The sequence below is a fragment of the Odocoileus virginianus genome, chromosome 4 (genome assembly GCF_023699985.2).
Source record: "Odocoileus virginianus isolate 20LAN1187 ecotype Illinois chromosome 4, Ovbor_1.2, whole genome shotgun sequence".
NCBI lineage: Eukaryota > Metazoa > Chordata > Mammalia > Artiodactyla > Cervidae > Odocoileus > Odocoileus virginianus.
The window spans coordinates 79,352,953-79,455,813 of NC_069677.1; the positions used below are offsets into that span (position 1 = coordinate 79,352,953).

Below are 102,861 nucleotides of genomic sequence, written 5' to 3' on the forward strand. Positions count from 1 at the left end.
AGTGTCCACTGTTTGTTCCTGCTTTGCCACTTAACGTGTATTTCATGTACATGTTTCATGTGTATTACAAGTAATGAATGCTCCTGACACCAATCATTTTAAATTCCTTCATAGAGTTACAAGCGGTGACACAGTAATTTATTCGAACAATCACTCCATCGTTTGTCACTCCCATAGATTTCATTACCTTTTTCAGTGTTGTGTGTACACAGCATTTCTTCTTTGAAGAAAATTCCTTAGAACAGCTCCCCAGACATGGAAGCTATGTTGTGTTTATCCAGGGAAGTTGCTAAGGAGAACTTGAGGAAGTTTCTCATAGTGTGAGAATCAGAAGTGGGGTCTGGATGTACGGTGATTACAGCAAACTGAAAGCGAACCCTAACCTAACTAAGAAAGTTCACTGAAAAGTGCAAAACTGCTGAAGGAAATTATAGAAGACACAAAGAAATGAAAAGTCATCCAGTGTCCATAGATCTGAAAATTTAATGTTGTCAAGCTACCCATGGGTTTCCCTGATGGCCCAGACAGTGAATAATCTTCCTGCAATTGAGGAGACCCAGGTTTGATCCCTGAATTGGGAAGATCCCTTGGAGAAGGAAATGGCAACCCACTCTAGAATTCTTGCCTGGAGAATTCCACGGACAGTGGAGTCTGGCAGGCTACAGTCCCCAGGGTCTCAAAGAGTCAGACACAACTTAGCAATTAACACACACACACACACAAGTCACCTGTACTACCAAAAGCAGTCTACAGATTCAGTGCTATTCCTATCAAAATATTTCTTTTTGCAGAAATAGAAAAATCGATTCTTGAGATCAAATGGAATTTGAGGGGATTCTGAACAACTAAAGTAACCTTGAAAAAGAAGAACCAAGTTGGAGGGCTTACACTTTCTGATTTCAAAACTTATTATAAAGCAACAGTGGTACTGGCATAAAGACAGACTAGAAAGTCTTTTCAACAAATGGAGTTGGGAAGAACTGAATATCCACATGCAAAAGAATTAAATCAGACCCTTACCTAAAACCATGTACAAGAAAATTAACTTGAAGTGGATTCAAGAGCTAAAACTGTAAAACTCTTAGAAGAAAACATAGGAAGAAAGTTTTCTGACACTGGATTTGATAATAATTTATTGGGTATGACACCAAAAGCACAGGCAACAAAAGGAAAAGTAGATGAGCCAAATAAAAACTACATCAAACAAGACTTCTGCACATTAAAGGGCACAGTCCTCACAGTTAAAACTATGGATTGGGGGAAATATTTATCAACCATATATCTGATCATGAGTTAATGTCCAGAATATTTATAGAACTCCTACAACTCAACAACAACAAAACCAACCAGATTTACTAATAGGCAAGCGACCTGAATAGACATTTCTCCAGAGATAATACACAGATAACGAATAAGCATATGAAAAGCATATCAACAATACTGATACATTAGAGAAATGGAAATCCAACTACAATGAGCCATCACCTCACATCCTTCAGGACGACTACTATAAAATAAAAATAATATGTTGGTGAGCATGCAGAGAAATCGGAACACTTGGAAAATGGAGTTATTAGGCATGTAAAATGGTGCGGCCACTGTGGAAAACAGTATAGTAGTTCCTCAAAAGAATTAAAATAGAATTACCATATGATCCAGCAATCCCACTTCTGGTATATACCCAAGAGAATTGAAAAGACATTTGCTCACCTATGTTCATAGCAGCATTATTCACACTAGCCTAGAGGTGGAAACAGCCTCTAGTGTTCATCAAGGGATGAATAGGTAAAGACAATGTGGCCTATACATATAATGGAATAGTATTTGGTCTTTTTTAAAAATTTATTTATTTTAATTGGAGGCTAATTACTTTACAGTATTGTAGTGGTTTTTGCCATACATTGACATGAATCAGCCATGGGTGTACATGTGTTCCCCATCCTGAACCCCCCACCCATCTCCCTCCCCATCCCATCCCTCAGGTTCATCCCAGTGCACCAGCCCTGAGCACCATCTCATACATTGAACCTGGACTGGCGATATGCTTCACATATAATAGTATTTGGTCTTAAAAAGGACTGAAATCCTGTCTCATACTACAACACAGATAAATCTCAGGTTCATTATACTAAGGGAAATAAGCTGGTCATAATAAGATAAACACTGTATAATTCCAATTATCTGAGATATCCGAAGTACTCAAAGTCTTAAAACAGAAAATAGAATGGTGGTTACCAGGTGCTAGTGGGGAGAGGATGGGAAGTTGATTAATAGGAACAAAGTTGTAGTTTTGCAAGATAAAAACGTTCTGGAGTTCCGTTGTGCAAAAATGTGAGTAGTCTTAACATCACTGAACTGTACACTTAAAAGTGTACATTTTTAAAAATTTGGTAAAAAGTGACAAATTTTATGTTAAGAGCACTTTTGACTACATTTTTTTTAAATGAAAGCAAACTCAGAGATAAAAGCTCCATCTCCAAAATGAGGTGAGCTCAAGACAAAGATGAGATGAAACCCACACTCCCTTTAATGAGCTGATTCATAGTGTTTAGTGTAACTGTTAGGAATAGTTGGGGAATGACTTCTGAGTAGCACTATAGAGCAGCTCAGAGAAGCATCCAGACGGAAATGTGCCATGCTCAAGCCGGTTCTCCTTCTGGAGTCCTGGAGTGAAGTGAGTGAAAGTCGCTCAGTTGTGTCATACTGTTTGCCTCTGTAGCCCACCAGGCTCCTCTGTCCATGGAATTCTCCAGGCCAGAATACTAGAGTGGGTATCCTATTCCTTCTCCAGTGGATCTTCCAGACCCAGGAATTGATCTGGGGTCTTCAGCATTGCAGGTGGATTCTTTTCCAACTGAACTACCGGGGAAGCTGGTCCCGGAGAAGGAGTTGTAATAGAGACCCCTGTCTTATGGGCAGGTCACAGCCAAGCTTCCTTGGACCCCCACCACCACCCAGGGTACTTTGGAATCTTCTGGGCTTTCTTAGGGGAGCAGAACTGCAGGAGCCAACAGATCCAGAGGGTGGCGCTTCCTGCCTCTCAGGAGCTCTTTTTTCCACAAAAGTGACCAACTGCCCTTGGAACTTTAACTTGCCCTTGGGATTCTGAGTCCACCGTGACTTTCAAAAGCCCCTACAACCTGATGGATGTCTGCAGTGCAAGCCGTCTGTGGGGGAGACACAGCCCTTTCTCTTTGGAGGTGGCGCGTCTTCTGGGTAGCTCACTTCCAACATCTGTTGGCCTCCCACTCGAGCATGCCTGTTCTCCTGGAAACTCAAGGACCTGCAGCCCTGCCACCCTGACCATGGGGCCTGGGACATTGCTCTGTTTTCCATGATTAACTCCCTGAGTCAAGGAGGAAGCAAGAGGCAGGAGGCTGGACTGTGCAAACAGCAGTGGGCAGAAACTTCTGGAGGAAGCGAAGAGCCTTAGAACAGTGACCCGGGTAACCTGGACTTGGAACCTGGATTCTGGTGGAACGTCTTAAAGACTCAGAATATGGCTATCTTGGCAGTCTGTTGATCTTGAGAGACAATTGGGAACTGGAGCCGCCAACCATAAAGGGAGGGCGTCCTCCCTTCAGAGCAAAACCCTCTGGTTCTTTCCCTAGTCAGCCTGGGCTGCTGACCCAGAGCTCGGGGCGCAGCCAGCGCACCTGCCGCGCTCACCTGCCCCGCCCGCACCCGCCTGGCACATCGGCACACGCATTGCCCGCCCTCCTCGCCCCGGCCGGCCCCCCAGGGCGTGTCGCCCAGTGGTCAGTCCAGCCCTCGCCAGGCTCTCTCTGTCGCCCGGAGCTGCGGCCAAGGGTCAGGAGGGCCCGGAGCCGCACCTGGAAGATGCGCCCCGTGGCTGCCGGTGAGTGCAATGCCCCACCGGAGGGAGACGGGAAGGGGGGCCCGGCACTGGAGAGTCGCCCGCTCGCCCTTCCTGGGACCGCCGCGCGGAGCCAGAGGTGGGGGCGGCACCGGGAGGGTCTTCTCTTCGGGGATCAGGAATGCGCGAAGCGAATCCAGCCGCGGTGCGAGTGGGCTGGGGTTTCGTCCGCCCTCCCGCCTGTCCCCACCGCCCTAGTGGCGCGCAGGGCGGAGAAAAGGGGGGAACCAGTGACTGTGAGCAGGCAGTGGCTGAGCGCAGCTAGAGCAGAACCCAGTGAGCCCTTACGCGGGAGGTGCTCAAGGCCCCCCGCGCTCCAGGGCCGGGAGGGGGCTGCCCGAACCGGTCAGAGGGCCTTGTGAACTGCACTTGGGGTCCCTCGGGCCGAAGCCAGGGATCCTAGCCACAGGTCCACCCAGCGAACCCAGGGAATTATGAAGAGTGCAGAAGCTAAGTGTTTTAAGTCACCGGGTGGCTGGGAAGTGGGGGCTCATTAACAAGGAATGCCCCATTGTCCCTTTTATGACAGTTCCAGTAGCGTCTTTTTATAAGACGCCCTACTCCCCACTCCTCTCCTCCAAACTACTTGAGCCTGCAGAATGTTTGGGGGGAAAAAGTAAGAAAGATACTATTTCATCTCCCAGCACTCGTTTTCCCAGCAGTGGCCTCTATGTGCCTCGCCCTCCCGCCTGCCTGCGAATTCAGGCACCCTGGGGTCCATGTGAACCTCTGGCCCCTGCCACACATTCCCTTTCTAGTCAATTTTGCTGTTTCTTCCGTAATCTGAGGAGATCTGGATTCCTCCCAGAGCATGGCAGCATAGTGGGAAGAAATGAAAAGATCAAAAATGGAGCGTTCTCCTGGCCTCTCTAGAGGTCAGCCCTCCATCCCTGGGTGGCAGGCGACCTCCTTCCTCCCTGAGAGGCATTCTGGTTGTGTGACCAGACAGCAGAAAGTCCCGCTCACTGCCTTTCTGCTCCATGCCCAACATGTAGGAAAGCCCAGTTTTAAGACTTTTGTTGTATTTGTGTAAAATATCCATGCTTTCTACAAAACCATTTTTCTATGAACAGTACTGCTTTGGGTAACTCGCAGGGCTTGTAGGATAAATGTGAGGAGATGCACCTCTTTGCTTGGGGGAAAATATATCTCTTGGGGCACTGACTTTTATTACAGCCATTTTGGAAATTTTTTTTTTTTTCATTATTTCTACATTATATACTTGGGCTTTCCAGGTGGCGCTAGTGGTAAAGAATCTGCCTGTCAATGCTAGAGACAAAAGAGGCGCGGTTTCAATCCCTAGGTCAGGAAGATCCCCGGGAGGAGGAAATGACACCCCACTCTAGCATTCTTACCAGAAGAATCCCGTGGACAGAGGAGCCTAGTGGGCTACAGTCCATGGGGTCACAAAAAGTGAGACACAACTGAGCATCTGAGCACAACATATTATTTAGTATATACTTATCATATGATTTTGCTGTTGACTTGGTGGAAAATAATTGAATATTATTAGATTGCTTTCCCCCCCACCTACTACTTTTTCACACACAGTCCTTGTGATTCATTTGTGAGCTATGTGGTCCTTTCACATCAAGCTTTGAAGTCACACCGAGTTGTCATTTATCTGGGTGTGGCTGCCAGAGAAAATACTCGCAAAAGGTCAGGGCTATGCCACTTTTGATTTTGTGAGCTAAGGATCTGACAATGCGTGGAAGTAGCATTTCCCTAGACACTTCAGCCAAGCCCCAGGTCTGCCCCGAGTAGGGCTCTAGGAAGGACACTCAGACCGAAGGAGAAGGGCAGCTACCTGGAACAGTCATCCTAATTCCTTAAAAGTACGGGTGTTGGCATGTGAACTTTGAAAGGTGGGTTACCTTGCAAACCTGCTGAGATGCTCCGACATGACACTTCCCAGCCGCACTGCCACAAAGCCTCGTCAACAGGACTGTGACAGTTGTGGCCACTGGGACCAGCAGGGCCTGGAGCCACAAAGCCGCTGAAACCCAAGTCTGGTCCACCCACCCCTCAGCGCCCCCAGCTTCTCAAGGACAAGAAGTGCAGGTGTGGCTGCTCCGGGGGACCAGGGGATGTGGGTCCCTGTGGGGAGGCTGCCAGTAACAAACAGCATCCTTGTCCACTTGATGTGGAAGGAATCCCTCTTGAGTGTACTCTTGTGGGTTCAGGACTGGATTTGGGGGAGATCCTGAGACCCTCCTCACCAGTATCCTGCCTTAGTGTGCACTGGCTTTGTCCTCCAGCCTAAGTGGTCAGCGCCAGCCTGAAACACCCGAGGATCTGAGTGGGGGGCGAAGGGAGGGCATACACACGTGTGCCCTAACAGAGGGTCTCTGAGGAGGAAGTTCCACCTTCCTGCCTGTGCCCAGAATGGCCTTTGCTCTAATGCTCATGGGTGACAACTGGTAGAAGCGCTCAGGACACGTCTGTGGGCTGATGACAACTTTATTGCCTTATGAGGAAAGGCCAGATCCTGGTCCCAGAATCACAGAAGTTCCTGGACTCTGTGTACTTCCTCTATCTCCTCCTCCACGTCTGAAGGTGCTGGACCTCGCCTGCTGGGGTAGACCTCCCCGCCCTGCCCCCTGCACCGAGGCTGATCTTAGCCAAGTCCTTGAGCCTCCACCTTTCCCAAGATGAATCCTCAGCCATGCCCCCCACCGCGGCCCCAGGTGCTGGCTCCACCACCCACCCGTGCCTCATCTTCTTACCGTAAACTGGTCAGTACATGCTGCTGGGTCTGCCCGCCCTCCCCAGGAGGGTTCTGGCTGCAGATCATGGCTCCTCCCAGTCACTGTGGGAAACTTGGCCTGGGGGTCAGCAGCTGCACCCCTCCCCCAGAGCACAGACTCTTTATAGCCTTCCTAGGAGCCCCTGGAAAACGTTCAAGTTCCAAGTTCATGATTCCTTGTGTGAGGATGTCTGGGCTTTTATTCTCTCTTCATTATCTTCCCTGTCACTGCCACCGGTTTGTCCTTGTTCATGTGGGGACAAAACCATGCCTCCCTTCCAAGCAAAAGGGCATCAGAGAGGTGGCACCCCACTCCCTTTCAGTCTCCTCCAAACCAAACAGCAACTCTTTGCTCAAAGATCTCACGTGTGACATTGAGAAGATCTGAATAACCTCCACTTTGCCAGTTTTCTTCAAATACAACACTTGTCTGTGAATTGACACGTGGGACACAGTGAACTATTGTTTTTGAACCTGAGACTCTGTTGATGCCGAATCCATGCTTCCAGCAGTCGCATCCCACGGTTCACTCAGGGCGCACCCAGCAGCCTGTCTGGGACACCCTGTGACCCTCACCCCATCCCCAGTGCGCTGTGCAGACCTGAAGGGGAGATGCAGTGGGCAACGCCGATGGGCTGACCCGCGGGTGCCCACGCAGGCCACACCCAGGAGGCCACAGATCCGCGCTGGGGCCGTTGAAGGAACAGATGGCCAGGGTCTAGAGGTGGGCGCCGTGGGGGCAGAGGGACAAACTCATCCCCAGGGTGCAGATGCAGCAGGCAGCTCGGCAGCGGGTCGGCGAGGCTGGAGCTCAGAACAGACAAAGGGGTTTCCGGGACAGCATGCCAGCTCCCCCTGGGCTCTCGCTGTGTTTTCTGTGGCTGGTTTTTCCAGCTTGGAGGTGTCCCTGTGCTAGGGACTGCAATAACCACACTGTTTCAGTCATTTCCCAGCCGAAAGCCTTCTCTGCATTACATTCTAACCTTCTCAGAAACTGCATGGTTGGAAAAAAGAGGGAATTGATATTGAAATATGCACTTGAAAAAATGACTAAATGATCCCGGTGAGGCAGAGGGGTCTTGTTTCACCAGGTGACTACCTAAGCTAACCAGACACCCCCCCCCCCCAAGCACCTGCAGCACTGACCGGATATAACCCACCCCATGTTAGTCCAGGTCGGTGGGGGAGGCGGGGGGAGGGAATCTCTAGGTATTAGGAATGAAGAGGGAGCTGAGATCCGGGGCTCAACACGGCCAGACTGACAGAGGTTTGCATTTCATCATGGCCAGAGAAAGAGGATACCCAGGGCTGGGCTCTGGAGAGTGGGAAAGGGGGCTGGGGAATACCCACTGGTCTCTGCTCAGGGCTCTGGGTGGGGCGACACCAGCGCTCTGACACGGACTAGGTGTCCAGCCACTCAGTTCACCTCTGACACCCACCACCCACAGAACCAAGGGGCTAAGGGCTGTGCCCCCTGCGAGCTGCCCTGTCTTCAGATGCCAGCCATAGGCTTCAGGGGCCACCCACACTTCTGAGCAGCCGGCTACAAAACGGAGGCTTCCCACAACTCCTAGGGCAGGGGCATTTCTGGAACGATTCACAGAAACACTGCAAGCACTACTGTATTTGTGATTGCAGTTTTATCCTTTAGGATACAAATCAGGAGGACCAGCCAAATGCAGGGCTTCCCAGGTAGTGCAGTGGTAAAGAATCTGCCTGTCAATGCAGGAGACACAGGTTTGAGCCCTGGGTCGGGAAGATCCCCTGGAGGAGGAAGTGGCAACCCACTCCGGTATTCATGCCTGGAGAATCCCATGGACAGAAGAGCCTGGCAAGTTACAGCCCTTGGGGTCACAAAGAGTGGGACACAACTGAGCAGCAGGCATGGCCATCAGCAAAGACCTGGAGGGCCCAGAGCAAAAGTCCCGTCCCCACACCCCTGGGAATCGGGATACGTCCCCTCCTGGCACATCTGTGTGTTCCCCGCCAGGAAACCCCCCCAAGTTTCTGAGTTCCAAGTTTCACTGGGATCTTATTACATCATTGGTACATGACTGAGCTGGCCTCCTTTCTCTCCCCTCTCCTGGGGTTTGAGAGTGGGTCTGAGGTATGGGCTGGGTCTTTCTGGCATGGCCAGCCACCCTCCCTGGAAACTATCCCAAGACCCACCTCATTAGCATAAATTTTGGTGTGGATGAAAGGGGCCCCGTATGAACCACAGCAGACACTCCAATCAGGAAGTTATCAGAGTTTGAGGAATTCTGTGCCAGGAACTGGGATAAAGATGAGATGTATCCTTTATTATGTGCATGGGTGCAGGCTAAATCGCTTCAGTTGCGTCCAACTCTTGGTGACCCTATGGACTGTATCCCACCAGGCTTCTCTGTCCATGGGATTCTCCAGACAAGAATACTGGAGTGACTGCTATTTCCTCCTCCAGGGGATCTTCCCAGCCCAGGGATCAAACCCATGTCTCTTATATCTCCTGCATTAGTAGGTGGATTCTTTACCACTAGCACCACCTGGGAAGCCCATTCTTTATTACACTCCAGTGATAAGTCAGCACCCACCATGGGGAGCACCTAGGTTCGCTACCAGGGAGAAAGAAGAGCCAGGATGGGGGACCTGGGAAGACAGAGGCCATAGAGATGAAGAGAGGTCTGTGGCGGGCCCCCAGTAGCCTGGCCAGTGGATTCCACCAAAGCCTGGCAGGGGACGTGTGGAATTGGAAAGAGGCCCAGACGTCGGAGCCTGTCCTGGGCAAGATGTGGGGCAGGAGCAGACTGGGGAGCTGGGGAAGATCAAGGGTTTCGTCTGGGGCCTGCGAGGCCCTGCGAGTTATCCTGGGTGCTGACAGGTCAGCAAGGGGGCAGCCTTGTCCAGAGCTTGGAGGATGGTCCGGGTGAGCTCATCTGAGATCCTGCGGAGAGACACAGGGGGGAAAAGCCAGCAGAGGAGGCCAGGTCTGCCCAGGACAGGGGAACCTCCCGCCTCCAGGAGGGTGTATGCTGTCCAGGGAGGGTGTGGACGGGGCAGAGCCATCCCAGGGGCCTGGGGCTGGCAGCCTAGAGGCTCTGGAGGCCTCGACCAGAACAGCTGCCTGGAGCGCAGGGAGATGGTGTGGCCTGGAGCCACTCCAGGGTACAGTTATTTCTGGATGCTTTGCCTGAGAGGGAACAGAAAGAAGACAGTGAGGACGTGTGGGGCCCGGTGGGCAGGCTCTTCCCTTGCCTTCCCCTCCCCCCTCTTGTTTTACCCTCATCCTCCATTCCTTTCTCCCTCTCTTTCCTCCCTCTCTCCCTTCCTTCATCCTTCCATCCATCCATTCGTCCTCTTGTTATTTCTCAGGACTGGACCTAAACACTTATGGGGGACATCCCTGAGTCCCCTTGTGCAGGGTCTTGGGCCATCCCTGGATCTTGGCAGTTTGGGGAATGCTGCACAGTCTTGATCTGTGGACTCTTTACGGAGTAAAATCTAAAAAATTTGTCTGTGGAGGGACAGAGCTATCCCCCAGGCCTCTAGGAACCTAAGAGTGCATCATTGCCTTGTCCCCAGAAGTTAAAAGGAGGATCCTGGAGTCTGTCGACCAGACAGAGTCTCTCCAGGGACGTCTGTGGAGGCAGTCCGAGCGCGGTTTGGTAAAGAATTTCCAGACACAGAGCATCTCAGAAGGGAGTGAATTTATTATTAAGAGCAAAGAGCAGAGATAATGTGGGCTTTGGGAGGTGCTCAGCGGGCCGACAACTCCTGAAAGACCAGGGAGAGTCAACAGTTTTCATGGGTCAATAGCCAATTATTGTAGCCTCAAGACAAAATTACTGCTGGAAGGTTAGCATTAGGTGATTGGTTGGGGTACTGTACGGTATTTGGGCTTCCCTGGTAGTTCAGCTGGTAAAGAATCCACCTGTAAGACAGGAGACCCCAGTTCGATTCCTGGATTGGGAAGATCCTCCTGGAGAAGGGATAGGCTACCCACTCCGGTACTCTTGGGCTTTCCTGGTGTCTCAGATGGTAAAGAATCTGCCTGCAGTGCAGGAGACCTGAGTTCCATCTCTGGGTTGGAAAGATCCCCTGGAGGAGGGCATGGCAACCCACTCCAGTATTCTTGCCTGGAGAATCGCATGGATGGAGGAGTCTGGCAGGATACAGTCAGTGGGGTCGCAAAGAGTCAGACACGACTGAGCAGCACAGTGTGTTTACTGGAGTGGGCATTCTCTCTAACTGGGAGGCAGGAAGTAATGATCGGGGGCTTTTGGCAATGGTTAAAAAGGGGCTCAGTCAGCTTCAGAGTTGACCTTGATTCTGGGTTCTGCTTCCACTTCCGTGTGATCGGTGCAAAGCCTCACACCCGTGGCCTGCAGCAGGACTCCACAACATCCTTCGCCAGGAACCGTGGGTGTCCCTCCAGCCTTGTCTGAGAATAATGACAGTCTGGGGACCATTTCCAGTGTCACAAGGGTGACTGCGTGCTCATGGGTGCCAGGTCCCACCCTAGCACTGGAGTGACACAGTAAACAAACCAGGGCGCCTCCGCCACCCTCCGGGTTTCTGTCTGCTTCCAGGAGCTTCCTAAGTCCCACGGGCTCTGGAGGGAAGGGCCTCTTCAGTCCCGAGGCCAGGTGTCAGGGCTGCCTGACGAGTCCTTGATGTGAGCCCGTGAGGAAGCTCACCAGCACAGCAGCAGATGGGAAACTCAGCCCGACCTCCTTCACATCCCACTCCTGTCACCTGCTCACCTCACCCTATCCTGTTCCCCCATGGCTGTGCTCGGAAGCCAGTGGGCTCCACTGAGTGCCCCCAGGCCCTTGCCAGCCCACCGTCCTGAGGAATTCCCCATGGGGCATTCTGCCAAGACTCAGGGGTGCCATCAGGAAGGCCTGGATGGGGTCAGGAGAGCAGGTGGGGGCACCCACATGCGTCTTGTTGTCTGTCTGTCCACAGGCACCCTGAAGGCAGTGTTCTTCATCTTCGTCTCCCTGTGTGCCTGGTACTCCGGGTACCTGCTAGCAGAGCTCATCCCAGACGTGCACCTGTCCAGCGCCGTCTACAGCATCCAGAGCATCGGCAAGAAGCCCGTCCTCAAAGGTGGGTACCACGGTGGGGTCAAGGCAAGGACTTGCAGCCCTGCTGCAGCGGTGCAGCTGGGCTGTGGTCTCTACTGCCGTTTATGTTGATGAGAAAGAGGAGGAGGAAGAGGAAGAATTCTGTCCCCTAGTTCCCACTCCATTGCCCTGCTCACACCCCATGAGACCCCAAGCAAACCATGATGTTAGGAAAACAAGCTTTATGTGCAGGATGCATTAAAAATTCACAATGGAATAGGGGATGAAGTGAAATTACAAAATATCCACTAAAAATTACATTGGAAAATGTGTGGGACCCTGAAGTCATCATCTGTTCGTTTTCCCACAATCTCATTGTAAATAGGTAGCTGATATACTTTTAACAGAAATAAATGATACAAAATTAATTGTCACAGGTATAAAGAGCAGGGTGATGATTTTAAAATGTTATAAAAAACCATTCATTTTCAAACTTGTTTACCTTTTGTGGCCAGGGAAAAAAAAAGAATTTTTAGATATTGACTATGACTGAAATGTTTTTATTTCAAGTAGGATTTTTCACAGTGAATTTGCTTGTAATCAGATGGGTTTTATTGCATGTGGATTATGGATGAGGCCAGTGCCCTGGGGGAGACCCTGTGTATTCAGGGAATGGATCTTCTCTCAAAGGGCTGACTTTCTCATTTTCTCCAATTTTATACAAAATGGGAGTCTGTTTCAGGTGAGGGCTTGCCTCCAAGAGCTGTCTCTAACCTGATCTTTTTATACGGGCTCATTCATGTGGTTTCTGATTCCCACCAGGGGAGCGGGGAGGCCCTGTCATCCTCCCTTGTGATGAAGCACGTTGGGTTCTTGGGAACCAAAGGTGGTGCTGAAAGCCAGAAGCTGTGTCCTGGATCCTACTGGCTTGCAGCCTCAGCTCTGGGGGAATTCATGACTGCTCAGGAGTCTGGTGGACCCAGAGTGTGGAGGTTGTGTCTTGTGATTCATAGTTTAACACTCACGTGTGTTGACTTAAAAAAATATTCACAACCTAAAAGTTGAGAGTTATGTTTTATTCAGTGGGAAATTTTAGGACTTCAGGTCCGGGAGACAGCATCTCAAGTAGCTCTAAGAGAAACTCTGAGGAGGCAAGGGGAGGAGCCAGGTTATATAGAAGTTTTGCAACAAAAGGCAGGTAGTCTGAACATCAAAAGATGACCGTTATTTAAAGAAAACCAATATCCCAGGTTAAGGAATTTAGCACTTTTCTATGTATGGGAAGATGCAAGAATCTAGGTTCACTGAAATCATTCCTTTCACATGCGCCTCAGCTCTCCAGCCCAGTATCCTGGTTTGTGTCCTGTGTTCCTCAGAGCTCACCATAGGAAGTGGCTGCAGCCTGATGGCTGCTAGATGGCAGCTGTTCTTTCCTTTTTGAGTTCCCTCACGTCTCACTGGCTCTCATAGGGGGGCTGCAACTGCTGATGACTGTGACATCCTTGTTTACTGATATGGCAAGAAACATTCCATTTCTTACGTGAATAAAAGGTTAAAAGGGGACGGCATCCTCCATGGGGTCGGGCTGGCTTTGCGGCCACACTTGCTCTGTGCTGTTATCCACAGTGTGGCTGGGGGAATGGATGCTCCCGAGGGACAGGTGCGCCCTGTCCAGGTGCCACCTTCAGAGCCCCTCTGTGCCTGGCAGACAGGCGGGTAGAGGATGCTTTCCTGGCCTCAGGAAGGACATGGTTCAAGGACAGAACACAACTCCTGCAGGCCCCGGGGCCCTGGAATCCTCTGTTACTTTGGGCTCTGCACAGAGTTTGACCTACATTCCTCAGTCCCTGAGGCTACAGGCTCAGTCCCTGACACACCCACTCAGAATCAGCAGAGAAGGAAGATTATGTTGAGGTGTGAGGTCAGTGTCGGCACTGAGCAAAACGAATGTTGGAAACTGGGGCTCTGAGCACTGAACCCCCATGGCCCAGGCCCCGGAGTGAGATCACCTGCATCCACCACCGTGGGCTGCCACTCCTTCATCCTGGTTTGGCTTTGCCCACTTCTTTATCTATTCTCTTAAAATGGCCCATTTCTTGACATAGCTGTGGAGGCCCTTGATCATGGCTTTGGAATTCCACGGAGTTGACCCTTCCCTTTGTAAATCCAGTTCTCCCTGGGTTCACACCATCTGTCAGTGGGTTGGGTGTAGCCTCCCCACCATTCATGTGTGATTTTGCACGCACGGGCAAGTCCCGCTGACTCGGCTCATTTTCTAGAGCCAGTCTCCTCCTGCTCAGGAACCTGGGCCGTGGTTGGAATCTGCCTGGACAGCAGGTCTTCGTCCTCTGGCCTCCTTGCCTCCCCCTGCTGCAGCCAAGCGCAGCAGGTAGGGGTCAAAAGTGGTCAACACACAGTTTGGAAAAAGGAAATGAGAGACAGAACTAAAGTTTTAAAGTTGGGACCAGGGGACTCATGACCTCTAGGATCAAGGGCCCTGCTGACCGATTCCACGTCACTTTTTTTGAGCTCTTAGTATGCAGAAGTATCCGGTTTTTAGATAACATAAGGTTCCCATGCCCCCAGTCACGTCCCAGAGTTAATGCTCTTCTCTGTACTTTTATGTTACCTCCTGGTACCAAAGGCATCACACAGCCAGGGGCAGCAGTCTTCACAGGAACATTGGAAGAACCATCAGTGTTTCCACAAGCAGCATTCTGAACTTGTGCTGACCCGGAGTTCCAAGGTTCACACCATGTTCCTCCTTAGCTCAGCAAGGCATGATGACCCCAACTAATGAGCCCAATGTACTTTTTCTTTAGATTATACTTAGTTGCTATATCTCACTTTTATTCTTTTCCCATGGTGTTCTTCTCATGACTTAACCAGCGTGACAGGTGGCTGACTATTAACTCCTGCATTTCCCCCTTTTTGTTTTTGGAGCAGAAGATGTGCCGATCTCACGGCTTCTTTCTTCGTTAGTTCTCGGAGGACTTTTCATGTGCTTCTGGAGACTAAACAGAGGATTATAGTGAAACAACAAAGCACGTGTAGTGTTTTAATGAGACCACCTCTGATATCTTTGGTCCACTCAAGAGGACTCAATGATTTAAGGCCCTCTGCTATTCCTTGAAGTGTATCTGTTCCTGGTAGTAGTCTAAGAGAAGCATGCTGCATGCCAATGGTTTTTGCCTGCTTAATATCTAGAGTAAGGTTGTCAGTCATATAGCCCTGCAAGTGTCGTCTAATATTTTCCCAGGTTTGTTCAGATTGGTTATACTCCTGGGGGGTCACGCAGAAAATAGTAATATTCTCGTCACACTTTAAATGCATTTGTAATTTAAGATTTTGCACTTCTGCCCCTAAGAGTAGCACTGCAGGATGTAGGTTCCTTTCTACATCCACCAACCTGTTGTTAATCTCCTCATCAATATGAGTTTGGGCTCCTCAAGCGGAACTGGCATTTTTATGCCACTCCTGCACAAAAGTGGTGGTTTGTGCCATCTGATGGAGAGCTACTCCCACCACTGCCACTGTGATGGTGATGGCAATAATGCCCATTATGGTGGCAAGAAGGAGCTCAATGAAATACTTGGATTTTTTTCAGAATGGTATTTAGTACTGTGAGCAAAGTATGCATGTCAGGGGAGGGTTCCCAAGGCCTACTTTGAGTTACTGGCAGCCAGACTCCTAAACACCTGTGCAACATCACATAGAAATGGTTAGAGTTGAATCAAGCAAGTATATAGTTTGCAATCCTGGCAGGTTAGGTTCCTTTCTGTCTTGTTAATAGTTATAGTGCCAATCATAATCATGTATGGATCTCAAACACAAGTTTGAGTATAAAACGTCGAGTTTGTTGATGTATTGAATGACAGAGTATAAACTGTGGAATGAGAATAATTTCCATCCCAAATTTGATATTTCTTCAGGCTTATTTCAATATTTCTTCAGGCCAACTTCCATATTTATATTTGAGCCTTACCTGATTTGAGCTGTTGCTATGGTGAAGACATGCCACTGCCATGCCAGATAATCGGATATTCTTTGTGTGTAGTAATAGTAGTGTGATTGTACTCACATACATGCCAATGCAAATTCTTATAAGGATTGCAGGATGAGTTATGGTGTAAGCAATTAGACACTGTATACCCCTTAGGGGACCGGTCCCAGACAATTCCATGGAACCATTAAGTAAGATCACCACCTCAGTCCCGCGACAGTTATCCCAGTGTATTTGATCTTGTCGGTTGGCCCATATGCATCTGTTCTCACACAGGGCTCTATCTGATTTGGTTATTTTGATTAGTTTCTCGATATCCAAAGCTCAATCCAGAAAGTAAATGCAGTTAAACCTTAGTGTGATTTCTGTCCAAAGAATTTACAGAAAGTCAAGCCTGCATTGATAGATTAAGACAGCTCTGGTAAGCATCCAGGCAAAGAGGCCAAGTGTCAAAACCCAAAGTACTATTGAAGGGGGTCTCCTCTTCCTTTTTATGAAGGGCAAACGCTTGTCTTCTGGACCAGGGATCCAGGAGGATTCATTAACATAAACAGGGATAGATCAGCCCAATTAACAGGCCTTAGCAATGGGGGAATTAGGTACATAGGCTCAATAGGTATAATTCTTTGCTTCTGCCAAAGCCCGGGGTAATACTCACTGCGATGGTTATCAGGGCAAACATAGCCATGATCAGGTTGCCTGGAGTCACTGGCTGTTTCTGCTCGGTTTTACTCTACAAGTTGGAATCCACACAGGTTCTAGACCTTCTCCTGGGGAGATACAAGCAAACCCTCTTCCCCATGTAATTAACTTCCCCGGTGACCAAGCATTTATTAGTGGGTCTTGCCACCAAATCACAGACTTAGCTGTATTTGTGGATGTAGCCTGAAAATGTCGCTCAGCTGCAGGTTCCATAGTTTGTGCTGAAATATTCAAAAAATTGATAGTAAATAAAGCTTTATTCAATATTGTTTATTGTCCTATGGCATCGCCCCCTTTTTTGTTTTTGTATCATATGTTTAAGTGATTGATTAGCCCTCTCCAATATGGCCTGTCCTTGTGGATTATAGGGAATGCCGGTAGAATGTTTTATAGACCAAATTTTAAGAAATTGTTGGAATGCTCTACTGGTATAAGCAGGGCCGTTATCAGTTTTTATAGTGTTTGGTAGTTTTATAACAGCAAAACAAGCATATTAATGTCTTTGTACATGTTTTGTAGTCTTACCAGATTGAGTAGTGGTCCATATAAATTAAGAGAATGTATCAATAGTCACATGTATGTAAGAGAGCTTACCAAAGGAAGATATATGAGTTACATCCATTATAACTATGGGTTTCATATGTAACTATATACCATCATTATATCAGTGGCTCAGTCACACATTTGATAATGTAAGGGACAACACTTTTTGAAACAGGCAGTATAGAAAACAATATAGTTAGCAGTAATAGTAAAATCATAAATAAGAACTTTAAGTCAAGAACTTTCATTAGGTATAGCTCAGTAATATCTCCAGGTCATCTGACTTGGTTTGTTAAATGACTGTAGCCTGTTGTTAATTTGCTGGTTGTAGATCCTGGAGCATCTGATCTTCATTCAAAGACTGGTTACTGAGATAATCTTTAGAAACAAACTTAGAGTGTCCTTTTTAATAACTTAATTAAACCTCTTAACAGTGTAACATAAGCACAAGGAACTAGCCTACCAGGCTCATCTTTCCATAAATTCTCCAGGCAAGAGTACTAGAGTGGGTCACCATTTCCTTGTCCAGAGGATCTTCCCGACCCAGGGATTGAACCCAGGTCTCCCGCATTGCAGGCAGACCTCTACCATCTGAGCCACCAGGGAAGCCCCCTTAGTAAATACAGATCTTAATTAGCAAAACTAGAACTGAAGATTCAGTGAAACGTATTAGATGCCATAGGCCTGACATCAGTCGGGGTGGGGGGGATATTTCTTTTAGAGATCCTCAGTATACTCTGAGACTTTTGTAAATGTCTGGAGATAGTCCTTTTTACCTTGATGAAGCTGTTCACAGCCCAAATGTCTCCAATTTCTGGAGGGACGAGGCAAAGAGAAAAGAGAAATGTTTTAATTTTACCTGCAGGTGTAAATCACTAAATTCTTTTAAACCATTAGTGACTTGAGGAGAAGAGCTTTTTTATATCTGAAAACAAAAATTAGAAGCCAGTAATATGTCAGACAAAAAGTCATGAAAATTGTAGTCATATTTAGCAGTCTGTTCAATCTCATGTAACCAATCCCTTTGTTCTGTGGTCCTTGCCTGACGACCAAGGACATCAGTAAACATGATAGTCTGGAAGAAGTTTGTGAAATTTTTTGCCAATATCTGTATGACCTGTCCAGCAAAGTGGATGCCCCAATCACTGGAGATTGTATAAAACACATTTTAACCATTTTTTTTCCTATTGTGAGATATCAACCCTGAAGCCAGGAAAGGCTTTAGCTTATGAAATAAAAGTGAGGTTTGTCAGGGACCCAGGAAAAGCCAAGTGGCCATCTTGGACTTCCCATAGCCCTGACTGTTTGGTTTAAAACTATTGTTTATCCTTTTTAAATTTCCTGATGAAGGGTTAATTTTGTAGAAGCAGAATGATCTTTGTGCATGTTTGCCATATTCTCCATAGATCATTGTGAAATAACACTCATTCATTTTATCAAAGTAACAAAAGATTTTATAAGCAAGTGTGAATCACTTAAAGACAAAGAAATTTACATAATCTGTTATCAAAAGCCATATTCCAAGAAAACTTTGTTCTTTTAACAGGAAGAGAAAACCAAATTCCAGATTGGTACCAGCTTATATTCACTGTGAAGTAATAGTTTTTTACTTATTCACAGTAACAATAAGACTTCAAAGGCAGTTTATGTCTTAAGAAAATGTACCATGCACAAAACTCTTCTTTCACTTACCACAAACCTTTTTTACACTTTTTGTATTCATCACTTTATCTGTTTAGTGAATAACCACCTGCAAGTTTAGTCTCACTTTTTAGAGACTGAAATTTTATTTTTCATACCTTTTTTATTAAAAACATAAATCTCATTTTCCTTAAGAAACCATGAACTGTCTTTTCTATTAGCATTTTGTAGATTGGTGAACATAAATACCAGTTTTAATTTTTTTTTAATAGAGAACATCTCGGGATGGCACTAAACATATTTATTAATAACCCACAATCTCTTTAGTTTCTCTGTTAGTGTTCAGTAATTAATGTTTCAAAAATCTTAATTTATTTGCAATGACCTAGCGATTTAATAAACTTTTATCATTTAGTTTAGCACAGCCCTAGAAATTTAAGTTACCCCAGTCCTCAGAGATTATTTTAGATAGACATTTCTAAAATATAATTGTTTTTAGTAGAGTTTATCTAAAAGTTTTCATATCATATATATTTGTGTGTGTGTTATTTTTAAAGTTCCTTCATTCAAGTTACTTTCTTCATCGACATATTTAATTTACATTAAGCCTAAGCACAATCAAAGTGTTACACAATGCTGATGACTCAAGACGTAATTAGCCTAACAGACAAAACATTAATGTTAGTTAATATTGAATATTTCTCAGTTCGTGTGAACCTGAAATTAAATAGAGCTCATTTATAAGTTAACCTCATATTATCCTAAAACAAAGACACACACTGAGATACAGATAAATTTAGACAGACAGACAGAGATCTCATAGTTTTCCTCTTGAAATTTAAAATGTCTCTTTGCCCCTTCATTTTTTTTTCTTGGTTTGAGTTCTACCAATTTGTTCATGGCTGGAGTCCCAGATAGAGTGGGCTGTGTAGCCCAAGGACATGATAAGAGTTAACTTCAGGTTTTTCCCCAGGCCCGTTTTTGTTTCTCAGGCAGAATTGGAGCCCCAAAAAAGTATTTTAACAAGCCAACTTTTTCCTAATTGTACATGCAAGAAGAACCGGTTTTGCAATTTCAAAAAAGACTTTATTTTAACCAGTTTTCTCTGGAGTCTAAAGAATATCCTGGCCATTCAGTGTCAAAAATGTCATCTCTCTTTTTTGGAGTCATAGTTTCATAGCTAAAAAATAAACCAAAGAGTGTTCAAATGGGCTCTGATGACAGGGGTGGCCTGACTGATAAGATGTTGTCCCAGCAGGGATTGTCTCTCTGGGGTGGTGAGCTCTTCTCTTAAAGTGAAGAAAGCCTGTCCTTTAACCTCTGTTTTCTCCCAGGCTCTTATGTAGTATCGCCTCACCTATTCTATAAGCACTTGATCTTGAGTTCTCCCCCAATTTTCTCTGCCTATCAATTGATCTGAAGAGATGGGGATCTTCTGGCTTGGTCATGAGCCGCCCTAATCAAACGGGAACCGTCAGCTAGTCCCTGCACTATTCCCAAGGTGAAAGGAGAATTTACTCCATAAATCTGAACAGCTTGCTTACGTTCCTTTAATATTTTGAATCTGCTTGTGTATAGCCTCATATACCCCACTAGGATTATTAGGATCTGTCCCAGGAGCTATCCATTCATATATTGTCAATGGAAATGCCATAGCCATAACCTCCAAATCAACCCTCCTGTCGAGCCTGCCAAATACCTTTCTGGAGGGGCGACAGAACTGCTGTCTGTCCTAAGGAGGGAAAAGCTTGAGCTGCTCCAGAAGTTAAGACAAGAGGGGGAGGAAGAGGAGGCAGAGGAAATTCCTCTTTCTTAAGCAAAGGCACAGGAGGAAATGCAGCTTGTTCTACCCCCTCGGGCTCTGTGTATTCAGGTCCTCCCTCTGATGGGGTTTCACGTTCATCCTCACTCCCTTCTGAGCTTTTAGAGGTCTGAAGAGGTTCCAAAACGGATTTTATCAGTGTCCAAGTTGACCAGATAGATGCAGGCAAGGGCACTCCCTTGCAAAGAAGTTTCTCTAACTCACTACCTACGTTTTCCCATGTTGCTAAATCTAAAGAAGGGAACCCCCAGCAATGTTTCTCAGTGGTTTGTAAAAGCTCCAATAGCCGGCCCTCACTGATTTTTGCCCCCTCTTCCATCCCGCCACCCCGCCTCTTTTAAAAGCTACCTTATAAGGCATATATATGGCGGGTGTTGTTCCGAGCTTTCTGAATTTTCCATGCCTAACCCCAGTTTCCATGCCTGAGAGAGTGTTACTTACTGCAAAGGGGGATTTCCAGAGGCCTCACCCCATTCTTCCTCGGGACACTGCTTCGATTGTTCAACTTTAGCTTCCCTCTCGGCGACCCTTCACTTTCGAGCCCCACATTGGGCTCCACTTGCTGCGGCCAGCACAGCAGGTAGGGATTGAAAGTGGTTACCGCACAGTTTGGAAAAAGGAAACTAGAGACAGGATTAAAGTTTTTTTAAATTAATTAATTTATTTTAATTGGAGGCCAATTACGTTACAATATTGTAGTGGTTTTTGCCATATATTGACATGAGTCGGCCATGGGTATAGATGTGTTCCCCATCCTTAACCCCGCTCCCACCTCCCTCCCCATCCCCCTCCTCCCCTCAGGGTCATCCCAGTGCTCCAGCTCTGAGCACCCTGCCTCATGCATCGAACCTGGACTGGTGATCTGTTTCACATGTAATAATTTACATGTTTCAATGCTGTTCTCTCAAATCATCCTACCCTCGCCTTCTCCCAGCATCCAAAAGACTGTTCCATACATCTGTGTCTCTTTTGCTGTCTCGCATACGGTCATCGTTACCATCTTTCTAAATTCCATATATGTGTGTTAGTATACTGTATTAGTGTTTTAAAGATGGGACCAGGGGACTCATGACCTCTAGGATCAAGAGCCCTGCTGACCGAGTCTGCATCGCTTTTATTGAGCTCTCGGTATGCAGAAAGTGTCTGGTTTTTAGATAACATAAGGTTCCCATGCCCCCAGTCACATCCCAGAGTTCATGCTCTTCTCTGTACTTTTATGTTACCTCCTAGTCCCAAGGGCATCCCACGGCCCGGGGCAGCAATCTTCACAGGAACATCGGAAGAACCATCAGTGTGTGCACAAGCAGCCTTCTGAACTTGAGCTTACCTGGCGTTCCAAGGTCCACACCGTGTTCCTCCTTAGCTTATCAAAGCATGACAACCCCAACTAATGAGCCCGATGGACTTTTTCTTTAGATTATACTTAGTTGCTATATCTGGCTTTTATTCTTTACCTATGCTGTTCTTCTCATGGCTTAGCCAGAGCGACAGGTGACTGACTATTAACCCTTGCATCCCCCTTCTCATATTTCACGGGGAGATGAGGACTTCGTGGAAGGTCCTGGGCTCGCCTCCAGGACGGGACAGACACACAGTCTCCCTCTGTCTGAGGGGCAAGTCTTCCCACGTCTCTCCTCCTCAACCCACTCCTTCCTTTCCTCCCTGTCTGGCTGTCCCCCAGCAGGCCTACAAGCCCTGCAGTTGCCCAGTTTCAAGACCCAAGAAAGCACCCAGAGTCAGCAACACAGACATCGCTGGTTTAATGGATGAGGGGCTTACACATTGGGAGCAGGGTCCTGGGATGACACTCACACTCACTGTGCTGCCAAGGCAGCAGGTCCTGATGGGAAGTTTTGCTCCCAGAGGCAGGGGGAGGTTATCAGTAACAGGGGCCACTGAACCGGGTGGGCTCATCGGTTGCCAGGGAAACCAGCAGAGGGGCAGGCCCCTCACTGCCCCTTTAATAAGAACTATCACGAGGTGGGCCTGGGACAAGAGTCGTTGGAAGGAAGGTCAGGTGAGTGGGTGGACGGGAGGCAAGCCCTGGTGGAGCCAGGGAGGGACAGAGAGCAAGAGGACCACCATCTTCAGTGGTCAGAACCTCTGGACTAGGGGCAGAGGTGACCTGCCAGGGTCCAGGCCACCCTCATTTAATTAACTAATTTTAAAAAATTGTATTGGGAAAAAATACAGTGTTGCCTTAGTTTCTGCCGTATAGCAAAGTGAATCATGTTTACATGTGTTTACATATATGTTTACATGTTTACATATATGTAAACATGCCACATGTTTACATATATCTCTTCCTTGAATTACGCTGAGTAGAGTTCCCTCTGCTCTACAGTTGGTCCTCATTAGTTAGCTATCTTATACGTGTGTTTGTGCTCACTCCCTCAGCCGTGTCAAACTCTTTGTGACCCCATGGACCGTAGCCCACCAGGCTCCTCTTTCCATAAAATCTTCCAGGCAAGGATACTGCAGCCAGTTGCCATTTCCTTCTCCAGGGGGCCTTGCTGACCCAGCGATCAAACCTGAGTCTCCTGCATTGGCAGGTGAATTTTTTACACTGTACCACCAGGGAAGCCCATTTTGTGCATTCAGATCTGTTCAGTTCAGTTGCTCAGTCCTGTCCGACTCTTTGCGACCCCATGGGCTGCAGCACTCCAGGCTTCCCTGTCCATCACCAACTCCCGGAGCTGGCTCAAATCCATGTCCATTGAGTTGGTGATGCCATTCAACCATCTCATCCTCTTGTCATCCGCTTCTCCTGCCTTCAATCTTTCCCAGCATCAGGGTCTTTTCCAATGAGTCAGTTCTTTGCATCAGGTGACTGAAGTATTGGAGTTTCAGCTTCAGCATCAGCCTTCCAATGAATATTCAGGAATGATTTCCTTGAGGATTGACTGGTTTGATCTCCTTGAAGTCCCAGGGACTCTCAAGAGTCTTTTCCAACACCACAGTTCAAAAGCATCAATACTTCAGTGCTCAGCTTTCTTTATAGTCCAAATCTCACATCCATACATGACTACTAGAAAAACCATAACTTTAACTGGATGGACATTTATCAGCAAAGTAATGCCTCTGCTTTCTAATAAGCTGTCTAGGTTGGTCATAACTTTTGTTCCAAGGAGCAAGTGTCTTTTAATTTCATGGCTGCAGTCACCATCTGCAGTGATTTTGGAGCCCCCCAAAATAAATTCAGCCACTGTTTCCATTGTTTGCCCATCTATTTGCCATGAAGTGATGGAACTGGATATCATGATCTTTATTTTTTGAATGTTGAGTTTTAAGCCAATTTTCACTCTCCTCTTTCACTTTCATCAAGAGGCTCTTTTGTTCTTCTTTGCTTTCTGCCATATGGGTGGTGTCATCTGCATATCTGAGGTTATTGATATTTCTCCCGGCAGTCTTGATTCCAGCTTGTGCTTCATCTAGCCCGGCATTTCACATGATGTACTCTGCGTGTAAGTTAAATAAGCAGGGTGACAATATACAGCCTTGAGGCACTCCTTTCCCAAACTGGAACCAGTCTGTTGTTCCATGTCTAGTTCTAACTGTTGCTTCCTGACCTGCATAAAGATTTCTCAGGAGGCAGGTCAGGTGGTCTGGTATTCCCATCTCTTGAATAATTTTCCACAGTTTGTTGTGATCCATACAGTCAAAGGCTTTGGCATAGTCAATAAAATAGAATTAGATGTTTTTCTGGAATCCTCTTGTTTTTTCAATGATCCAGTGGATGTTGGCAATTTGATCTCTGGTTCCTCTGCCTTTTCTAAATCCCGCTTGAACATCTGCAAGTTCACAGTTCACATACTGTTGAAGCCTGGCTTGGAGAATTTTGAGCATTACGTTGCTAGTGTGTGAGATGGGTGCAGTTGTGCGGTAGTTTGAACATTCTTTGGGATCGGAATGAAAACTGACCTTTTCCAGTCCTGTGGCCACAGCTGAGTTTTCCAAATTTGCTGCATATTGAGTGCAGCACTTTAACAGCATCATCTTTTAGGACCTGAAATAGCTCAGCTGGAATTCTGTCACCTCCACTAGCTTTGTTCGTCGTGATGGTTCCTAGGGCCCATTTGACTTTACATTCTAGGATGTCTGGCTCCAAATGTGTGATCACACCATTGTGGTTATCTGGGTCATGAAGATCTTTTTTGTATAATTCTTCTGTGTATTCTTGGCACCTCTTCTTAATATCTTCTGCTTCTGTCAGGTCTGTATGATTTCTGTCCTTTATTGTGTCCATCTTTGCATGAAATGTTCCCTTGGTAGCTCTAATTTTCTTGAAGAGATCTCTAGTCTTTCCCATTCTATTATTTTCTTCTATTTCTTTGCATCGATCACTGAAGGAGGCTTTCTTATCTCTCCTTGCTTTTCTTTGGAACTCTGCATTCAGGTGGGTTTATCTTACTTTTTCTCCTTTGCCTTTAGCTTCTCTTCTTTCCTCAGCTATTCTGTACATACATTATTAATGTGTATCTTATACACAGTAGTGTATATACATATCAATCCTAATCTCCTAATCCATCCTATCCCCCACTTTCCTCCTTGCTCTGTCATTTTATTTACTTCTCCCTTTATCCCCACTTCCCTGTCCGACATCACCCACCGTCCGCCAGCCCTCTGATGCATCTAATGACAGCCTTCTATTGAACACCTGCTGGCACCCCAGCTTGTCCTGTTTTGCAGGCGTGCGTTTCGGTGCTGCGTGGAAATCAGCACCGTGCCTGAGAACCTGTCTGGCTGTGGGTGCCCCTCCTCTGAGGCTGCTCAGGCGGCATGGTGCCTGGGGCTCGAGTTCTCGCATTTTCCTCTTCTTTCGCTTTTGGGAGTGGGGGCCGGCTCCCCCCCGCCCACCGTTGCCTCCAGCTTGTCACCACACAGATGCTGTGTAGGAGACATCCCCACAGGTCTCCTCGTGGACACGGCTGAGACTTTTTTTGGTATTTACATACCCAGGAGTGGAACCACAGCGCACCTGTCAGTTCAGGTGACTCCGTTGAGCCTGACAGCTTTCCAGAACTGGCTCCTGTCTCCCGCCGTCCTTAGCAACACTCGCAGTTCCCAGCTTTCCAAATTTCCCAGTGGGACAGGCACAAGGTGGCATGTTGCCGCTGTGATGAGCGTTTCTCAGGCTTCCAGTGGCCTTTGGAACATCAAACCCGATTGAGACAACTACAGTCATCCCCCCATCTGTGGGAAATTGATTCCAAGACCTCTGCAGATGCCAAAATGCACAGATGCTTAGGTGCCTTATATAAAGTGGCGCAACTTCTGCATGTTATCCACCCACATCTTCCTTTATACTTCATCTCTTCTTCTTTCAATTTTATTATGATATAATTGATATACAGGCGGATTCTTTACCAGCTGAGCTACCAGGGATTCCCATAGTTTATATACAGCACTGGAGACGTTTGGAGGCTTCTCTGGTGGTCAGTAGTAAAAAATCCACCCGGCAATGCAAGAGACGTGGGTTCAGTCCCTGGGTCGGTCAGGAAGATCCCGTGGAGGAGGGCGTGGCAACCCACTCCAGTATCCTCGCCTGGATAATCCCATGGACAGAGGAGCCTGGCAGGCTACAGTCCACAGGGTCACAGAGTCTGACATGACTGAGCGACTAAACAAGCAAGTATGAGTTTAAGGTGTGCAGCGTGATGACTGGACTTAAATACATCATGAGATGGTTTGCACAAGTTAGTTAATATCCACCACCTCATATAAACACAAAATTAAAGAAATAGAAAAAAATTTGTGATGAGAACTCTGAGGATTTGCTGTCTTAACAGCCCTCCTACACACTTTAAATCATAGCTAGGTTAAGTATAAAGCCTAGTACAATGTAAATGATATGTCAATAGTTGTAAATACAATGTAAATGCTAAGTAAAGCATTGCTTGCCATATGCAAATTCAAGTTTTGCTTCTCAGGTCTTTCAGGAATTTTTTTTAATCTTTTCACTTCCTGGTTGGTTGAGTCCAAGATGTGGAATCCACGGAGAGAGCAGGGAGGGCCGGCCTTATTTTTCTTTCTGACAGGCAGGAGGAGGAACAAGGGCCAGTTGAGGGGGGGAGCCCCAACTCCCTGGTACCCAAGCACCCTAGGCCATCATGCAGCTGTGCTTTTCAGAGAGCTGCCAGCTCCCGCTTTCCTTCCACCTGCTCTCAGCTGGGAGTCTGCTGCTCCTGCCTCGGGCACCTATCATGTAGGTGCACATAGAGATCAGACCTGGGGCTCAAGGGCCTGTTGTTGCCAGAACCAAAAAAAGAAGGGCGAGGAGTGACTGCCCGCTAGTTTAGTGTCACGGCAGTGTACCAGGGGTTAATGTAATCACTCCTGAGGCTCCAGTAGGTCTGGAATATACATGCTAATGGTCATTGGGTGGCTTCCCAGGTTGCACTAGTGGTAAAGACTCTGCTTGCCAGTACAGGTAGCTGTAAGAGATGTGGGTTCAATTCCTGGGTAGGGAAGATCCCCTGGAGGAGGGCATGGCAACCCACTGCAGTATTCTTGCCTGGAGAATCGAATGGACAGAGAAGCCTGGCGGGATAAGTATAGGGTCACAAAGAGTTGGACACAACTGAAGCAACTTAAAACACACACAATAGTCACTGGGTAGTTACCCTCTTCCTTTTGGTGGTGGTTTTAGAACCTGTAAAACAACTCAGTGCTGTGCATGAGATACTCTTATCCCTGTTGTGTACTTCAGGGAGGAACTAAAGATTCTGTCACTGCCATATCACTGATTTACTGTTTAAATTGTTACCACTTCTCCTGGCCCACACTTTTGTCACTATACAATCACATATACCTTCAATCATTAATTCTTGAGTCAGGCTTTTGTGACTCTGGGGAGTCCTGCGAGACTAAGCTTTTCTACAGACAAGAGGCAGGCAGAGGACTCAGGCCAGGGGGAGGGTGGGGATCCGTCCCAGGAAGGCCCCACAGGGTCCTGCTCCATTCCATATTTGTTCAGCATGCTGATAGGGCAGCTGCTTATGCTGCACACCCACTAGGTGCTGGGGGTGTGGCAAAAATAAACAGATGACATCCTTGTCCTCATGGAGAAGCTTTAAAAAAAAAAAACTATGGGGTATTAAACAGTGATGAAGGCTAAGCAAAAGAAAATAAAAAAGAGCAAGCTGGACAGTGCAAGGTGGGTTGGAGCTTTGGTTAGTGATGGGAGTAGCGCAAGTGAGGGGAAGAAAGATGCAAAGAGATAAGTGTGATGTTGGGGTGCACCAGGAGTGGGCATGCACCAGCATCCCCATGATCCCCAAGCAGCTCAGCCCTGGTCCAGCTCAGCCCCATGGCACTCAGCCATCACAGGACTCATGGGTAGTCCTGACTCCCCCAGCAAGGCCTCCCAGCCACCCTGCCGGCCGAGCTTTCATCCAGGTGGATGAAACAGAAGAGCGCTGCAGGGATCCATAAGGCAGCATATCCCCACTCAAACTGGAGGAGTGGGAGCGCTTTCTGATTTTTTTTTCTGGAGACTCAGGATTAAAATTTGAGCCCAGCATAAGACTCTGGGTTCTGTGGGTGATGACAGACAGCCACACCTGTGAAAGGAGGGAGACACGCGTGGTAGTGATGGCAACAAGGCACCCAGTAGTGGGAGATGCAGGTAGTGCCCGGGGCTGGCTGGCCCCACCCTCCCCGATTGCTGACCTCTATTGCTGGGCAAGACATCTCCGGGGCCTGCCACCGCTGACAGCAGCCCAGGCAGAAAACCTCAGTGTCTCACACTTAAGGGAAAGGAGAGGGGTCAGCCAAGGCCAGAGTGGTGTTGTGGAGGCAGTCTGAACGTGGGTTGGAAAAGAGTTTCCAGACACAGAGCATCTCAGAAGGGAGTGAGTTTATAGAGAACAAAAAGCAGAGATAATGCAGGTGCTGCGAGCTAGCAGGCCAATGCCTCCTGACGGACCAGGCAGAGCCGACCCCTTTCGTGGGTTAGTAGCCAATTTTTAAAGCCTCAAGACAAAGAAAACTCCTGCTGGAAGGGTGGCATTAGGTGATTGGTTAGGGTGAGCACTGGGGAGGGCATTTGTGTCTAATAATGGGTCAGGAAGCCTGCTCATGAGGATCAAGGGTGTGGGGGGTGGGGGCAGGGATGGGCTTTTGGCAACGACTACCAAGGGGCTCGGTCAGCTTCAGAGGTGACCTTGTTTCTGGGCTCTACTTCTGGCCTTGGTACAAGGTCTTGCACCTGTGGCCTGGGGGCAGGGCTAACAGTGGTCAAGAGTGTGTGTGTGTGTATCTCAGGTATGTAAATTCAGAAGCTGGATAGATGTTCCACAGGCTACTGGTTGGTTCACCAGCACGCTTAAAGATTAAGAGTGATTCCCAACTCCTTTTAAATGGTTCTGCCTACTCAGCATCCCCTCCTGTTGCTTATTTGCTGTTTGAAGGCAAAAGCAGGTTGAATTAGCTTCACATCTTCCCAGTTTTCCTCTCGCAGTACTGGCATGGGAGGCCATTCCCTCCTCTGGGGGATCTTCCCAACCCAGGAATTAAACCGAGGCCTCCTGTGTTGTAGGTGGATTCTTCACCATCTGGGAAGCTCTCCACCACTACTGGGATTTGCCAATATGAAGTCCTGGGACAGACAAACTGCCATTCATGGCCAAGCAGTGGATTCTTCTGATCAATACTGTGTGATGCTAACTGTTATATTCCTGTTTGTTGCAGCCCCAACCCCCAAAAGGCAAAAATGTGATCACTGGTCCCCGTGTCCCGCAGACACCTACGCCTACCGGTTGCTCAGCGGGGGTGGCAGGGACAAATACGCCAAGATCTGCTTTGAGGATGAGATGTAAGTATCAGTGCGAGAAAAGAAAGCCTAGCTCCCCCACGTGGTTGTTTGCCTTCTCTGAGGCTGAAAAGTGAAAGAGAAAGCCGCTGAGTTGTGTCTGACTCTTTCTGACCCTATGGACTCCTCTGTCCATGGGATTCTCCAGGGAAGAATACTGGAGTGAGTTGCCATTTCCTTCTCCAGGGGATCTTCCCAACCCAGGGATCGAACCCAGGTCTCCTGCATTGCAGGCAGAATCTGAAGCTGACTAGGCAGCAAGTCTGTCCCAGGAGAGAAGGGCATGTCCTTGACTTTAGGCAGAGGCTAGGGGCATCCGAGGGGAGCTGAGAAAGCCCGCTGTGCCCACGGTGGGGTGGGGACACATGGATTGTCTCTTATGGTTTTATGTGTCACATGTTGAGCTTCCATTTGACAGCAGTCGGCACAAAACTCAGGGCTTCCCAGGTGGCATTAGTGGTAAAGAACCCATCTGTCAATGCAGAAGATGTAAGAGACGTGGGAGTTCAGTCCCTGGGTCAGGAAGATCCCCTGGAGAAGGAAATGGCAACCCGCTCCAGTATTCTTGCCTGGAGAATCCCATGGACAGAGGAGCCTGGTGGGCTCCAGTCCATAGGATCACAGAGTCAGACACAACTGAAGCGACTTAGCACACTCGCACACACACAGCACAAACTTAAGTATATATTTTGTACTCTAGCCCTTCAAAGTCAGGGAAACATCAAAACTCAGGACATAGTTGTCCTTGCATTTGGGTTTTGAGTCTCACCCTCCTGGAATAAAGTCAGTGTCGTCTCTCCCTGCACCCCTTGCTCAACTCGGTCCAGATTCCCTGCAACTGCCTTACCCTTAATAGCCCACTTAATCCCTGGCACTTGGAACTGTCCTAGCCCAGCGTGTTCCATGGCTAGAGCTGCATAACAAAGTACACAGACAGGGCAGTGTAAGCAACGGACGTTCATTCTCTCACACTCTGGAAGCCAAAGGTCAAGATCAAGGTGTGGGCAGGGCTGGTTCCCTCTGGGGCTGCTAGGGAACGTCTGTCTCAGCCTCTCCCTTGACTTGCAGATGCCACTTTCACCCTGGGTCTTCACATCGCCTTCCCTCCTTGTGTCTTGGTCCCAACTTCCCCTCTTTAAAAGGACACCAGTCGTATTGGATTGCTGTTGTTCACTCACTAAGTCATGTTCAATCTGTTGTGACCCCATGGACTGCAGCACATCAAGATCCTTGTTCTTCACTATCTCCTGGAGCTTGCTGAAACTCCTGTTCATTAAGTGGGATGCCATCCAACCTTCTCATCCTCTGTCGCCCCCTTCTCCTCCTGCCTTCAATCTTTCCCAGCATCAGGGTCTTTTCTAATGAGTTAGTTCTTCGCATGAGGTGGTCAAAGTATTAGAGCTTCAGCTTCAGCATCAGTTCTTCCAAAGAATATTCAGGGTTGATTTCCTTTAGGATTGACTGGTTTGATTTCTTTGCTCTCCAAGGGATTCGCAAGCATCTTCTCCAACACTACAATTTGAAAGCATTAATTCTTCAACGCTCCTCCTTCTTTATGGTCCAGATCTCACATCCATACATGATGATTGCTGGGAAAACTGTAGCTTTGACTAGACGGACCTTTGTCAGCAAAATGATGTCTCTGCTTTTTAATACACTGTCTAGGTTTGTCATAACTTTTCTTCCAAGGATCAAGTGTCTTTTAATTTCATGGCTGCAGTCACTGTCCACAGTGATTTTGCAGCTCAAGAAAATAAAATCTGTCACTGTTTCCACATTGTCCCCTTCTGTTTGCCATGAAGTGATGGGACCAGATTCCATGATCTTAGTTTTTTGAATGTTGAGTTTTAGGCCAGCTTTTTCACTTTCCTCTTTCACGCTCATCAACAGGCTATTTCGTATTGGATTAGGGTCACTCTAAAGATCTTGTTTTAACTGAGTCATCTCCTTAAAGGTCCTGTATCCAAATGAGGTCACATTCTGAGGCTCTTAGAATTAGTATAACAATTGAACTCAGGGTAACCCACAACACCCAACTTAAGGATGGTTTGGGTGATTAAGTGATTACTGCAGGTAAAATAAACTGAGTGCTCCTAACCCTGAGCAGAAGGCCATTTGGAGTCATCCCACTAATCCCCTAAACCAGGCCCACCTTCCCTTTTTTGTTGGTTGCTTGTTGCCCAGAGCACTTGGCTCATCTGCATTTTCCTCCCTCCAATCTCAGTCATTTGTCTCTGCACATACCTTGTCCACCAGGGAGTGGGCAGTGCGTTTAGAGAGGGGGTCAGATTCAGTTTCATACACTTTACTCAGTCCTGGCCTATCCCTTGTTCAGTATTTGTGAGTTGGGTAGAAATAGCCCCTCTCTACAGGTCCATCCCTTCTCTAAGCTCCATTCACTCTGCCAGAGAGTTTATTGACAAACATTCATCCACCGATGAACCCCCAGGGGTGAGGCACTCAGTGGAGGGATCCTGACACGGAGCTTGTGACTCCTGCCCAAGAAGCTGATTTCACAGCTCAGGGTTCTCCACCTCAACCCCACGGATGCACGGGGCTGCTGGTTCTGTGCAGTGGGGGCCACACTGGGCATTGCAGGCTTGGCAGTTCCCCAGGCCTCCACCCACTGGATGCCATAGAACCTCCCCCCTCCCTCTGGCTATGACAACAGCACTCATCCCAGATATTGTCACATGTCCCCAGGGTGGCATAATCCTACTCCCCACCTCATTAAGAACCACTGGTATAGGAGAGAACAAGATAGCAGAGAAGTAGGTAAACGTGGAGTACATCTCTCTCCGATACATCAGGAATACGCCTTCAGACACAAAGTGCATGCAGAACACCAGTTGAGAGTGGACAGGAGTACCTGACCAGTGGAAAAGAATATACAGAACCACGCAAAACTCAGTAGCATGAAGGAACTACAGGGGGAAATAGTGTTAGTAGGACTGGACCTGCCCTCAGCGGGTAGGGGACTAAAGCAGGAGTTCGATCCTCACATGGGGACAATTGTCTAAGTCAGAGGAGAAACATTTAAGGCTGAGAGTGAAACAGTTGAGCTGTGGCAGCCTAGATGGAATGAGAATCAGACAGTCCTTGCCGCAGCCACACATACCCCGGACAGGGATGCCGGTCCTCTGGAAGGCGCAGCAGCTGGGAGCTGGAGTTTAGGGATTGTGGAGAAATCCCAGGGTGAGAACTGCTGTTGACTGCAGAGAGAACTGCCAAGGGGATGTGAGGGAGGAGATTGTGGTGGGAAATGCCTGTGGAGGAAAGCCGGGAGCAAGGCAATACTGCTGAGTCACACGTCGGGGGTGGAGCCATCACCATAGCCTCTCTCCCCGCCACGTGCCAGCTTTGGCAGCTGAACAATAGAGAGGCTGGCCCATCAAACGCCTGATGCACTGAACCACAGAGTAGGACCCCAGCCAGGGGGCCCCTTTAAGCGATTGATGTGCCAATCTCCAGAGTAGGACCCCAGCCAGGGGGCCCCTTTAAGCGATTGATGTGCCAATCTCCAGAGTAGGACCCCAGCCAGGGGGCCCCTTTAAGCGATTGATGTGCCAATCTCCAGAGTAGGACCCCAGCCAGGGGGCCCCCTCTATGTGACTGGTGCAAACAGAGAAGGACGCCAGGCAAGGGAGCCCTCTTCGTGCCTGAATGGGCGGAGCTATGGAGAAAGCCTGGCCAAAAAGGCCTTCTGATCGCCAGCTACACGAGGTTGGAAAAAGACTCTGACAGGGCCATAACTCCTGCAGTGGAGGCCGTCCGTGTCCCTGCACCCTTGGGGCCACCAGGGTTGCCTCAAGTCAAGCAGCTTCATCACCTTCACGCTCAACTCTCACTGGGGCAGAGCTGCCACAGGCAAAAAAGTCTTGCATCCATGTGCTTAGGGTTGCTTTGCTAGTGTCTGACTCTTTGCGACCCTGTAGGCTGTGGCCTGCCAGGCTTCTCTGTCAGGGAGGGGGATTCTCCAGGCAAGGATACTGGAACATATTGGCCAGTACCCTTCTAAAGCACTATATTTCCTGCTGCCCTAGCGGCCAACCTCCCTGAGTACCTGGTGCTGCCAGAACCCCTGCGACCCAAGCAGCTGCACCACCTCCACACCTGACCCTCATAGGGGCAGACCCAAGTCCTCCAGGGCAGCCTCAGGAGCAAACGCCAGTGGACGACCCACATGCAGAGGTGGAAATGAACCACAATTGAAACCCAGGGGCAGTGTGGCTAAGGAAGAAGACCCAAAACCTTCCTGCCAGTTGTACAAGCTGCAGATTAAATCCACATGATCAACTAGGCAGACTCTGTGTCTATGGCATATATAAAAGGCCATTGAGAGCTCCCACAAAAGAAAACACACGAGTTCTGATAGCTGTGGACATTGGAGGCAAGAACACACAGGAGTAGGACCAGATTAGACTCTGAGTTGCCCCCACAGCAGGTCCAGAGATGAGCACAGTGTTGCAGGGCATCCTGGGGAGGTGAGGTGGACTGTGACTCCAAGTGAGGGAAAGGACTCTGACAGCAGTGACTCAAGAAAAACGTTTATTATTCTTATGTTTTCACTTGTTCTGTAGATTTTTTGGATTTTTTTCTCCCTTTTATCCCCCCTCTGTTGGAGTTGTCGATTTTATCGGCACTATGAAATCTAATTAAGCTTTTGAGCTTAATTAAAACTCTGCCTCTATGTTGGGCCTTTGCAGTTCTGTGGATTTTTCTTTTCTCTTTTTTTAATTTAAAAGTTTTTTAGCTTATTATTTTTTTCTACATTTATACCTTTGTTTGCCTTTCTTACTGTTCTTTTCCCCTTGCACTTAATCTTTAATATATATAAATCTTCTTCATCTACCTCAATTCAACACTGCATATCTATTCTTGCTATCTTTTATTTCTTTCCTTTCCTCTCAACATATTTGTTACTTTTGTTTTCATTGCTTTATTTCCCACTTGACACCTTGCTTTAGTTTTGTTTTCCAGTCTGTGCTTTAGTTAGTTTTGTTCTTAACCGGTAAATATAATTTTTGATTTCTTTGTTCACCAGGTCAATCCACTGTACTTTATTTTCATTGCACTATTTTGACCTTGCTCATGGGTGTATATGTATATGTGTATATGTCATTATTTTAATTATTATTTGCCAATTTTCTAGCTGTCATTTGTCTGGGTTTCATCTTTGGTTTCTCATTTTTGGATATTTGTTTTAATCTCACTTAATGCCGTAACAAACCACTTGTGGAATCTTTGTTCCTGAAAAGAGATCAAGCCCTGAGCCTTTGGAGCGGGAGCACTGACTCTAGGACCCTAGACTACCCGGGAACGAACTCTGCCGCTGCTGCTGCTAAGTCGCTTCAGTGTGGCCGACTCTGTGCGACCCCATAGACGGCAGCCCACCAGGCTCCGCTGTCCCTGGGATTCTCCAGACAAGAACACTGGAGTGGGTTGCCATTTCCTTCTCCAATGCATGAAAGTGAAAAGTGAAAGTGAAGTCGCTCAGTCGTGTCCGACTGTTCGCGACCCCATGGACTGCAGCCCACCAGGCTCCTCCATCCATGGGATTTTCCAGGCGAGAGTACTGGAGTGGGGTGCCATTGCCTTCTCTAGAGAACTGACTCTAGGGAGTATCAAATAGTGAGAACTCACACAAAGAAAACCAGTTGAATACAAGACCTGGCATTACCCAACCACCAGTAGCACCCTGTGCAGGATGCCTCATCTAAACAAAACAAAATAAAAATACAAACCCAATCATCAACAGACAGGATTACCACCTAATTCAACCTTCCCCATCAGAGAAAAAACAAACAAACAAAAACTCAGCCCGAATATCACCCTGAAAGAAGCTTACACAAACCACTGGACCAACCTTAGGAGGGCAGAAACCAAAAGGAAGAAAGACTTCAACCTTGAAGCCTGGGAAAAGGAGACCTCAAACACAGTAAGTTCAAAAAAAAAAAATAATGAAAAGGCAGAGAAATACTACACAACTGAAGGAACAAACTAGAAACACGGAAGTACAAATAAATGAAGAGGAAATAGGCAAACTACCTGAAAAATAATTGAGAATAATGATAGTAAAGATGATCAAAAATCTTGAAAACAAGATGGAGAAAATGAAAGAATCAATTAACAAAGACCTGGAAGAATTAAAGAATAAACATAAAGAGACACACAACACAATTACTGAAATTAAAAATACTCTAGAAGGAATCAATAGCAGAATATCTGAAGCAGAAGAGTGAATCAGTGAGCTGGAAGATAATATGGTGGAAATAATTTCTGAAGAGAAGAATAAAGTGAAAAGAATGAAAAGAACTGAGGATAGCCTCAGAGACCTCTGGGAAAGTATCAAATGCACCAACATGTGAATTATAGGGGTCCGAGAAGAAAAAGAGAAAAAGAAAGGGTATGAGAAAATTTTTGAAGAGATTATACTTGAAAATTTCCCCAACATGGAAAAGGAAGTAGTCAATCAAGTCCAAGAGGCACAAAGAGTCCCATACAGGGTAAACCCAAGGAGAAACATGCCAAGACACATATTACTCAAGCTAACAAAGACTAAACACAAAGAAAGAATATTAAAAGCAGTGAGGGAGAAGCAGCAAGTAACATACAAGGGAAACCCCATACACTTAACAGTTGATCTTTCAGCAGAAACTCCACAGGTCAGAAGGGAATGGCAGGGTATATTTAAAGTACTGAAAGGGAAAAATCTACAACCAAGATTACTGTACCTGGCCACGATCTCATTCAAAATTGATGGAGAAATAAAAAGCTTTTCAGACAAGCAAAAGTAAAGAGAATTCAGCACCATCAAACGAGCTTTACAACAAATGTTAAAAGGACTTATATAGTCAAGAAGTACAAGAAAAGAAAAAAGATCTACAAAATCAACCCCAAACAATTAAGAAAATGGAAATAGGAACATACATATCAATAATTACTTTAAATGTAAATGGATTAAATGCTCCAACCAAAAGACACAGAGTGGCTGAATGGATAAAATTCATATATATGCTGTCTACAAGAAACCCACTTCAGACCTAAAAAATACTTTTAGACTGGAAGTGAAAGGATGGGAAAATATATGCCTTGCAAATGGGAAGCAAAAGAAAGCTGGAGTAGCAATCTTCATATCAGACACATAGACCTTAACATAAAGAAGATTACAAGAGATAAGGAAAGACACTACATAATGATCAAGGGATCAATCCAAGAGGAAGACATAAGAATTATAAATATCTATGCACCCAACATAGGAGCACCTCAATACATAAGGCAAACACTAACAGATGTAAAAGGAGAAATTGACAATAACACAATAATAGTAGACTTTAACACCCCACTCACATGAATGGACAGATCGTCAAAAGAGAAAATTGATAAGGAAACACAAGTCTTAAATGATACATTAGATGAGATGGATCTCATTGATATCTTCAGGACATTCCATCCAAATGCAGAAGAATGCACCTTCTTCTCAAGTGCACATGGAATATTCTCCAGGATAGACTACATCTTGGGTCACAAATCAAACCTCAGTAAATTTAAGAAAATTGAAATCATTTCAAGCATCTTCTCTGACCACAATGCTATGAGACTAGATATAAATTACAAGAAAAAAGCTGTAAGACACACAAACACATGGAGATTAAACAACATGTTTCTAAATAACCAACAGGTTACTGAAGAAATCAAAAGAGAAATCAAAAATTTCTAGAAACAAATGACAGTGAAAACACGACAGCTCAAAATCTATGGGATGCAGTGAAAGCAGTCCTAAGAGGGAAGTTTATAGCAATACAACCCTACCTCAAAAACAAGAGAAGCATCAAATAGACAACCTAACTTTATACCTAAAACAACTGGAAAAACAACAACAACAACAACAACAACAACCCACCGAAATTAGTAGAAGGAAAGAAAAAAAATCCAAGCAGAAATTAATGAAAAAGAAATGAAAGAAACAGTAGTAAAGATTATAAAACTAAAAGCTGGTTTTTTGAGAAGAGAAACAAAATTGACAAACCTTTAACCAGACTCATCAAGAAAAAAAGAGAGAAGAATCAGATCAACATAATTAGAAATGAAAAAGGAGAGGTTACAACAGACAATGCAGAAATACAAAGGATTATAAGAGACTATTATGAACAACTATATGGCAATAAAATGCATAACCTGAAAGAAATGGACAGATTCTTAGAAAAGCTGAATCTTCCAAGACTGAACCAGGAAGAGATAGAAATTATGAACAACCCAGTTATAAGCAATAGAATTGAAGCTGTGATCAAAAATCTCCCCAAAAAAAACAAATACCCAGGACCAGATGGCTTCACAGGAGAATTATTCTTCTCAGAGAAGAGCTAATGCCTATCCTTCTAAAACTCTTTCAAAAAATTGCAGAGGAAGGGACACTTCCAAACTCATTCTACAAGGCCACCATCACCCTGATACCAAAACCAGAGAAAGACAACACAAAAAAAGAAAACTGCAAGCCAATATCACTGATGAACATAGACGCAAAAATCCGCAGAAAAATTTTAGCAAACAGAATTCAGGAACACATCAAAAAGCTCATATACCATGATCAAGTTGGGTTTAGTCCAGGTACGCAAGGATTCTTCAATATATGCAAATCAATCAGTATGATACACCATATTAACTAACTGAAAGCTAAAAATCAAATGATAATCTCAATAGATGCGGAAAAAGCCTTTGACAAAATTCAGCAATTTATGATTAAAACTCTTCAAAAAATGGGCATAGAAGGAACCTACCTCAACATAGTAAAGGCCATATATGATAAGCCTACAGCAAATATTATTCTCGATGGTGAAAAACTGAAAGCATTCTCCCCTAAGATAGGAAATAAGACAAGGGTGTCCACTTTCACCACTATTATTCAACATAGTTGTGAAAGTCCTAGCTATAACAATCAGAGAAGAAAAGGAAATAAAAGGAATCTGGATTGGAAAAGAAGAAGTAAAGCTCTCACTGTTTGCAGATGACATGATACTATACATAGAAAACCCTAAAGATAATATCAGAAAATTGCTAGAACTGATCAGTGAATTTAGCAAAGTTGCAGGATACAAGATCAACACACAGAAATCATTTTCATTTCTATATACTAACAATGAAAAATCAGAAAGAGAAATTAAGGAATCAATCCCATTCACCATTGCAACAAAAAAAATTAAATATCTCGGAATGAACTTACTTAAGGAGACAAAAGAACTGTACACAGAAATTTATAAGACATTAATGAAAGAAATCAAAGATGACATAAACAGATGGAGAGAAATAATCCATGTTCCTGGGTAGGAAGAATCAATATTGGGAAAATGACTATACTACCAAATGCAATCTACAGATTCAATGTGATCCTAGTCAAATTACCAATGTTATTTTTCACAGAATTAGAACAAAAATTTCACAATTCATATGGAAACACAAAAGACCCTGAATAGCCAAAGCAGTCTTCTTGAGAAAGAAGAATGGAGCTGGAGGAATCAACCTTCTGACTTCAGATTATACTACAAAGCTGCAGTCATCAAGACAGTATGGTACTGACACAGAAACAGAAATATAGACCAATGGAACAAGACAGAAAGCTCAGAAATAAACTCATGCACCTATGGGTACCTTATTTTTGACCAAGGGGGCAAGAATATACAATGGGGCAAAGACAGCCTCTTCAATAAATGGTGCTGGGAAAACTGGACAGCTCCACATAAAAGAATGAAATTAGGACACTTCCTAAAACCATACACAAAGATAAACTCAAAATGTAGTAAAGACATAAATGTAAGACCAGAAACTATAAAGCTCTTACAGGAAAATATAGGAGGAACACTCGATGTCATAAATCAAAGCAAGATCCTCTATGACCCACCTCCTAAAGTAATGGAAATAAAAACAAAATAAACAAGCGGGACCTGAGTAAACTTAAAAGCTTTTGCACAGCAAAGGAAACTACAAGCAAGGTAAAGAGACAGCCCTCAGAATGGGTGAAAGTAGCAAATGAAACAATGGACAAAGGATTAATTTCCAAAACAGACAAGCAGCTCATACAACTCAGTACCAGAAAAAAAAAAAAAACAACCCAATCAAAAAGTGGGAAAAAGACCTAAACAGACATTTCTCCAAAGAAGACATACAGATGGCTAACAAACACATGAAAAGATGCTCAATATCACTCATTAGAGAAATGCAAATCAAAACTACACCGAGATATCACCTCACACTGGTCAAAATGGCCATCATCAAAAAGTCTACAAACAGTAAATGCTGGAGAGGGTGTGGAGAAAAGGAAACACTCCTACACTGTTGGTGGGAATGTAAATTGATACAACCACTATGGAAGATGGTATGGCGATTCCTTAAAAAACTAGAAATAAAACCAGCATATGACCCAATAATCCCACTCCTAGGCATATACCCTGAGGAAACCAAAATTGAAAAAGACACTTGTATCCCATTGTTCACTGAAGCACTATTTACAGTAGCTAGAACATGGAAGCCACCTAGATGCCCATCGACAGATGAATGGACAAAGACGTTGTGGTACACATACACAATGGAATATTCAGTTTCAGTTCAGTCGCTCAGTCATGTCTGACTCTTTTCAACCCTATGAACCACAGCACACCAGGCCTCCCTGTCCATCACCAACTCCTGGAGTTTACACAAGCTCATGTCCATTGAATCGGTGATATCATCCAGCAATCTCATCCTCTGCCGTCTCCTTCTCCTCCCACCCTCAATCTTTCCCAGCATCAGAATCTTTTCCAATGAGTCAGCTCTTCACATCAGGGGGCCAAAGTACTGGAGTTTCAGCTTCAACATCAGTCCTTTCAATGAACACCCAGGACTGATCTCCTTTAGGATGGACTGGTTGGGTCTTCTTGCTGTCCAAGGGACTCTCAAGTGTTTTCTCCAACACCACAGTTCAAAAGCATCAATTCTTCTGTGCTCAGCTTTTTTTATAGTCCAACTCTCACATCCATACATGACTACTTGAAAAAACATAGCATTGACTAGACGGACCTTTGTTGGCAAAGTAATGTCTCTGCTTTTTAATATGCTGTCTAGGTTGGTCATAACTTTCCTTCCAAGGAGTTAGTGTCTCTTAATTTCATGGCTGCAGTCACCATCTGCAGTGATTTTGGAACCCAAAAAATAAAGTCTGTCACTGTTTCCACTGTTTCCCCATGCAGTGATTCCCCTATTTGCCATGAAGTGATGGGACCAGAGGCCATGATCTTAGTTTTCTAAGTGTTGAGCTTTAAGCCAACTTTTTCACTCTCCTCTTTCACTTTCACCAAAAGGCTCTTTCGTTCTTCTTCACTTTCTGCCATAAGGGTGGTATCATCTGCATATCTGAGGTTACTGATATTTCTCATGGCAATCTTGATTCCAGCTTGTGCTTCCTGCAGCCCAGAGTTTCTCATGATGTACTCTACATATAAGTTAAATAAGCAGGGTGACAATATACAGCCTTGATGGACTCCTTTTCCTATTTGGAACCAGTCTGTTGCTCTATGTCCAGTTCTAACTGTTGCTTCCTGACCTGCATACAAGTTTCTCAAGATGCAGGTCAGGTGGTCTGGTATTCCATCTCTTTCAGAATTTTCCACAGTTTATTGTGAACCTCAGAGTCAAGGCTTTGGCATAGTCAATAAAGCTGAAATGGATGTTTTTCTGGAACTCTCTTGCTTTTTCAATGATCCAGCAGATGTTGGAAATTTGGTCTTTGGTCCTCTGCTTTTTCTAAAACCAGCTTGGACAACTGGAAGTTTTCGGTTCACGTATTGCTGAAGCCTGGCTTGGAGAATTTTGAGCATTACTTTACTAGCGTGTGAGATGAGTGCAGTTGTGCGGTAGTTTGAGCATTCTTTGGCATTGCCTTTCTTTGGAATTGGAATGAAAACTGACTTTTTCCAGTCCTGTGGCCACTGCTGAGTTTTCCAAATTTGCTGGCATATTGAGTGCAGCACTTTCACAGCATTATGTTTTAGGATTTGAAATAGTTCAACTGGAATTCCATCACCTCCACTAGCTTTGTTTGTAGTGATGCTTCCTAAGACCCACTTGGCCTCACATTCCAGGATGTCTGGCTCTAGGTGAGTGATCAAACCATCTTGATTATCTGGGTCTTGAAGATCTTTTTTGTACAGTTCTTCTGTGTATTCTTGCCACCTCTTCTTAATATCTTCTGCTTCTGTTAGGTCCATACCATTTCTGTCCTTTATTGAGCCCTTCTTTGCCTGAAATGTTCCCTTGGTATCTCTAATTCTCTTGAAGAGGTCTCTAGTCTTTCCCATTCTATTGTTTTCCTCTATTTCTTTGCATTAAACGCTGAGGAAGGCTTTCTTATCTCTTCTTGCTATTCTTTGGAACTCTGCATTCAAATAGTTATATCTTTCCTTTTCTCCTTTGCTTTTCACTTCTCTTGTTTCCACAGCTATTTGTAAGCCCTCCTCAGACAGCCATTTTGCTTCTTTGCATTTCTATTTCTTGGGGATGATCTTGATCCCTGTCTCCTATACAGTGTCACAAACCTCTGTCCATAGTTCATCAGGAACTCTGTCTATCAGATCTAGTCCCTTAAATCTATTTCTCACTTCCACTGTATAATCATAAGGGATTTGATTAAGATCATACCTGAATGGTCTAGTGGTTTTCCCCTACTTTCTGCTATTTAAGTCTGAATTTGGCAATAAGGAGTTCATGATCTGAGCCACAGTCAGCTCCAGGTCTTGTTCTTGCTGACTATATAGAGCTTCTCCATCTTTGGCTGCAAAGAATATAATCAATCTGATTTTGGTGATGACCATCTTGTGTGTTACTCAGAATGGATATTACTCAACCATAAAAAGAAACATATTTGAGTCAGTTCTGATGAGGTGGATGAACCTAGAACCTATTATACAGAGTGAAGTAAGTCAGAAAGAGAAAGATAAATATCATATTCTAACACATATATATGGAATCTAGAAGAATGGTACTGAAGAACTTATTTACAGGGCTGCATCAGAGAACCAGACATAGAGAATAGGCTTATGGACATGCGGAGAAGGAAGGAGAGGATGAGATATATAGAAATAGTAACATGGAAATTTACATTACTATATGTAAAATAGATAGCTAACAGGCATTTGTTGCATGGCTCAAGAAACTCAAACAGGGGCTCTGTCTTAACCTAGGGGGGTAGGATGGGGAGGGAGATGGGGGGGAGGTTCAAAAGATAGGGGATATATGGATACCTATGGCTGATTCATGGTGAGGTTTGACAGAAAACAACAAAATTCTGTAAAGCAATTATCCTTCAATTAAAAAAAAAAGAACCATTGGTATAGATGGAGAGAACAGAGTTTGCCAATGTCCATGGTAATACTTTCAACAGTATGTGAACCATGAACTTCCAGATGTTCAAGCCGGTTTTAGAAAAAGCAGAGGAACCAGAGATCAAATTGCCAACATTGGTTGGATTATCAATAAAGCAAGAGAGTTCCAGAAAAACATCTATTTCTGCTTTATTGACTATGCCAAAACTTTTGACTGTGTGGATCACAACAAAGTGTGGAAAATTCTGAGATGGGAGTACCAGACCACCTGATCTGCATCTTGAGAAATCTGTATGCAGGTCAGGAAGCAACAGTTAGAGCTGGACATGGAACAACAGACTGGTTCCAAATAGGGAAAGGAGTACGTCAAGGCTGTATATTGTCACCCTGCTTATTTAACTTATATGCAGAGTACATCATAAGAAACACTGGGCTGGATGGATGAAGCACAAGCTGGAATCAAGATTGCCATGAGAAATATCAATAACCTCAGATATGCAGATGACACCACCCTTATGGCAGAAAGTGAAGAACTAAAGAGCCTCTTGATGAAAGTGAAAGAGGAAAGTGAAAAAGTTGGCTTAAAGCTCAACATTCAGAAAACTAAGATCATGGCATCTGGTCCCATCACTTCATGGCAAATAGGTGGGGAAACAGTGGAAACAGTGACAGACATTATTTTTTGGGTTCCAAAATCACTGCAGATGGTGACTGCAGCCATGAAATTAAAAGACGATTACTCCTTGGAAGAAAAGTTTTGACCAACCTAGACAGCATATTAAAAAGCAGAGATGTTACTTTGCTAACAAAGGTCTGTCTAGTCAAAGTTATGGTTTTTCCAGTAGTCATGTATGGATGTGAGAGTTGGACCATAAAGAAGGCTGAGCACTGAACAATTGATGCTTTTGAACTGTGGTGTTGGAGAAAACACTTGAGAGTCCCTTGGGCAGCAAGGAGATCCAATTAGTCCATCCTAAAGGAAATCAGTCCTGAACATTCATCAGCAGGATTGATGTTGAAGTTGAAACTCCAATACTTTGGTCACCTGATACAAAGAACTGGATCATTGGAAAAGACCCCGATGCTGGGAAAAATTGAAGGCAGGAGGAGAAGGGGATGATAGATGGTTGGAGGGCATCACCAACTCAATGGACATGAGTTTGAGTAAACTCCAGGAGTTGGTGATGAACAGGGAGGCTTGGTGTGCTGCAGTCCATGGGGTCACAAAGAGTCGGACATGACTGAGCGACTGAACTGAACTGAACTGATGGTCATGCTGTATGGTAATTGTGTGAGTCCCTTGGACTGCAAGGAGATCAAACCAATCAATTCTAAAGGAAATCATTCCTGACTATTCATTGGAAGGATTGATGCTGAAGCTGAAGCTCCAATACTTTGGCCATCTAATGGGAAGAACTAACTCACTGGAAAAGACTGATGCTGGGAAAGATCAAAGACAGGAGAAGGGGACGACAGAAGATGAGATGGTTGGATGGTATCACTGACTCGATGGACATGAGTTTGAGCAAGCTCCGGGAGTTGGTGATGTTCAGGGATGCCTGGCGTGCTGCAGTCCATGGGGTTGCAAAGAGTCAGAGTCAACACAACTGAGTGGCTGAACTGAACCTAACTAACTGGTAAAATTTCAGAGGTGATGACCTAATGAACTGAATTGTCAGTGAGATAGGTTGAAAAGTTAGCAGGATCCCTTGGAAAGGAAGAGGTAGGAAGACCTGGGAGGACTGGGGACAGGGGGTCAGGTCGCTTATCTAGAATTACATCATCAGAAGAAGGTTAGTCAAGCTCAGACCCCAGAGCCTGGGAGCTGTCCTGCTCTATAGCGCCTGACACCTTCTCCAGACCATGACGTAGGAGTATATCATCCTACCTGGTACATACCACCTCACTTAAGCATTGACTTCATATGACTCCCTCTGAGGTAGTTACCATTATGATTTCTATGATACTGACAAGAAAACAGAGTCACAGAGAGGTGAAAGGTTCAATCACCTGCCCCCCCCCATTGCACAGCTGTTAGTGACAGAGCCAGGATTCCACCCCAGTGAACATAGGATCTGCTGAGTGAACCACCTTGAATCCAGTAGTCTAAAGGAACCACTAAATCTTTCTATGAATGTGTAGCAGCCAAAGGTAGCTTGCCTGCTTCCAACAATATTCTAGATGTTTCTCAGAATTCAATGCAGAATAAAGCAGGATAAGCAGAAATAAAAACAAAAGGAACAGGAATAAATGCGGCCAGATGCCGAGACTCTTGCTTGTGGCTTTAGCATTGTATTTTCTCATTACTGACTCCTGGAACAGACAGTTCAGGTTGTAGAGACCTCGTTGTCTCATATAGAAAAGATGCGGGTTTGTGTATAATGACAAGTGTTTTGTTGGTTTTGGGGGTTTTTTTTGTTTGTGTTTTGTTTTTGGCATTTCCTTCATCCCTGGGTCGGGAAGATCCCCTGGAGAAGGAAATGGCAACCCACTCCGGTACTCTTGCCTGGAAAATTCCATGGATGGAGGAGCCTGGTAGGCTACAGTCCATGGGGTCACAAAGAGTCGGACACGACTGAGCAACTTCACTTCATCCCTACAAATGTCATGGTCTGGGCGCCTACAGGCACTCCTGCCCTGGGAACAGCCCTTCCAGCTGTCAGCAGAGCTCCCTGCTCACTCACATCCCCACCGCTGATCAGCAAGATTATACCACACCCTCCTTGTTTTCCTGTTTTATCTGCTGCCTTGCCCCAGTAGGTCACCTCTCTCTCTACTGTACCACACAATTTCTGTTCTCTTTCCTTGGGCTTCCCTTCTGACTCAGATGGTGAAGAATCTACCTGCAATGCAGGAGACCTGAGTTTGACCCCTGAGTTGGGAAGATCCCCTGGAGAAGGGAACTTGCCCCTTGGGAGTTTAGCTGTCTTCTACTGTATCACACAATTCCTGTCCTCTTTCCTTACCATTGTTCTGATTAAGTCACTATACTGTCATCATGGTTTGAGCAAAATTCAGCCTTTACATGATTATGACTGTGAGCATAAAATTCAGAGAGCTTTACTTGATTGGAATATTTTACCAAGTGAGAACCCAAACTCTGGCGAACAAGGATACTTCCAGCTGGAAGGTGGTTAGGAGGTGTGGTTCCCAGTGCTCAGGACTGGGTTTACAAAGCTTGAATGAATTAGTGCCTTGTCTTCTAGTGTGATTTATTACTAGAAACTTACATGTCTTTGCATAGTATGAGCTGACTTGTTCATAACTGCAAGGTCATGCTGACATGAAGAAAGTGTAGGTTTTGTTTAAGGTCAGAGTGAGCATTTGGGGGGCTGTCAGGACAGTTTTAAGTTTTGGTTATGTGGCTGTGAGGGTCCGCCTCAAGATATATTCAAATTCTAGCCTCTAATTTGGTTTTTACTAATAGGACAAAGCAAAGGTTCTTCACGAATGAAGCCTGTTGTGTACAATAATTACATTTTGTTTGTGGTTGGCTCCCTTGGTTTTCCATGAACTTAACGTCAATTTAATCCCCAAATTTCCTCCAGTTAAAATAAATCTCTCACATCAGGTATTTGCCAGCATCACCTGTGAAGCTTCTGTTCCGCTCCAATCAGCCAGGTTGTCCTGAAGCCACTGTGTGTCTGTCGTCCGGGGACCCCTCTCTAACACCACTCTGGATGACCTCTGTCTCCTTCTCTGCCACTGGAGCCCCTGTTTCCTGGATACAGTACCTTCCGCTTTCTTACTTTTCACCCTTGTTTTGCTAGAGCACACCTTCCAGTAACATCCTGAGAAAAGGGTACAAGGGGAGGTAATGTTTTTTAAAGATTCTTCATGTTTAAAGTGTATTCATTCCCACTCACAATCAACTGATAGTTTGGCTGAGTCTAGACTGATGGATTACTGCATACTTAGTACACTGTTACTGTATAAATGGGCTTCCCTGGTAGCTCAGCTGGTAAAGAATCCACCTGCAATGCAGGAGACACCTGTTTGATTCTGAGGTCGGGAGGATCCCCTGGAGAAGGGATAGGCTATCCACTCTAGTATTCATAGGCTTCCCTGGTGGCTCAGATGGTAAAGAATCTGTCTGCAATGCAGGAGACCTGGGTTCAATCCCTGGGTTGGGAAGAGCCCCTGGAGGAGGACATGGCAACCCACTCCAGTATTCTTGCTTGGAGAATCCCATGGACAGAGGCGCCTTGCGGGCTACAGTCCGTGGGGTCGCAGAGTCAGACATGACTAAGCACAGCACAGCACTGTATAAATAGCATCCACTTTGAATTTTGTTAAGTCATTGCCTGGAATTAAGCAACTGTCCCTCCAGCAACATTTGAGTGAGGTGACTGTGAGAATGCACTTCTCAGATTTCTAGTGGCGGGAAGTTCATTGAAGAAGAGCTCCAGCTGCTGCATTCTGAAATCCACAGCAGGTTTGCTGGAGGCCAGGCTTCCCCTGGCTGCTCCCAGCCAGTGACTGAGGACTGTTACAGAAAAAAAAAAAAAAAAAAATGTTCATAACACTTTGTGAAAATGGCCAGGCAGACTTTATTCAAGGGGGTGATGGCAGCAGGTGTGGGGATGACTGCCGTGAGTTCCTCCAGTGAAGGTGAGAGATAGGATTCAACTCCAGATACATCGTGGGCAAGAAGTGACAGCCAAGAAGCAGTGTGGAGACCATGGATGGAAGACTACCAAGAGGAAGCACCGGAGGCTAGGGCATTCTGGCTAAACAGGCTAACAAGATTCTTGCTAAAGGTGGGCCAGGGTGATCAGACATCACCTGGAGGCTAGAAGGATAAGCAAACTGATTTTATATGGGTGATGATCAGATATCAAAGGTGGGACATTTAACCACACCTTTAAACTGACTTATCAGAATTCCTGCTAAAATTGGGCAATGTGAAGATAAACACCAAGAAGTTTATCCAAAAGTCAAGCCTAGTTTAAAAAGACTTCAGGGCAGGGCTTCCTCGGTGGCTCAGTAGTAAAGAATCCACCTGGCAATGCAGGAGTTGTTCAGTCGCTCAGTCGTGTCCAACTCTTTGCGACCCCATGAACTGCAGCATTGCAGGAGACACAAGTTCAAATCCCTGATCCGGGAGGACCCCACATGCTGAGGAGCAACTAAGTCCGAATTGATCCTGTTCTGTAGAGCCTGGGAGCCGCCACAACTGAAGCCTGAGCTTCCTGGAACCCAGGCTGCAGAGCAAGAGAAGCCACTGCAATGAAAAGCCCACACACGGAAACTAGAGAGTAGCTCCCACTCGCCACAGCTCGAGAAAAGCAACCAAGACCCAGCGCAGCCAAAAATTAAATACATAAATAAATAAAATTATTTGCAAAAGAGCTTGGAGGGCTTGAGTAGAGTTTGGCCAAAGAGATAATAACCCTTGTCAGAACCTAGAAGCAGGAAGCTCCATTCCTGGGAAACAAGCTCAGCTGAAGGCCAAGTTGAGGTCTCGGATGTCCAGTGGCCTTGCTGAAACCTCCTGAGACTGCCTAGCAGCCTGGGACATGTCCACCCCAGCTTTTCCTCCCTTTGAAGACAGGCTTGAGTTGAGGTCTTCCCACCATCCCTGTTAACCCCACCCCTGTCATCTTCTCTCATGGGTGTTTTCCCAATAAAAATTCTTGGCATTTAGCTCTGTTTTGCTATCTGCTTCTCAGAGGACTCAGATGAACACAATGAGAATGATTAGCTTCCTCATAGTCTGCCCAACAAAGCATGTTGACCAATGTTTTGATTTTTTTCCATTCCAAGAGAAGAACATTCATCTCAGATCAGTGTTTTACTCTCATCATTCTTGCTGTGAGTGAACCCAAGTGAATCCAGGGTCTTTTCATGCTAAAAACAGCTAGCTGTATGTCAGCTCTCCCCCTCTATGTTTATGATCTGTGCTTGGTTGAATCCACTGATATGGATCTGGCAGATACAAGGGTCATCTATGTAACTTGAGCACTTGGATTTGGGTATCCATGGCAAATCCTGGAACCAACTCTTTGCAGATACTGAGGGAGAATGATGTGTCCTGTGAACTGTTCGTATCTCTTGCCCATTTTATTCCTATCATTGGGCTTCTAAAATTGATTTCTTTATGTATTAAGGTAGTTAGCCCTTTTGTGTTGTAAAACTGTTCTCCATACTTTTGTTTTTTGTTTTTTAGACACCTTTTTAAAAATGCTTATCCATGAGTTCCTTGGTGGCTCAGATGGTAAAGAATCCAGCTGCAATGCAGGAGAGCTGGGTCTGCACCCTGGGTTGGGAAGATCCCCTGGAGGAGGGAATGGCAAGCCCCTCCAGTATTCTTGCCTGGAGAATTCTTATGGACAGAGGAGCCTTGTGGGCTACAGTTCATGGGGTCACAAAGAGTCAGGCATGACTGAGTGACTAAGCGCAGCACAACATGATTTAGTTTGGGCTTCCCAGGTGACCCAGTGGTAAAGAATCCTCCTGCCAATGCAGGAGCCACGAGAGACCTAGGTTCAGTCCCTGGGTCAGGAAGATCCTCTGGAGTAGGAAATGGCAACCCACTCCAGCATTCTTGCCTGGGAAATCCCATGGACAGAGGAGTCCATGGGGTCACAAAGAATTGGACATGACTGAATGACTAAGCATGTCCATGCTTTAGTTAATATAGGACCTTTAACAAAGCAAATATACCCCATATAGTGAAAGCAATAGTTTAAATATTTGAAAAGCAATGAAAACAACCCAAGTATGAAAGCATCACACACACAAAAAAAAAAACCCCAAATATATCTCACATGTTAATAGGTGGCCTATAAACTGCCAAGAAGGTGATTCTTAGATTGAACCACAGCACAAAACCCCCAAATTATGCTGTATATTAAAAACATGTACATGCAAAAAGAATTGAGATCACAGGGCAAACCAGTACCCTGAAAACTAGAGAGACAGGCAGATTCATAGAATCACAGCTTACCTGGAGCAGAGAGCTCAGTTGGAGCCAGCATTAGGTAGGAACCCTTCAAGGTGAAATGACTAACTGCTGGAGATTGAGCTTGGACAAGCCTGAGAGATTAACTGCTGGAAGCCAAGACTTGGAGGAGCTTCTAGGCCTTCCTGAGTTTTTCCTCCAAGAGCCCTATCAGGCTTTCAGAGTGAAGATCAAAGGAAAAAAAAAAAAATCCCCTTGAGGTTCTGACAGTAGGAGTGAAAAAGTGCTGTGCTGTGCTATGCTAAGTAGCTCGGTAGTGTCTTGACTCTTTGCAACCCCATGGACTGTAGCCCGCCAGGCTCCTCTGTCCATAGGGATTCTCCAGGCAAGAATACTGAAGTGGGTTCCCATTTCCCACTCCAAGGGACTCTTCCTATCCCAGGAATCAAACTCAGGTCTCCCACATTGCAGACCAATTCTTTACCACCTGGGGCTTCCCTGATAGCTCCGTTGGTAAAGAATCTGCCTGCAATGCAGGAGACCCCGGTTCAGTTCCTGGGTCAGAAGATCTGCTGGAGAAGGGAAACCCTACCCACTCCAGTATTCTCGGGCTCCCCTGGTGGCTCAGCTGGTAAAGAATCCACCTGCTATGCAGGAGACCTGGGTTCGATCCCTGGGTTGGGAAGATCCCCTGGAGAAGGGGAAAGGCTACCCACTCAGTACTCTGGCCTGGAGAATTCCATGGACTGTATAGTCCATGGGGTCACAAAAAGTCGGACACGACTGAGTGACTTTCACTCTCACTTCTTTACCAACTGGGCCACCGGGGAAGTCTAAGAATTCTGAAGGGAATCCCTTCTTCAGGATATCTTCCCCAACCCAGGAATCGAACCAAGGTCTCCAGCATTGTAGGTGTATTCTTTACGATGCTGAACTTCCAGGGAAGCCAGTGGAAAAATAACCATACGTTCACAGTGTTCTGCTCTCCTTAACAATAGCCTGCCTTCAAGGGAAGTGGTTTTACCAGAATCTAACCAATGTAGATTTTAACAAAGGCTAACCTGTGTTGGGGAGGGAAATACCCAACTCCAGGCCCCTCTGGCCTTTCTTTCTCACCTAAGGAGTGGAAGAAAAAATAAGGTCACTTGTGAAGGCCACAACCCAAGGGCACAGGCTCACTGAGAGGCTGAGATCTAGTCACATGACTAGAGAACACGTCCTCATCTGACATCTCATTACCACATAATCGGGCTCCTGTAAAATAACAAAGGATTAAAGCGGAGAAGAACTGAAAGTCTCAAACCCAGTGTCGAAGAGTCTGTTGTTGTTCAGTCCCTAAGTCAAGTCTGACTCTTTGTGACCCCATGGACTGCAGCACACCAGGCTTCCCTGTCTTTCACAATCTCCTGGAGCTTGCTCAAATTCATGTCCATTGAGTCAGTGATGCTATCTAACCATCTCACCCTCTGTCGCCCCATTCTCTTCCTGCCCTCAATCTTTCCCAGCATCAGGGTCTAAAAAGCCTATAGGGTTACTCAAGAAGGCAGGGAGAAATGTTAGCCTCTGACACTTACGGCTGTAGCAGATAGTAAACAAAACCCAACTCCTTGCCAGATGAACATAAAGTTCATGTTAAACACCAAATTATCTATGTCTGCCTTTCAGCAAAAATAACAATGCTTATTAAAAGTAAAAACAACAACAATTTAAAGAGACCTAAAAAGCATCAGTAGCTTACCCAAATATAGCAGAGATTTTGGAATTAACACAAAAGAAATATTAAAACAACTATGGTTAATAGTTTTTTAACCATAATAATTTTTCTTAGTAATATACTAAGAGCTGTAATGGAAAAAGTGGACAGAATGCAAGAACAAATGAGTAATGTAAGCAGAGACATGGAAATCCCAAGGAAGAATCAAAAGGATAAGGCGGCAATGAAGAACACGTTTGATGGGCTCATTAGTGGACTAGACACATCCAAGGAAAGAGTCAGTGAGCTTAAGAATATGTCAGTAATACCTCCCAAATGGAGAAAAGGGGAAGGAAAAAAGAAAAACTTGGAAAAACAAAAAAGAAGAGAACATCCAACAATCGTGGGACAGCTTCAAAAGGTATAATATATGTAATAACAACACCAGAAAAAGGAAAAGAGAAAGAAATATTTGAAGTAATACTCCTGAGAACTTTTCAAAATTAGACACAGACACCAAACCACAGGTTCAGGAAGCTCAAAGATTTCCAAGTAGGATAAATACCCCCAAATGTACACCTAAGTAAACTGTATTCAAACTAGAGAAGATTGAAGACAAAAAGAAAATCTTGAACCTAGCCGGGGGAGGTGGGAATAGCCAGAAAACAAAAAACACCTTACCTGTAAAAGAACAGGATAAGAATTACATCAGACTTTTCTTCAGAAATCATGCAAGCAAGCAGAAGCCAGGCAAGCAAGAAGAAATTGGAGTGAAATTTAAAGCAAAAGTGAGCATACCATTTTAATTCCCTAACAAAGTATAAGAGTTACAGTTTAGCCACTATATTCACCAATGGTTGGTATGGTCAGTCTTTCTACTTTAGACATGCTAATAGATGCGCAGAATGTGGTTTAAATTTGCATTTCTCTAATTACTAATAATGTTGAGCCTCTTTTCATGTGTTTATTTGTTGTAAGTGCATTTTATTTTGTGAAATACCTATTCAAATAAGCTCATTTTTAACTGGGTTGTTTTCTTATTATTAATTTCAAGGTTTTTTTATATATTTTGTATCCAGGCTCTTTATTAAATGTAAGATTTGCATACAGATTTTCCCATTTTGTGTCTTGTGTTCTTCTCCTAGCTGTGTTTATCAAAGCTCAGAGAGTCTTAATTCTAATGAAATCTAATTTGCCAGTTTTTTTTCCTTCTACAGAACATGTTTTTCATGGCATATCTAAAAACTTTCTGTCTAACCCAAGGTCACAAATTTTTTCTCCAAAGAACTCCAAAGTTTCTTTTAAACTTCTGGAATTTTGATAGTTTTAGGTTTTCACTTTATATAAGATGATATATCCATTTTGAATTTTTTTTGCAAATGATGTGAAATATGAATCATAATCATTTAAAACCCCGGCTAACTAATTGTTCTACCACCATGTTTTCATCACACTGTCTTTCTCTACTGAATCCTCTATGGAAACTCTATTTCCATATGAGTTTTTGAGTCAGCTTATAAATGTCTATACAAAAAACCAACTGGCTTTTTTAAAAATTGAGATTGCATTGGATCTCTAGATAATTTGGGGGAAATTGACATCTTGGTAATATTGAGGCTTTTACTTAGCTCCATTTATTTAAATTTAATTTGTCTCAGTAATGGTTTGTAGTATTCAGTGTATGCATCTTACAGACCTTTTGCCATTTTTAATCTCTAAACATCTCACACTTTTATGCTATTGTGCATAATTTTTAAATTAAAACCTAAAAATAAGTTTAAAATTTTAACTTCCAATTGTTTGTTGCTAGTATATAAAAGAAGTTGATTTGCATTCCTGTATAATATTGAATTGCATAAATATAGTACAATTTATTTATTTATTCTCCTGTTGAATGACATTTGGGTCATTTCTACTCTGGAGTTGTGATGAATCACAGTGCTATAAATAGTTCTGTTCATACTTTTGCTGCATATATGCATATATTTTGGCTGAGTATTGAGGGTGGTGCATAAACACCCTTAGTTTCAATAACTAAGACTCATAAAACTAAATTTGTTACAGCAAAAGACACATAACAAAAGCTACTGAATGGTTTGCTGGTGGAGAATTTTCTAAATTTATGTCTCTTTCAAATATCTTTATTTCATCTTCATTGCTAAAAGATTTTTTTTTCTATGGTGAGTTGGCCATTATTTTTCTTTCAACCCATTCAAGAGACTGTTCCATTGTCTTCTGGCTTCTATTGTTTCTCTTGAGAGGTCAACCAACAATCTAAAAGCTGATAATGTGAAAGTAACTGTCTTTTTTTTCCCTGTCTGATTGCCTTAAAGATTTTTTTCCTTGTCTGTGGTTTTCAGTACTTGCACCTTCTTTGTCCATTGTTTTTGTTGCTTTATCTTATTTGGAATTTATTTGGCTTCTTAAATATGTGCCTATTGAAGTCCTTCATCACATTTAATAAATTTTTCATCATTGACTCTTATGCCCCATTCACTTTCTCCCATACTTCTAAGACTTTTGATGAAACATATGCCAGACTTGATTATCATGTTCTCTATAGAATACACTCCATTTATTGTTTTCCATCTTTGTATCTCTGCCCTTCATTGTGGACAGGGCTGTTTTCAGTTCCCTGATTCTCTTTTCTACTGAATATAATCTGCCGTTAATTATTAATTTAAAATATTCTATTTTCAGAACTTTATTTTTCTCATCTATCTTTTTTTGTAGTTTCCAGTTCTGAAATCTTCAGTCTTATCTATCATCTTCTTGAACATATTAAGTATGGTTGTTTGAAAGTCTGTTTGATAAATCTACTATTTGGGGTCCATGAGTCCTTATCACCAGTTTTTTTTTTTTTTTTTTTGGTTGTGTTGGTTCTTTATGTTGACTTCTCTCTTTATGTGCAAAATGCCAGACAGTGCATTTGGTAAATTGCTTTGCTTTGGGTTTTGTTGTTGTTGTTTGTTTTGTTTTTTATTGAGGCATTAGATGGTATTATCTTCTTCTACTGAGGATTTCCTGTTTGTTTCTGTCAGGGATGCAGAACCTTTAGCAGAACAGAAGATCTAATATATGTTAAGGATTGAGATTTATTTTTCTGAGCCACCCATTGGAGTTAAAACTGCACCACAGCCATGCAAGTTCTTTTTTTTTTTTTTTTTTTCTGATTCACTTTCACTTTTAAGATTCAATTCTTTTTGACCCCAACCCAAACAGATGTGGAAGGTTTATCGGGGCCCTCCCTTAGGTCAGCCCTGGCTTCCAGCCTTTGTCCTCTTTGCCTCAGATGGTTGTCAGAAATGCTACTCATCTTTTGTACTTTCTCTGAAATCAGCAAATGCTCCTAGTATTAAAGTGACATTAAATGCTGGTCTCACCACCTTGAAACTTAGCCTTCTCAAAAATCTTAGCCTAAGAATGCTTTACTACTTATTAGGTAATCTAGCATACTTCAGCAGATTTTTTTTTTTTTAAGTTCCATTTAAAAAAATTTCCCTATGAGAGAGTAGGTTTATTACCCATTTTTTCTTTCTTCAGATTGTTATAGGATATTCTCTAAAATTGCCCCCTAAAAGCTCCCTCTCTGCAAAAGGACTTAGTTTGGAAGATCCATGGGGACTTTTGGTAAGCATGTCAAGAACAGAATATTCCAGGGCCATATTTACTGTTCTAAAGCATCGAAAGAGGAGGACAGCTTTCAAATTCTTTTTATGAAGCTATCGTATCATTGATTCTAAAACTTGACAGAGGATGCATGCACACATACAGATGGACACACACACACACAATTCCCAAGGTCTTCAGTAATGCTTCCCATTTCCAGGAAAGTCAGTTTTCTCCCTGGTTTTAAGGCATAATCCCCTTGAAGCTGGGCATTTCATAGTCTCTAATTTAAAAGTAAAAATTAAGTGAGGTAGTGAAAGGACTTTATTAAGGAGATAAACAGGGTTACCTTTTGTGGTTGGATAAAAGGATTCTTTGTTGTTCAGTCGTTCAGTCATGTTCGACTCTTTGTGACCCCATGGACTGCAACACGCCAAGCTTCCCAGGCATCAGCAAAAGCTCTGAGTGGTGAGGGGAACAGGATGAAGAGAAGCTGACACCAGAGTTGGATCAGACCCAGCTCTTTTCATCCACCTCTTGTACCTCATTTTTTCCAGCCAGCCAGGCTGAATGTGTCAGTCATGTTTGCCAGCCCCTTCTCTTATGCATCTCACATCCCATCCATTGTCGAAGCCCAGCAAGTATCTTCAGTATCTCTCTACTTTGCCATCTCCTTTCTCTTCCCATTTCTCATCTCCTTGTTCATGGTCTAGTAAATTTTCATCAGACTATGCAAGTACCCATATAGAGTGTGTGTGTGTGTGTGTGTGTGTCTCCAGACTTTCTGGCTCCTAATGCATTCTACTGATGGTTGTTCTCCACATTGATATAGTTGGAAAACGAATGCCCTCCCATGAGGAAGTTAACGCTTCAGTGAGACAGTGTTTGCAGAAAGGCTGTGCTAAGCAAACACTGGCATTTCTCTCCCTGGCTGTTTGTGTTGATTATGAGACTGTATGCAATTCCCAAGTTACCTGAGGGATTCCATCTACAGACATGGGTGTGGGGATGGATATGCATACAGCAAGTGTAGGGATGACTTTCAAGGGACCTGGGCCAAAGCCAGTGTGTATCTACAAGGAAATGATAAGTGACAAAGGATAAACAGTAATTCTGCCAAGAGAAGATCTTATAGAGCAGGGAGGGCTGCTCACTGCTCAGCGAGAAAGGAGTTCTGTGATTGATGCTTCTTTACATTTCAGGCTCATAGGAGAAAAGACTGGGAATGTTGCAAGAGGAATAAACATTGCCGTTATCAACTGTAAGTTATTAAATGTTTTCTTTAAAACACCTCTAAAAGCTTTGTGTTTGGGTATTCTGTGGTACCGTGGGTTTCTTTATGATTTTTGCACATGGTTTAGTCTAGGTTTTTATTTTAATGCACTTAAGAGTATATATTTAACTATTTTTACAGTGCCTCACTTTATAAGTTTGTGATTCTTCCCCCCCAAAAAATGAAATCAGATATAAATTTACTAAGTTTTATTGGTGTATAATTGCAATGTGTTAGTCTCTGCTGTATAATATAGTGAATCAGCTATGTGTGTGTACATATCTTCTCCCTCTTGGGTTTTGCTCCCCCCATCCCCCCCTTCTCTGTCACACAGCACCAAGCTGAGCTTCCTGTGCTTTATAGCAGAGTCCCACTAGCTATTTATTTTACATATGGTATTGTATATATGTCCTAAATTTCCAACAACAGATGAATGGATAAAGACAGTGTGGTACAGCCACTGAAAGGAACAAAATAGGGTCATTGGTACAGACGTGTGGGCCTGGAGTTTGTCATACAGAGTGCAGTCAGTCAGAAAGAGAAAAACAAGTATCCTGTATTCGCGCCTATCTGTGGAATCTAAAACGACTTTAAGAAAACAAAAAAGGACCTGCAGAAGTCAGAGCTAAACCAGGACCAGCAGACCTGAGAACACAGACAGCCTGGGGCTGGGCCTCGTGTTTGCTCTGCTTCCTGGTGGCTGAGCAGAGGGTGACGCCAGTTCCTATCTTGTCTGATGAAAAGACCTCAGGGGAGCACGGCCTGACCTCCTCTGAGGCCTGGAAAAGAACCCCTGTCACTTTTGCCACTGGGACCCCTGACAGTAAGGACGGTAGCAGGTTTGGGGAAGGGGCTTCCAGGGGTGTCTGTCCCTGTGACCAAGGTGAGCACAGACTCCTGTGATCCCAGGCTGTAGGAACCTCAGGAATCTGTGCCTGCTCTGATAATCAGGCAGGAAAATATACAGAGGGAATAGAAAGTGCTGAGAGTGGGCCTCTTCTCAGGAAGAGGCAGGTGCGCTGGGCAAGAGCATGGATGAGAATCTAACTGGAAGCAGGCGGAAGGGAGGCTCTGGGCAGATGAGGAGCCCTGCCTTCCTGACCCACATCATCGGGGGCCCCTCCAGGGAAGGCAGGCCTTTCCTTCAGGTGGGACCAGGCATCATGCTTCCTGGAAGACACGGAGAAGGAACACACCATTTTCAGAACTTTGGTATTGTTGTTCAGTCGCTCAGTTGTGTCCAGCTCTGTTTGACCTCATGGACTGTAGCCCTCCAGGCTCCTCTGTCCATGGAATTCTCCAGGTAAAAACCCTGGAGCAGGTTGCCATTTCCTCACCTGTGGGATCTTCCAGACCCAGGCATTGAACCGGCATCACCTTCATTGGCAGGCAGGTTCTTTACCCCTGAGCCACCAGGGAAGCCCATTTTCAGAACCACAGTACCACACATGCAGCCTGAGTCTCCATGAGCCTTCTTTCAAAAGCTGTTTCTTTCATTTCCAGATGTGACTGGGAAAGTGATAGCAACACAGTATTTCGATATGTACGAAGGTGGTAAGAAAACTCTTTTTCTCTTAAATTTAAAATGAATTATATAGAATTAAAATGAATTAAGATCAAAAACCCACAATCAAAAATGTCAAACGTTCTTATTTTGTCTACCAAGAAAGCTGCCAGAAGTGCACATGAGTACTCTAGAGTGGTCTGACGCAATCCTTGTGGTCTCTGAGTATGTACACTTAAGTTGGAAGGCATGATCTAGAGAGTGTCTCTTCTCTGCTCACACTTGTCCTGGAACTTTGCTTCTGCTCCTTCATCAGATAAAGGAAAAGATAAAACATCTCTTTTTGTTTTAAACCAGAATAACATGCTCAGTATCCAGTCCTAAATGTCATCATATATATCGTCGTCTTCCCTGTGATGGGCTTGTTGGTCTGCACGATCCTGGAGACCACGTGCCCACCCTCCTCCAATGATCCCTTCATTCTGGGCTCTGAATCTCCACTGCAGTTATTTTTATTTAACCCTGAGAATTAATAGAAACAAGTCTTTGTAAAGATAACGGAGAGGAACAATTAAGAAGCTATCCCCAATGCCCTGGGGAATGCTGTTTTCACTCTGTCATTAAACTTGATCGTAACTATAGATGACAAGCTCCAATGGTAAATAACGGGGTTTGAGCTGAGCCTTTGTTTTCTCCCTGTAAGAAACAGAAGGGTCTCTCAGCAAAGACTTACCTGTCCGGGTCAGGCGTGTATGTCTCCCATTGCTCTTCAGTGTCCTGGGGCCACTCAGCTCTGAGATGGTCACACCAGATCTGGTGCTCTCTCAGTGATTGTAGAGAAAAGCCCACCTGTTCTGTGAAATCATTGCTGGTTGGTTTGAGAGTCAAACTCACAAGAGTCTTTATGATCTGATCGTGCTGCCCACCTCACGTGGCCCCAGCGTGGAACCCAGGTCATTTACTATGAGAGCACTAGACGATCAGGTGTATGGTGGAGAGACAGCTCTAGAATCAGAGGATTCAGAACACAGAGCACAGAGTTGAGAGCAGAACAACCTCTAGGGTCACAGCCTCAGCTGATGGAGAAGGTCCTAAATCAATGTACATTGACCCGGCAGATAACTCTGGACCGATGGCAAACTTTATTCAGAGCGCTCCCTCGAAGTCCCTGCTCTTCATGGTAACCCACGATGACGGCAGCAGCAGGTGAGTGTACAGTTGTATCACGGCAGGGGCCAAAGTCAGAGATGCCAGCTGAGGGCAGAGTGCCAGCTCTGCCAGGGTCCCTCAGGACACCCTTTGGGAGAGAACAGAGCTCCAAGGAACAGGAGGCTTCTTCAAGGAGAAGGAATGGGCGGCCACGATGAACAGATTGCATTTCCAGAAAAATGATGAGCTGGTGGAGCACATGAATCTTAGAAATAAGAACTATTTCCAGGTAGCAAGACAAATTCATCACTGACAGTAAACAAGATAGCAAAGCTAACCTTTGGCCAGAGAGCTAAACGCAGAGTGGGAAGCACACACACACACACACACACACACACACACACACACACACGAACTCATCTGCAGTGCTTTTATGAGAGAACGTGACCTGGCTCAGAGCGTCTCCAGATGTGCTCTTCTAAGTAAACATGTGCTTCTTCACTGCATAACTTCCGAGAACCTCACAGTGCTGATCTGCATTGTGACTTCCCAAGATGGGACTCCTGAACAAGACATTTTCCAGATGTGTTTGAATTCAGATCCTTATAGAGTGTCTTCCCGGGTGGAAATTCTTCGGCATATGCTTTGAAAAACTTGGATTTAGCCCACTTAGGAAAATCTGAGCTTATTGTTTTTCTTCTTTCTGTCCTCTTTCCTTTATGAGCTCTAAGCGGCAGCTTTCTACAAAGTAAGATTGTTTAGAGCTTCCCTGGCGGCTCAGCTGGTAAAGAATCCGCCTGCAATGCAGGAGACCTGAGTTCGATCCCTGGGTTGGGAAGATCCCCTGGAGAAGGGAATGGCAACCCACTCCAGTATTCTGACCTGGAGAATTCCATGGACTGTATAGTCCATGGGGTTGCAAAGAGTCTAACGCCACTGAGCGACTTTCACTTTCAAGATTGTTTAGGTTTGGTTTTTTTTTTTCTTTTTTGATACTGACTTTTGTGAATATGAAAGATACAGTTTTGACATTTGTTTTCATCTTTCAGCATTTTCTGTCTGCTTTATCCTGTGGTTAGTAAACAGGCAGCAGCAAGGACCAAAAATGTTGTTTGGGGGTGAGGATAATTGGACCGTGAGACCCAGGGCTTTTCAGAATTGAGAATTAAAACTCTGTGCCCCAGATTGAATCTAAAAGGGTCTTTTGTTGTTGCTAAGTTGCTCAGCTGTGTCTGACTCTTTGTGATCCCATGGACTACAGCACTCCAGCCTTCCCTGTCCACTCTCTCCCAGAGTTTTCTCAAACTCATGTCCATTGAGGTTTTTATTCATCATCTAACCATCTCATCCTCTGTCGCCCCCTTCTCCTCCTGCCCTCCGTCTTTTCCAGCATCAGGGTCTTTTCCAAAGAGTCCTGGATGTGGCCTTATGTGTAACTAGAGGCTTCCTGAATGGCTCAAGCAGTAACGAACCCGCCTGCCAATGCAGGAGACACAGGTTCGATCCCTGGGTCAGGAAGATCCCCTGGAGAAAGAGATGGCAACCCACTCAAGTATTCATGCCTGGGAAACCCCATGGACAGAGAAGCCTGGCAGGCTACTGCCCATGGGGTTGCAAAGAGTCGGACACGACTGAGCACACACGCACACGGAGATGTGACACTCAGCCAGTGTCCAGGAGGGCAGGCGCTGCTTTAGAAACCTGTCCTAGGACCAGACTGTGTCCCAGGGTACACACCCGAGTCTACAGCTGAGACATTCACAGGCCTCTCCCATTTGCGTCCCCCCAGGCTGAAGGAGGATGCCAAGAAAGCCATAGAAGCCCTGGGAAGTAAAGAGATCAGGAACATGCGGTTCAGGTCAAGCTGGGTGTTTGTGGCAGCAAAAGGCTTTGAACTTCCTGCAGGAATTCAGAGAGAAAAGGTGAGTGGCTGTTAAACATCCCTTCTCAAACAGTTACCATTTGTCCTCGCAATTCCACTCACAGATGCAGAGTGAAGAGAACAAAACCACATGTTCACACAAAATCTTGCACAGGGATGTGCTATTATTCCTAACAGCAAAACAACCCAGATTGGATGAATGGACTTTAAAATGTATAAATAAAATAGATGTAAGTGCACCCTGAAATATTCCTCAGGCACATAAAGAATTGAATTATTGATATCTGCTGTGAAATGAGTGAACCTTGAAAACACACTAAGTGAAGAAAACCAAATACAAAAGGCCATATACGGTGTGAGTCCATGTGAATGAAATTTCTGTAGTAGTCTAAACCAGAGAGAGAAAGTAGATTAGGAGCTGACTGGGTTATGGGGCATGGTGAGAGGGTATGTGCTTTCTTGTTTCAGGGATGAAAATGTTTTCGTTTGTTTGTTTTGCCAGGATGTGGCTTGCAGGATCTTAGTTCCCTGACCAGGGTTTGAATCCAGACTCTAGTAGTGAAAGCACCAATTCCTTACCACTAGACTGCCAGGGAATTCCCAGAATATGTTTTAAAATTGAGTGTGATGATGCTTGCATGTCTCTGTGAACATATTGAAAACCACTGAGTAACCACTTTATCATTAAAACCATTAAACTTTAAATAGATGAATTTTATAGATATGCAACAAGCAACACAGGTTTACTATATAGTACAGGGAACTATGGTCAATATTTTGTAATAATCTATAACAGAAAATAATCCAAAAAATAATATATGTGTACATGTATAACTGAATCACCTTGCAGTGTACCTGAAACGTAAGTCAGTTACCAGTTCAGTAGCTCAGTCGGTCTGACTCTGTGCAAGCCCATGGACTGCAGCATGCCAGGCTTCCCTGTCCATCACCAACTTCTGGGGCCTGCTCAAACTCATGTCCATCGAGTCGGTGATGCCATCCAACCATCTCATCCTCTGTCATCCCCTTCTCCTGTCTTTAATCTTTCTCAGCACCAATATCTTTTCCAATGAGTCGTTTGTCACATCAAGTGGCCAAAGTATTGGAGCTTCAGCTTCAGCCTCAGTCCTTCCAATGAATATTCAGGCTTGATTTCCTTTAGGATGGACTGGTTTGATCTCCTTGCAGTCCAAGGGACTCTCGAGAGTCTTCTCCAAAACCAAAGTTCCAAACCATCAATCCTTCGGCACTCAGCCTTCTTTATGGTCCAATTCTCACATCCATGCATGACTACTGAGTAGGCTGGAGCAAATCCCATTCTAGCAAGTGATCCTCTTTTCTGATGTTGATCACAGCTGGCACATTAAGCATTGCTGATTAGATGAATAGATAAATTAAATCCTTTTCTTTCCTTTGCACAGATCAACCACTCAGATGATGCGAAGAACAGGTATTCTGGCTGGCCAGCCGAGATCCAGGTAGAAGGCTGCATACCAAAAGGGCCCAGCTAACATTGCCGAGCCTCAATAAATGGGCTTTTTATAGACAAATGCATCCTGAATGGACTGCGGCCCTTCTCCAGTGGTCAATATTTGATGAATATTTCAGGTTTGTCAACCAACCAATCAAAATATTTGCCAGTTGTATGAAATCTTGTCCCACAGACTTTTTATGCCAGTGTTTATAGAGTGAAGATGTTGAGCTGAAATGCATGGGCGTGCTCAAGAGGATTCAGTGACGTCACCTGGGAAGAAGTGGATTAGGGGAAGCAGCCCCTGCCTGTTAAGGTGTGGAGCTATTTTATCATCAGATCCCAGTTTGACCCATGTGGCCCAGATAGCTCTTCAGAGAGAAAACCTTTATTCTCCGACCACGGAGCACACACCCCCCTTACGGACGGTCATCTCATAGGGACAATGAGCAGCAGCCATAGGGCTTAGCCACTTTCTTGGGTCCACCTTCTTGAGCTCTCCCTGTGGGTCCCTGAACTTATTCATTCATCCCACAAATCTGGGTGCGCCTAACTTGGGCACAAGCAATACGACGGTGAAGAGATTCAGTGTCTGCATCCACGCAGGGTGTTCTCCAGTGGTACCTTGTTTAACAGGATGGGGAGGAGGGATCTCTGATGGGCCGGGCGGGCAGGGGCTGCTCTCAGGAGGACCACTGTACCACCCAGACTTCCTAGGAGACACAGTGTAGATCCACATACCAAGATGCCCAGCGCCTTGGGGTTAAGAAAATCAAGTCATTGCCAAGTGCTCTTTCTGACCTCCCTCCCAAACCTGGCTCCCAGAAATGATAGGAGACTTTGATGCCAGCTTGATGGTGCTTATCTAGCCTCCAGTTTCTCATCTGTCCATAGAGGGGTTGGAACAGATGAATGATTTTCCAGTACTTTTATCAGAAGGCCTCCTTTTAAAAACATGGCAACACATGGCACCCTGAATTTCAGCATCCTTGCACGATCCAACTCCCTAGGTTTCAGTGGCTGACAGCAGCGCTGAGTCCTCCGTGGTTGTAGGTGGGCTGCAGGACAGTGGAGGCTCAACTCTGAGCGTGGGGGCAGGCTGAAGGAGGGTCCCTATGGGGCATGGAAGCCAGAGAGAGCGAAAGTGCAATGTTTGCCAGAGCTCCTGCCAGGACCTATGTGAGCCCTCATCATTGCACCCTGCTGCCAACCAGGGGGAACGTCAGCCTCTTGGCAGTGGGGGGGGTGACCATGGACCCCTCAGGGAGCCTGAGTCTCTCTCTGCAGAGGAATCTGCAAACCACTCAGTGGGATCTTGGCTGGGGCCCTATTACAGGCTAGACTCTATTCCTCCCTAACTCGTGAATTGACTCATAACTGACCGGCAGTACCACAGAATGTGACCTTGTGTGGAAATAGGGTCACTGTTGGTGTAATAAGTTCGAGTCAGGTGGCCCCTATCCAGTGTGACTGGTGTCCTAACAAAAAGGAGAAATTTGGACACAAACAGGCCATCAGAGAGAACCCCCTTCTGGGCTCTGGACCACCTCAGAGGAGGCCTGGAAGGGACCTTGAGGGTCACTGAAAAGGCAGCAGAATGGAGGCTCCGGGAGGGTGGGGGCTGGAGGAGGGAGGGGCGATCAGGACGAGCACGGAGGACTTGGAGGGCAGCGGGCTCCTCTCGGGACTCACGGTGAGCGCCTGTCACTGCACACTCGTCCAGACCCACCGGCGTCCAGCCCCAGGAGTGACCCTAGTGTAAACCGTGGGCTCTGCGTGATGACACTGTGTCAGCGTGGAGGTCACCCCTCTGGGGGGGGGGCGGTCGACAGTGGGGAGGCTGTGCCTGTGTGGGGGGTGAGGCAGGGAGTCTAGGGGAAATCTCAGAATCTCTGTATCTTCCTCTTTTTACTGTGAACCTAAAACAAATAAAGTCTATTACAAAACCAAGCTGTCAAGGAAACTGAGACGCAGATGGGCTGCCACCCATCCTGAGCGTCTGTCCTCTCTCCGCAGACGCCCCCAGCCTTCCCCCATGTGGAGTGAGCCTGAGCCTCCTCTGCCCCCACCCGGGGCCAGCACCCCCTCTCTGCTGCTGGAGAGCGGGAGGCCTGCAAGGGCTGCTCCTCGCCCGAGAGGGCAGGGCCTCTGACCTCTACCCTGTGGAGGGCAGGCGCTTCCTGAGCTCTGAGAATCCCTATTACCAATATGCCTGAACTTTTGACAGGCTTCCCGTGTGACTCAGCGATGAAGAACCCGCCTGTCAATGCAGGAGATGCAGGTTCAGTCCCTGAGTCGGGAAGATCCCCTGGAGAAGGAAATGGCACACTCCAATATTCTTGCCTGGAGAATCATCATGGACAGAGGAGCCTGGTGGGCTGCAGCCCAAGAGGTCTTAAAAGAGTGACTGAACACACACACACACACACACACACACACACACACACACACTGGACTTTAGACATCACTGATGCAGAAATGGAGCTTGTTCCCGTCTAAGGAGCTGAGACCCTCTATTGCCCAGCGGCCCTTTGTCACGCGCTAGCCCAGACACTGACACTACCCACCCAGGCCTGTCCTCCATCCACGGGCACCACGCATGCATGAGGGCTGACAGCCTCCTAGCACCTGCCCTGAGATGGGTCACCATCATCCCCCACCCCCACCCCTGCACCGCTGGGGCAAGGCGGGTCCAGACAGTGAAGAGCTGGGGGATTTCCACCCACGGTGGCCTCTGCTACTCCACCACCCTGCACAGACAGACACTTAGAATCTTGCCTGTGCACAGGCTCCCAGTTCCTCACCTCCTTAATCCATTAGTGGGGGGGAGACACTGCATGGTCTCCTCTGCACAACAAGAAAGCAAACTCAGAAGGAGCGGTTCTGCTGAGGGTGTATGAGCACCCGGACCAACCCTTCCTCAGAGGGTCCGTGGGCTGGGTGGGATGCGGGACCCCGGCCAGGGGTCATCACCAAGGTCCTGCCCGAAACCCCAGACAGTAGCTTGTGAACTAGTCCAGTGCCTTGATGCTGCTGAGGCCCCGAACCTTCCTGGAGAGCCTTCCTGAGGGGTGTGCCGAGGAGGGGTGCTGTGCTGCTGGGGAGGGTGGATCCTCAGCCGCCTCCTCAGCGAACTTCCCTCGTTCCCTCCGTGGAAGGGGTCCCACTCTGTCTGGTCTCTGCGGTGTCTTCCCTGTGCCTTTCCTGGAACTGCAGAGGCATCCACCCTCTGACACAGCTGATGAATCAGAAAACTCGCTGCCAAGTCAGCTGTCCAGTTCTTCCCTCCGTCTTCCCTCTGCCCAGGAGCCTCTGGATGGATGACCTGGGCATCAGGTCCTGCAGGACGCAGACCCTGGAAACTACCCCCAGGACCTCTTAATGTCAGGCTTTGAAAACCATCTTTTAAGCCTCCAAATTTCTTCTTTAGAGGACATTTTGCCCGCAAGTCAGGTGAATGAGCAAAAAAGTGCTCGGGATTCATTTTCTTAATTTTCTAAGATTTTTTGTTTTGTTTTGGAAAGCCCCATGGGTGTGACGCTGAGATGGAGGCAGAATCCCCCCCATCCTGTGCCAGCCCTGGACCCCCAGGGCTCCTTGGGGCCCCCCATACTCTGGTAGTGGGAGTGCCCAACTCACCCACGCTTCAGTCACAGCGAAGGGAGGGCTTTGGGACCCCGGGGGGTGCGTGCCTGTAGTTTTGCAGGTGAAGTAACCCGCACAGGACCAGGAAGTCAGGCTCACTCCTGGGAACCAGCCCAAGTGTGAGGGTACACACCTACGTGAGGGGCTGTGGATATCCCTTCCTGGCATGTTCAGAGCTTAATATGGGCAGAGAGTGGCAGGACACAGAAAAGTCAGAAAGTCCTTCTGGACAGTGCTATGCTAAGTGACCTGTTCTCCAAGTGTGGTTGGCCCCAGCCTGGGAGAACCTGTTAGCCCAGTTACTCACCTCCTGCTCCGCCCCCTCCCGTGAGTTCACAAGCCCACCTGGAGACTGATGCAGCTGGAGTCTGAGGACCACTGTGTGAAGCACCAGGAAATGGATGGATACTTCAGGTTTCGTTTCTGTGGCAGGCTAATGGTTTCATTTTTGTGGCAAGTCATTAGTTTCATTTCCCTTGCTTCTGGGAAAGGAAACCACGAGGGGAGGAGGGATCCTTTAAAAGCAAAGGGAGGAATAGGCAGAGATGACTTTGCCGGCCTCCCTCCCACAGGTGCACAGGTAAGAGCTGGGTCAGTGCGGGGAGGGCTACCTAAATGCTGCTTCCTGCAGCAGATCTGCATTTCTATTAAAAGCGGCTCCTGTTAAATGTGGCTTGTGCCAGAAGGCTGGAGGCAGAAAGAAGCTGCCTGCGTTGTGCGCTGGTGCTGGCCCCTAGCCGTCCCTGCATGCACGCTGTAGAAAGGAAGCGGCGGGACTGGGAGCACAGGGGGTGCCCATCTCCCCGAGTCTGGCCAAAGACCTGTGACCACTCAGAAGTGGCTTCTAGAACTCCCATGGAAGTTGTACATCCTGAGGAGGGGAGAGAGTTTCATGCTCTGTGAAGCTGTGATTTAGAATAAGAAATATATTAACTATCGTCACCTTGCTGTACCTTGCATCTCCACAGCTAATAATACTGTGTAGCATTTTAGAAAGTTGCTAAGAGAGTAGAAGGCTTCCCAGAAGGTAGTAGTGGTAAAGAACCCTCCTGCCAATGCAGGAGACTCAGGGGATGCAGGTTCAATCCTCAGGTTGGGAAGATCCCCTGGAGAAGGGCATGGCAACTCACTCCAGTATTCTTGCCCAGAGAGTGCCATGGACAGAGGAGCCTGGGAAGCTACAGTCCATGGGGCTGCAAAATAGTCAGACAGGACTCAGAGACTAAACAATAACAACAAAAAGGGCAGATCTTAAAAGTCCTCATCACAAGAAAGAAGAAGTATGAGGATAGATATTAACTCATCCAGGTGACTATTTCATAATATTCACAATTGTAGGGGAAAAGGAGAGATTATTTGGTCTGTGTTGGGCTTCCCAGGTGGCTCAGATGGTAAAGAATCCGCCTGCAATGCAGGAGCCTCGGGTTCGATCCCTGGGTCGGGAAGATCCCCTGGAGAAGGAAATGGCAACCCACTCCAGTACCTTGCCTGGAGAATCCCATGGAGGGAGGAGCCTGGTAGGCTACAGTCCACGGGGTCTCAAAGAGTCGAACACAGCTGAGCGACTTCACTTTCACTTTCAGTTCCATCCTAACAGGTGTTCCTAAAACCCTCAGAAGGGAGGAGAGCATCTGCTTCTGTTATGCTAATCAGGTGGTGTCAGGTCCCCGTGTTATGTTAATGAGGTAGGAGCCGGTTGCCTAGGTGAGCGATCACGTGACACGAGGACTGGCGCTTCCAGCCACTCCCCATCTCCCGGAAGGGAAGCAGGGCAGGAGATTGAGTTCAGTCTCGGTTAGTCAGTGATGGAATCACTCAGGTCTATGGAATGAAGCCGCCTTAAAACCGGAGAGTGTTTGGAGGGCTCCTGGAGCGCACTGGAGATGCGGGAGGGTGGTACTCGCAGAGTGGAAGCGCCACCCTCGTCCTGCGCCTACGCTCTGCATCTTTTCTGTCTGGCTTTTTCCGAGCTGTCTGGTGGCTCAGCTGGTAAAGAATCCACCTGCAATGACGGAGACCTGGGTTCAATCCCTGGGTTGAGAAGATCCCCTGACGAAGGAAAAGGCCACCCACTCCAGTATTCTGGCCTGGAGAATTCCATGAACTGTATAGTCCATGAGGTCGTGAAGAGTAGGACATGACTGAGCGGCTTTCACTTTTCCTGAGTTGTGTCTGTGTGCATGCTATTTCACTCAGTCGTGTCCGAATCTTTGTGATCCCATGGATGGCAGCTCACCAGGCTCCTCTGTCCATGGAGATTCTCTGGGCAAGAATACTAGAGTGGGTTGCCATGCCCTCCTACAGGGGATCTTCCCCACCCAGGGTTCGCGCCGTCTCTTATGTCTCCTGCATTGCAGGCAGGTTCTGTTAAGAACTAGCGCCACCTGGGAAATCCTTTTATAATAAACCTGTGATCTAGTCAGCGAAAGGCTTCTGCTCTAGCAGATTATTTAAACGCAAGAGGGGCGGTGGGATGAGGGGGGGGGGGGTGTCCTTTCTAGCGGTTTGCATCTGAAGTGGGCAGTGTTGACTGGGGGAAAAAATGCACATGAGAGTTGTGAGTTAAGTTTTACTGGGGGCAAAATGAGGATGATAGCCTGAGACAGCATTTTGGATAGCTCTGAGGAGCTGTGACAAACAGCTAGTGGGGAAGTCAGTAATATATGATTTTAGTGAAGGGCGTATGTGCAATCAAGCACACATTTTGGCAGAAGCTCACTGCTAGTCACGAGGAGCAGATGTCACCATTAGTGATTTTAGTGCTTTTCTAGATAGGAGGAGATGCAAGAATTGTGCTCATAAAATCTTCTCCAGAAAATATCAAACTATCTGACCTGTTCTGCCAGTTTTTCCCAGAGGACAGAGGGCCTTGCTCCTGATCTCCATCCTGAACTACTTTCAGGGGAGCAGCTGCAGTGGCTTAGGATTTAATCCTTGTAGAATTAGGTGTGTGTGTGTGTGTATGTGTGTGTGTGTGTGTGTGTGTGTGTGTGTGTCTGCTCGGTCGCTCAGTTGTGTCCAACTGTGACCCCATGGACTATAGCCCAACAGGTGCCTCTGTTCATAGGATTTCCCAGGCAAGAACACTGGAGTGGGATGTCACTTCTTTCTCCAGAGATCTTCCTGACCCAGGGATCAAACCTTAATCTCCTGCATCTCCTGCATTGGCAGGCATATTCTTTGCCACTGTGCCACCTGGGAAGCCTAGAGACAGATGACAAATGCCAATTTGTAATTAGCAGCAGGATGAGGTGGGGACGGGTGATAGGGTGAGCCCCATCTGATAATAGTCCTGTGGTATCCACAGCCATCTCCCGGTAGATAGTGTCCGAATTTAGTCAACTGTTTGATGATATATAGAATGACACACACTTTCAGAATCAGAATTGAAGCCCCGAAGCCTGGTCTCAGAGCTTCAGAATCCCTCTTGCTTGAGGCAGTGGTGGCCAAGAGGGCTCCTGACACTGTTTCTCTTGAGGGGCAAGGACACCTGCTTTCTAGCATTTGCTGATTCCCATTGTAGCATGAACTGGTGGATTATTATGCCTTCAGAATTTTGCTTAGAGAGAGACAGATATGATGCCAAATCCACCCAGCAAAGAAAGGCCTTGGGGGGAACAGATAAGGTATAAACCACTATGCCTTTGAACTGTGGTGCTAGAAAAGACTCTTGAGAGTCCCTTGAACAGCAAGGCAATTAAACCAGTCAATCTTAAAGGAAATCAACCCTGAATATTCATTGGAGGGACTGATACTGAAGCTGAAGTTCCAATAATTTGGCCACCCAATGCAAAGAGCTGACTCATGAAAAAAGACCCTGATGCTGGGAAAGTTTGAGGGCAGGAGGAGAAGGGGATGACAGAGGATGAGATGATTGGATGGCATCACTGACTCAATGCACATGAATGTGAGCAAGCTCCAGGAGATTGTGAAAGAGGGAGCCTGGCATGCTGCAGTCCATGGGGTCGCAGAGAGTCAGACACGACTGAGTGACTGAACATCAATGGTGTGTGAGTGTCCTAGGGTTGTTATGGCACAGTATCCCAGACTAGAGAGCTTAAAAAATGAAAATTTAGTCTCTCCCAGCCCTGGAGGCTGGAAGTCTAAGATGGAAGCATTAGCAGGGCTGGTTGCTGCTGAGATTCTGCATAGAGTCCATCCCTGTCTCTTCCAGCTTCTCATTGCCAGCACTCCTTGGCACTACTGGGGGAAAATATCTGAGGATGCTTCCAGCAGGATGAAAAAGAAAAAGCAGAGGCCTTTTCATGGGATCATACTTTCTCTAGACACTTGCTGAAGGATCAGGTATTTTGTAAGACAGTGAATTTCGTGGGGGAGACTGGCCCCATGGGAAACTATTCAGATGTGGAACAGAGAAAGGGCTAAAACTCAGGGACTCAGAGAAATGAAGAACAGGAAGATGCAAAACAGCTGTAAAAACCCAGATTTAGTTTTAGTCCCCAACCAGTGGGAGGGGCTGGCTGAGAGTCTTTTCCTCTAAAGCTAGCCTCAGCCGCAGGGCACTTGAGGGCTGCATGCCAGCAATTCCTGGCCAGGAAGTGCCTGCTTCATCCCCCCACAGCCCCACACATTTGGAATCAGCTGACTGTGACTGTAAGACTGGGGTTGCCTGTAAGATTGGCCTTCTGCCCAACCCTCAACTGAGCAGTCTTACTGCCCTTCATCCACAAGAGGGAACAGAGGTGCTGTCTTAGTATTTCAGCACAGAGATAAGGGTGCTCCCTCCACTGGACATCCTTTGCAGGGCTCCCCCGGGAGCAGGGACGAGCCTGTCGGGGGGGGGGGGTCTCCCTTTTTTAGGGTCTCCAGGTCAGTGGAGCTCACCGCTTAGAAAAGCACAGGTAGAAGACTTCACCTCCTTCCAACCCAAACCCAAATGTCAGGTCCAGCCCCAGTCATGCCAGGAAAGGCCAGGGCACAGCCCGGTCAATGCAAGGCAGAGAGGACCAGAGGGGCCAGCCCCCAATCCCAAAGAAGGGAGCCGCCCCTGGACTGGGCTTTCTGAGCCCCCAGGAGACAAGGGTGCTTCTCCCAGTTCCCTGAGCTAATTCTGACCTCAAGACCTTTGCACTTGAACTTGTTCTGCCAGGAAGGCTCCTCCCCAAGACCTCAAATAATTGCTGCTCTCTTCATTCATTTCCTGTTTCCTGTACACGCAGACATACCCTACCTCCATCTCTGACACTGACCCCAGGATCCGTCACCCACTCCCTTTCTTCCAGACACTCCATCATCACCTGGGGTTGCATTACTGCAGCCTTCTTCATTGGTCAGCTTTCTTGTTTGGGGGGGTCCTCCCTGACAGAATGTGTGTACCAGAGGCAGGGACTTCATCTGGTTTGCTCACCACTGAACCCTCGTGGCAGGAACCACCTCGCACGTAATAGGTCCTCGTATTACTTTGCTCAGGCTGCCGTAACAAAGTGCCTCCGGGTGATGGCTTAGACAACAGAAATTTATTTTCTCACAGTCTGGAGGCCAGAAGTCCAAGACTAAGGTGTCAGCAGGGTTACTTTCCTTTTTTTTTTTTTTAGCAGGGTTACTTTCTCCCGAGGCCTCCTGGACATGGAGACGGCAGTCTTCTCCCTGTGTCCTCACGTGGTCTTGCCTCCATGTGTATCTGTGTCCTAACCTGTTTTTTTCTCATTAAGACACCGGTGAGGCTGGATTAGTGACCTCATTTACCTCAATCACCTCTTTAAAGGCCATCTCTCCAGTGTAGACACACACCAAGGTCCTAGAGGTTAGGACCCTGACATATGAACTTGGGGACACAATTCAGCCTGCATCAGTCTTCAAAACACATCTGCTGAATGAATGAAAAAGTGAATGAACCAATAAGTGAATGAACCACCCTCACTTTTAAAGCTAGGCCAATGGCACATACAAGGTTATGAATGTGCAGGTCCAGTTTGAGGGAAGGCAAAAAAAATTGGCCCAGCATTCAAAGATGGTATCAAATAGGAAAAGGTAGGTTAGGACCAAATTCTTTAGGAACTTTGTTCTGAAAACAAAGACCCCACAAGTTTTTAGAAAGGGTAGTGACAGAATGAGACCAGGGGCTTAGAAGGGAAAGGGCCATAGTGTGTGCAAGGATGGGGCCACTGTTAGGAGGGGATGGACGGACAGCTGGAAACAGGGCACACACGGATGCCCCAAGGGTCAGCGACAGGGTAGGCACCACCTCGAGACTCCAATCCTCCCCAGTGGTTAGTGCCCTGGAGCTGGCATGACAAATGCCCCCAACTCAGACACATAGTATATCTATTCTCTCCCAGTTCTCAGGCCAGAAGTTCCAGGGCGAGGTGTCGGTAGAACTAGTTCTTCCCAGAGGCTCTGAGGGAAAACTCTTTCAGGCCCCTCTCCCAGGTTCTGGGGCCCCTGATCCCCTCCGGGGTCCCTGACTTGGGGCAGTGACCCTCCAGTCTCTGCCTCCGTTGCCCTCTAGCCAAGGGGCTCCTGTGTCTCAAACCCTCCCCGCCTGTCTCTTCTTGCATTTCAGGCCCACCGTCATCCCCAGATCTGCCTCAATTCCACTGCGAGTGGGCTTTTCCCAATAAGGTCACAGCCACATATCCAGGTGGACTCGCATTTGGGAGGGGAGCAAAGCCATTCAACTCTCTGTCTCCACTCTGGTCCCCGTGGCGGGTGGGGGGGGCGGTCACAGCAGGAAAGTGTTCATGACCCAGAGTCCCTGGCCAGCCTCTGGGCCCTGACTCAGGCCAGTAACTAGACCATTGCGCTTCACCTTCTTGACCTGAAAAAGTGCAAATTAGGCGCTGACACGCAGGGTTGCTGTGAAAACAAAATGAGCATCTCAGAGCAGCGCTGGGTGAGGCCAGCTGTCTCTAGGGGGAAGACCACCTGATTATAGGTCCCACAGAGAAGTAAGAGACCCCAGCAAGCTTTGTCCCAGAATCTCCAGCAGCCTGACCTAGCCTGGGTGAGAAACAGTGACGGTGGGGCAGAGATTGCCTACCAAGGGATGCTGGACGGCCTCCCTGTCATCTTTCCACACCTTACTGCCTCCTCTCCATCTTGAACTGTAGGTGACGACGTGGAGCCCAGCAGAAGTGACAGGAGAACCTGCAGACTCTCTCCTGGAAGCACAGAGTCCCCTTGTCCCCAGGCCCCGGGGCACCGCCAACACCCCTTTTGTGTTCTGTGCCTGTTTGAGGCCATCAGCCCCTTCCGCAGACAGGCGTGAGCTGGGCTGCTGGCCTGCCCTGCGTCGGTGAGCAGCCGGTGGGTTGTAAGGGGTTGGGCAAAGCAGAGCTGGAGGAAATACAGCCCCCAGGAAGGTCTGCTGGGGGACCTCTGGGCCACTCTCCCGTCTTGTGTCTTCACAGAGCTCGTCAAGAAGACCGGAGGCGCTGAGCCCCAGAGATCACATACCCCAGCTCTCCAAGCAGACAGTCATGTCGCTGTCCTACAGGCCTTTGAGGTCAAGGAGGCGCATTCTGACTTCCACTCAGCACCACCCAAAGGAAGACATGAACTTCCATCAGGAGCCACCAGCGCCGCCAGCTCCAGCACCGGAGCAGACAATGAGTCCCCTCCACTGGCAGGTGGGAGAGAGCCACCCAAACTTCCTTCCCAGCAACTTCCAGCAGCTGAATTTGGACCCTCAGCAGCCAGAAGCAGATGGAGGCCAACAGAGGCCAAAGGTAAGGTGAGAGGAGGGTGGGTCAGGAAGGGTGCATGAAGGGGAGGGAGGGGAGAGAAGTGTGGGTGTTAGTCACGGAGTCGTGTCTGACTCTTTGCAACCCCATGGACCGCAGCCCGCCAGGCTCCTCTGCCCTTGGGATTCTTCAGGAAGAGTACTGGGGTGGGTTGCCGTTTCCTCCCCCAGGGGATCTTCACGACCCAGGGATGCAACCTGGGTCTCCTGCATTGCAGGCAGATTCTTTACCATCTTTCAGAAGGTGGAGGGGTGCGGGGGAAGTGGGGAATAAAACCTGCCAGTCTACCCTCCCCCACTCCCAACCTTCTGGGCACTTCCAACAAGCCCCAGGGGCAGACACAGTCTCTGGGGCAGCAATGACCTTCCTGGACATGGATCTGGGGCCTCCGTTCTCTGTGCTGGGGTCTCCTGCCTGGGAGCTTTCCCTCCGGCTGTTACTGCCACAGTCATCACTGTCAGCCACCCCCAACCCCAGCCCTGCAGGCCTGGGGTGGGCTTCTCCCCTCCCTCCAACTGAGAGCGCCTGCCCTCACAGGGTCATCTCTCAACTCACACGGGCACCTCCACCTCCAGCCCACAGCAGTGGAAGCCAAGCCTCTGCAGGAACAAGCACAGGGGCCTTGCCTCTGGCACACCCGGGTCCACCTCTTGCCCCTCCTGTCTCTAACCCAACATGAGCAAATCCATCAATTCAGCCACAAATTCCAGAAAGCAGTGGGAGTCCATCAGAGGCCAAGGCTGTGAGTCTGTCTGTCTCCTCCAGGAGCCTGAAAACAACCTGTACAGAAAGTATGAGGAGAAGGTGCGGCCCTGCATTGATCTCATTGACTCCCTGCGAGCCCTGGGTGTGGAGAAGGACCTGGCCCTGCCTGCCATCGCCGTCATCGGGGACCAGAGCTCGGGCAAGAGCTCCGTGCTGGAGGCTCTGTCGGGGGTCCCCCTCCCTAGGGGCAGCGGTAAGCACTGCTGGGGCAGCCTCCTACAAGCCACAGAGCATCCCAGGACTAGTAGGCTCAGGAGGGGCCACGGGAAGCCCCCCTGGACAGGTGATGTGGGCAAGGGGTGGTGGGGAGGGTGGGCCTGGATGCTCCTGCTACCCCTAGGTTCTGAGTCCTCTTTCACGTCAACAGTCCTTGCGGGGCTTTGTATCAGTTGGTTTCTTTCTAGCCCTCTAAGACTCTAGAAACATTTCTATGTTAATTTGTGAGTTTCCGGTAACATGCAAAGTCTTTTTGAAGAATTTTCTCAACACTTTGAGAAGCTATTAGCCAGGATCATGGTGTGATATGTTTTTAAATGTTTCATTTTAAAAAAAGAATTTTTGTTTTTTTTTGGTCATGCCTGAAGGCATGTGAGCTTTCATGCCCACAAGGGATTGAACCTGTACCCCCTGCATTAGGAGTTCAGAGTCTTAACCACTGGACTACCAAAGAAGTTCCTGTTTCCCTTAAAAAAAAAAAAAACAACGTTTGTAGAATTAAGCATGGCAACCCACTCCAGTATTCTTGCCTGGAGAATCCCATGGACAGGAAACTGGCAGGCTATAGTCCATGGGGTCTCAAAGAGTTGGACAGAACTGAGGAACTAACACTACTACAACTATGATCATATGGGCTTCTCTGGTGGCTCAGCTGGTAAAGAATCTGCCTGCAATGCAGGAGACCTGGGTTCTATCCCTGAGTTGGGAAAACCCCCTAGAGAAGGAAAAGGCTATCCACTCCAGTATTCTGGCCTGGAGAATCCCATGGACGGAGGAGCCTGGCCAGCTACAGTCCATGGGGTCGCAAAGAGCTGGACACAGCTGAAGTGACTTAACACACACGAATGCAAGCACAGAATTAAAAAGCTGTCATACATTCTGACAATGAAAATAATTATAAAGGGGAACCCTAAAGTGGGTAGTTTCCCCTGTCCTGATTCCCTCTCTCATACCCATCTTCTTCCAGCACTGCCCATCCGTCAAAAATAATAGGAACCCAGGGAGCCAGGGCTGCCTCCTGGGCACAGAGGAGGGTATGGGGGCTTCATGGACCCTGCACAGCCCTCAACAACCACCCAGACCAGGCGCCCCGGCCTGTGTGTCCTCCCAATCATGCGCAGCTGCTCCTTTACTCCCAGGTCTCCTGTGAGATCCCCATCCGCCCAACTCTGATGTGTGATGGAGTCAGAGTGGGGACCAGTGGCTCCTCCTCTCTGCCCTGCGTTCAGCATTTCCAGGAGAAAAGCAACAGAGCAAAGAGTCTGGAGGCCAGTGTGGCCGTGGCAGTCTTGTGGGGCAGGCAGGAGCCCCTTACAGGACAGTGCTTTGGGCTCCCTCCACGCCCAAGTGTGAGGGGCTAGGAGGGCTGGATGGGGTCAGGTAAATCTCACTGCTTCCCTCCCACTCCTACCCCCGTCCTGACCCTTGGCCGCCACCTGGACTGTGCCCAAGGCCTTTCTAGGAATGGGGGTAATTAGTGGGGCTGCACTGAGTCCTCCCTAGAGAGGGATACAGATTTCAGACAAGGTCTCTGGGGACACTGGGGAGGATAAGAGCAAAGCGTGGGTCTTCCCTGGTGGTCTAGTGGTTAGAACTCCATGCTCCCAATTCAAGAGATGGGGGTTCGATCCCTGGTCAGGGAACCAAGATTCTACATGCCTTGTGGTGCAGTCAAAAAAGGAAAGAAAAGGGCACCTGTGAATGGCTCTTTTTAAAGGAACCTTAGAGGCTGTTTGTGAAACTCTCTCAGGAATCATCACCCGGTGTCCGCTGGTGCTGAAACTGACAAAGCGGGAGTGTGAGTGGACGGGGAGAATCAGCTACCGCAACATAACGCAGCAGCTGCACAGCCCTTCCGAGGTGGAGTGGGAGATCCGTAAAGGTAGGGCCCTGCGGGCATCTGCAGGTCGGCTCCTTCTCCCCCTGGGGCCGTCAGCAGTCACCCGGCCTCTCCAGCCCCACAGCGAGCACCGTCTCTTCTTTCCAGGCTTTCCCACGTGCCGCCCTCTGCCTCGCACATGTCCCTCCTCCTTGCTGCATAACCCTACCCTTTCGTGACTGCCAGTTTTACCTGCCTCTCCTCTGGGAACTGTCCCAGACAGCACCCCTAATCCACCTACCTTGGTCAGCACTGGGGGCATGTGTTGCTAGGCGCTGCTCTAACCTGAAGTGTCTGGTTGCCTGTGGCTGCATCCCTGTCCCCAAGCCGTGAGGTTTCCCCCAGGGCCAACCCCGCCCACCCATCACTCCTAGAAGCACATCCAACTCTTGAGATCAGCCTGACATAACCACCAAATGAGAAGCAGGCTCAGTTGCTCCTGGAATGTCTTCCCAGGAGGCGCTAGTGGTGAAGAACCCGCCTGCCAGTGCAGGAGACATAAGAGACACAGGTTTGATCCCTGGGTCGGGAAGATCCCCTGGAGGAGGGCATGGCAACCCACTCCAGCACTCTTGCCTGGAAAATCCCATGGACAGAGGAGCCAGGCAGGCTCCAGTTCATAGAGTCACAAAGAGTCAGACATGACTGAGTGACTTAGCAAGCAAGCAGCTATGATTACCCACCTCCCTCCAACCCCCCCCCCCAGCCCCAACCCCCCACACCCCACAGACTGGATCAAGACACAGAATGGCAATGAAAAGGAACAGCCCTCAGCCACACGCACCAGTATAAAGGAATCACGCAAACGAAATGTTGAGCTGAGGAAGCGTGATGAAGAGAGGGTTTCCCCAAGTGGCTCAGCGGTAAAGAATCCACCTGCAATGCAGAAGCCACAAGAAACTCGGCTTTGATCCCTGGGTCGGGAAGATCCCCTAGAGGAGGGCATAGCAACCCACTCCAGTGGTCTTGCCTGGAGAATCTCATGGATAGAGGAGCCTTGCAAGGTACAATCCATGGGGTCGCAAAGTCAGACATGACTGAGTGACTTAGAACACAGGCACACATGTATGATACCAAGAGAAGACGTAGTTTACGATTCCTTTTATAATTAGGTGGGACCACAGGAAAATGCTCTTCTTGTAGGTCAAAAGTGGTTATCTATCAGCAAATTCACTTGGCTCAACCAAGTATAAAGTACAAAAATGGGCAAAAGAGTAGATGCTGGTAAAGCTTAAGATAAGCGCTGCTTTATGTGAGGGCTAGAGATCCACAGGGAGAGAGGGGCTTTAGCAGGGCAGAGGGGCTGCCCATGTTCTGTCTCTTGATGTGTGTTTCTGTGACACCAGTGGGTCCTGCCTGTGAAACTCACCAAGCCACAGGCTTAAGACAAAGGGTACTTTCCTCTACGTATGCTTCACTTCAATACAGAGTTACAAAATCATAGCTTAAGTAGTGACTGGGAGTGATAGCTAAAGCAGGAAACGTTTACAAAGTAGCCTGGTTGCCATCATTCTCCCACCTCCTGATCTCTAAAGAATTAGGCAATTCATCAGGGCTGTGCTTAAATTGCCTCCTTGTTTCTCACCTTAGGACTGTCCCCAGATACAGGTGAGACACATAAATCTGCCCACAGATTCCACTGTTTTTGCGTGGTTGTGTTCTTCATCTGGACTCAGGGTTTCTCCTCTCTTGGTCTCCATAGCCCAGAACATCATAGCTGGGAATGGAGTTGGCATCAGCCATGAGCTCATCAATCTGGAGGTCACCTCCCCTGAGGTCCCAGATCTGACCCTCATTGACCTTCCCGGCATCACCAGGGTGGCTGTGGAAAACCAGCCACAGGACATCGGACTGCAGGTGAGCCTCTCTGCAACTTGGGAGTGGGCCCCACGCTCAGCAGGGGGCACTTCTGAGGTCTCTGCCGGCAGCCCCCAGGGCTCTGGTTCACATTCCCAGCCCACAACCTGAGTAGTTGGGGAGGAGACTGTGGAGGACAGTCTAGGGCTGGGGCCTCATACTCGGGTTCGGACAAGGGCCCGGCCGTCATGCAAACAGGCAAAGCTGACTCTGTAGGCCTGGAGGTGTATAACGCACACCCTACGCAATGCTGTCCTGTGGGAATATGGACCCAGTGTTACCACTATCCTAATATTTAAAAGAAGCCAGACATTGGATTTTTACATAGGATCTGCTGATTTTAGCCACAAGTTTTTTAAGTAACACCATGTAAGCCAGTCAGGACACAGATTGTGATCTCTGGCTGGGGACAAGAATGCCGGTACAGTGGACAGGCATGAGAACCGCAGAGCAGCTCTGACTGATACAAACCAACAGCTGCTGAGCCTGGGGCTTCTTTACCAAAGACCTTCCCACTTAAGGTTGCCTGAGAATGTAGTCGTCATGGGGATGCCAGAATCACACCTGATCACACCCTGAAACCAGCCTTGTCAAGCCTTGCTGAGCCAGCTCACGTGGAGGCCAAGGAGGCAAGGATGGTCTCAGAAGCAGGGTTGTTGTCCAGGGTGTAAAGGGACGGGGTGGAGGAGAGGGAGAAGATGAGACCCTCTTCCCCTGAGACTGAGGTCACAGCTGCCCTCTTCCCTCTTCCAAGGAGGTGAGTGGGGGGCGGCACTGCCAGTGTTGGGAACCCAATTACAGCCCACCTAAGACCGTGGCAGTCCCTCTTGGATGGGTCTCTGCTGGCCCCACTGTCTCAGGCACTTGATTACTCTTTCTTCCTCAACATCCAGATCACCATTCTCTGTCTCTGGGAGCCTTGTAATTAGGTCACTCCCATTCCTGAGTTAAGGGGCTAATTCCATACTTCTTACTGTACTTCATTCAGCAAATGGGTGGGATTTCCTAGGGCATGACAAAAATGCTTGCCTGGGGTCAGAGCATGCCTGTTCCTCCTGCCGTCAGCTCAGAAGCATCCCATGGAAGATCTGTCAAGGAAGGAGGGGTCTCATCTGGCCACGGGAATCAGGGAGCCTTTGGGAAGGAAGAAGTACCAGTGATGAGCTCTGGAGGATAAGCAGAACCTCAGCAGAGAACTCAATGAGGGCAGGTGGTCAGACATTCTAGAGGAAGGGCGTAGGCTAAGCCAAAGCTCAGAGGTGTGAAAACTGGGTGGTGCTCTGGGATGACCAGCTGTGCTCTTGGGTGACCAGAGATGTGCTCTTCCGTTGTGACTCCTTGGCATCAGATCAAGGCACTCATCAAAAAGTACATCCAGAGGCAAGAGACCATCAACTTGGTGGTAGTCCCCTGCAACGTGGACATCGCCACCACAGAGGCGCTGAGCATGGCCCAGGAGGTGGACCCTGATGGAGACAGGACCATAGGTAAGAAGAAAGCGCCGAGCTCCTTAGAGGACAGGAAGCTGGGGGAGACCCCTCAGATATTTAGAAGGTCCTGGATGTAATAGCTCTATTAGAGGTGCCCACACCCTGCATCAGATACAAGCTCTGTTCCCAGGGAAACTCCGTGGGCTCGGGGTGCAGTTGTACACAGCAGATGGGTCACCCTCACTAATGGTCAGGGCTAGATGTATGGCCAATATTTGGAGGTTCTTTGCCCTCCTTCCTGTTGTCCCTTATTTGCATTCTCAACCAATTCTGGATCAGGGAGGAGAAATACCTTATTTGCTCTCCCACAATGGTCCAAAGAGGAGGAACTGACTGGCCTGCCAACACTGCAAGTCCACAGGAAGAATTCTTGTGAGTCTTTGGTTCATGGAAAAGTTCTCACCAGGGCATGTGTGAACATACTCAGGGAATACACTTTCAGGTTTACACTGGAGCACAGGCGTCTATAGAGTTTATTTTCAAGTAGAATTCTTACTTGGGGAGATGGGTTCTCCTAAATTCCTTTTTAAAAAATGTCCCCTGCAGAAGGCACTATAGGGGATTTGGTTTAAGAGCACAGATTGCCTGGGTTTCAATCCTTGTGTTACAATTTACTGGCTACATACCTTGGGCAAATGAGAGCTGCTATTTTTAAAATTCTAATATTGTTACTTAATATCACTTCTCTCCAATCACTTCACTTACCCATCTGAGTTTACCTTCCTGAAAGTGTGCCAGTCATTTTCTTTGACTAATTGGATACCCAGTATATTACTGCCCTTTCCACTTTTTTTCCAACAAATGCCCAGGTTTCCAGTAAGAATAAAAATACCAGTAGGGGAATACAACTCGAGTTTAATGTGTTATTATATGCCAGACTAGACTGGTACCCTGTTACCTGCTGACTTCTACAGGCATCTAGAACACATTGAACCAGAGAGAAAACTCAGGTTTGGGGTCATCCACCATTATGCAGTCATAAGTCATTAGGAATGTCTCATTAATGACCACAGAAGATAGTTTCATCTGTTAAGTAGATAGATCTATTTGGATATCAATATCTTTATAGAAATTGAGTAATACGTCTTACTAGTAGTTTTCTGTTCTTGTCATGGGGCTTCCCAGGTGATTCAGTGGTTAAAAAAAAAAAAAAAATCTGCCTACCAATGCAGAAGACACAAGAGAGATGGGTTTGATCCCTGGGTGGGGAAGATTCCCTGAAGAAGGGAATGGCTACCCATTCCAGCATTCTTTAGCCACAAACTCTGATAATCTGTAAGTTTTCACTAAATATTATCTATTATTGTTGTAAATTCAGTTAAGTACTATATGCATAGAGTATACACAATCAGGCCTTAGTATATTCCAAACAGCCTTATAACACTGTGCAAATTTTCCATGCATTCTAGGTCAAGTATAGAAATAGAGAAAAGTATGCTAAATTTAAAAAAGAAATGGAATATACACTCAAGTACACAGCAGCCAAAAAGTGGAAACAAACCAAGCATCCATCAAGAACACAGTCACTTGGAATTCAAAGCCTTCAGTTCAGTGTGAGCGACAGGAGTAAGGGCAGGAGCGTGGGAGAGGAAGGCAGGGAGGATCTCAAAGGAGGTCCCAACTAGAGGGGCAGAGTGAGTCTTTGATAGGAGACCTTCGAGAGTCACAGACCCTCCTTACAGTAGGAAATGATGTGCTTTTGGAGACATAGTGATGGAGTGAGTTGGTTCTGATGATGCATGCTGCCTTAGTGTCGGGGACTCAGTGGGCACCCAAGAGACATTTGTTAAATAAATTACACAAGGCAGTTAACAAGTTGAGTGACTGGATGAGCAAATAAAAATACAAGTGAGAGGAATGACAATGGAGTGAAAGAATGAGCTGACGGGCACTAGGCAGAAAAGGCTCTTGGTCATATCAATCTTGATAAAGAAGGAAGTTGGAGGCATCATAATCCCTGATGGCAAGTATATTACAAAGTGACTGTGATTAAAGCAGTATGGTGCTAGCAAAAGACAGACATACAGACCTGTGTGACAGAATAGCAAGCCCAGAAATAAATTCGTGTCTGTATAGTTAGCTGATTTGGGGCAAAAGTGGTAAGAATATACAGTGGGAAAATGATAATCTGCTGGTCTTGGCCAAAAAAGACCCCATAGCCTAGTAGCATTCAATATATTTGCAGAGAAAGTTGACCTTTCCACTTGCCCTCCTCTAATCATCTCACAGGGATCCTGACCAAACCAGACCTAGTGGACAAGGGCACTGAGAAAGGAGTCCTGAAGGTCATGCAGAACTTCACCTATCATCTCAAGAAGGGCTATATGATCGTGAAGTGCCGGGGCCAGCAGGATATCACCAACAAGCTGAGCTTGGCAGAGGCAACCATGAAAGAAACACTGTTCTTTCAGACACATCCATATTTCAGGTAAGATTCTTCGCGACAGCCTTGGACTCCAGGGAAACCAGCCCTGCCTACCAGAATTGTCCAAGATGATTACCATATTTAAAAATTATACAATTAGCATCAGCTCAGTTCAGTCGCTCAGTCATGTCCGACTCATTGTGATCCCATGGACTGCAGCACGCCAGGCCTCCCTGTCCATTACCAACTCCTCGAGTTTACTCAAACTCATGTCCATTGAGTCAGTGATGCCATCCAACTAACTCATTTTCTGTCAACCCCTTCTCCTCCTGCCTTCAATCTTTCCCAGCATCAGGGTCTTTTCAAATGAATCAGCTCTTCACATCAGGTGGCCAAAGTATTGGAGTTTCAGCTTCAACATCAGTCCTTCCAATGAACATTCAGGACTGATTTCCTTTAGGATGGATTACTTGGATCTCCTTTCAGTCCAAGGGAATCTCAAGAGTCTTCTCCAACACCACAGTTCAAAAGCATCAATTCTTTAGCACTCAGCTTTCTTTATGGTTCAACTCTCACATCCATACGGGACCTACTGGAAAAACCGTAGCCTTTACTAGATGGACCTTTGTCGGCAAAGTAATGTCTCAGCTTTTTATTATGCTGTCTAGGTTAGTCATAACTTTTCTTCCAAGGAGTAAGCATCTTTTAATTTCATGGCTGCAGTCACCATCTGCAGTGATTTTGGAGCCCCCAAAATAAAGTCTGTCACTGTTTCCACTGTTTCCCCGTCTATTTGCCATGGAGTGATGAAACTGGATGCCATGATTTTGCTTTTCTGAATGTTGAACTTTAAGCCAACTTTTCACTCTCCTCTTTCACTTTCACCAAGAGGCTCTTTAGTTCTTTTTCACTTTCTGCCATAAGGGTGGTGTCATCTGCCTATCTGAGGTTATTGATATTTCTCCTGGCAATCTTGATTCCAGCCCGTGCTTCATCCAGCCCAGCATTTCTCATGATGTACTCTGCATATAAGTTAAATAAGCAGGGTGACAATATGTAGCCTTGACGTACTCCTTTTCCTAATTGGAACCAGTATGTTGTTTCATGTCCTGTTCTAACTGTTGCTTCCTGACCTGCATACAGATTTCTCAAGAGACAGGTCAGGTGGTCTGGTATTCTCATCTCTTTAAGAATTTTCTGGTTTGTTGTGATCCACACAGTCAAATGCTTTGGCATAGTCAATAAAGCACAAATAGATGCTTTTCTGGAACTCTCTTGCTTTTTCGATGATCCAACGGATGTTGGCAGTTTGATCTCTAGTTCCTCTTCCTTTTCTAAAACCAGCTTGAACATCTGTAAGTTCATGGTTCACGTACTGTTGAAGCCTGGCTTGGTGAATTTTGAGCATTACTTTACAAGCGTGTGAGATAAGTGCAATTGTGTGGCAGTTTGAGCATTCTTTGGGATTGCCTTTCTTTGGTATTGGAATGAAAACCAATCTTTTCCAGTCCTGTGGCCACTGCTGAGTTTTCCAAATTTGCTGGCATATTGAGTGCAGCACTTTCACAGCATCGTCTTTTAGGATTTGAAATAGCTCAGCTGGAATTGGCATCACCTCCACTAGCTCTGTTTGTGGTGATGGTTCCTAAGGTCCACTTGACTTCACATTCCAGATGTCGGGCTCTAGGTGAGTGATCACACCATCATGAATATCTGGGTCGTGAAGATCTTTTTTGTATAGTTCTTCTGTGTAGTCTTGCCACCTCTTCTTAATATCTTCTGCTTCTGTTAGGTCCATACCATTTCTGTCCTTATTGAGCCCGTCTTTGCATGAAATGTTCCCTTGGTATCTAATTTTCTTGAAAAGATCTCTAGTCTTTCCCATTCTATTGTTTTCCTCTATTTCTTTGCACAGATCACTGAGGAAGGCTTTCTCATCTCTCCTTGCTATTCTTTGGAACTTTGCATTCAAATGGGTATATCTTTCCTTTTCTCCTTTCCTTTTTGCTTCTCTTCTTTTCACAGTTATTTGTAAGCCCTCTTCAGACAGCCATTTCGCTTTTTTGCATTTCTTTTTCTTGGGGATGGTCTTGATCCCTGTTTGCTGTCATGAACCTCCATCCATAGTTCATCAGGCACTCTATCAGATCTAGTCCCTTGAGTCTATTTCTCACTTCCACTGTATAATTGTAAGGGATTTGATTTAGGTCATACCTGAATGGTTTAGTGATTTTCCCTACTTTCTTCAATTTCAGTCTGAATTTGGCAATAAGGAGTTCATGATCTGAGCCACAGTCAGCTCCCAGTCTTGTTTTTGCTGACTGTATAGAGCTTCTCCACCTTTGGTTGCAAAGAATATAATCAATCTGATTTCGGTGTTGACCATCTGGTGATGTCCATGTGTAGAGTCTTCTCCTGTGTTGTTGGAAGAGGCTGTTTGCTATGACCAGTGTGTTTTCTTGGCAAAACTCTATTAGCCTTTGCCCTGCTTCATTCTGTACTCCAAGACCAAATTTGCCTGTTACTCCAGTGTTTCTTGACTTCCTACTTTTGCATTCCAGTCCCCTATAATGAAAAGGACATCTCTTTTGGGTGTTAGTTCTAGAAAGTCTTGTAAGTCATCATAGAACCATTCAACTTCAGCTTCTTCATCCTTACTGGTTGGATTACTGTGATATTGAATGGTTTGCCTTAGAAACAAACAGATCATTCTGTCATCTATGAGACCGCATCCAAGCACTGCATTTCGGACTCTTGTTTACTACAATGGCTATCCATTTCTTCTAAGGGATTCTTGCCCACAGTAGTAGATATAATGGTCATCTGAGTTAAATTCACCCATTCCAGTCCATTTTAGTTCACTGATTCATAAAATGTCAACATTCACAATTAGCATAACCAATGCTTTTCATTATTTTAGTATTAAATGCATTGGCTTACTTAATTCATTTTTTCTTGGATTCTGATGATGACACTCATTTAAATTGAAGCCGAGTATTTCATAGGGCAAGGGTTTCCAACCCCCAGACCATGGACCATTGCAGGTCTGTGGCCTCTTAGGAACTGGGCCATGTAGCAGGAGATGACTGATGTGCAAGCGAGTGAAGCTTCATCTGTATTTACAACTGCTCCCCATTGCTTATGTTACCACCTAAACTCCATCTCCTGTCAGATAAACAGCAGCGTTAGATTCTCATAGAAGCACAAACTACTGCGAACCACAGATACGAAGAATCTCAGTTTTGAGCTCCTTATGAGAATCATCCCCAAACCATTCCTCTCTGGGTCTGTGGAAAAATTGCCTTCCAGGAAACCAGTCCCTGGTGCCAAAAATGTTGGGGACCACTGTCATAGCACACTTTAGTTTCCCAAAATGTTTTCCCTTGCTCTCTCATTTGAGTCCCACAGAAGTCTTAAAAGACGTTGGGGTTTTTTCCATTGAACTGGATACTTTTTTCCTTTCGTTTTATTTAGGAACTTGCTGTTTCTGAGCCGTGGGGGAGAGAATATTAAGATATAGTGGTCACTCCTACTTTAAGGAGAGACTCTGGGAAAATGGTGAATTTTGCAGACCTGGTTTACTACTTACTCTGTGCCTTTGGGAGATGGCTCAACCTCTCTGAGCTTCTGCTTTTTCATCTCCTGAGAGAGTCCTGCTACTGCTTTATGGGATTGTGTTTAGCATTAAATAACATGGCAGATGCAAATATTCTGGCCAGCACACCATAAATATCACCCTGGTTCCTTCTTTCTCTCTGCTCCTGCCCTGAATGAAAGAAACAGAAGGTTTTCAGAAGTATTGAGTGTTACAGCAGAGAAGACTGCTGACAAGCAAAGAGAAGATTCTGTAACAATCACACCCATGGTTCTCAACCTTAAGGAAGCAACAGAATTTGTGGGTTATTGTTGTCAGTCACTCAGGTGTGCCCGACTCTTTTTGTAAGCCTATGGACTACAGCACGCGAATCTTCCCTGTCCTTCACTATCTCCCAGAGTTTGCTCAAACTCATGTCCATTGAGTCGGTGATGCCATCCAACCATCTCATCCTCTGTCATCCCCTTCTCCTTCTGCCCTCAATCTTTCCCAGCATCAGGGTCTTTTCCAGTGAGTCAGATCTTCATATCAGGTGGCCAAAGTATTGGAACTTCAGCTTCAGCTTCAGTCCTTCCAATGAATATTCAAGTTTGATTTCCTTTCGGATTGATCAGTTTGATCTCCTTGCTGTCCAAGGGATTCTCGAGAGTCTTCTCCAGCATCACCATTTGAAAGCACCAATTCTTCAGTGCTTAGCCTTCCTATGGTCCAACTCTCAAATCTGTACATGACAACTGGAAAAACCATCGCTTTGACTCTACAGATTTTGTTGGCAAAATGATGCCTCTGCTTTTTAATATGCTGTCTAGATTTGTCATAGCTTTTCTTTCAAGGACCAATTTGTGGGAGAGTTGGTTAAAATTCAGCTAGCTGTGCCATCCCAGAGTTTCTGAGTTCTAAGATAGGCCCCCAAAATTTGTGTTTCTTCAAGTTCCCAGGCCTTCCTGGTGGCTCAGCAGGTACAGGATCCACCTGAAATGCCAAAGACATGAGAGACTTGGGTTTGATCCCTGGGTCAGGGAGGTCCCCTGGAGGAGAAAAATGGCAACCTATTCCAGTATTCTTGCCTAGAAATCCCATGGACAGGGGAACCTGGCAGGCCACAATCCAAAGTATCTCAAAGAGTCACATGACTGTGACTAAGCAGAAGCACTGCAATTTCCCAGTTGAGGTCAACGTTGCTGGTCCTGGGACCACCTTGCTAGTCCAGGGACACTTTGAAAACCACTGTTCAAGGTTTTTGGGAAAGTTAAGGCTTGGATGAAAAAGTGCGCTGAGGTGCTTTGTCACTGAATATCTGCGTTTCAATCCTTGTGTGCCCAAGTGCTGGGACTCAGCTATTTTGCAGCAAAGATGCTCACAGTAGCACTGGAAAAAATGATCCTACTGGGTCCTTCATGAATTTATGTTAAAGGTAAACACTTTGCAGCCAGACCACCTGGTGTGTGACTCTGGGCAAGCTGCTTAATGTTCCCGTGCCTTTACCTTTCTCTCTCTAAAACTGGTTGTTCAATGATTAAATATGTGTAAAGCCCTTAGAATGGAATAGGCACTTAGTACAGACCATGTAAACATTTTTTAAATTTAATTTTATTATGGAAAGAACATTTAACATGAGGTTCACCCTCCTAACAAATGTTTAAGTGCACAATGTGGTATTGTTAACTACAGGCACGATATTGTTCGGCAGCTCTCTAGAATGTGTTTATCTTTCATAACACAAACTTTTTACCCTTTGATTAGCACTCTTCATTTCCTCCTCCACACAACACCTGGCAACCACCATTCCACTCTCTGATTGCCTGAGTCTGATTGTTTTAGATAGGGCACATAAATGGAATCATGTAGTATTTGTTTTTCTGTGACTGGTTTATTTCACTTAGCATGACATCTTCAAGGTTAATTCATGTTCTCACATACTGCAAAATTTCCTTCTTGTTAAATGCTGAATTATATCCTATTGCATATATCTACAATTTTTAATCCATTGATCTTTCTATGAACATTGAGGTTGCTTCGCTCTTGTGAACGGTGCTACAGTGAACATAGGCGCCCTAATAAGTCTTTGTGATCTTGATTTCAATTCTTTTGAATAGATGCCCAGAAGTGGGATTGCTAGATCATATGGTAGTTCCATTTTTAATTTTTTAAAGGTATTTATTACTGCTTTCTATAGAGGCTGCATCATTTTGAGTTCCCATTAACAGTATACTAGTGTTTCAATTTCTCCACATCCTTGCCAACACTTGTCTTTTTTTAAAAATAATATTGTCCTAACTGATATGATGTGATATTTAATTGTGGTTTTGATTTGCATTTCCCAGACAATTAGTGATGCTGACCATCTTTCCATGTGCCTTTTGGCCATTTGTATGTTTTCTTTGAGGAAATCTCTGAGTCTTTTCGCCCATTTTTAAATTGAGTTATTAGGGTTTCTTTGCTATTGAATTGTGGAGATCCTTCCATATTTTGGAAATTAACCCTTTATCAGATACATGGTTTGCAAATATTTTCTCCCATTTTGTAGGTTGCCTTTTCCTTTGTTGATTGTTTACTTGCAGTGCTGAAGTTTTTAGTTTGACATCGTCCTACTAGTCTATTTTTGCTTTTGTTGCTTGTGCTTTTAGTGTCATATTCATGAAATCATTTCCAAGATCAATATGATGAAGATGTCCCCCATGTTTTCTTCTAGGAGTTTTACAGTTTTGGGTTTTACATTAAGCGTTTAATCAATTTTCAGTTGACTTTTGTGTCTAGTGTGAAAAAAGGATCCATTTTGCTGTGGATATCTAATTTTCCCAACACCTTTTGTGGAAGAGTTTATCCTTTTCCTATTGTGTATTCTTGGCACTTTTGCAAAAATCAGTTAACTGTATATGCATAGATTTATTTCTGGGCTTGCTATTCTGTCGCACAGATCTATGCTGTTGCTCTTTAGTCTCTAAGTCATGTCTGACTCTTTGCAACCTCATGGGCTGTAGCCTGCCAGGCTCCTCTGTCCATGGAATTTTCCAGACAAGAATACTGGACTATGTCTGTCTTTATTCTAACACCATACTGCTTTAATTACAGTAGCTTTGCAATATAGTTGAAATCAGAAATATGATGTCTAGCTCTCTTCTTCTTTATCAAGACTGATACATCTAATTAGGGATAAATATTTGCTATAAGAAATAAAATACTACTTTGGGAAAGTCACTTAGCCTCTATGAAATTGTATTGTTTTGCTTTTCCTGAAAAAATGACCTACCACCTGAGTTTATTGGGACACAAAAAGAAAAAAAAAAATAACTTCTCTAGTACTATACCTGCCTAGATATGATCTTGCTCCTTAATTATCAACTGTCCTCATGTACCACCTGGCTTTTCTGATGGTGTGCGTCACTCCAAGGAACTGAGCTCATCTACCCACTTATAAGGTACAATACTGGAAAGTGATCCTATGGGCCCTTCTTAAATTCATCATGCTCTGTCTTATTTCAGAGTTCTTCTGGATGAAGGAAAGGCCACGGTGCCTCTTCTGGCAGAAAGACTTACCACCGAGCTCATCTGGCACATCAATGTGAGTCAGTAGTTTAAGTTGCAAGCTATAAAAAAAAATGACAGCCTTGGGTACTTACCTGGTGGTCCAGTGGTTAAGACTCAACCTTCCAATGCAGGCGATACAGGTTCAATCTCTAACTAAGATCCCACATGCCTTGTGCCCAATAAACCAAAACATAAAAGAGAAGCAATATTATAATGAATTCAATAAAGACTTTAAAAATGATCCACATCAAAAAACAAATCTTAAAAAAAAAAAAAATGATAGCCTGTCCAGGTCACTTTCTTAGTCATGGGTTGACTAGGACACTCCAGTGAAATGTCCAAACTAGCAGACAAATAAGAACATTCTGAAAAAAAAAAAAAAAGAACATTCTGAAAACCAAATCACTCCTGGTCAGAGGCTCACAAAAGAGCTTCTGAAACAGAAAAGCAGTAACTGCATAGTGTTGAAATAAAGAGTTGACTCTGTCAATCTGGGGCCAGCAAAGAGAAAAGGAAAATGCTAACACCAGGTTAGCAGTGTAAAAAGGAGTGAATATCGAGTTAACAAATTTTTAATAGTTTGTTAACAATTCACAGTATAAAAATCACTTTCCTTTGAGACTTCCTGATGGAACACTGGTTAAGACTTCACCTTCCAATGCAGGGGTGCAGGTTGGATCCCTGGTCAGGGAACTGAGGTCCCAAGTGCTTCAAGGCCAAAAATCCAAAACATAATACAGAAGCAATCTTGTAACAAATTCAATAAAGACTTTAAGAATGGTTCACCTCAACAAGTTTTTAAACAATAAATTAAAAATATAAATATAAAACATTTTCCCAGCTTCAAACTTGTAGGAAATAAATGTTTGGTTTTCAGTGATTCTCAAAATAAGAAAACCACAGACAACGTTCTCATGATGTTTTTGAAGGGGGACTCTGGCTTGGTGCTTATTGAGAAATAGTATATTTATAGCCATCACCATCGCCATTGTGGGCTCCAGGACTGGGCACTAGCCACTGCATCTGCACACCCCCATCAAGAGGATGACATAAGAGTTGGACCATAAAGAAGGCTGAGCACCAAAGAATTGATGCTTTCAAATTGTGGTGCTGGAGAAGACTCTTGAGAATCCATGGAACAGCACGGAGATCAAATCAGTCAATCCTAAAGGAAATCAAACCTGAATATTCATTGGAAGGACTGAGGCTGAAGCTGAAGCTCCAATACTTTGGCCATCTGATGTGAAGGGCCGACTCATTGGAAAAGACCCTGATGCTGGCAAAGATTGAAGGCAAGAAGAGAAGGGGGCGACAGAGGATGAGATGGTTGGATAGCATCACTGACTCAATGGACACGAGTTTGAGCAAACTCTGGGAGATGGTGAAGGACAGGGAGGCCTGGCATGCTGCAGTCTGGGCAGTAGCAAAGAGTCAGACACAACTTATAGACTGAACAACAACAATTCAAGAGGATAATGGCCAGAACATGAGGAGGAAAGAGGTGGCAGGTGTCCATATTAAAAATAGTCCTCCCAATAAAAATATTAAACCCACACAAGCTACACAAGTACCCTTTCACATCAAAATAGCCCTCTGAGACCACAGTAGATAATCATTTCTCCTAAACTCTCTTGAGTAAGAGAAATAGAAGTAAAATGAAGATGCAGAAGAGCAACTCTCAATGAAAAGGCCAAGAGAAGGCCCCTGAAAGAACAATGAAACAGACTTCTTCAGTCTGATAGATGCTGAGTTCAAAAGGGAGATAATGAAAACACTGGAGGAATTAAGAAAGGCTATGGACAGAAATGCAGGTTACTGTAAAAAAAGGAATTAAAAACTATAAAGAGGAGCAAAAAAGAAATTCATTTGCCAAGATGAAAGCTGATCTAAAGACAATAAATAGCAGAATGAATAATGAAGAAGTATAAACAAGTGATCTGAAAGGTAGAATAATGGAAATCACTCAGTCAGAACAACAGAGAGAAAGCCAAATGATAAATGGAGTATTTGTCACGCTTGCCTGAACCATTGTCCATGAGAAGATGAACCTTGAGTACAGAGGTAGAACGTAAGGGCTGGATCCCAGTCCATGCTAAATTGCATGTTGCATGAAACAATGAATTCTTTTGAACCAGAAAACACATACTCAAAATATTTGTTTGTTAGGGGCAACACTTCTAAAACTGTATGTGATGCTTGTGGTAAAGAACCTGCTTGCCAATGCAGGAGACAGGTGTAAGAAACGTGGGTTAGATCCCTGGGTTGGGAAGATTGCCTGGAGGAGGGCACATCAACCCACTCCAGTATTCTTGCCTGGAGTATTCTTGCCTAACACACAGTTAGGCAAAAATGTTACCTAGAAAATTTGCTTAAATTCATATTCCTGGGCCCCGGCTGAGCTTCTGAGTCAGTAGGTCTGGGGTGGGGCCCATGAACTTGTTTTTCTAAGGTGATCTTGGGAATATACTTGGAGAAGTATTGATTCTGGTGGAATCCCTTCAATTTGCAGCAGAGAATTCTAAAATAAATAGCCCTGTCTAAAAACTATGCTGCTAGTACTAAATCACTTCAGTCGTGTCTGACTCTTTGCAACCCTATGGACTGTAGCCCAGCAGGTTCCTCTATCCATGGGATTCTCCAGGCATTCTCCCAGTCCCTCCCAGCATCAGGGTCTTTTCCAATGAGTCAACTCTTTGCATCAGGTGGCCAAAGTATCGGAGTTTCAGCTTCAGCATCAGTCCTTCCAATGAACACCCAGGACTGATCTCCTAAGCAGCATTTATCAGTTTATAACACTCAAATGTTATAGGGGACATTTCACTAAAGAAACCTTCCATTATATTCAAAGGTACTTGTTATCTCAATAAAAGCTCTGAGTCAAACAAACAAAAAACCCAAAACTGGCCACCACCGGATTCCCTCCCCACTCTGGTCACGTGACAGAACTGCAGAATTCTCAACACCAGATTGTCCAAGCTGTATCATGCATAACGTTGCATCCCAAGTCCTCCTTGAGGTCTTGGCAGGAGTCGCTCTCAACAAGAGTCACACGATAATAGAAACTGAATGCTTTCAAACAGGACTCTGCCCATACACCTAAGATACCTGTCAGCTAATTTCAGCAAGCTGCAGCGTTTCGTTGTTTGCTCTTATTTTGTTCAGGGAAGATCCCCTGGAGAAGGAAATGGCAATACACTCCAGTATTCTTGCCTGGGAAATCCCTTAGGCAGAAGCCTGGCGGGCTACAGTCCCTGGGGTCAGAACAGAGTCAGATAGGACTTAGCGACTTAAAAACAAAAAAAGTTCATCAAGTTGTAGCCTTTCATTGCTTGCTCTTATTTTGTTCAGAAATCGCTCCCCTTGTTAGAAAATCAAATAAAGGAAAAGTACCAGAGGGCGACAGAGGAGCTGCACCAGTACGGGGACGACATTCCCAGCAATGAAGGGGATAAAATGTTCTTCCTCATCGAGGTGAGGATTACTCAGGACTCCCTGCCCTCCTCATTTCTCACGAGGTGGTGGGAGGTGGTGGGGAGTATGAGGTGGCTGGTGGGTCATCTGACCCCCTTGGAGCCCCAGCCCCTACACCACCATGCACGGCTGATCCAGATCCCTGCTCTTTAATATAATTATAGCACAGATTGATGGTTTTATCTCATCTTTTCAGAAAATTAAGGTATTTAACGAGGACATTCAAAAGTTAATAGAAGGAGAAGAAATTGTAATGGAGACAGAGTCCCGCTTATGTAACAAAATCAGAGAGGAGTTTACAAGCTGGGTACTCATACTTTGCGCCAATATCGAAAAAGGTAAGTCCTGGGACAGGGCTGCCCCAAAAGCAGCATCACATTTACCAAGACCAGAAGCTACTTCTGGCACATAAAAATTGTGCGAACCGACTGTGCCCACACTAGGGACCTCTTAGTATCTGTAACAGCTTCCCAGCCATTTTTGTGGAGCATGGCCTTCGCCAATTCAATAGTAGACCATCCCACCAACTGTCTCCTTGCTTCTGTGTTTTGAGGCTCGGCAGTTTCACTTACCCTGTCTCTTTCCTCCTCTTTACCCCCAGTCCAGGATCAGAAAGGTCTATGCTTTGACAACAAACTCCTTACTTCCTCTGGCAGAGTTCCAACTTCTATCTGCTCCAGCCCAAAGGCCAATGGGGTGTGTGCCTGTGTGGTGTTGTAGTGTGTTGTATGTGTGTGTACCTTTGCTTTGACATTTTAAAATGTATATTTTTATTTATTTATTTACTTTTGGCAGCACGGGGTCTTCATCGCTGCACACAAGCTTTCTCTAGCTGCAGAGAGTAGGGGCTTCTTTTGTTGCGGAGCACAGGCTCTAGGACACTCGGACCTCAGTAATGCTGCATGTGGCTCAGCAGCTGTGATTCGTGGGCCCCAGGGCGTGGGCTCAGCGGTTGTGGTGTGTGGGCTTAGTCGCCTTGCAGCATGTGGGATCCACCTGGACCAGGGATCGTACTAGTCTCCCGTGCATTGCAAGGTGGGTTCTTAACCACTGGTCCGCTGAGGAAGCTCTGTTTTGACACTTAATAGAAGCAGCACTATTCCTTCCACGGTAACAGCCCTCCAGCTATAGGTAGTCTTGGAAGAAGACCTGTAAGGGCCGCAAGAATTTTTTGTTTCTATTTTCATTTAATTAATCAGATTTTTTTCCCCTACCAATTATAAACACTTAGCTTCTCTCCTGGCATGATGACTCTCAACTGAAACACATTGGAATAGAAAAAGATTTTTGTTTCTTAACTGTCAATATTTCTCAAACCGGCATTATCAGGCCACAAATAATTATTTTCATGATTAAAAGAAACTATTTAGAAACATTGCCATAGGATTGGTTGGGTAAGCAAGACCTGAAAAAAATCCCTATCTTTTAACTGTCTGTGAAATTATTAGAGTTTTTCCTGGTGGTTTGTTTTTTGTTGCAGTTAAAAGTATTCTTAACGAGGAAGTCTCAAAATATGAAAAGAAGTATCGAGGCAAAGAACTTCTTGGATTTGTCAATTACAAGACGTTTGAGACAGTCGTGAAGCACTACCTGGGGCAACTGATAGACCCAGCACTCAAGATGCTCCAGAAGGTCATGGGTGAGGAACTCTCATAAAAAAACTTTCAGATTGTTATCCTTATACTCCCATAGGTCTCAGTGCTTGGAGGAAGAGATTGGAATGGAATTATCAAACACAGCCTGCAGATGTTTGTCCACTTAGGAGGAAGGGGAGAGTGTGGTCAAGACTGTATGTTGTCACCCTTTTTATTTAACTTATATGCAGAGTATACCATGAGAAATGCCAGGCTGGATGAAGCACAAGCTGGAGTCAAGATTGCTGGGAGAAATATCAATAACTTCACATACACAGATGACACCACTTTTATGGCAGAAAGTGAAGAAGAACTAAAAAGCCTCTTGATGAAAGTGAAAGAGGAGAGTGAAAAAGTTGCCTTAAAAAGCAACACTCAAAAATTAAGATCATGGCATCCAGTCCCATCATTTTATGGCAAATAGATGGGGAAACAATGGAAACAGTGACAGACTTTATTTTGGAGGGCTCCAAAATCACTGCAGATGGTGACTGCAACCATGAAATTAAAAGATGCTTGCTCCTTGGAAGAAAAGTTATGACCAACCTAGACAGCATATTAAAAGCAGAGACATTACTAACGAAAGTCTGTCTAGTCAAAGCTATGGTTTTTCCAGTAGTCATGTGTGGATGTGAGAGTTGGACTATAAAGAAAGCTGAGTGCCGAAGAATTGAAGCTTTTGAACTGTGGTGTTGGAGAAGACTCTTGAGAGTCCCTTGGACTGCAAGGAGATTCAACCAGTCAATCCTAAAGGAAATCAGTCCTGAATATTCATTGGAAGGACTGATGCTGAAGCTGAACCTCCAATACTTTGGCCACCTGATGCAAAGAATGGACTCATTTGAAAAAGACCCTGATGCTGGGAAAGATTGAAGGCAGGAGGAGAAGGGGACGACAGAGGATAAGATGGTTGGATGGCATCACTGACTCAATGGACATGAGTTTGAGCAGACTCTGGGAGTTGGTGATGGACAGGGATGCCTGGTGTGCTGCAGTCCATGGGGTTGAAAAGACTTGGACATGACTGAGTGGCTGAGCTGAACTGAACTGAGAGTGTGTATGAGCTTTCTATACCTCTTACCTAAGCCTGGATGGCACGGTGTGCGGAATAGCTGCTAACCCTGCAGAGAGGGGCTCCCAGGTGGCACAAGTGGTAAAGAATAAGCTTGCCAATGCAGGAGACACAGGTGGTGTGGGTTTGATCCCTGGGTCAAGAAGATCCCCTGGAGGAGGACATGACAACACACTCCAGTATTCTTGGCTGGAGCATCTCATGGACAGAAGAGCCTGGAAGGCTACCATCCATGGGGCTGCAAAGGAGCTGGACACGACTGAGCGACTAAACAACAGCAACAATCCTGCCGAGAGTGCACACCCAGGAAATGACCAGAAGTTGACAGGATCTGCTCAGGATGGGGGTGGATTTGGTTTCTTCATGGGATTATGTGCCATATCTCCTTCTCCCTTGGTCTGTAGGTCTGAAGAACTCAGTGCCAGAATGGGGCCAGTGTATCATGATTTATCCTCCTGTGTCTTTAACCCATTTCATTCCTGCTTGCATTTTGCTGATGTTTCGTTCTTTCCTTGATCAGAAATTATCTGGCAAACTTTCAAGGACACAGTCAAAAAAGCATTTTGCTGAATTTTGCAATCTGCATCAGACCGTCCAGGTAAGCACCCACAGTTTGCTTGCTTATAGTCTGCTTGCCAGTGCGTGGGTTTGATCCCTGTCCGGGAAGATCCCTGGAGAAGGAAATGGCAACCCACTCCAGTATTCTTACCTGCGGCAAGCACAGGCTGTCTGGGGCCAGGAAAGTTCAAGGGCCTTTGTCTCCTGTAGCATCCTGGGATGAACAGAGATCTAGGTGCAGCTACCTGGCTCCCACCCAGCCACTTCCCTCCACCATCTGTACCCTCTTCTCCTGAGTTGCATCAGAAGCCAGGATCTTGTGTCCTCCCATAAAACTCGTCTTGGGAAGTGACTCACAGTCCATTTCTGCTCTCAGGCCCCCAATCTGCAAGGGGAGTGGGTTGTCACATACGTGTTTGTGGCCACATACACTTCAACGAAGAACCTGCCCTTGTGACTCTCTTCTCGCAAACCACTGTCTCTGCCTTCAGTGCACAAAAATCCCTTTGAAACTCAAAAGTCAACCTGTGACTCAGTCCCACTGAGTCACATCTCCCTTTCCTGGGATGCCTTTGCCCATGTGCATGACTCGGGAGTTGCAGGATTTCTAGGAAGCACAGAGATGGAGCTGTTATCCCATGGTGCTCATTAGCACCGGATGCATTCTTGAATGCTTGGATTCAAGCCAACAACAGAGACAAGAGTGATGGGCTTGAACATGTAGACTAAACCGTAACTGAGGAAGCAGAAAGACAGTAACGTTCGAGGAAATAGGCTGGGGCCAAGAGAAAGAACAGACAGGTGCTCGCTTTGGCAGCATATATGCTGACAAACACACAACAGGCAGGAGGGAGGGTGAGCATGGCATGTGCAAGGTGGGGAGCCACAAGATGCAACAGGTGAGGACACAGCAGAGGGCAAACTGGGAGCTTCTGAAAATTGCTCCTGAAAAGTCTCAGACCTTCTTTGACCTTGGATTATTTTTAATTCAGCGTTCAACATCATAATATGGTACTATAGTAATAGTAATAATACTTCCTAAGCTGTTTAAACAGCAGGGGAAGAAAAGGGAGAGTAATATATTTATCTTCCTTATTTGACCAGAACAAGATCGAAGACATAAAAACAAAACAAATGGCAGAAGCAGCAAATCTGATCCATCTTCAGTTCAAGATGGAGAAGCTGGTTTTTTGTCAAGACCAGATTTACGGCGTGGTTCTGAACGCAGTCCGAGAAGATATTTTTAATTCCATGGGGAAGCCTTCAGAGAATCTTCAGTTGAAGCAGCCCCTTTTAAATGATCAATCTTCGGTTTCCTCCATTGTTGAGATTGGGGTCCACCTGAATGCATATTTCATGGTGAGCATGTAGGGATACAGGTCAGAGTGCTGTGGTCCCTACTGAGCAGAAAGCGGGATGTCCTGGTTGACAGCTGCTTTGCTGAGCAAAGAACAGGGCATCTCTGCTACAAAGCCCTTTAGGCTGTGAAAACCTACTCATATAGCATCTCATCATAGTTTTACAGTAACACTGAAAGGGAAAGAGTTAGTTGCTCAGTCAAGTCTGACTCTTTTAGACCCCATGGACTATAGCCTGCCAGGTTCCTCTGTCCATGGAATTCTCCAGGCAAGAATACTGGAGTGGGTAGCCATTCCCATCTCCAGGAGATCTTCCCCACCCAGGGATTGAACCCTGGTCTCCTGCATTGCAGGCAGATTCTTTACCATCTGAGCCACCAGGGACAGTAACCCTATCAAGACACTGTTAATTAATTTTCCCCAAATCAGATTTTTCATCTTAGCAGAACATGTGTTCAAAATTAATTCCAACTCCAAAGTTCATTATATTTTATTCTCTGCATAAGTTCCAAAATTACTATGATCAGAATACAGCAAAACATAAACACTAACTTTACTGGCTATGTTTTTGCTTTCTTACATGTTCAGAGGGTACCCAGAGTGCCTCAAACTCAAACTAAGTCCTACAAAGTAGAAGTGAAAAAGCCTGTCCCTAAATTTTGCAGCCCAGCCGACTTCATGGTTTCTAAGGCTTCATCCATAGATTAAAGTATTAGGGTGCATGGAAAAGAAGGTAGCTTTTTATTTTAGTTAAGTTTTTATTCATTTATTTGGTTGCATGGAATCTTAGTTGTGACATATGCGATCTAGTTCCCTGACCAGGGATCGAACCCAGGTCCCCTGCATTGGGAGTGTAGCGTCTTAGCCACTGGACTACTAAGGAAGTCCCAGAAGGTAGCTTTTAAACTACCCAACTCCTGAAGCCCTTTCTTGATTAGGATAGAAAGTAGAGTGACCCAGATGTGGGGTCCAGCTGTCAGGCAAACCGGAGATGCTGATGAAAGGAGTGAATGAAATAAGCATTGAAATATGTCCAGATCATCTCCCAGAAGGGACCTGGGGTTCACTGCCAGGAGGTCTCTCCAGGGAGGAGAGTGGGGGTGAGGAGGAGCTCCCTTCCAGGAAGGCTGGGATGTCTAGAACGTGGCTGGGTCTGCTAGCCTTCAGGTGGATCTTAGTGTCAGAGAGAATACCTGGGTCGTGAAAATGGGGCGACCCAAAGAGATCCTTCCCTTGGTTGGTACTGACCACTGGAGTGGAGATGGACAGGATCCCAGGACTTAGCATGCATCCAAGGAACTTCTCTCTGCAACCATAGACCCCTCCAGCTGACCCCTCTTACCCCCTCTTCCAGGAAACCAGCAAACGTCTCGCCAATCAGATCCCATTCATCATTCAGTACTTTATGCTCCAAGAGAATGGTGACAAGGTGCAGAAAACCATGATGCAGCTACTACAGGACACACAGCACTATTCCTGGCTGCTTCAAGAACAGAGTGATACAGCTACCAAGAGGAAATTCCTGAAGGAGAAGATCTATCGGCTAACTCAGGCACAGCAAGCTCTCTATGAATTCCCCCTTTTCAAGGGGTAAATCCCAAAGGAACTGCAGTACTTCTGGGTTTTGCTTATGTGCATGATCATTAAAGGAGTTGGTCCAGGAATTGGCCTTTTGTTTGGGGCCAGAACTTTCTGCTGCTGTCTGCATCCATCTTTCCTATACTGCACTCAGAACAAGAGTTTATATCTGAAGTCCTGAGCCGCTCAGAGCTGTCACCTCCTCCGGGAGGTCTTCCCCGTCCTGTGTGAAGAGGGGTCTCTCCGGTCCTTGGGCCCCAGAGCCCCCAGTTACATTGCTGTCATTCTTTATTCACTTGTCACCCCTCCCCATTAGATTAGGAGAACTTAGAGAGGTAAGGTCAGTTCTTATTCTTTTGTATTTCCAGAATCTTGCGTGGCCTCTGGCACATAGTAGTTCACTTAATAAATATAACATTGAACAAAAATGATGGGGATTAACTGAGGCTGTGGCTTAAATCCAGGTTGGTTGTTTGGAATGGTGTCCCTTAGCTGGTCCTTTTCTTATAAATTCAATCGTACCACCTGCTTCCCATCACTTGCTGTGATGGTGTTTCCCAGTCCCCCTAGAGGAAAGCAGCTGAGTGATACCATTTTTAATTTAGTTTCTCTGAATGCAGTGAGCTCCATTGCTGTATTGCCTTAAAGAGACATTTAATAATGAGAAACATTTTTTAAAAAAATATAGAGCTTCACAATAGTGGTCATCTCTAGATTGCAGGATTATGGATAATTTTATTTTCTTCTTTGACCTAAGCTAATGACTTTACAGCAATTTTAGGAGGGTTAAGTGAAACCATTTTTACAAACTATGTGTCCCAAAGCAGGTGTTCAAAACTGCCAGCAACTTTTCCCTCTAATTTTTCTTTACCTCTAGGTCTATAGAGAAGCTCTCAGCTCTAAGACTCTTTCAGTCAATTCTTACATTTAGTTCTTTGATTTTTTTTTGACAATTTCTGTATATGATGTTAGATAAGCATCCTTTTGCATGTGGATATCCAGGTTTCCTAGCACCATTTTTTGAAATGGCTGTTCTTTCCCCTATTGATCTTGGTGCTCTTGTCAAAAGTCGTTTGACCATATACGCAAAGACTTGTTTCTGGGCTTTCTCTTCTATTCCATTGGTCTATATGACTGACTTTATGACATTACCATACTGTTTTGATAATTGTAGACTTGTAAGTTTTGAAGTCGAGAACTCTGAGTCCTCCAGCTTTGTCCTTTTTTCCCATGAGTTTTGGCTGTTCAGGTGTCCATGAAATTCCATATGAATTTTAGGATGAATAGTCCTATCTTTGCAAAAAAAAAGGTCACTGGGAATTTGATAGAAATTGTAATGAATCCATAGATTGCTTTGGGTAGTACTTGCATCTTAACAATATTAAGTCTTTCAATCCATGAACATAGGATATCTTTCCATTTATTTGTGTCTTTCTTTAATTTCTTTAAGCAATATTTTATAGTTTTCTGTGTACAAGTTTTTCAATCCCTTAGTTACAAAGTATTTTGTTCTTCTCGTAAATGGAATTGTTAATTTCTTTTTCAACTCATTCACCGCTAATTTACATGTATGTAAATTTACATATATCATTTTTATGTGTTGATTTGCTATCTTGCTACTTTGTTGAGTTCATTCTTAGTTATAGTTTTGTGGTATATTTATGGTTTTTCTAATACACACAAGGTCATATCATCCGTGAAGCGAAATTATTTTGATTCTTCATTTCTGACTTGGATGCCTTTTATTTCCATATCTTGCCTAACTACTCTGTCTAGAACTTTCAGTACTATGTTAAATAATAATGGCACAAGTGGGAATCCATGTCTTACAAATTTACTCTGATTTTAAAGAAGTGTAATATCAAAATTGAAGATTATGAGAAAATTTAAAAGACAAACATTGGTCTCAGTTTAGGTATCGTACTTTTCTTATTTTTGGATTTTCCCCCTCATTTTATGAAGGGTACAAATAGTAGCAGAACTAAAGAAAAGAAAAGAATCAAATCCCTTCACAGTATAAATGCAGTTGTGAAGAACAGAGTCTGAGAAAAATGAAATCTGATGTTATCATTTGTGTCATAACTTGTATAGTCAAATCTGCCCCTAAATACTTAGTATATTTCACACGTGTGTACATATGCATTCACACATGTGTACACATGCATTCACACATGTGTGCACATGCACACAGCCTCAACCAAGCCTTCTCACTTACCTGCTCAGGACTGACCCCAAAACTTAGGTGCGAGGCATCTAGGGAAGATGCTTAGTATCAAGTGTATGAGTTTCTGGGACTGCAACACAAGGTACCACAAACTGAGTGGCTTAAACCAACAGAAGTTGTTCTCTCACAGTTCTGGATGTCAGAAGTCTGAAATCCAGGTGTGGGCAAGGTTGGTTCCTTCTGGAGGCATTCTTAGTCCAAAAGGACAAGCAAAGTTACTCATTTACAGCTGGCTGTAGCAAGTGGGTCAGCCACCATTGCTTACATTTTGGCAGAAACTCAAGGGCAGGCAGAGGAGTGGGAAAGCTTTATAGTGGAAACAAAATGAAGCCTCAGATTGCACTGAGAGGAGGATTGAGCATGCATGCACACACATGTTTTTCCTAGCAAAAAAAGTTCACAAGTATCCTGGCTTCTGGAGCAGCTTCTCTCAGTGCAGTCTGAGCCTTCATGTGCAACAGAAATGAGCAAAAAGGTGGTAACATGCTAAAAATAGAAAATCAGCTTAGGTTTTAGCATAATGTCACCTCTGTCTCCATCACCTTTCCCCAACTCTAAGACCACCCTGCTTATCCCATAGATAACCCAACTCCCTCACATTCTGGGAGGTGGATCTGAGAGTTGTTCTTTCTTCCCCACTCTTGGCTGCTTTGTGAATAAACTCTTTATCTGCTGCAAACAGACCTGGTTTGGTAAGGAAACCCTCATCATTTGAAGCTATTGTTCCAGGAATTACTGTTTGACTTCCCAGACTACTGGAAACAGCAATCTGACTTCCTGCAAGTTGGCCTAAGATAGGCTGGCTTCCTTGGTTGGCTACTGCAGAAAATGGATTGATTTCCTAGACAGGTCGCTGCAGCCTGAAGGTCAGATTTTTCACATGTGGTCTGACCATTCACTGTGTGTTAAGCCTCTGACAGCCTACAGAGAAGGGGAGGAGGTGAGGAAGTAAAGTAAAAGAGCCCTAAGTCCTGTAAAATATCTCCTGGTTTCACCAGTCTTGGGGAGGGGGTAGGTTAATTTCTTCTTTCCTGCAGCCATTCAGAGGTGGGTCGGTCAGGGTGTCTCCCTGTGGAATGAACAAAGGCAGTTAGGTTTAACATTCAGGCAGAGGGGCAGGGTTCCCTGAGGTCCTGTGGGACCCTCCTTTCTCCTTTGCCCTTGGACACTGTAGACCTGCTCCTATAGGTGAAATGTGCTTTGATCAAAATCTGGTGATCTGCTTGAATATGATCCCTCCTGAAGCTGATTCCAGCCTCTCTACCCCCACACTAAATTAATTTTTGGAGACAGATTTTGGATGAAGTAGAAAAGAATAGCTTTATTGATTTGCCAGGCAAAGGGGGCCACAATAGGCTAATGCCTTCAAGACTGTGTGTCCCAACTTGGAGAGGGTAGTGAGAAGTTTTAGAGTAATGGTTCAAAAAGGACATGGCCAGCTTGTGGATGTTCTTCTCATTGGTTGGTGGTGAATCAACCTCTGGTTCCAACTATACTGGGGTCTATGTGCTTATGGGCAACATACTACTAATTTCTCCCACCTGGCAAGAGTTTCAGTATCTGCAGAACAGCTCAAAGATATTGTTTTATATGTCCCTTGATGGGGAACCAGGACCCTGCTCCAAGGCTGTACTATTGCCTCTCAACTATTTCTCCCTTGTCTCAGCATCACCTCCCTTCCCTAATCAGCAATTGCTGGAACTCAGGGAAGGTCATGGAGGCTGAATGAAGCCTATTTTCTGTAATCAAGAAACAGGGGACACAGAAAGGCTTTTGTACTCAGGAACTTCTCAAGGTCCTGCTCAGTATCACTCCCTCCCACCCTTCCCTTGAGATTCCATATTGGGGTGGAGGTGGGGTGGGGAAGGAATATTCTCCCCCCTCAATGGTGCAGTGAT

General features: G+C 45.7%; 2 protein-coding genes and 1 long non-coding RNA gene across 3 annotated transcripts; 2 read left to right on the forward strand and 1 right to left on the reverse strand.

The window, feature by feature from the left end:
- Positions 1-3,780: 3,780 nt before the first annotated feature.
- FAM3B (FAM3 metabolism regulating signaling molecule B) lies at positions 3,781-63,975 on the forward strand. The gene is made up of 8 exons (XM_020899815.2): positions 3,781-3,859; positions 11,568-11,711; positions 29,071-29,194; positions 55,949-56,007; positions 57,523-57,573; positions 58,642-58,729; positions 60,462-60,594; positions 61,976-63,975. The coding sequence occupies exons 1-8, from the start codon at positions 3,841-3,843 to the stop codon at positions 62,063-62,065; spliced, it is 708 nt and encodes a 235-aa protein (XP_020755474.1). The 5' UTR covers positions 3,781-3,840; the 3' UTR covers positions 62,066-63,975.
- Positions 56,214-58,647, reverse strand: LOC139034815 (uncharacterized). The gene is made up of 2 exons (XR_011487381.1): positions 58,257-58,647; positions 56,214-57,830 (listed from the first exon to the last, which is right to left on the reverse strand). It is a non-coding gene; the product is annotated as an uncharacterized lncRNA (long non-coding RNA).
- Positions 63,976-66,064: 2,089 nt separating the features above from the next.
- Positions 66,065-100,446, forward strand: MX2 (MX dynamin like GTPase 2). The gene is given in 15 exon segments (XM_070466796.1): positions 66,065-66,250; positions 73,041-73,358; positions 74,139-74,331; positions 76,105-76,236; positions 77,936-78,090; positions 79,439-79,577; positions 81,810-82,008; positions 89,024-89,102; positions 92,417-92,539; positions 92,736-92,877; positions 94,020-94,178; positions 95,766-95,794; positions 95,796-95,843; positions 96,908-97,162; positions 98,516-100,446. Coding segments are annotated over 15 exon segments (2,394 nt in total). The 5' UTR covers positions 66,065-66,067; the 3' UTR covers positions 98,756-100,446.
- Positions 100,447-102,861: the final 2,415 nt, after the last annotated feature.

Bases quoted from the DNA above. Each gene is read 5' to 3' on its own strand.
- FAM3B (XM_020899815.2), top strand. The intron at 58,730-60,461 runs GTGAGTGTACAG...GCGTCCCCCCAG, and splicing joins CACGATGACGGCAGCAGCAG to GCTGAAGGAGGATGCCAAGA. The intron at 60,595-61,975 runs GTGAGTGGCTGT...TCCTTTGCACAG, and splicing joins CAGGAATTCAGAGAGAAAAG to ATCAACCACTCAGATGATGC.